We start from the raw sequence: 125,836 nt of genomic DNA, 5'->3' as shown, positions 1-125,836 counted from the left end.
GGGTCGGCCAAAAAGCAGGATTCCACATTTAAAAAAAAATGTCACTCCTACCAGTCCAAAATCATCTCAGGCTCCTCAGGGAAAATATTGGAAGTCTCTACTTCACCCTGGTCAAGCTCACTTCAAAACTCCAACCCACTGGGCATAGATGTCAATTCAGAGTCTATTCCACATTGGTTCAATGTAATTTCATTAAAATTATGTGGAAACAACGTTGATTCAAACAGTGTGTGCCCAGTGGGATGTCACTCCCTCCATGGTCACCTGTAACAGGAGACAGGAACTCACACTCAGTAGTTGTTTTGTACTCTTTAACACCATGAGGTATTTATTCAGAAGACAGGTTTGAGCCTAGAGCCTTTCTTCCCATTCTTCCGCCTCTGGTTCATGACTCGCACTCTCATTCACACCCTCAGCAATCTCTTCCCCGACGCAGACTTACTTACGTATTGCTGCCTTTTACAGGTCGGCGTGTGAATTGAACATTTTTGTCCAAAACAAAATGGAAAAGGAGAAGAAAAGAAACGCCTACACATTAGAGGCTGCTGAGTGTAGGATGGCTCATAATAATGTCTGGCATGGAGTAAATGGAATGGTATCAAACACATGGAAACCATGTGTTTGTGTTCAATACTATTTCAGTAATTCCATTCCAGCCATTTACTAAGAGCCCATCCTCCCCAATTAAGGTACCATCGGCCGCCTGTGCTACACATATACACACGCCCATCTGCGGCCTGCTAACCGTTAGCTGTCTTACCGGCTGCTATCTGAATAGACAATCGGACAATTTATTTATTTTTATTATTATTATGTTTTCTTCTTGGGCCTCTATAACTATATCTATTGTTTTTATTTTTGTTGTTGTTGTGTGATTTGGATTAATCCCCTCTACCACACGGAACCCCACTAATCTACTGACGAAACGCAAGAGGTGGCTAACAACAGACCTCCATCCTATGCTAGCTTGCTACCGATGGCCTGGCTAGCTGTCTAAATCGCCATGACCCCCAACCAACCTCTCCACTCACTGGACCCTTTTGATCACTCGACTAAGCATGCCTCTCCTTAATGTCAATATGTCTTGTCCATTGCTGTTCTGGTTAGTGTTTATTGGCTTATTTCACTGTAGAGCCTCTAGTCCTGCTCACTATACCTTATCCAACCTATTAGTTCCACCACCCACACATGCAATGACATCTCCTGGTTTCAATGATGTTTCTAGAGACAATATCTCTCTCTTCATCACTCAATACCTAGGTTTACCTCCACTGTATTCACATACTACCATACCTTTGTCTGTACATCATACCTTGATGCTATTTTACCACACCCAGAAACCTCCTTTTACTCTATGTTCCAGACGTTCTAGACGACCAATTCTCATAGCTTTTAGCCGTACCCTTATTCTACTCCTCCTATGTTCCTCTGGCGATGTAGAGGTGAATCCAGGCCCTGCAGTGCCTAGTTCCACTCCTATTCCCCAGGCGCTCTCTTTTGACGACTTCTGTAACCGTAATAGCCTTGGTTTCATGCATGTTAACATTAGAAGCCTCCTCCCTAAGTTTGTTCTATTCACTGCTTTAGCACACTCTGCCAACCCGGAAGTTCTAGCTGTGTCTGAATCCTGGCTTAGGAAGACCACCAAAAATTCAGAAATTTTAATTCCAAACTACAACATTTTCAGACAAGATAGAACTGCCAAAGGGGGCGGTGTTGCAATCTACTGCAAAGATAGCCTGCAGAGTTCTGTCCTACTATCCAGGTCTGTACCCAAACAATTTGAACTTCTACTTTTAAAAATCCACTTCTCTAAAAACAAGTCTCTCACCGTTGCCGCCTGCTATAGACCACCCTCTGCCCCCAGCTGTGCTCTGGACACCATATGTGAACTGATTGCCCCCCATCTATCTTCAGAGTTCGTGCTGTTAGGCGACCTAAACTGGAACATGCGTAACACCCCAGCCATCCTACAATCTAAACTTGATGCCCTCAATCTCACACAAATTATCAATGAACCTATCAGGTACCTCCCCAAAGCCTTAAACACGGGCACCCTCATAGATATCATCCTAACCAACTTCCCCTCTAAATACACCTCTGCTGTCTTCAACCAAGATCTCAGCGATCACTGCCTCATTGCCTGCATCTGTAATGGGTCAGCGGTCAAACGACCTCCACTCATCACTGTAAAACGCTCCCTGAAACACTTCTGCGAGCAGGCCTTTCTAATCGACCTGGCCGGGGTATCCTGGAAGGATATTGATCTCATCCCGTCAGTAGAGGATGCCTGGATATTTTTTTAAATGCCTTCCTAACCATCTTAAATAAACATGCCCCATTCAAGAAATTTAGAACCAGGAACAGATATAGCCCTTGGTTCTCCCCATACCTGACTGCCCTTAACCAACACAAAAACATCCTATGGCGTTCTGCATTAGCATCGAACAGCCCCGTGATATGCAGCTGTTCAGGGAAGCTAGAAACCATTATACACAGGCAGTTAGAAAAGCCAAGGCTAGCTTTTTCAAGCAGAAATTTGCTTCCTGCAACACTAACTCAAAAAGTTCTGGGACACTGTAAAGTCCATGGAGAATAAGAACACCTCCTCCCAGCTGCCCACTGCACTGAAGATAGGAAACACTGTCACCACTGATAAATCCACCATAATTGAGAATTTCAATAAGCATTTTTCTACGGCTGGCCATGCTTTCCACCTGGCTACTCCTACCCCGGTCAACAGCACTACACCCCCAACAGCAACTCGCCCAAGCCTTCCCCATTTCTCCTTCTCCCAAATCCATTCAGCTAATGTTCTGAAAGAGCTGCAAAATCTGGACCCCTACAAATCAGCCGGGCTAGACAATCTGGACCCTTTCTTTCTAAAATTATCTGCCGAAATTGTTGCCACCCCTATTACTAGCCTGTTCAACCTCTCTTTCGTGTCCTCTGAGATTCCCAAAGATTGGAAAGCAGCTGCGGTCATCCCCCTCTTCAAAGGGGGGGACACTCTTGACCCAAACTGCTACAGACCTATATCTATCCTACCGTGCCTTTCTAAGGTCTTCGAAAGCCAAGTCAACAAACAGATTACCGACCATTTCGAATCTCACCATACCTTCTCTGCTATGCAATCTGGTTTCAGAGCTGGTCATGGGTGCACCTCAGCCACGCTCAAGGTCCTAAACGATATCTTAACCGCCATCGATAAGAAACATTACTGTGCAGCCGTATTCATTGATCTGGCCAAGGCTTTCGACTCTGTCAATCACCACATCCTCATCGGCAGACTCGACAGCCTTGGTTTCTCAAATTATTGCCTCGCCTGGTTCACCAACTACTTCTCTGATAGAGTTCAGTGTGTGTGTCAAATCGGAGGGTCTGCTGTCCGGACCTCTGGCAGTCTCTATGGGGGTGCCACAGGGTTCAATTCTTGGACCGACTCTCTTCTCTGTATACATCAATGAGGTCGCTCTTGCTGCTGGTGAGTCTCTGATCCACCTCTACGCAGACGACACCATTCTGTATACTTCCGGCCCTTCTTTGGACACTGTGTTAACAACCCTCCAGGCAAGCTTCAATGCCATACAACTCTCCTTCCGTGGCCTCCAATTGCTCTTAAATACAAGTAAAACTAAATGCATGCTCTTCAACCGATCGCTACCTGCACCTACCCGCCTGTCCAACATCACTACTCTGGACGGTTCTGACTTAGAATACGTGGACAACTACAAATACTTAGGTGTCTGGTTAGACTGTAAACTCTCCTTCCAGACCCATATCAAACATCTCCAATCCAAAGTTAAATCTAGAATTGGCTTCCTATTTCGCAACAAAGCATCCTTCACTCATGCTGCCAAACATACCCTTGTAAAACTGACCATCCTACCAATCCTCGACTTTGGCGATGTCATTTACAAAATAGCCTCCAATACCCTACTCAACAAATTGGATGCAGTCTATCACAGTGCAATCCGTTTTGTCACCAAAGCCCCATATACTACCCACCATTGTGACCTGTACGCTCTCGTTGGCTGGCCCTCGCTTCATACTCGTCGCCAAACCCACTGGCTCCATGTCATCTACAAGACCCTGCTAGGTAAAGTCCCCTTATCTCAGCTCGCTGGTCACCATAGCATCTCCCACCTGTAGCACACGCTCCAGCAGGTATATCTCTCTAGTCACCCCCAAAACCAATTCTTTCTTTGGCTGCCTCTCCTTCCAGTTCTCTGCTGCCAATGACTGGAACGAACTACAAAAATCTCTGAAACTGGAAACACTTATCTCCCTCACTAGCTTTAAGCACCAACTGTTAGAGCAGCTCACATATTACTGCACCTGTACATAGCCCACCTATAATTTAGCCCAAACAACTACCTCTTTCCCAACTGTATTTAATTTTAATTTATTTATTTTGCTCCTTTGCACCCCATTATTTTTATTTCTACTTTGCACATTCTTCCATTGCAAAACTACCATTCCAGTGTTTTACTTGCTATATTGTATTTACTTTGCCACCATGGCCTTTTTTGCCTTTACCTCCCTTCTCACCTCATTTGCTCACATTGTATATAGACTTGTTTATACTGTATTATTGACTATATGTTTGTTTTACTCCATGTGTAACTCTGTGTCGTTGTATCTGTCGAACTGCTTTGCTTTATCTTGGCCAGGTCGCAATTGTAAATGAGAACTTGTTCTCAACTTGCCTACCTGGTTAAATAAAGGTAAAATAAAAATAAAATAAAATAAAATATTCAGTACACCCACCCCAAAAATATCCTACTCCAGGCCTGGAAGGATGGAACCACTCCTCTCAAAACTCCCTGTAGATCTTCTGCACTAAAATCTCTTACACCCAATCAGTGCAGTACAGTTGGTAATCATAGCAATAAGCACAAGAAATCTAAAACTCATCCTATCTGGATCTCTCTCTTCGGGCCTACTCACTGAGGAACTCCCAGTCTAATAGCCTTGAAGGGTCAGTGTTTCTCCCTTTCCTCTCTTAACCTGTGAGTATGTCACTTCACTTGATACAGATGTTTATTAGCTATCAGTTCCATTATTTCCTGTAGTATTCATGGTCTCTGAACTTGTTGGCCTTTATTTTCTGTCTTGCTGTAGCATAAATACTACAAGCAGAGAGCAGACTGTGACTCAAAGCGAACCAATTGGTTTTTCATCCAGAAGCTTACTCCAAGGCCACTGAGGACAACAACAGTGACTTGACCTACTTCCCAGCCTCCCATCTACAGAGTGCATCTTGGAAGGTGGTGGAAATTGTCACCAGTGATTCTCAGCGTTGGAGCCAACCCTGCAGACTCCCCTGAGGGAGAGGGATCACCAGCATGGATGGCACTTGTCAACCTGATGATGTGGGTGGCGATATCTGTTCTGCAGGACCTTGATGGTACTCCAACCTGGACTCAGGGGTAGACGAAACATAGTAAATGTAAATCCGGTATACCCAAATTAGTATGATATGTTAAGTTTCGTATGCTATGTATTTATTTTGTGGATGTCCATCATCCATTTTGTATGTTACAAATTCCAATTTGTAAGATATGTTACGAACTGCAAATCATACAATATGTTACAAATGTAAAAAATATATTGTGGCTAACATTAGTTAGGTGGCTAAATGCTAACGTTAGCTAGGTGGCTAACATTAGCTAGGCTAGGGGTTAGGGTTATGAGTTAGGTTGAAGGGTTAAGGTTAGAGTTAGTTAACATGAAAAGTAGCTAAAAAGTAGTAAGTAGTAGCAAAGTTACTAATTAGCTAAAATGCAACCTTTGGGTTGCTAGATGTTTGCGTTATACGCCCACCCCGACCAATCACCCAACTTTAGTTATGGCCCACTAATTTAAGTGTCCCGGATTCTATGTAACCATACCAAACTTAACATATCATACTAATTTTACCCAGATGTATGTTTACTATGTTATGTATAGTCTATGAGACCAGGGCTGGGTTTCCCAAAAGCATCGTAGCATTAAGGTCATCTTAATTCCAAATAAATGGATATAAGATGATCTTAGTGCTAAGATGCTTTTGGGAAACCCAACCCAGGCTGGGTACTCTGCACAACACAGATGTTTTAAATGATACAAAGCAGATGCAGGTCCTATTCTTCAGGCCTGTGGGGTCAGGAATGTGCACTCCATACTTGATGACCTGCTGAGTGTGGCTGCCCTGAAAAAAGCCCTGGCTGCTGGATATGGTGAGGCTTCTGGGACTGTCATGACAGCGGTCACTCGAAGTGTCCGTCAGCCGATCACATTTGACTGCAAGACTGGACCCTACTCCGGTATAAACTTCTGCTTTATCGGAGTCCCCTCTTGTCCATGGAGAACTTCTTGGGATTGGTTTTCCAACCATATACACCATTGTGACCAAACTTCTGAACCTAATCTAATGTGGTGCACCAGAGGATTCCACACTCGTCCTGAGGGACTGGCCCTTACTGGATGATCTGGAGAAGCACCTGTCTGACATCCTTGGAATGTCAGTGGCCAGTGGAGAAGAGGTCAACTTATACTTGAAACCAGAAGTTGAAAGAGATATCACCTGTCTGATTGTGAGAGCCATGATGAAGCGCCATCCCAGTGGTTACTCTGGAAGATACCCTGTGAGACCTGGTGACTGTGGAGAGCGCTGCAGAGAAGATGAGCACAAAACTGGAACATAACTACTGGACCATAATGTGGAGCAGCGATCTAAGGAACTGCATGTCAGTGCTAGAGGCATCACTACAGACCCTGGTTCGATTCCAGGCTATCACAACTGGCTGTGATTGGGAGTCCCATAGGGTGGCACACAATTGGTCCAGCATCGTCCGGGTTAAGAGTTTGGCCGTCATTGTAAATAAGAATTTGTTCTTAACTGACTTGCCTAGTTAAAGGTTAAATAAAACATTTATTATGATGACCTCTTTCTACACATTATTGACACACTTGTGTACATCTTTCCAATTGACCCTGCCATGCCAGTGCTGGGTGAAGATGTGTGGAAGCACTTCTGCTTGGCACAGCAGCTTTGGGTTGTTATCTAAGATGAGTTAGTCAAAGCTCCAAAAAGCAAGTGATCATAAATCACTCATGGAGGGAGATTTCCTCTGCCTTGTTTGGAGGGCAGTGAAGCGACTTAACCTATGGCTGCTGTAGACCTATCAGGAGCTAGGACTGAAATACACAGTCATTGTTGGCCCAGTCTTACATTATTTGATGCAGCCAAATCAAATATTTGTTCTACTTTAATCTATATTTTGTCGTTTAAAGCATTGTTTACATGAATAAAATTGTTTTTTCATTCCATTTACTGTGTTTTTCAAATTTTCTAACAGTGTTAGAAAATATTATGCTAAGTGGAAAACCCCCATACAGTCAGTTACAGAAATGGGACAACATTTTTGCACGAGCAGTTTAATTCAAACACAGCAAAGTTTATTAAAAGGATAGGTATACATCAACCAACAGAAAGCAGAAACAGAAATAACAGCATCGGAGAGCATTCAAGTAAATCAATTTGAACTGAGACTCAGCCAGACTACACCAAATAATACACAGAAAAATACATAGTACGGTATAATCTAACATTATGATTTCATTTGCAAAGCTCAAATAATCAGCTAAAAAGTTAGTTTTGTCGAAACCAGAAATACATAAGCGATTCTCGCATCATGTACGTCTCAGTGATCCTTGCTTCAAACAATAAAGGGTCAACATTTCAGCTCCTCACGCATCACTTGGTTTTGAATATTGTTGTCAATAAGTGAAACTTGTCACTTGGTATATGGTATTTTCGAGATGAAATTATTAAAAATGGTTACAAATCAATCACATAAGCATAATAATTATATGTCACTAGAGTTCTTCACTATTTATGTCAGTTGAAGTGAAATTGCAGAGCACTGTTGCATACAACAGCCAAATGACCCTGGACTTGAGAGCTGGTGAGATAAGAACTCTCTCCTGTTAGACAATGTTTCATAAACTGACTATATTTGTCAGTTATTAGGACATCCGGCTAGTCCTTATCGTTATGACAGTATGAATGAATAAAAAATATGGAAGATTCATTTAACAAACTGAACTTGATAGAGGCATTGTAATCAATGCAGTGCATGTAAAGGAATTCTGGGCGATCGAGTCATTTTACTTTATGGCATGCTTTTGGTAGTGCTATACAGACCATACCCAAGGGAAGAAATGGAAAAATGTACTGTACTTTCAAAAACAATGGTATGTACAAAACAAGTGAATTCAAACTACTTTGTTAACTCACAATGGAAGTAACTTTAAAATATTGACACATCAAGCAGTTTTGGTACCCCCCCCCAATAAGTACAAATCTTTATAAGAGACCACTAGATTTGTGCACAGCGATTATATTGCAGAATCAGAACACTGTTGGACAGCTTCCAAAGAGGAAGAGAGCAGACGGACATAATCCGACAAGTGATGAATATGTACAGTAGCAGATGAGTCACAAGGCACTGTCACTTGACCAGTAACCAACGTTACGACGCCAATGTCCCGCCAACAATGTTCTTCTCACACATAAGTCCTTGCTTGTAATGCCCAACAGCTTTAAGTAGTGCAAAGATGAAAGTGCTTTATCTCACAGTTGCATCAGCGAACATATACACAAATAAAACAATATCTGTTTCACACAGCTAAAATGGAAGGACAGAAAAGCCTGAAAACCTCAGCAAAAACTAAAATTGGATGCACAGATGTGGTCTGTATTCAATGGACTCAGTGTCCCATGTTAACAGACCATGGTGACAGTGGTCTGTTAAATGCACAGGTAATACATATATATTATTTACCCTCTGTAATACTATCGGCGGGTGAAACAAAAAAAAAACACAATAAAACATGCAGTTTGCAGTCTGATGATCATCATTACTCCACTGAAAAACCACTCTCCCTTATGCAGAGTTGGTTGGCTGTGTAAGGTTATTCTTTCTGCTAAAAACTGACAATAGTGACCATGTGATGGTGACATGAAAACACACAGGTATGGATGTAGAGAACAGAGAAGGACAACATGGTGATTAGGAACATTAAGAAAAAACAGGATTCATGACACAAAAAATGATACCAGTAACAAACTATCAGCCAACTACAATATTTCAAAAATTATTTCAATAAACGCATTTCCACATAATTAGGACCAGAGATGGAGAAATGTCAACTCCACTATTGTCATTTGAGTCTGATAAGAGTACTTTAATGCAAAACATTTCAGTGTTATTACCCTATAACCATGTGAGAATCAATCAAAACCAGTGCCACATTGGATAATCGCTCTTCTGGTTACACATACCTTTCTGTATCTACATGTTGGTGAAGATAACTACATTTCTGTACTGTACATGCATGCATTCATGTACGCCTTAGGAGGTTCAGTCAGTAAAAGTAATCATCTTTTCAATTCAATCACATTTCAGCTCTGTTTCAAAGGGAAAGAGGATAGAGCAGTAAAATTAACAGCTGGTAATAAACATCTATGTGGGTATCATGTTTCCAGTAGGACTGCCCAGTGCAGTCAAACACTTCATTTCCTTTGTTTTATATATATATTTCTAGACTGAGGTTGGAATAAGGCTGTGGAATTGTTAAAATTACAATAATGCCCTTTTAGAGTAAGAGCTGTTTGAAAGACTGCCTGAAGTTTCAGCCTGTTTTGGTGGGATGGAGTTTGGCCTGCCTGATGACATCACCAGACGGTAAATTAGTCAATAGACCAATAAGAGAGTTCCAAACCTTTCTGACAATAACAGCTAGTTTTCGGTTTTCTCCAACCCACTCAGACCACTCCCTGACAGTCCTAGCAAAATTCTTGCTTGAGAAATTGCTCTCTGCTAAGAAGCTGTTTGTTCTCAATTAAAAAAGTTTTTAAAAAAGAAACAATCACAGTAAGGTACTTAATTGTGACCCAGAAATGATTAGATATTAAGATACAAACGGCTGCATTGGACCTTTAAATGCGATTGGGACTTTCTAGTGTAGAGGCCGCTTCTCCCTGTTCCCCTGGCTGGAATGTAATTATTTGAGAAGCGTGTAGCGACGTCAATGCAGAAAACAAATAAAATCTCAATCACAACGATCCCCTTCCCTACACAATCATTTGGCACAATAATATAAACATAAAACAAACTACTGATAAACCACCAAAAAAATGTCTATTCTAGTAGAGTGGGTATGAAATCAGACTTCTGTAGAAAGAAATACATCTCTAGCAGAGAGCAGAGTTTAAGTGCTGTACTTTCAATTAATTAGTCATTCATGGCCAGTGGGATCCTGCGTGCTGGTTTCTTAGAGGAGGTGTGTATTTACAGAACTGATGGTGAAACTAAACACACAAAACAGCAAATGAAACAGTGTAACATTTACTTAAGATGATGACGGAATAGAGCTTGATTTGAAAACAGAAACAGTGTCTTTAAAAAATAAAATATAGATTTCATTATCTTCTGGTCATCCAGGCCTTGTCCAAGTCAAGGAGTGCAGAGTTGTGGTCCAGTCATGCAAGCTAATACCTGTGAAACCCCAAAATTAACATAAACCTAGCAGTCAAATGTTTGTACTGTACAGCATACAAACATTTACTTTACCTTAACTCGATTGGACCAATGAGAACATGTATGTTGTGGCTGTGGGGATCCATTGCAGATAAATCGTACATAAATCTGATATTTGGGTGTCATTTAAAGGGATCTTAGATGGATGATTGTACCTGTAGTAGTTGGGTTTGAATGGGCCATTCTTGTTGAGACCCAGGTACTTGGCCTGCTCATCTGAAAGCTCAGTCAGGTGGGCATCAAAGGTGGGCAGGTGCAGGCTGGCAACATACTCATCTGAGACAATCACAACACACATACAATTATAGAAATTATAAACAATGTTTTATTTTATTCAATGTAACGATTTGTGTCAATGTAACGGAATGCCACATTCATGTCATCAGAGGAAATAAGTAGGGCCTCAGAAACCAGTGGACGTGGTTTGAACAGCTTGTCCTAAACAAGTACTTGTGAAACAGTATCATTATGTCCACAATCACAGAGGGAGTGATTAAACAGCTAGAGCAGAAATTGCTGCATGCTGTCAAATAAAATTTTATTGGTCACATACACATGGTTAGCAGATGTTAATGCGAGTGTAGCGAAATGCTTGTGCTTCTAGTTCCGACCATGAAGTAATATCTAACAACTAATCAAACAATTTCACAACACCTACCTTAAACACACAAGTGTAAAGGAATGAATAAGAATATGTAAATCAAAATATATGGATAAGCGATGGCCGAACGGCATAGGCAAGATGCAGTAGATGGTATAGAGTACAGTATTTACATATATACGAAGAGTAATGTAGGGTATGTAAACATTATATGAAGTGGCATTGTTTAAGTGGCTAGTGATACATTTATTACATCCATTTTTTTTTATTATTAAAGTAGCTAGAGATTTGAGTCAGTATGTTGGCAGCAGCCACTCAATGTTAGTGATGGCTGTTTAACAGTCTGATGACCTTGAGATAAAAGCTGCTTTTCAGTCTCTCGGTCCCCGCTTTGATGCACCTGTACTGACCTCGCCTTCTGGATGATAGCGGGGTGAACAGGCAGTGGCTCGGGTGGTTGTTGTCCTTGATGATCTTTTTGGCCTTCCTGTGACATCGGGTGATGTAGGTGTCTTGGAGGGCAGGTAGCTTGCCCCCGATGATGCGTTGTGCAGACCTCACTACCCTCTGGAGAGCCTTGCGGTTGTGGGCGGAGCAGTTGCCGTACCAGGCGGTGATACAGCCCGACAGGATGCTCTAGATTGTGTATCTGTGAAAGTTTGTGAGTGTTTTTGGTGACAAGACAAATTTCTTCAGCCTCCTGAGGTTGAAGAGGTGCTGCTGCGCCTTCTTCCCCACGCTGTCTGTGTGGGTGGACCATTTCAGATTGTCCGTGATGTGTACGCCAAGGAACTTAAAACTTTCCACCTTCTCCACTACTGTCTCGTCAATGTGGATAGGGGGCTGCTCCCTCTGCTGTTTCCTGAAGTCCACGATCATCTCCTTTGTTTTGTTGACATTGAGTGTGAGGTTGTTTTCCTGACACCACACTCCGAGGGCCCTCACCTCCTCCCTGTAGGCCGTCTCGTCGTTGTTGGTAGTCTACCACTGTGTCTACCACTGTGGTGTCGCCTGCAAACTTGATGATTGAGCTGGAGGCGTGCATGGCCTCGAAGTCTCGGGGCGGCCAGTCAAAGTCCAGGACCCAGTTGCACAGGGTGGGGTCGAGACCCAGGGTCTCAAGCTTAATGATGAGTTGAGGGTACTATGGTGTTAAATGCTGAGCTGTCGTCGATGAACAGCATTCTTACATAGGTATTCCTCTTGTCCAGGTGGGTTAGGGCAGTGTGATCGCGTCATCTGTGGACCTATTGGGGCGGTAAGCAAATTGTAGTGGGTCTAGGGTGTCAGGTAGGGTGGAGGTGATATGATCCTTGACTTGTCTCTCAAAGCACTTCATGATGACGGAAGTGAGTGCTACGGGGCGATGTTTAGCTCAGTTACCTTAGCTTTCTTGGAAACAGGAACAATGGTGGCCCTCTAGAAAAATGTGGGAACAGCAGACTGGGATAAGGATTGATTGAATATGTCCGTAAACACACCAACCAGGTGGTCTGCGCATGCTCTGAGGACACGGCTAGGGATGTCGTCTGGGTCGGCAGCCTTGCGAGGGTTAACACGTTTAAATGTTTAAATGTTTTACGTTGGCTGCGGTGAAGGAGAGTCCGCAGGTTTTGGTAGTGGGCCATGTCGTGGCACGGGCGGTTTTCTTTTTGTAGTCTGTGATTGACTGTAGACCCTGCCACATACCTCTCGTGTCTGAGCCGCTATGACTCTACTTAATCTCTATACTGATGCTTAGCTTGTTTGATTGCCTTGCGGAGGGAATAGCTACACTGTTTGTATTCGGTCATGTTTCCGGTTGCCTTGCCCTGATTAAAAGCAGTGTTTCGAGCTTTCAGTTTTGCGTGAATGCTGCCATCAATCCACGGTTTCTGGTTGGGGAAGGTTTTAACAGTCGCTATGTGTACATCACCACCGATGCACTTGTTAATAAACTCGCTCACCGAATCAGCGTATACATCAATGTTGTTGTTCGACGCTATCCGGAACATATCCCAGTCCACGTGATCGAAGAAATTTTGAAGCGTGGAATTGAGTAGCTAACTAGACCATAACATAATAATTATAACTACCACTACAGCCACTATTTCTCTGTATTCTCATGTAACGCTCCAAACACATGAGGATATAATAAGGACTCACCCATCTTCTTGGGCAGCAAGTAGACATCCTGTTTGTAGCGACCCTCTGGAGCATTGTACAGCTCAATAAGGGCCAGAGCCTGTTGGAGAAATTAAGCACCATACACAATCATCTGTATACACACACAATCTCAGGAATAGACATATCAATAATCACATTATACAATGTACTCGTGTGAACACAGAGCCCTGTTACTTTTATTTCACCTTTATTTAACCAGGTAGGCTAGTTGAGAACAAGTTCTCATTTGCAACTGGGACCTGGCCAAGATAAAGCATAGCAATTCAACTTACATTCAAACAACATTTTATAAATACCCACACCGTTCCTGGAACCGTCGAATAACCCCTGAACCTTTTTAGAAATGCCATGACAGCAGTCTAAATATACAGCTGTGCATGTAAATATACTTTTCTTAATGTGCCAAATGAAAGGTGTTATTCGATGCACAAATTGTCACTGAATGAAATATGCACTAGGGGAGATGGCTACACTATGCCATTGCCTCCCCTGTCCTGGAAGGGCTCATTGAGATTTAAAATCTCTTTTTCAAGAGCATCCTGGCCAAGATAGGCAGCACCAAGTCTTTACAAAAATTACAGACAAACAACATGAAAAACTACAAGTAATCTAGTAAAAAACATAGAATTCACAAGAGTAAAACAAAATCAAAAACAGCTAATTAAAAACATTGACAGGTCAGGGAATCAGTCTCAAGATCATTCATCAGTGATTTAAAAATACCAATCGGGACAAGTTCTTCCAGTTTAAAAGTATTTTGTAAAAGGCATTCCAAGACGATGGCGCAGAGCACATAAAAGCCCTTTTACCAAATTCAGTTTGGACATTTGGAACAGTCAGCAGGATAAAGTCCAGCGAACGAAGAGAGTACCCACCACATTTCTGAACAATAAAAATGCCAAAATAAAAGGTAGTAAATCCAAAATGGCTTTGTAAATAAAAGTATACCAGTGACTGAGCCTATGAGTTACTAGAGAAGGCCAGCCAACCCTGTTATACAAAGTGCAGTGGTGCGTAAGGGTTTTGCAGTTTAAAATAAATCTCACAGTGCCATGGTAAAGGGTGTCAATTGATCTCAAACACTGAGCGGAAGCATTCATATATAAAATATCCCCATAGTCTAGTAAAGGCATAAATGTAGCTGGTACTAGCCTCCTTCTGGCTTCAACAGAAAAACAGGCCTTATTCCTAAAATAAAATCCCAATTTCAGCTTCAATTTATTTGTTATTTATTCGCATTTTAAAAGAGAGGCCATCATCAATTAAAATTCCAAGATATTTGTATGAGGTTACAACCTCAATCTCCTTGCCCTGACAGGTAGTAATAGGTGAAAGGTTCAGAGGTCTATTTCTTGCTTTAGAAAACACCATTTGTTTAGTTTTGTCAGTATTGAGGATAAGCTTCAATTGACACAAGGTATGTTGAACAGTATAAAAAGCAGTTTGCAAGTTCTGGGAAGCTTTTGTAAGAGCACAAACAGTAAATAACAGTATCATCAGCATAAAAATGAAGTTGCGAATTTTGGACATTTTTGTCTAAATCATTTATATAAATAGTGAATAAGAGAGGACCAGGTACAGAGCTTTGGGGCACACCATTAAAGACAGACAATTTAACAGACATAAGCCCATCAAATTGAGTGCACTGAGTTCTATCAGACAGAGAGTTAGCAAACCATGCAACTGCATGCTCTGAAAGACCTACACTCGACAATCTCTGCCTTAGTATAGCATGATCAACTGTATCAAAAGCCTTAGAGAGATCAATAAAGAGTGAGACACAGTGCTGTTTTTTGTCAAGGGCTTCAGTGATATCATTTACAACCTTCATGGCTGCTGTAATTGTGCTATGGTTCTTCCTGAAGCCCAATTGGTACATTAATAAAATAGAGTGAGTAAATAAAAACTAATTTAGCTGTTCACTCACAAGGGTTTCAAGTATTTTCACCAGGGGTGACAGCTTTGAGATTGGCCTATAATTATTTAAAAGAGTTGGATCTCCCCCTTTTAAAAGTGGTAGGACAAATGCTGATTTCCAGATCTTTGGAATTTCATTACATTCCAGGGTTAGATTGAACAGATATGTAAGTGGTTCAGCTATGAAATCAGCTGCCAGATTTAAAAAGCAGGGATCCAAAAGATCAAGACCTGCAGGCTTTCTCTGATCTAAGGATTTCAGGGCGTTATGTACCACCTGCACCGAGAATGGCAAAAAGCTAAAAGTTTGACCAGCTCTCACTGGTTCATCCACACAGGGTTGTACAGAGACAGAGGACACTGAATCAAACAACCTACCAGAAGATACAAAGTGCTCATTGAAACAATTCAGTTTTGTCATATACAGCAACAGAGTCCTTCAAAACACATGACGGTAATTCAGTAACATTACTGTTACCAGATATAGACTTAATAGCCTTCCAAAACATTCTAGGGTCTGTAACGATTGTCGTCGGGAGAAGGAGAAGAGGACCATGCAGCGTGGTAAGTATTCATAATACATTTGATAAATACGAATACTTGAACAAAAAACAACAACACGACAAATGAACAGTTCTGCAAGGTGCAATACACACAAAACAGAAAACAACTACCCAAACCCATAGTGGGAAAACAGGCTGCATAAGTATGGTCAATCAGAGACAACGATTGACAGCTGCCTCTGATTGGGAACCATACCAGGCCAAACACATAGAAATCTAACACACAGAACAAAACATAGAATGCCCACCCCAACTCACGCCCTGACCAAACTAACACTAGAGACATAAAAATAGGAACTAAGGTCAGGACGTGACAGGGTCATTCAGGTTATCAGTGGTAACATACATAAAATATTCAGACTTGGCCTTGGTCAAAAATAAGCCAATCAGCATCAGAACATGATTTCCTTGCTTTAGCCCAGGCTAGATTACGGTTGTGAATAATACAAGACAGCTCAGAAGAAAACCATGGATTAACCCGCCCTTTAACCCTGAACCTGCGGAATGGGGCATGTTTGTTTACTATTTGGAAAAACCATCATGAAAGAATTTCCAGGCAGTTTCCACATCAGGGATAAACTCAATCTGCTCCAGTCAAAATAAAACAAATCATGAAAGAAAGCCTGCTCATTAAAACACTTCAAATTTCTCTTACGAATAAAACGTGGGTTTGTTTTAGGAACCTTAGTATTTCCAACAGCAACAACAGCACAATGGTCACTTAAATTATTACAAAAAACACCAAATGCAGAATATTTATGTGGAACATTTGTCAATATCAAATAAATCAGGGTAGATTGATCTGGGCATTTAAGATTTGGGTGAGTGGGTGAGTTAATCAACTGGGTAAGATTACAAAACATTTGATAGAATTACAAAACATTTTTAAATCATCAGACACCGGCTTAAATTCCAACTGTTTACAAATAGTTTCAGACTTTGCCACACTTAAAGGGAATTTAGTTTTTACATTTTTAGCCACACCCCCACCTTTCTTAACTCGATCAGTGCGATAAACATTGTAACCACTTATACAAATATCCTTATCAAAAACAGACTTGCTGAGCCATGTTTCAGAAAACACAATTACATCAGCATCAGTTGATTTAGCCCAAATCCAGCCTGCATACATTTAAATGAAAAATACCAAAACCAGATCTTGATTTAAAATCAAGACTACTCTGTCTGGTTGTTAGCTACTGTGGGAAGTGTCTTTTACCTGGGTCGTGGCTGTGATTGACAGGACGAAGGTGGGAACTGTGGAGCAGCTGAGGTTCAGAAGACGACCCTGAGGGAGACACACAAACGTGTCATTTGCTATGTGGGAGTATATGTGCATGTGTGTGTGTGTGTGTGTGTGTAACTTCCCACCTCGGCCAGCAGGATGACCCTCTTGCCGTCAGGCCAGATGACGTGGTCCACCTGAGAGCGCACTCTCTCCCAGGTCAGTTCTGGGGTCCGCAGGCTTGCCTGGTTAGCAGGTCACACACACAAGGGTCATGAAAATACACTACGCACTCTCACTCACACTCTATTAAAAGTCTAAATATGCAAATCATTTGAAATCATCATCATGAACTTCATATTCCAAGGAAAACTTCAAATATTCCCTCCCTTGATTTTTACGTTTTACTGTAGCAACAAATTGGTTTATCAAAATTCCTCACCACGTCAATCTCAGTGTTGGAGTGTCCCATGTTGCACACGATGGAGCCGTTCTTCATGCGGTCCAGCTGGTCCCTAGTCACCACGTTCTTATTCCCTAGGAGACCAGAGAAAAACCCCAGTCTAAAACCTATCTCCGTATAGGGCTTAGCACAAACCCTCAGGGTGATTAGGTGATGCAAAGGGCCATGAAGAGTGTGTATATATCAAATAAATATATCAAATAAATATATATCAAATAAATATATATATAATATATTATATAATAATATATAATATATATAATATATATATATATATATATATATTATATTATATTATATATATATTATATTATATATATTATATTATATATATATTATATATATATTATATATATTATTATATTATTATTATATTATTTGATATATATTTATTTGATATATATATATATATATATTTTGATATATATTTATTTGATATATATATATTTGATATATATTTATATATATTTATTTGATATATATATATATATATATATTTTTATTTGATATATATTTATTTGATATATATATATATATATATATTTGATATATATTTATTTGATATATATATATATATATATTTGATATATATTTATATATATATTTATTTGATATAAATATATATATATATTATTTGATATATATTTACAATATATATATAAATATATATATATATATATATAAATATATATATATCAAATATATATATATATATATATATATATATCAAATAAATATATATATATATATATATATATCAAATATATATATATATATCTATATCAAATAAATATATATATATATATATATATCAAATATATATATATCAAATAAATATATATATATATCAAATAAATATATATATAAATAAATATATATCAAATAAATATATATATTTATTTTATATTTGATATATATACATATATTTGAAATAAATATATAAATTTTATAAATATATAATATATATATTTGATATATAAAATATATATAATATATATATATATATATATAAATATATAAAATAAATATATATCAATAAATAAAATATATATAAATAAATAAAATATAAATAAATCTTATTTATATATTTTATTTGTGTGTGTGTATATATTTGTATATATATATATATAATAATAAAATACATAAAACAACAAAACACACATATATATTTAAATTTTTTACAAATCATATATAATTGTCCAAAATAATATCACTATTGATAACATAAACACAGTAGTTTGATGTTGTTTACCAGTGCATGTGATGATGACGTCCACCTGGCGGATGACCTCGTTCAGCTTGACCACCCTGAAGCCGTCCATGCTGTTAAGACACACATGGGGAAAGAGCGGTTAGTCAGAACCGAGGGGGAGAGACAAGTGCTCTGTTTCCTACTTGCTGTCCCTCACCAGGCCTGCAGGGCGCAGATGGGATCAATCTCTGTGACGTAGACGATGGATCCCATGGCTTTCAGTGCGGCAGTGCAACCTTTCCCAACCTGCAGGGAGAGCACATTGCATTAGCATTACATAATATGACCACACCACATTGACCTTGATAAACAGAAAAGGCTACAAATTACCCACTACAGAACATGCATACTGGTAAACCTTGACGTCCACATTAGACTCTTTAGAGGCGGATTACATTAGACTAAATACACAATGACTTAGCGTGAGATGACATTGATCTCTTCAGTATATTGATGTACTAACATGGACTGTACATGTGATAATCATTACACTGAGTGCACATATTCTCATTATAGCAGGTTTAGCATAGCCGGAACAGACTGACTATTTAAACAGAACTACATGTACAGTATGAAACCGCCTTACCTCTCCATAACCACATACAACAACCTGCTTTCCTCCAAACATCACATCTGTGGTCCTCTTCAGGCTGCAGACAGAAACATGGAGACAGAGACAAGGGAAACAATAGGATTCAGGAAGTCAGCCTTTCTGTGGTGTGTTAAAACCACAGATTGAGTTAAATGGGCAGTAGTAGTCTATAAAAGCAATTTCCCAGGCCACTGGAACACACAGGCCATGTTGTTAGCCTGATTTATTGGCTTACACAGGCCAGAGATGCTTTGGCTGGGACACAGAAAATGCATCATATTTTGCCTTGGAGAAAAATTCAGCAGAACAGGACAGAACAGCAGAATACAATAGGTATCAGTGATTTATTGCTACTTGTCAAAACAGCATTTTTGGTGCTGGTGCAGTTTATAAGCTGCTTGTTTTAAACCTTATCGTGAAATGCTTACTTACAAGCCCTTAACCAACAATAGATCAAGAAATAGAGTTAAGAAAATATTACTAAATCCAACATTTACTAAAGTAAAAAACATAATAAAAAGTAACAATACAATTACATAATAACGAGGCTATATACAGGGGGTACCGGTAATCAAATCAAAATCACTGGGGGTACCGGTACAAAGTCAATGTGCGGGGGTACAGGTTAGTCTTTGAACATGTAGGTAGTGGTAAAGTGACTATGCATAGATAATAAACTGCGAGTAGCAGCAGTGTAGATTCTAGCCACCCTAGTCTATGACTAGGGTGGCTAGAATATTTGACAATTGATGGAGGCTTCCTCTGACACCGCCTAGTATATAGGTCCTGGATTGCAGGAAGCTTGGCCTCAGTGATGTATTGGGGCGTAGGCACTACCCTTTGTAGCGCCCTATGGTCGGATGCCGAGCAGTTGCCATACCAGGCGGTGATGCAACCGGTCAGGATGCTCTCAATGGTGCAGCTGTAGAACATTGAGGAAAAGGTGTTGTCGTGCCCTCGTCACAACTGTCTTGGTTTGTTTTGACCATGATGGTCCCCACATTACCAATGAACTAAGGTACATGAAACTCGACCCGCTCCATCGCAACGCCGTTGATGTTAAATGTTCGGCCCTCCTTTTTCTGTAGTCCACAATCATCTCCTTTGTCTTGCTCATACCTCCTCTCTGTAGGCTGTCTCATTGTTGTCGGTGATCAGGCCTACCAATGTTGTGTCATCAGCAAACTTAATGATGGTGTTGGAGTCGTGCTTGGCCACACAGTCGTGGGTGAACAGGGAGTACCGGAGGGGACTAAGCACGCACCCCTGTGGGGCCCCGGTGTTGAGGATCAGCATGGCAGATGTGTTGTTGCCTACCCTTACAGACTGGAGGCGGCCCATCAGGAAGTCCAGGATCCAATTACAGAGAGATGTATTTAGTCCCAGAGTCCTTAGCTTAGTGATGATCTTTGTGGGCACTATGGTGTTGAACGCTGAGCTGTAATCAATGAACAGCATTCTCACATTGGTGTTCCTTTTTTCCAGGTGGGTGAAGGCAATGTGGAGTGTGATTGAGATTGCGTCATCTGAGGATTTGTTTATGCGAATTGCGAGTGGGTCTAGGGTTTCCGGGAGGATGGTGTTGTGAGCCATGACCTGCCTTTCAAAGCACTTCATGGCTACTGACGCGAGTACTACGGGGTGGTAGTCATTTAAGCAGGTTACCTTTGCAAACTTGGGCACAAGGGACTATTGTTGTCTGTTTGAAACATGTAGGTATTACAGACTCGGAAGAGGATGAAAATGTCAGTGAAGACACTTGCCAGTTGGTCCGCACATGCGCCGAGTACATGCCCTGGTAATCAGTCATTGTGAATGTTGACCTTTTTAAAGGTCTTGCTCACATCGACTATGGAGAGCGTGATCACACAGTCCTCGCGTCATTGGACAGCTCGCGGTTAGGTTTCCCTTTGTAGTCCTTAATAGTTTGCCAGCCCTGCCACATCTGACAAGCGTCAGAGCCCGTGTATTAGGATTCAATCTTAGTCCTGTATTGACGCATTGCCTGTTTGATGGTTCGTCTGAGGGCATTGCGAGATTTCCTCCGGATTAGTGTCCCGCTCCTTGAAAGCGGCAGCTTTAGCCTTTAGCTCGATGCGGATGTTGCCTGTAATCCATGGCTTCTGGTTGGGATATGTACGTACGGTCACTGTGGGGACGACGTCGTCGATGCACTTACTGATGAAGCCGGTGACTGAGGTGGTATACTTCAAGGCCATTAGATGAATCACAGAATATATTCCAGTCTATGCTCGCAAAACAGTCCTGTAGCATAGCATCCGTGTCATCTTACCACTTCAGCATTGAGCGAGTCACTGGTACTTCCTGCTTAAGTTTTTGCTTGTAAACAGCAATCAGGAGGATAGAATTATGGTCAGATTTGCCAAATGGAGAGTGAGGGAGTGCTTTGTATGCATTTCTGTGTGTGGAGTAAAGGTGGTCTCGAATTTTTTTCTCCTTTGGTTGCAGATGAGACATGCTGGTAGAAATTAGGTAAAACTGATTTAATTTTGCCAGCATTAAAGTCCCCGGCCACTAGGGGTGTCGCTTCTGGATGAGCATTTTCTTGGTTGCTTATGGCCTTATACAGCTCGTTGAGTGCGTTTTTAGTGCCAGCATCGGATTGTGGTGGTAAATAGATGGCTACGAATAATATAGATGATAACACTCTTGGTAGATACTGTGGTCTACAGCAATACCTCGAGACGACTTTAAGATTAGACATCGCGCACCAGGTGTTACTGAAAAACAGACACACCACCGCCCCTCGTCTTATTAGACGTAGCTTCTCTGTCCTGCCATTGAATGGAAAACCCAGCCAGCTCATTATTATCCGTGTCGTCGTTCAGCCACGACTCAGTGAAACATAAAATATTACCGTTTTTGATGTCCCGTTGGTAGGGTAGTCGACCATAGATCATCAAGTTTGTCTCGTTGTTGTTGGTAATCAAGGCTACCACTGTAGTGTCATCTGCAAACTTGATTATTGAGTTGGAGGCGTGCATGGCCACGCAGTCATGGGTGAACAGGGAGTAAAGGAGAGGGCAGAGAACGCACCCTTGTGGGGCCCCAGTGTTGAGGATCAGCGGGGTGGAGATGCTTCCTACCCTCACCACCTGGGGGCAGCCCGTCAGGAAGTCCAGGACCCAGTTGCACAGGGCGGGGTCGAGACCAAGGGTCTCGAGCTTAATGACGGCAGCCTTGCGAGGGTTAACATGTTTAAATGTTGTACTCCCGTTGGCTGCAGTGAAGGAGAGCTCGCAGGTTTTGGTAGCGGGCCGTGTCCGTGGCACTGTATTGTCCTCAAAGCGAGCAAAGAAGTTGTTTCGTTTGTCTGGGAGCAAGACATTGTGGTCCACGACGGGGCTGGTTAACTTTTTGTAGTTCGTGATTGACTTTAGACCCTGCCACATACCTCTCGTGTCTGAGCTGTTGAATTGCGACTCTACTTTATCTCTATACTGACGCTTAGCTTGTTTGATTGCCTTGCGGAGGGAATAGCTACACTGTTTGTATTCGGTCATGTTGCCGGTCGCCCGCCTTGCGCCTTGCCCTGATTATGTACAGTATATCTACAGTATGTACAGTATCTACAAAATAAATCGAATCGATACATTGTTATGTAGTGCAAAGAACACTGTTGTAGTGAAGCTTAGCTTAAAAGTTCATTTAACACCTACCCATCCAGGATAGACTCTCTGCAGCAGTAGAGGTTGTCAAACTTCTGCTTTGTCACAGAGTCATTCACATTCATGGCTGGCACACACAGTTTGCCTGCTTTGGACAACTGGTACAACCTGAAAGACAAAGAGATGACTAAGTAACTTAGCTCAGAGTTGCCCGCTGGTCTTGCGTGTGTGACTGTACTGTAATCAGAAATAAAATTACCTGTGGACCCCAGTCACACTCTCCTCCACAATGCCCCTGATCTTCTTGAAGACGTTGGGGTATTTCTTATACACCCAGTGGGTCAAGTCCCCTCCATCATCAAGGATCTACCACACAGCAAGAAGGGACAACATTCTCAAACAGTGACAACAGACACATGTCAGTAACACAAAATGGTCTACAAGGAAATTTGCCTTGTTAAAGAAAGATAAATTATAGACTTATATGGGTACCATGTTAGGCTGCCAGCCCTCCATGTTGACGCACTTGTCGATACACCACCAGAAGTCATCCTCCGATTCCCCCTTCCAGGCAAAAACTGCCACACCTGCACAAATCACAAGGTAGTTGGGAGAATAGAGGGGTTTAGAAATTACTATATTTCTCCAGATCAGACAGATATTACAAAACAGAGACAAATCAAAATCCCTTTTTAAACAACCGCACAGGGTCCTGAATCTTTAATATAAGCAAAAGCATTGGTTTGTGACCCAAAGACCCTTCATTCCAGAGAGAGCAGAACTGATCACGTTTGAACGCATGGTGCTCAACGTCCGTATAATCTGCTCTAAAGCCATATTAATATAATGGCCTGCAGCTTAACTCCAGATATCTGGACCTGCACAACAATCCAACCACAACACCACAGAGCCTAGAACTGCGCTGTTGGCTCCTCCAGCAGGCAGTACACTTACACAACCCTGCTCACTAAAGACTTCAGCTCTCTAACATTAAATCTAACTTCACACTCTCATAATCATTCAGGAAACAGGTATCAATAGCAGCCATAACAGTATTGACATCAGTACTGAACAATCATGTAGAATCGCTACAGTAGCTTATTAGGCTTAGTTACACAGTAGTCCTATACTGTTATGTGTCTTCATGACCAATTGTTGTGAACTGACCTAACATTTTACTTCCTTTCTGACATGCTAATAACATCATTATTCAGGCTTCATAACACAGAGGGTGTGAGTAAAACCCTCCGTATGTCTGTTCTCTAAACCAAGAGGGGATAATAAGATGGGTCTCGTGTCTCAAAAGCTGTTATCCTGTCATTTCTAGAAGAGGACCAAACATCAGGTGAAAGCTGCAGCAGGACAGAAGGCCTCCTGGTCATTTCCACCCCAGAGAGAGCAGAGCAGAGCAGGCAGGAACAGAAGCTGCCAGAGGACACAGCCCTTTCATCTGTTAGCCGGGAGATTTCTCTCCATAAAAGACCTGGACCAACTGTTTATTAGAAAGAGATACTCTGACAGATGGAGCTTTACACAACTATGTGGGAAAGGGAGAGCTTATGTAAAAATAAAGTTTCAAAAAAGAGTGGTACACTAAAACACAATTCTGATTCCTGCTATTGGACTTGAGGGGTAGGTAGATTTTGAAGGCTCTATGGTTCCTCTGCTACGCTAGTCCTGTATGACCATACAGCTAGAAACACGCTATACAGCACCTGGGCTTAGGATCTCTATCCCACCGACTTTTTCTTAGTTAACCTCATATCTAGTCCTCCAACCTCATCCCTGTCTCTGTGTCTGTAAGTATACACCTATGTACTACTATCTACTTCTTTCATCTGGTCAAGTCTCCATCTCAGTAGGTTTCTGGCAGGCTTGTTGTATGGTATGAAGATTGCTGGCATAACTCACTCGTAGAAAATGTCAACACTGCTGAGTGGGTTGTAAACAGTCAGAGGATACTGTGTGCGTTGGACAAGTTAATCAGCCCACAGCCTGTGTGCCAGTTCCTCTCCCAGCTTGAGCTGTGTGACTACTTTAATGCAGTCTGACTCTAGTGAACCTCTCCGTCTAACAGGCCATGAACAAAGAGACCCCACTACGGAACACATATACTTAACAATCACCCAGCAACCCAAGAGATTTGTGTGTCTTGGTTCTGTAGTTCAATAACTAGAGGGCAAGCCTGATGTTCTCTAGTCTCTGTGTTTTCCAAGACTTTATTGAGAACATATCGAAAAACGTCTCCTTGGTTTCAAAGGGCACAGAGAAGCAAATCACTCTCAACTCTTAGCACCCTTACAAGAAACACCCATTTAACAATCATGTAATTCATTACATATTAATACAAGTTAAAGTATGCATAGTATGCAGAAATAGTACTAATTAATATGAATGTGATGAACCACAACTTTCAAAAACATCTTATGAAGTACAATCAGCCTCTCATTCTTTTCCATATAGAAGCTCATACTGTAACAAAGCAGTAAAGTATTGATGTTGAAAGCTTTTACTTACCGATCTCTGAGAGGGCAGCTGCCACCTCGTTCTGTGTTGAGTAGATGTTACAGGCTGTCCAGCGACACTGGGCCCCCAGGGCCACCAGAGTCTCAATCAACACCTCAAGGCAAGAGAGAGGAGGGGGTTGAATGAGAGAGGAACAAGAAGAAAAAAAACATTACTTTTAGATCTCTGTATCATAAATAGCCTTAGCTTTACAGTACACAAAAGAGAGCAGTAAAACTCAATATATTTAGTCTTCAGAAAATATTCACACTGAGCTCTTGTTTCACAAAGTGGGATTAAAATTGATTTAATTGTAATTTTTGGTCAGTGATGTACACACAATACTCTAATTTCAAAGTCGAAGAAAAATTAAACAATATTTGTTTCATTCGTTTTAGGTTATTGTCCTGCTGAAAGGTGGATTTGTCTCTCTGTGTCTGTTGGAAAGCAGACAAACAGGATTTCCTCTAAAATTTTGCCTGTGCTTCGCTTGATCACATTTATTTTTGTCCTAAATAACTCCCTAGTCCTTGCCGATGACAAGCATACCTAGAACATGATGCAGTTACCACCATGCTTGAAAATATGAAGAGTGGTACTCAGTGATTTGTTGTGCTGGATTTGACCCAAACTTAATGTTTTGTATTCAGGACAAAAAGTGATTTTTTTTTGCCATATTTTTTGCACTATTACTTAAGTAGCGGCAGGTAGCCTAGTGGTTAGAGAGTTGAACTTGTAACCGAAAGGTTGCAAGTTCGAATCCTCGAGCTGGCAAGGTAAAAATCTGTAATTCTGCCCCTGAATAAGGCAGTTAACCCACTGTTCCTAGGCCGTCATTGAAAATAAGAAATTATTCTTAACTGACTTGCCTAGTTAAATAAAAGTTTAAAAAAAAACGTCCATATTGAAAACAGGATGCATGTTTTGGAATACTTAGTTTCTGTACAGGCTTCCTTCTTTTCACTGTCATTTAGGTTAGCATTGTGGAGTAACTACATCCTCAGTATTCTATCACAGTTATTAAACTCCAACGCTTTTAATCACAATTGGCCTCATGGTGTAATACCACGTGGTTTCCTTCCTCTCCGGCAACTGAGTTATGAAGGACACTGGTATCTTTGTAGTGACTCGGTATATTGACACACTATCCAAAGCGTAATTGAGAACTTCAACATGCTCAAAGGGATATTCAGTGTCTTTTTTACATGTATTTTTTATCTACCAACAGGTGCCCTTCTTTGCGAGGCATTGGAAAACCTCCCTGTGCTTGAATTGCACTTTTCGACTAAGGGACCTTACAGAAAATAATGTTATCATTCAAAAATCATGCATCTTATTTTGTGACCTAGTAAGCAAATGTTTACACCTGAATATTTAGGTTTGAATACTTACCGATTTAAGACATTTCAGCTTTTCCTATTATATTAATAATAAAATGTGTATAATGTGTGTAGTTCAGCGACACAAAATCTCAAGTTAATCAATTTTAAATTCAGGCTTTAAGAGGTGTGAATACTTTCTAAAGGCACCGTGTATATATATATATATAAGCTTATTCACAGCATCAATATACTCGATCTGCTTGTTAAATCGTAGAAGCAAATGGGGTATACAGACACTGAACATTATTTACGGGCTGTCATGAGATGAGCCAGCTACCATGATTAGCCACAGAGCAGAATGCTGCAGTTAGAGCAGTGGTGGTTGGGTTCTGCGGTAGGCTTGGGCGGTATATCATATACCGTTTTTGGAAATAGCCACAGGATTGTTTTTCAATACTGTTAAACATTATTTTTGAAGTTTATCTATACATTAAAATTTACAGTAACTTTTTAAGTAAATACCTGCAGTCAACTTGTGCAATATGTTAGAAGATAAAGCAGATTGTGTTCATTTCACCGGTCACATTATTTACATAATGAAGTTCTCTGTAGTTCCCCAGAACAGTTGAGCCAGTCACATTTTTGCTTGTAAATAGCACAGCTGGAGAAAGTGGAAGCAGGTGAGTCCAGCTGTGTATTGACAGCAGTTGTGTTTTATATGGAAAGTCAGTGTTTCTTTGCTTCAATAGAGTGATCAGGGACATGCAACTATAGTTGTCCTTCACAGAAAATACATTAGTGAAACACATGCGGCAAAATAGCTTCATTTTCATCAGACGACAACAGAAGTGAAAAGCTATTTGAATGGCAGCCACACACAAGTAGGCTAAATGGGCTTACGATGAAAAAGCAAGGTATTTTCTTATCTTAGAAATAATGTAGCCAGGTACATTTCTTAATGTTTTTCCTTAAGGTTCATCTTGCATTTTACCAGAGAAAAGGAGTGTGTCTACGCTGAGAAAAGTACCTGAGAAAAGTCAGTCACAGCGCTGTCTGCTGATAGAATGCCAGTTTGTGAATTCTCATCCAAGATTTGTCTGATGCCAAGCAGAAATTACAACAAAAAGCATTTTAGATTTGTGCTTACAAAACGCAGCAATATATTTATTTTGCATTTTGTTGTTTTTTTTCTGCGTAGAAAACTAAGAATTTGGCCTCCCGGGTGGCGCAGTGGTCTAAGGCACTGCATCGCAGTGCTAGCTGTGCCACCAGAGACTCTGGGTTCGAGCCCAGGCTCTGTCGCAGCCGGCCGCGACCGGGAGGTCCATGGGGCGACGCACAATTGTCCTAGCGTCGTCTCTTCATCTCTCTTCATCTCTCCTTCATCTCTCCCAAGCCCGTACGGGAGTTGTAGCGATGAGACAAGACAGTAACTACTAATAATTGGGAATACCACGAAATTGGGGAGAAAATGGGGGTAAAAAAAAAAGAAAACAACTAAGAATTCTGCATTAACACGACCCCTAAGTTTAAATTGCTAGCTATCTAAGTAAGTGGCTGAATTAATAAGGTGATGGGGCATCATTGTGTTGGCTTTCTGCCGTGTTTGAGAAGTCAAAGCCCTTCCAACAAACCATTCTGATTTCCATGCATTTTTTCTCCTCTCCATTCTCTGCCCGTCTGCTTCTACCACAACTGCTCCTTGCCAATCTTCTCAGAGCAGAGCAGGTAGGCCCATTGCCTTAGCGACTCCAGACTCCACACAGACAGTGTGTACACATTCTGCTCTAGTGCCAGTACTGTTCATTTGCACAATGTCTCTCTTTCAAATTCTCTCAGAAAATGTCAAAACACACCAAAAATGACATTCGGTAGCTCCTACCTATACATGTATAATTTTAGGAGCTGGATTGCCTGTCTTTGCAATTCATTTCTCTCTCGATTGCGCTCGTTAGTTAATTTAGAATTTTTCCGCCCTTGTGTACTAAGCTAGTAATACCGTAAATCCCGGGATGAGAGAAGAACGGTATGAAGATATGAAAATCTGTATACCGCACAACCTTATTCTGTAGTAGCGATACTGTGGGGAAGAGTCTTCGCACTGATATTTGGGTATGTCAGAGGGAGAGGCGTCTCATTGCAACAAAGCTTGGGTATTGGAGACAGTGTAAGTTAGTGTAAACAACAGGGCCAACTTGGTTACTGCAAAAGTCTCTGTGTACGCTGTGACCTTCAAATCCTACTTTATACGGAGGAAAATGTCCTCCTGTAGCCTTGGCAGAGATATTAGGATAGGTAAGAAGACAGAGTTTTCTTACTGCAGTCTGGGCAGTGATGTGAGTGCAGCCAACAATTTTTGCCCCAGCAAGTGGCTTCTCTCCCTGGGCTCTCTTCCTGAGGGAGATTAATGCTGACATATCTGTGGAGAAAGAGAGAAGTGGGGTGATAAAGAGAGTGAAGGTGTGCTGCCATCCTGTTAGAAGGTAACAGATTATTTTATTACAATGGTTAAATTGTAATAAAATAATCTGTTACCTTCTAACAGGATGGCAGCACAGAAGGAGATGGAGAAAAAGAGATTCCAAACATGTTAGCTACATTCAGAGAGTAGATAAACAGAAAAGTGGTCTGAATATAAAGCCCTTCCAACTCTCCCATCTTCCACACAAATCTCTCTCAAAATTAAGGGACTCAAAGAATTTCCTACACCAAAACCTTCTGAGCGCCGTAAAATTCAAATAACCTCAAATAAGCTATGACTTTGCAACCTGCCAATGCCTATTGGACAATGATGATCACTCCATATCAAGCTCTGGAGTTGTGCTGACAGTGTTAGGGGTGTAGATTCAGCTGCCATGCTGCACATAAAAAAAAACATTTAGGCCAAGGACAACACATCAAATCTAAATTATTTGGGGAGTAATGTCTGAAATCAAACGCAATGATAAAATGAGAACTTTAGACAAAGAATTTGCTACATGGCAAAAACTGAAGGTCAGCTTCATCAAAGGTGTCAACAAGTGGTTAGGCCAAGGGCTGTTACGGTGACCGTATTACCACCACACAGGCGGTCAGGAGTCATGACCTCAGTCAAATTCTACATGACCGTTTAGTCACGGTAACTAGGATTCTCCGAGCTCTGATGCTGCTGGTCATTAGTAGCCTACCAAGCTTGCTAACTGCATGGTACTCAGCACTCTATTGTCCCTCTAATCACTCTGACAACACAAACATAATCGAAAATCCAACACTTCATGAAAGCCCATAAGCTTATGGTGCACAACATTTTTATAGGCTATGCAATTGCATGAGAAGACAGAGTTTTGATGGCCTCTATTAAAAATAGGCAGATCCAATTAGCTTTCTATAGGCTAGGCCTACTATATTTATTTTTAACTTTCCTAATATTAAGCACATTGCTTTACTTTACCACAGGAGTACAGCCTACCTGGCTGGCATGAAAATGAACCATGGGAAAAGCGTACTCCATTCGATATTTAAGTGCATGAATAACATTTATTGTTTTTCCCCTGCCCCTGTTCCGAGACAGGTGCATGATAATGGTCCATTCTATATCAAAACTAATTTCCCACCTATACACAAAAATGTGGACACCCCTTCAAATGAAGGGATTTGGTTATTTCAGCTACACCTGAAATGTATTATAACTTATGAATGATGCCCAGCGTGCGCAGTAAGGCAAAAAACGTAATACAAAATTTAAAAAACGTATTAAAATCATAGTCACACTTCTCATGTAGCCTAGCCCATAGGCCTATATTTGTTGATAAGGTTTGTATCACAAATAAAATGGGCAAATAACTTCCAAAAATTAAGCACAATCTGCTTCACAACCGGTGTTGAGCCTAACTGGCATACAAAGGCGGCGCATGAGTTTCAGGAAGATCATTTTCACCACAGAAATACACCTTTATAATAAAGCATTACATGCATAATCAAATTTGCGGTTACTTTTGAGAACAGTGTTTTCCCGCTAATTGTGCGCATTGCTACGCTTATAATCTGAAGAAATAACCTAATAGTTTATGAACATTTTAAGCTAAATGTTCTGAATTGTTGCATCAGCCTCATTGCTTTAAAAAAAAAAATGATCCGAATGGTTGTATTAATTTGGGATCTATCGCATCAAACAGAGTATATTTGGAATATTTATTTCTCACACAGAAGGACAAGTTGACCAATAGAATAGGTCAACTTTTGTACTATGGAGGATAGTAGATTGACATAGGCTAGTGCTTTTGCTGTTCGTTAGGCCTACTCATCTTGTTGGCTGTCAAAGTAAATATGGACAGTTCTTCTAACATCTTCAATAGGCACCGCGGAATTCAATAAGAGGGACGCGCACAGTTGCGTCCCCGATGTGTCTGTCTTCACTTCAAGCCTACTTCAGTGCTAAGATGGCTGTGAGAAGGATCCAATCAAATCACGGGCATTGGCTTATAAGAACTGAGATATCTGAGAGAGCCATGTGAGTGAGAGGTGGCTGCCGGGAGAAGGGAATGATAATTATTATATTCAGCCCAAGGGCACATCGGCCACTTTGGCCGCAAAACGCATGGATTTTTTTAGGGGGCATTACTGCCACACAAGGAGGATGCCGCTGGAGTTTCGAGGCCTGGGGAGCATATTACCAAGCGCTTCTCAAATTGTGAATGAGAGACTGATGAAGTGTGTGCATCCTTCAAAATCAACAAAGCAGAGCCCATGCCTTTTTTCAAGTCATCATTAGAGTCGCATCGTGCAGCATTAGAATGTATTAAAAATCAAAACGTATAGCCCAACGTTTGTATCACAACAACATTTGCATAATTAACTAAATTAAGCATGTAGGATGACCTGTTTCTTTGTTAACCGCTCAACACAGACTAGCCGCATGTGCGCACTCCCTCGGAAATCGCTTGGAGAAAATATCCTTTCTATTTTATTCAGCTATGTTCAATTGGATTCTTATACTATAAAATAATGCCACGGAATTCTAAGCAAATGTTGTTCGCTAAATGAACTAGTGTAGCCCACAGCTATGGCATAGCCAGATCTGGGCCTAACATAAGGACAATTCAAAGTTTGCTATTCTGTTCTTCTGAAATTGACTACATTTTCCTCATATCATGTTTCTTTAGACCAAAGGTCTGCATCAGTGACTTGCAGGCTATGCGTGGAAGCCAAGAGATGCTAAACGTGTTAATTGTAATTAAAGGTCAATTACCGTGAGACCGGCAGTTATTTGCTTGACAATCACCAGCTGACAACATTTCATGACCGCCACAACCATAGTTAGAACCAGTGAATCTTAGATTTTTCTGCATAATGTTTTTCTCTCTCTGATGTGACTTGTGTGAGTTACACTTCAAATGACTGATCAGCAAAACGAAAGAAAAGCCTAATAACATGACACAGCAGTCATCTATTAAGCCCTTAAGAGCAAAAGCCATATCTGCAGACATATTGGTCGAGGTCAATCTGACTAAAGATAACAAGCTTAATATAGATAACTAGCTAGACTCTAGCTGCTAGAGGATGTCAGTCATTCACAGAACTGAGAGAAGCTGTTCTTTTCTTATCCCAGTTTCTCCCCTTCAATCAGTGTATTGGTTAATCTGACATGGCCAATCCTGGCCTTGGAGGGTGGAACTCTTGTACATTTCTGAGCAACAGGCCCAAAGTCCTGGCAAGAGCAATATTTAGATATACTTTACTGTCGGTTGTTCACAGAAATGTTTTTGTTGCTCTTTTCATCCTGATTGATGCCAGTAGTGGTTTTATTAACACGTCCTAATATTACCTATGATCAAAGACTGTCAACCATTGATTAGTCTAATTGATTCATGCCATAAAAACAGCAAAATTCAAGAACATGCTTTAAATAACCAACAACCAGTACCTCACACCTGGAGCCCCCTAGGAACGTTTTTAGGTTTATCACTTCTTATCGTCTTGTGTTGTTCTGTATGTGAGAGGTGAAGGTGACAGGTTACTGAGTCATGTTACGGTCTGTACCTTGTTCTGCAATCTCAATCTCGCGACGACCAAATTCGGCCTGTTTGATGTTCTTCACACAGAAGTCACTGGTGCCCTTGGAGTTGAGCTGTGTTTTGTCCCGTGGTGAAGTCTCATCGTCAGAGCTGTCTGTGTAGGACGCAGCTAGGAAAGGAGACAGAAGGGAAAGTCAGCAAGAAATGTTCAAGCAATCCATACATAGCTATGTATGTATGTGTGTGTGTGTTTGTGTAGTACCAGAGCTGTAGCTGTCCGTGGATGACTGAGAGATGGATCGAGACAGCGAGCGTCGGCCAGCCTTGGTAGGGAACCTGCTGAACTCCTGCTTGTCTTCCACAAACTGGATTTGCTGAAGGTGCAAAAGAGGGTACAATTTAGAATAGGGCCGACCCAATTTAATCTACTGGTCGATTATGGTTGACCGAGATACTATTAGTCGAGCAGTAGCAAAAAAAATTCAAATAATTATAATTCATGGTGTACAAGACACCAGTCTGATTCATGCCTGTCTAAGTAGACTAATCCATTGTGGAGGAAGTGGGGATGGCACGCACTACAGCAATTCATTTGTTATATGACGTAAGAACTATAGTGCAACACTAATAAAAATATTATTTTATAACATATGTGTTTTCTCCCGCGTTGGATAGCCGTCTCTGTCCATGGTTCTGAAACACATCAGCGTGCTGTTGAATTGGCGCCTTTTCCTAGACCATGTTGCTATGTGCATAATAACAAAGGTAAACAGCATATTGGTGTTGAGAACGCGGCGGAGGCAGCAGAATAAGGAGACGAGAAACAGCCCTTGCCTTATTGCCTAAGAAAAGTGAGGTAACACCAACTTAATTAGGTCTAGAATCAATAGCCGAACTGTTAAATGTGCCTGGCTTTATAAATAATCCATACACTACCTGTCAAAAGTTTTAGAACACCTACTCATTCAAGGGTTTTTCTATATTTTTCACTATTTTATACATTGTAGAATGTTATTGAAGACATCAAAGCTATGAAATAACACATATGTAATCATGTAATAACCAAAAAAGTCAAACGAAATCAAAATATATTTTAGATTCTTCAAATAGCAACCCTTTGCATTCTCTCAACCAGCTTCATGAGGTAGTCACCTGAATGCATTTCAATTAACAGGTGTGCATTCTTAAAGTTAATTTGTAGAATTTCTTTCCCTAATGCATTTGAGCCAGAAAGCTGTGTTGTGACAAGGTAGGGGTGGTATACGGAAGATGGTCTTTTCCCAAATAGGGCTAAGTTCAAATTATGTCAAGAACAGCTCAAATAAGCAGAGAAACGACAGCCAGTCATTACTTTAAGACATGAAGGTCGGTCAATCCGGAACACTTCAAGAACTTTGAAAGTGTCTTCAAGTGCAGTCGCAAAAACCATCAAGCGCTATGATGAAACTGGCACTCATGACGACCGCCACAGGAAAGGAAGACCCAGAGTCACCTCTGCTGCAGAGGATAAGTTCATTAGCATTACTAGCCTCAGAAATTGCAGCCCAAATAATTGTTTCAGAGTTCAAGTAACAGACATCTCAACATCAACTGTTCAGAGCAGACTGCGTGAATCAGGCCTTTATGGTGAATTGCTACAAAGAAACCACTACTAAATCAACTATCCGGACACGTTTTACTGCTGACACGGAGCCCCACCGGGCCTTCACGACTGGACAACCGACGTTATCTGCCCAGGGGAGTTATCCAACTGGCCCCACTGTCGCGACGTTACCTGAACGCCCATCTGCGGCCCGATAGTAGTCTATAAGACAGCTAACGATTATCAGGGTCACTACAACTATATCTATTTTGCCAATTGGATTGGTCCCCTCTACCACACGGAACCCCACTAATCTACCGACAGAAATGCACGAGGTGCGTAGAGGTGAATCCAGGCCCTGCAGTGCCTAGCTCCACTCCTATTCCCCAGGCGCTCTCTTTTGATGACTTCTGTAACCGTAATAGCCTTGGTTTCATGCATGTTAACATTAGAAGCCTCCTCCCTAAGTTTGTTTTATTCACTGCTGTAGCACACTGCCAACCTGGATGTCCTAGCTGTGTCTGAATTCTGGCTTAGGAAGACCACCAAACACTCTGAAATCTCCATCCCAAACTACAACATTTTCAGACAAGATAGAATGGCCAAAGGGGGTGGTGTTGCAATCTACTGCAGAGATGACCTGCAGAGTTCTGTCCTACTATCCAGGTCTGTACCCAAACAATTTGAACTTCTACTTTTAAAAATACAACTCTCTAAAAACAAGTCTCTCACCGTTGCCGCCTGCCATAGACCACCCTCTGCCCCCAGCTGTGCTCTGGACACTATATGTGAACTGATTGCCCCCATCGATCTTCAGAGCTTGTGCTGCTAGGTGACTTAAACTGGAACATGCTTAACACCCCAGCCATCCTACAATCTAAGCTTGATGCCCTCAATCTTACACAAATTATCAATGAACCTACCAGGTACCACCCCAAAGCAGTAAACACAGGCACCCTCATAGATATCATCCTAACCAACTTGCCCTTTAAATACACCTCTGCTGTTTTCAACCAAGATCTCAGTGATCACTGCCTCATTGCCTGCATCCGTAATGAGTCAGCGGTCAAGCGACCTTCACTCATCACTGTCAAACGCTCCCTGAAACACTTGGAAGGATTATAGGATTATTATATTTATAATACATTTTCTTGATATCATTGTTATTATTATTATGATCATCATTATAATAATAATAATAATTGATGTCATTATCATTTGTAGGCTTAGTATAGCAGCCTTGTATAACCACTACTGAGCTGTAGGCCTAAGAGCACATCCTGTTTAGTCTTAATACCACAACTTACTTAGGCCTGTATTTCAATACTTATATAGGCTACTGTAATTCTTTCATGTCATCACACAGCATATGAGTCATTAGCTGAAGCTGGAGACTCATATCTCCCTCACTAACTTTAAGCATCAGCTGTCAGAGCAGCTTACAGATCATTGCAGCTGTACATAGCCTATCTGTAAAGTTTTCATAATAATAACAATTAATCGCCATTTTTGAACACCGATTATGGCCGATTACATTGCACTCCACAAGGAGACTGCGTGACAGGCTGACTACCTGTTATGCCAGTGCAGCAAGGAGCCAAGGTAATTGCAAGCTAGCATTAAACGTATCTTATAAAAACAATCAAACATAATCACTAGTTAACTACACATGGTTGATGATATTACTAGTTTATCTAGCGTGTCCTGCGTTGCATATAATCAATATGGTGCCTGTTAATTTATCATTGAATTATAGCCTACTTCGCCAAACGGGTGATTTAACAAGCGCATTCGCGAAAAAAGCACCGTCGTTGCACCAATGTGTACCTAACCATGAACATCAATGCCTTTCTTAAAATCAATACACAATTATATATTTTTAAACCTGCATTTTTAGTTAATATTGGCTGCTACCATTATGTCACTTCTCTTGCGTTCTGTATAACAGAGTCAGGGTATATGCATCAGTTTGGGCCGCCTGGCTCGTTGCGAACTGTGAAGACTATTTCTTCCTAACAAAGACAGCCAACTTCGCCAAACGAGGGATGTTTTAACAAAAGCGCATTTGAGAAAAAAAAAGCCCAATCATTGCACGAATGTACCTAACCATAAACATCAATGCCTTTCTTAAAATCAATACACAGAAGTATATACTTTTTTAAACCTGCATATTTAGTTAAAAGAAATCCAGGTTAGCAGGCAATATTATGCAACAGTTTGGGCCGCCTGGCTCGTTGCGAACTAATTTGCCAGAATTTTACATAATTATGACATAACATTGAAGGTTGTGCAATGTGACAGGAATATTTAGACTTATGGATGCCACCCGTTAGATAAAATACGGAACGGTTCCATATTTCACTGAAAGAATAAATGTTTTGTTTTCGAAAAAAATAGTTTACGGATTTGACCATATTAATGACCTAAGGCTCGTATTTCTTTGTGTTATTATGTTATAATTAAGTCTATGGTTTGATATTTGATAGAGCAGTCTGACTGAGCGATGGTAGGCAACAGCAGGCTCGTAAGCATTCATTCAAACAGCACTTTTGTGCATTTGCCAGCAGCTCTTCGCTGTGCTTCAAGCATTGCACTGTTTATGATTTCAAGCCTATCAACTCCCGAGATTAGGCTGGCAATACTAAAGTACCTATTTGAACATCCAATAGTCAAAGGTATATGAAATACAAATGGTATAGAGAGAAATATTCCTATAATAACTACAACCTAAAACTTCTTACATGGGAATATTGAAGGCTCATGTTTATAAAAGGAACCACCAGCTTTCATGTGTTCTGAGCAAGGAACTGAAACGTTAGCTTTCTTACATGGCACACGTTGCACTTTTACTTTCTTCTCCAACACTTTGTTTATGCATTATTTAAACAATATTGAACATGTCATTATTTATTTGAGGCTAAATTGATTTTATTGATGTATTATATTAAGTTAAAATAAGTGTTCATTCAGTATTGTTCTAATTGTCATTATTACATAAATATATAAAATAAATACATCTTTTTTTTATTTTTACATTTATAAAAATAAATAATAATAATAAAATAAATTGTAAAAAAAAAAAAAAAAAAAATAAAAAAAATAAATAAAAATATTTTAAAAAAAAATCGGCCGATTAATTAGGTATCGGCTTTTTTTGGTCCTCCAATAAATCGGTATTGGCGTTGAAAAATCATAATCGGTCGACCTCAAGTAAATAACCCACCTAACTACCTCATCCCCATATTGTTATTTATTTTTGATCCTTTGCACCCCAGTACCTCTACTTGCACATTCATCTTCTGCACATCTATCACTCCAGTGTTAATTTGCGAAATTGTAATTATTTCGCCACTATGGCCTGTTTATTGCCTTACCTGTAAATATACTTTTCTATTGTGCTATAGACTGTACGTTTGCTTATTCCATGTGTAACTCTGTGTGGTTGTTTGTGTCGCACTGCTTTGCTTTATCTTGGCCAGGTCGCAGTTGTAAATGAGAACTTGTTCTCAACTGGCCTACCTGGTTAAATATAGGTGAAAAAAAAATTAAATCATGATTTGAAGTGCAATCAATCATTTCAGTTTTATAATAAAATAAAGCAAGCCTTGAATAATTAGCCTAAACAATAAATTAACCGTTCCATTTCGGAAATTGCATACACAAATTAATGTGACTTTGTGTCTTTGCTGTAATAAAGGCTTTAAAAAAAACTCTGATACGTTTATAATTTATTTTGTGTTGTTTACATTGTTCCAAATGGTCAGAAAATGATATTGGAATCTAACAGCACCTGTTTGACACACAAAATATGCACGCAGCGCTTGCTCCTTAATTTATTTTTCTAGTCTAATTTTTTCCACACATCTGACTACCTCTTTACCTCCTGTGCAACCAGTAAACATTCCCCAATTTCAAGTTTACTTGTCATGTCCTCTGCATCCATTTGGCTTTTACGGTGTTTGAAGTTTGATATAACCAATTTATTGATGTGATTATGATATGCTATAGGTCAGGCCCTATTGATCATGTGCATGCAATGCATACGTGTCACGTAAAGAGAACAAGGGTTGAGGGAATAGGGAATGTATTTCCAAAACAAATTAGGGATTTCGGTAACAGAACCTGTCAGAAATGGCTTTTTCAGCAACATGGACAGAGCGATAGATACATGTAAATGTTCTGTAGTGGTCGCTGCAGCAGGGAGGAGAGGGAGACAACAGGTGCTAGTCAGTCATTCACTGTCATTTTTTTAAACACAGCGCAGCAAGTCTGAGCCAGGCCCGGCACAATCATATCAATTGCGGTCTGACTCGCTCTAGTCATTTTTGTGTCTTAATTATTCCATTAAACAGTGTGCTTAAAGCATCAGACAAGCTCAGTGCATATAGCTGATTTGATTAAAACACATAGGGTGTGTCTATTTATGGAAAAATACAAGTTTTAAAATTGGTCGAAAGAACAGATGACTCTTGGTCGACGAAGATTGTTTTTAGTTGGGGACAGCCCTAATTTAGACATCCCCAAACTTCAATTCACTTGAAACCTGGATCAAAAAATGTAAAGATCTGGTCGCAAGAAATCACCCGATACCTATAATAGTGGTTTGTAACTAATTCAAAGCTACAGTATGTGTGATCAGAGCTGTGATGAAACAAACATACTGAGGCATAAGAGAAAACATTGTATTGCAACTTGATGAGAGAATTGGTTTTGGTATATTACTTTTCATGTAAAAGTAGTCTAAATTCATAAATTGTGAATGGATATGTATGCAAGGGGATATAGTCACATTAAGCTTTGTGATATCATAAGGACTCTGTTCACTTCTAAGAGAGCACTTGAATTTTGAATGCCTTCTCAGAAAAACCACTGTGTTGTGGTGTTGGAGTTGAATCAGGTATGTGATTGTGGCCTAGAGAGTGTGTAGTATAGCCTAAATACATTTACACACATCAGGATAATACTATCCTGAAATGTTGAGCTTTATTTTTAATGCAGAATCCAAAACATACGTTTTAGGTGTGTTAGCCAACAGACGTCAGTTCACTGAGATGTGTCAGTTCATTGAGAAGTGTTGTGTCGTGGAAATTTCCTGTATTTACCAAATCATGAGAGCAAACCACACACAAGTCAGAGTTAGTTATCACAAAGTCCATCTTTAATTATATGAGCTCCATCACAACCCTGTGACTCTCAGATCAATTCAGTGTCTATCAAAGAATTCTCCGAGAGTCCCTTACACATTGCAACTGAGATCCTTTATAGCAAAGACACACATAGCCAGACAGCCTTGGCCATAATTTATCGTTCAGCTTTGTCTCCTAAACTACGTTCTTTTCTCAAACTCAGAACCTAAACAAATCCTCCATATCAACAGGCATATATCAAATCCACCTCCTTGACAAGATCACAGAGACACATTGACTGGCACACAGACATTGTGGAGCCAAGAGATACACGCTTGACCTCTCCCCTCTCTCCGGCCCAAATAACTTAGTCTTGACAGAGACCAGATAACTGCAAACCCCGCCACAGTATTATACAAAAATAAACATTCTGATGAGAAGTAACTTAATATAAATATAAAACATCTTACCTATGTTACCAACTAATTCTGATTATTCCCAAGTCGTCACTCAAGGTCAAAAGCCATCTTTAGTGAAGTGACGACTCACTTTTGCTGAGGCTTGAAATACTGAGCTGTGGTGTGGACTAGAGGTCGACCGATTATGATTTTTCAACGCCGATACCAATACCGATTATTGGAGGACCAAAAAGGCCGATACCGATTGATCGGCCGGTTTTAAAAAATATATATTTGTAAGAATGACAATTACAACAATACTGAATGAACACTTATTTTAACTTAATATAATACATCAATAAAATCAATTTAGCCTCAAGTAAGTAATGAAACATGTTCAATTTGGTCCAAATAATGCAAAAACAAAGTGTTGGAGAATAAAGTAAAAGTGCAATATGTGCTATGTAAGAAAGCTAACGTTTCAGTTCCTTGCTCAGAACATGAGAACATATGAAAGCTGGTGGTTCCTTTTAACATGAGTCTTCAATATTCCCAGGTAAGACGTTTTAGGTTGTAGTTATTTTCTGACTATTTCCCTCTATACCATTTGTATTTCATTAACCTTTGACTAAGTCCTTCTGTTCATCTGACTTAGAATTCCTCACAATGAAATGTCGTCCGCATTATCTACCAAGGGAATTCTCTTCGATTATAATCACAGCAGTATATATTCCCCCCTAAGCAGACACATCGATGGCCCTGAACAAACTTTATTTTACTTATTTGACTCTTTGCAAACTGGAAACCACATATCCTGAGGCTGCATTCATTGTAGCTGGTGATTTTAACCAGGCTAATCTGAAAACAAGACTCCCTAAATTGTATCAGCATATCGATTGCGCAACCAGGGCTGGTAAAACCTTGGATCATTACTATTCTAACTTCCACGACGCATATAATGCCCTCCTCCGCCCTCCTTTCGGAAAAGCTGACCACGACTCCATTTTGTTGCTCCCTGCCTACAGACAAACTAAAACAAGAAGCTCCCGCGCTCAGGACTGTTCAACGCTGGTCCGACCAATCTGATTCCACGCTTCAAGATATCCCAGTCCACGTGACCGAAGCTATGTTCCGCATTGCGTCAAACAACATTGACTAATACGCTGATTCGGTGAGCGAGTTCATTAGAAAGTGCATTGATGATGTCGTTCCCATAGCAACGATTAAAACATTCCCAAACCAGAAACCGTGGATTGATGGCAGCATTCGCGAGAAACTGAAAGCGCAAACCACTGCTTTTAACCAGGGAAAGGTGACCGGAAACATGACCGAATACAAACAGTGTAGCTATTCCCTCCGCAAGGCTATCAAACAAGCTACGCGTCAGTATAGAGACAAAGTAGTCACACAATTCAACAGCTCAGACACAAGAGGTATGTGGCAGGGTCTACAGTCAATCACGGATTACAAAAGGAAAACCAGCCCCGTCAAGGACAAGGATGTCTTACTCTCCTTCACTGCAGCCGACGTGAGGAAAACATTTAAACGTGTTAACCCTCGCAAGGCTGCAGGCCCAGACGGCATCCCCAGCCGCGTCCTCAGAGCATGCGCAGACCAGCTGGCTCGTGTGTTTACGGACATATTCAATCAATCCTTATCCGAGTCTGCTGTTCCCACATGCTTCAAGAGGGCCACCATTGTCCCGGTTCCCAAGAAAGCTAAGGTAACTGAGCTAAACGACTACCGCCCCGTAGCACTCACTTCCATCATCATGAAGTGCTTGGAGAGACTAGTCAAGGACCATATCACCTCCACCCTACCTGACACCCTAGACCCACTCCAATTTGCTTACCGCCCAAATAGGTCCACAGACGATGCGATCTCAACCACACTGCCCTAACCCACCTGGACAAGAGGAATACCTGTGAGAATGCTGTTCATCAACTACAGCTCAGCATTTAACACCATAGTACCCTCCAAACTCGTCATCATGCTCGAGACCCTGGGTCTCAACCCTACCCTGTGCAACTGGGTACTGGACTTCCTGACGGGCCGCCGCCAGGTGGCGAGGGTAGGTAACAACATCTCCACCCCGCTGATCCTCAACACTGGGGCCCCACAAGGGTGCGTTCTGAGCCCTCTCCTGTACTCCCTTGTTCACCCACGACTGCGTGGCCATGCACGCCTCCAACTCAATCATCAAGTTTGCGGACAACACTACAGTGGTAGGCTTGATTACCAACAACGACTAGACGGCCTACAGGGAGGAGGTGAGGGCCCTCGGAGTGTGGTGTCAGGAAAGTAACCTCACACTCAACGTCAACAAAACAAAGGAGATGATTGTGGACTTCAGGAAACAGCAGAGGGAGCACCCCCCTATCCACATCGACGGAACAGTAGTGGAGAGGGTAGTAAGTTTTAAAGTTCCTCGGCGTACACATCACGGACAAACTGAATTGGTCCACCCACACAGACAGCGTCGTGAAGAAGGCGCAGCAGTGCCTCTTCAACCTCAGGAGCCTGAAGAAATTCGGATTGTCACCAAAAGCACACAAACTTCTACAGATGCACAATCGAGAGCATCCTGTCGGGCTGTATCACAGCATGGTACGGCAACTGCTCCGCCCACAACCGTAAGGCTCTCCAGAGAGTAGCGAGGTCTGCACAACGCATCACCGGGGGCAAACTACCTGCCCTCCAGGACACCTACACCACCCGATGTTACAGGAAGGCCATAAAGATCATCAAGGACAACAACCACCCGAGCCACTGCCTGTTCACCCCGCTATAATCCAGAAGGCGAGGTCAGTACAGGTGCATCAAAGCAGGGACCGAGAGACTGAAAAACAGCTTATATCTCAAGGCCATCAGACTGTTAAACAGCCACCACTAACATTGAGTGGCTGCTGCCAACACACTGACTCAACTCCAGCCACTTTAATAATGGGAGTTTATAAATTTGTAAAATATATCATTAGCCACTTTAAACAATATTACTTAATATAATGTTTACATACCCTACATTACTCATCTCATATGTATATACTTTACACGATACCATCTACTGCATCTTGCCTATGCCGTTCTGTACCATCACTCATTCATATATCTTTATGTACATATTCTTTATCCCTTTACACTTGTGTGTATAAGATAGTAGTTTTGGAATAGTTAGGTTAGATTACTCGTTGGTTATTACTGCATTGTCGGAACTAGAAACACAAGCATTTCGCTACACTTGCATTAACATCTGCTAACCATGTGTATGCGACAAATACATTTGATTTGAATATTGGATGTTCTTATAGGCACTTTAGTATTGCCAGTGTAACAGTATAGCTTCCGTCCCTCTCCTCGCTCCTGCCTGGGCATGAACCAGCAACACAACGGCAATTAGCGCGCGCTAACTAGCCAGCCATTTCACTTCGGTTACACGAGCCTCATCTCGGGAGTTGATAAGCTTGAAGTCATAAACAGCGCAAAGCTTGATGCACAACGAAGAGGCGCTGTCAAAACGCACAAAAGTGCTGTTTGAATGAAAGTTTACGTGCCTGCTTCTGCCTTCCACCGCCCAGTCAGATACAAGTATCAAAGTATGTTTGTATGCTCAGTCAGATTATATGCAACGCAGGACACGCTAGATAATATCTAGTAATATCATCAACCATGTGTAGTTAACTAGTGATTATGATCGATTGTTTTTTATAAGATAAATGTAATGCTAGCTAGCAACTTACCTTGGCTTACTGCATTCGCGTAACAGGCAGTCACCTTGTGGAGTGCAACAAGAGAGAGGCAGGTCGTTATTGCGTTGGACTAGTTAACTGTAAAGTCGCAAGATTGGATCCCCCGAGCTGACAAGGTGAAACTCTGTCGTTCTGCCCCTGAACAGGCAGTTTAACCCACTGTTCCTAGGCCGTCATTGAAAATAAGAATGTGTTCTTAACTAACTTGCCTACTTAAATAAAAGGTATAACCATTTTTATTTTATTTTTAAAAAATGTAAAAGTTTTTTAATTAATTAAAAAATATATATAAAGAAATTGGCGCTCAAAATTACCGATTTCTGATTGTTATGAAAACTTGAAATCGGCCCTAATTAATCGGCCATTCCGATTAATCAGTCGACCTCTAGTGTGGACAGCATAGAAATAAGAGTTCCACTGAACTAGCAAGGCTATTCCAAGTGCAATTTACATGGTCTGTCCAGTCGGACAGTATTATGGTTATCGAGGAACATGATATTGTCCACGAAATGTAGACTACTGTACAAATGGCTATGGTCTTAATTTGCGATGTCACAATGTTTTGTGCTGCAATGGAGCCCAGTTTAAAAACAACAAATCATCTCTCCAATGTACAGAGAACCACATCTGAAGTCCAGGCCCATTTACAGCTCTCAGAACTAGCTCCCTAAAGGGAAATGTGTCAAAACTACTTCCTGCTCACGTCCACTGCCCACATTCTTACAGATTCACGTTCTGACGTGTTTGAGAGGTTTCATACAAATACAGGTAGTGTCATGAAGTCACGCAACACAACAATGCTAAGACAAGATTGAGATAAAACACCTCTTTCAAACCAAGGTGCTTTAAAAGCATTATACAATCCTATACAATGACATTATGAACAGGGTTTCTTCTCTTAGCAAGAAGGTCCTACAGCTTCTTCGTTCTTTGGTAACTACTAACGTTTTGAAAACTACAAGTGGAATATTTGTATCTCTCATTAGCAGTCTGTAGTAAGCAGATAAGGTCTATGACGGTATTACACAACTATAATCCCTTGCATAGCCAATGCATGCTTTGCTAACCCACTATGTCCTGCGTGTGGTTACTGGGGAGGTCTAAACAGAGCCAGAGGTGAATGTGGGATAATCGCCCCAGTACTCGAAGAATCCAGTGAGAACATAAGCATATTAAACTGGGGCTGGAGGCCAGAGGGGAACACCGGATATGGTGTTAGCATGCCAGTGGGTCTTTACACAGGTTGAGGGCAGTGGGACCATAAATTAACCAACTTCACATTTTGCACCAGAACATTGCCCAAACAATTGAGTCTGTATAAAGGATGAAGCACCAATAGCAAAATGACAAAACGCAATCATGTGAATCTAATCAATAAAGCTCTATTCAAGGTTAACACTGAGTTGACAATGATGGAAACTCATTTAAAATGCAGCCTATTTCATAGGTCCCTTTTCTCAGATCATTGTAGACTCCAGAGACTGAATCACAAGGCATGCACAGAGTCCCAGATGCACGCACACATATGCCTACACAGATTCAGATCATCCTCATGATTGCAGCCCACAGATTACTCAGTGTGTCTGACACAAACAGTATAATAGCGAGTATTAATATCTTAGGTTTTGTTTTTGCTGTCTAGTCGAGGCAGGACAAGTGCCAAGTTGGCAGAGTCCCACAGATTCCTGGGGTAGCTACCTATCCCTGGAGGTTGAGTCGGGGTCACACAGTCCTGGTTGAATGTGCATACCGCCACATGCAGGTGCGGACCTGGTTGGGTAGTGACAGGATACAGACTCACCAATGGACATGTTTATGTTTGGATTGTATCTACCACTGTCAGCGCATTTTGTGCTTGTATCACATTGTATGCCTGCAGGACACTGGTTCCCAAACAAACAGCCTTTAAAAAATATATATTATTATTTTTTAGAAAGAGCCAGTGATCTCTGCATGCTTTAAATCCACCAAACCTGAGATTTGAGATGAATACCTTGCACATCAGCAGCTGTAACTCTATCCTCCTCCCTAAGTCGAGGCAGGGAGGGATGGATTGGGAGGTTTCTCCACAAACTGTCTTTGGAATGCAATTCTTTTCATTCTCGCAAAGTGCACAAGCCCAATCCTTTCTTAAATTCAGCCACAACAGAGACAGAACAGACTCCGTGTTAAAAAGAACAAGGGCTCAAAGTCCAGAGGCACTCTGCCAAAGCACGAGTAGTACAAAGAGATTAAGATTGTTTTCTTGGTTCATGTGTTGTTGTAAAGGTATACAGTATGTGTAAGAGCATTTTATTGTGTGGGATGCAGAGGTAAGTATGTGTCTCTTCTACTACTTGGCATACACAGGATATGCTCCCTCCATTCCCTATATTTCCTTTAACTGAGACTCAACTTGAGTCCATGGCAAGACTTAACACACATTTTTTCACTGTTTCTCTAGATTCTTCAGTTGGCCTATTCTATTCCCCTTTATGCTATGAATAAGAATGAGGGTTTCCATTCCAGACTACAGGCAAGAGGGACTCAGCCTTACTACGTTCTATTGCATTCAGTCAATTATCCACTGCATTTGTGTAAAGAACTGGGACAGCACAACAGAAAAATTCAGTACACACCCATAATCCTCTTTCAGAAAGCTGACCTCTATCAACTGCAAACAAACAAGAACATTTGACAGCATATGCTTAGGAGAGATTGTCGCTCTCTACAATAACCACCATAATTGAGAAAGTCCTCATTAAATGGCTGGCTGCATTGTAACTTTTCTACAATAAGACTTACATCACCTTAAGGGTGTTGAAAGCTCCCAATCTCTCCCAACAATAAACTAAGAAGAACAAAAAAAGGCTCCAAAAATGACACTAAATTCAAATAATCTTCCTTAGCAAGGTCAGGCTGCAGAGCAGTCATAGAGGGTTTCTATGGAGCGGTTCTCAACCATCCTCTCACCCTCTCTGGCCAATCTCACTCACCCTGTGTTTGTGTGCCTGTGCCATGGCTCCCGCTTGCAGCTCCATGCCTCCCACTTGCCGTACAGGTTCCATGTTCATCCCTTACCAGTGCTCAAGCTCTTCTCCTGGTTGTTACGTACAGCGCCTGTTATCATGGAAATCTCCACACCAGGAGGGCAAAAGAGGGCCGTGCCATAGCCCCCACCAGCAGCCACCTGACAAATGATCTTCCCTCTTTTTTTCTGTGCTTTACTTGAGTTGTTTTCTGCTGTTTGCAGTATCGTCTCGGTGTCTTTCCCTCTCACCGTCTCTCTGCTAATGTTCTATTCCATGGATTTTTCTGCCATTGTAATCCTTGGGCTGGCAGCCTAAGCATTTGTTTTTGGGTCACCTAAATCCAAACAGTCTAAAAGATATGTATACTTATATTTTTTGCCATACATTTTCGGGAATGGAATGACTCTTTCAGTGTAAACATAAATGGCTCAAATCAGATATAAAGTATGTAAAAACGATAATGGAACTATATATATATTTTTTTAACCAAAGAGAATTGAAAATTCCCCCAAAAATCTATTTAGCTATATTGATTTTATTATGTTTGAGCAAAATAACACAGCATTAGCCATAGGAAAATGCATAGACTTGCAGGAAACTAGCTTTAAAACTGCAACATTCTCTCTCAGCTCCATGGCAGAATATGTATAATTGAAGGACATTAGCTTTAAAACGGCACAAATGTATCTTAGGTCCAAGGAGAAAAAAGGTAGGATTGAGGGAAATTGGCTTAAAAATGGTTTTAAAAAGTCTACACTGCCTCTAAAATCCTCTAAAATGTAGACGCGCCCCTTGCCACACCCATAACCAGAAAAAAAAAAACTAATTTGGGGAGTATCGTGACCCTTTCCATCCAATGTAATCCTGGCAGTGGCTGCTAGCTAATAGATAGCTTGAGGTTGATGGCTAATAAAAATGATGGAAAGGGAATTAAAGCCTGTTTCCATAAGCCTAAAATCACTCCAGCACATCTGACCAGGCCCACAGATCTGGTCCAGCCTAAAAAATAATACTATTCTGACCTATCTTACCTTATTTACACACTCACACAACCCCCTCTAAAATGGGGTGTAGGATGTAGTGGTACACACCAGAGTATGGGTTTTAGAATGAGCAGTCAGTCATTAGACATTTAATTCCCCACGGCTAATACTAATACCCGCCAAGCCAATGACCAATAAGTCAGCATGCTCCTCTATGCTACGATGAGGATCAGTAGTGACCTCATTACATTATAATCCATACTAAAACACACTGCTGCAGCAAAGGGAGCTTTTATTTAAGCACACTTCATGCTTCCCTGGGTAATATCCATCAATTAGGTTTTTGAAGACAAGTATCAAAATGCCAAAAGTGCTAGGTCGTGAGTATTTCACCACAAAGTTTGATCAATATCACTCGGATATGATGATTCTGAAAGAAAGCTTCTAAGAACAGGCTTCTGAGAACAAGCTTCTAGGTAGGCTAGATAAGGGGAATTAGCATCAGTCAGTGATGAGCTGTATTTAACCCTGGTCAGTCAGGGGACTTCACTGTGGATGAGCCAAGGTCATCCTCTAGGGTTGCCTTCTGGATTTAGCTCACACTACATCCTGTCACATTTGATGGACAGGTGTTCCTTTCCACTGAGTAGTGAGGTCACGCTGCCGTCCCCATGATAGATTCCATGACGCCTGCCTGAATTAATCTCCAGACAATTCGTCTGCAGAGTGTTCTGGGAAACAAGCTGATGCTGCACTCACGACTGACGATGTATGTGAACAACACAGATACACAAAACAAAACCCTCCCCCAAAAGCAAGTAACACGGCTCAGTTGGTATACTGCGCACACCTGTAACTGGATAACACTGACCAGCGTTCCAAGAGGTAGAAACAAACGAGAGCTCAAGACCAAAATCTCTGGTTCTTGAAGGAAATCCCAAATTAACAAAAGACAGATGAAGTTGTCAGTATCAACTCTGGCAAGGATGAGTAATAATGTTTCTATGTCGCCAACAAGTCACCAGGGGGTAAGAGTCGAGAAGCTAAAGAAGTCACTGGATCAAGAAGAATGTTGAAATAGTGACTTCACCTGTGCACATAAAGTAAAGGAAATCCCAGTTGCTTATAATCTCTCCATTGTTAGTCAATTTAGGCATCCTATCCAAATGGTACACCACATGACCAAAAGTATGTGGACACGTGCTCATCAAACATCTCATTCCAAAATCATGGTCATTAATATAGAGTTGCCCCCCCCTCTGCTGCTATAACAGCCTCAACTCTTCTGGGAAGGTTTTCCACAAGATGTTGGAGCACTGCTGCAGGGATTTGCTTCCATTCAGCCACAAGAGCATTAGTGATGTTGGGCACTGATGTTTGGCGATTCGGACTGGCTGGCAGTCGAAGTTCCAATTAATCCCAATGGTGTTCGATGGGGTTGAGGTAAGGGCTCTGTGCAGGCCAGTCAAGTTCTTCCACAACGATCTTGACAAACCATTTCTGTATGGACCTCGACTTTGTGCACAGGGGCATTGTCATGCTGAAACAGGAAAGGGCCTTCCCCAAACTGTTGCCACAAAGTTGGAAGCACAGAATCTTCTAGAATGTCATTATATGCTGTAGCATTAAGATCTCTTTATTGGAACTAAGGAGCCTAGTCCGAACCATGAAAATCAGCCCCAGACCATTATTCCGCCTCACAAAAGTTTTACAGTTGGCACTATGCATTCGGGCACAGATTTGTCCGTAGGATTGCCAGATGGTGAAGCATGATTCATCACTACAGAGAAAGCGTTTCCACTGTTCCAGAGTCCAATGGCGGTAAGCTTTACACCACTCCAGCCGACACTTGGAATTGTGCATGGTGATCTTATGGTTGTGTGCGGCTGCTCGGCCATGGAAACCCATTTCATGAAGCTCCCGACGAACAGGTCTTGTGCTGACGTTAATCCAGAGGTAGTTTGGAACTCGGTAGTGAGTGTTGCAACCAAGGACAGACAATTTTTACGTGCTACGCGCATTAGCATTCGGCGGTGGTTGTTTGAGCTTGTGTGTCCTACCACTTCCCGGCTGAGCCGTTGTTGGTCATAGGTGTTTCCACTTCACAATAAAAGCGCTTTGTTGACCGGGAAGCTCTAGCAGGGCAGAAATTTGAAGAACTGACTTGTTGGAAAGGTGGCATTCTAAACTCAGCAAAAAAAGTAACATCTCACTGTCAACTGCATTTATTTTCAGCAAACTTAACGTGTGTAAATATTTGTATGAACATAATAAGATTCAACAGACAAACTGAACAAGTTCCACAGACATGTGACTAACAGAAATTGAATGTGTCCCCTGCAACAAAAGGATGGGGGATCAAAATCAAAAGTAACAGTATCTGGTGTGGCCACCAGCTGCATTAAGTACTGCAGTGCATCTCCTCCTCATGCACTGCACCAGATTTCCCAGATCTTGCTGTGAGGTAACCCCACTCTTCCACCAAGGCACCTGCAAGTTCCCGGACATTTCTGGGGGAATTGGCCCTAGCGTGGCCATGGCAGAAAACCGACATTCCTGCCTTGCAGGAAATCAGCCATACTGCTCATTCTGTGAGTGGTGGCATTGTCATGCTGGAGGGTCATGTCAGGATGAGCCTGCAGGAAGGGTACCACATGAGGGAAGAGGATGTCTTCCCTGTAACACACAGCGTTGAGATCGCCTGCAATGACAACAAGCTCAGTCTGATGATGCTGTGACACACCACCCTAGACAATGACAGACCCTCCACAACCAAATTGATCCCGCTCCAGAGTACAGGCCTTGGTGTAACGCTCATTCCTTTGACGATAAACGCAAATCCAATCATACCCCCTGGTGAGACAAAAATGCGAGTCGTTAAAGAACACTTTTTGCCAGTCCTGTCCGGTCCAGCGGCGATGGGTTTGTGCCCATAGGCGACGTAGTTGCCTACAAGCCCTCAGTCCAGCCTCTCTCAGCCTACTGCGGACAGTCTGAGCACTGATGGAGGGATTGTGCGGTCCTGGTGTAGGTCGGGCAGGAGTTGTTGCCATCCTGTACCTGTCCCGCAGGTATGTTCCGATCCTGTGCAGGTGTTGTTACAGTGGTCTGCCACTGTGAGGACTATCAGCTGTCCATCCCGTCTCCCTGTAGCGCCATCTTAGGCGTCTCACAGTACGGACATAGCAATTATTGCAGTCCTCATGCCGCCTTGCAGCATGCCTAAGGCACGTTCACGCAGATGAGTAGGGACCCTGGGCATCTTTCTTTTGGTGTTTTTCAGAGTCAGTAGAAAGGCATCTTTAGTGTACTACGTTTTCATAACTATGACCTTAATTGCCTACCTTCTGTAAGCTGTTAGTGTCTTAGGGACTGTTCAACAGGTGCATGTTCATTATTTGTTTATGGTTAATTGAACAAGCATGGGAAACCGTGTTTAAACCCTTTACAATGAAGATCTGTGAAGTTATTTGGATTTTTACCAATTATTTTTGTAAGACAGAGTGCTGAAAAAGGGACACCTCTTTTTCTGAATTTTATGACGGTGCCACGTTGAAAGTCATTGAGCTCTTCAGTGAGACTATTCTACTGCCAATGTTTGGTCTATGGAGATTGCAATGGCTGTGTGCTCCATTTTATACACCTGTCTGGTACTGCTTGCAGCTGAGCAGTACCAGAGAGAAATTGGAGCGAGAGAGAAGGCAGAGGCTAACATTTTTTAAATCCCCTCCTCGCTCCACTCTGTTTTCATCCTCTGGTCAGCGAGGCTGAATTTAAAATAACATTTTAGAGGCTCCCCCATCTTGGCGGTGTATAGAAATCTTTGCATTTTTAAGCCAAATTCCTGCAATTAAACACCTTTCTTCATGGAGCTAGGAGAAAATGTTGCAGTTTTAAAGCTAACTTCCTGCAATTCAATGCATTGCCATGGCTTAAGCCGTGTTCTTTTGCTCAAACATAAAAACAAAATCAATACTGCTAAATGAATTGTTTATGGAATTTTCAATTCACTCTGACTGTCTAGCTTTTATTTGTGATTGAGATTTAACAAAAGGTTATGATTTTAAAATACACTGCTCAAAAAAATAAATAAAGGGAACACTTAAACACAATGTAACTCCAAGTCAATCACACTTCTATGAAATCAAACTGTCCACTTAGGAAGCAACACTGATTGACAATAAATGTCACAATCTGTTGTGCAAATAGAATAGACAACAGGTGGAAATTATAGGCAATTAGCAAGACACCCCCAATAAAGGAGTGGTTCTGCAGGTGGTGACCACAGACCACTTCTCAGTTCCAATGCTTCCTGGCTGATGTTTTGGTCACTTTTGAATGCTGGCGGTGCTTTCACTCTAGTGGTAGCTTGAGACGGAGTCTACAACCCACACAAGTGGCTCAGGTAGTGCAGCTCATCCAGATTGGCACATCAATGTGAGCTGTGGAAAGAAGGTTTGCGGTGTCTGTCAGCGTAGTGTCCAGAGCATGGAGGCGCTACCAGGAGACAGGCCAGTACATCAGGAGACGTGGGGGAGGCCGTAGGAGGACAACAACCCAGCGGCAGGACCGCTACCTCAGCCTTTGTGCAAGGAGGAGCACTGCAAAATGACCTCCAGCAGGCCACAAATGTGCATGTGTCTGCTCAAACGGTCAGAAACAGACTCCATGAGGGTGGTATGAGGGCCCGACGTCCACAGGTGGGGGTTGTGCTTACAGCCCAACACCATGCAGGACGTTTGGCATTTGCCAGAGAACACCAAGATTGGCAAATTCGCCACTGGCGCCCTGTGCTCTTCACAGATGAAAGCATGTTCACACTGAGCACGTGACAGACGTGACAGAGTCTGGAGACGCCGTGGAGAACGTTCTGCTGCCTGCAACATCCTCCAGCATGACCAGATTGGCGGTGGGTCAGTCATGGTGTGGGGTGGCATTTCTTTGGGGGGGCCGCACAGCCCGCCATGTGCTCGCCAGAGGTAGCCTGACTGCCATTAGGTACCGAGATGAGATCCTCAGACCCCTTGTGAGACCATATGCTGGTGCGGTTGGCCCTGGGTTCCTCCTAATGCAAGACAATGCTAGACCTCATGTGGCTGAGTGTGTCAGCAGTTCCTGCAAGAGGAAGGCATTGATGCTATGGACTGGCCCGCCCGTTCCCCAGACCTGAATCCAATTGAGCACATCATGTCTCGCTCCATCCACCAACGGCGGGGTGGCTCCATGCACCACAGACTGTCCAGGAGTTGGCGGATGCTTTAGTCCAGGTCTGGGAAGAGATCCCTCAGGAGACCATCCTCCACCTCATCAGGAGCATGCCCAGGCGTTGTAGGGAGGTCATACAGGCACGTGGAGGCCACACACACTACTGAGCCTCATTTTGACTTGTTTTAAGGACATTACATCAAAGTTGGATCAGCCTGTAGTGTGGCTTTCCACTTTAATTTTGAGTGTGACTCCAAATTCAGACCTCCATGGGTTGATAAATTTGATGTCCATTGATAATTTGTGTGTGATTTTGTTGTCAGCACATTCAACTATGTAAAGAAAAAAGTATTTAATAAGAATATTTCATTCATTCAGATCTAGGATGTGTTATTTTAGTGTTCCCTTTATTTTTTTGAGCAGTGTATATACGTCCATGATCTTTTCTACATACTTCATATAGTTTTTTTCCCCCCAAAAAGTTCCTGTTTGGATTTAGGCATCCCGAAAAACGCTTAAGCGGCCTGCCTTAACGATTTCAATGTCAGAAAAATCCCTGATTGAGGAATGGAAAAAGATACAGGTCGGTGGCATGATGAGGTCTAACAAATACAAAAATGTATTTTCCCCAACCGTACGACAGAAGGGAGAATCAGCAGCTGTAAGCTTTCATAGTGGATTAGACCACAGACTAGCCAGATTTAGGTGGGAGGAAATGGGTTTCGTGGGGGGGGGGGGTGACATTTGGTGCGGAAGATCAGGGAGGGGAACAGACGGGCTGACAGGAGTAGTGCGTGGCTTTTAAGAGTAATGTGTGGCTGTATTCTCTTTAAACAAATGCAACATTGGCTCAGTTGTGTTGTATTACTTCCAACTGAACACTAACACAGAGTGAGCTAGAGCTAAAGTACACCCACACACAGCTAAGGTCAAGTCCCAGCGTCACTGGTCACCCACAGTTCCTGGTCTGGCTTTCTTTCAGTTCCCTAAAAATGAATAATATATACACTTCACTGGAATGATCATTTCAAGTAGGCCAATACATGTAAACGTAACAAAAACTCTCACATTATGTCAGCTGCCCACTCAAACTGTAGGTCGATTTCTATTACGCCCGCTCTCTGAAGAGCCCAGAAGGCTTCATTTCCTGCTGGACCAGCATTGCATAACGCCCACAAAATGTGTGTGTGTGTTTTTTTGTGAGTGTGCGTATGTGTGTACACATGCATTTGAGTGTAACATTACACCTCCGGCTTGCGTAATATGACAGGCTGCTCCTGGGAGCTAACGCAGGAGAGAGCTCCAAGCTAATGTCTATTCAGAGGCAGAGAAAATTCTCTCTAATGAGATCCAAGCTAATTATTACTGTTTTCGGGAAGATTATTTCTATGACATCCATGCAAAATGAAAGAGAGAGACCTACACACTGTTGAAAAAGAGGGAAAAAAATAGAAAACTGAGTCAATGCAAAAATATAAAAAAGGTTTTAAAAAATTATGCACTATGAACTTTGCATTTAATCCTTGCATCTGAAACCGACAATATTTTTGTAATAAGGACTTTTAAAAAGCGTTGACGGCCTCCAATCATTTCTATGATATCCGTGAATAAACAAACCTATAAGCCAAGAGGTTTTAGTAGCTACTAGGGCACTTTTTGTTAAGTCACTGGTGACACAGGATGTGTCACCTGCTTCTTGGCAGCGCCAGTGAGGTTTATAGAGCTGCACAGGGATGTTGCGCAGGTGTTACTAATGTAGCAGATGTTACAGCAGGGCATGAGTTGGAGAACCCCAAAACAATCCTATTAGTTCCTGACCGGTGAGAGGGAGTACCATTTCCAGTTTCTCAGCTTGTCTCCCCCACAGTACATAGGATAGACTCAACCCTCTCAGACTCTCACATAACGGAGTCGTGAATTACAACCCTTAAGATTTATTGCAGGGATCGGGAAGGCTCTCTTAAGAATTGGGATTAATTGCAGTGCATGTAGTTCCCTTTTTGATAGACTTGCAGACAGTTTACTTATAGGCAAACCGAATGAGTGTGCTCACATACTCCCTTAAAAGACCTTCGCTTGAAAAACAAGAAAATCACGCCCCTTCGACTTCGGCTCCCAAACTTCGGCTGGCCCCGGGGGAAAAAACGGAGTGTGCCCGAACAGCTGAAAAAGCCCTTACAGAAGGGACAAAATGTCATCATAATATATGCACAAACTCTAACCAACTGTTTCAAGAAGGGAGCAGACAATTTTCAAAATTCCAAAGGCCAACGTCCTCCTTCCTTGATGGTTTGAGAGACAATGAACATTGAGAAAACTCGGTCTTGTCATCAGCCATCGACAGCCATGGCCCCCTTGTGTGGCTGCAATCCATGCCTGATGGCCAAAGTGGCCGTTGTGCCCTTGGGCTGAATATAGTCATCATAATTCCCTTCTGCCAATCGCCCTGCACCGAAGCACCGCTCACTCACATTGCTCTCTCAGATATCTCTATTCCTAATAGACAATGCCGGTCATGCAATCGGGTCCTTCTCACAGGCCTCACAGCGCCGAAGTAGGCTACTAGGGAAGACGGGGAGATGTTAGAAGAACTGTCCACATTTACTTTGTCAGCTAACGAGATGAGTAATGAACAGAAAAAGCACTAGCCTATGTCAATCTACTATCCCCCGTAGTACAGAAGTTGACCTATTCGATTGGTCAGCTTGTCGTTCTGCGCGAGAAACAAATATTTCAGACTGTTGTGGGATGATAGATCCCAAATTATTACAACCACTGAACATCAAAAAAAACTTTTAAAAGCAATGAGGCGTTTAGCTTAAAATGTTAATAAACTATTCGGCTATTTCTTCACATTATAAGCACAGAAATGCGCACACGGCAGTAGGCTATAAGCACAAATGTTCCAAAATGAAATTAGCAGGAAAACACTGTTCTCCAAAGCACACAACAAATGAGAGCACTTTCATGACAGATATGAAAATATGCTTTTGAAATTTAGAAAGAGGGACGATCTAAAGCAACAACTAGCACGGGTTGTTCACACTTTAGACCCCAATAGAATTCTAGAACGCTGCTGTAGATTACTGAGAATTTTCAAGATAAAGCTAATTTTCTCACACATGACAATTACAAGTTAACTTAGGTTTTAAAGAGCACAACATTTTCTATAATGACACCTCATTCAGGTCAACAGGAATAACACTCCTTTATTCTTCCATTGTGTAGACACTATCAAAAAACGATTCACATTTAACACATTTTTACCTCACAATGACAAAGCAAAAACAGATTAAGAAATGTTTGCAAATGTATGATTTAAAAAAAAAAAATCACATTTACATAAGTATTCAGACCCTTTACTCAGTACTTTGTGGAAGCACCTTTAGCAGTGATTACAGCCTCCAGTCTTCTTAGGTATGATGCTACAAGCTTGGCACACCTGTATTTGGGGAGTATCTCCCATTCTTCTCTGCAGATTCTCTCAAGCTCTGTCAGGTCGGATGGGGAGTGTCGCTGCACAGCTATTTTAAGGTATCTCCAGAGATGTTCAATCGGGTTCAAGTCCGGGCCACTCAAGGACATTGAGACTTGTCCCGAAACCACTCCTGCGTTGTCTTGGCTGTGTGCTTAGGGTCGTTGTCATGTTGGAAGGTGAACCTTCGCCCCAGTCTGATGACATGAGCACTCCAGAGCAGGTTTTCATCAAGGATCTCTCTGTACTTTGCTCCGTTCATCTTTCCCACGACCCTGACTTGTCTCCCAGTCCCTGCCACAGAAAAACGTCCCCGGAGCATGATGCTGCCACCACCATGATTCCCCGTACCGATAGTGCAAGGTTCCCTCCAGACATGATGCTTGGCATTCAGGCCAAAGTGTTGAATCTGGTTTTCATCAGACCAGAGAATCTTGTTTCTCATGGTCTGAGAGTCCTTTAGGTACCTTTTGGCAAACCCCAAGAGGGCTGTTATGTGCCTTTTATTGAGGAGTGGCTTATGTCTGGTCACTCTACCATAAAGGCCTGATTGGTGGAGTGCTGCAGAGATGGTTGTCCTTCTGGAAGGTTCTCCCATCTCCACAGAGGAACTCTGGAGCTCGGTCAGTGACCATTTGCCGGATCACCTTTCGCTTGATCACCTCCCTGACCACGGCCCTTCTCCCCCCAATTACTCAGTTTGGTCGGGCGGCCAGCTCTAGGAAGAGTCTTGCTGATTCCAAACTTCTTCAATTTAAGAAATGGAGGCCACTGTGTTCTTGGGGACCTTCAATGCTGCAGAAAGGGTCTGAATACTTATGTAAATAATGAATGTTTTTATATATATATGACATGAGCATATATATATACACACACATTTCCAAAAATGTGTCATTATGGGGTATTGTGTGTTGTGTGTAGATTGCTGAGGATTTTTTAAAGGCCATTTTAGAATAAGGCTGTAATGTAACAAAATGTGGAAAAAGTCTAAGGGTTTAAACACTTTCCAAAGGCAACGTATAAAACACATACAGTGGGGCAAAAAAGTATTTAGTCAGCCACCAATTGTGCAAGTTCTCCCACTTAAAAAGAGAGGCCTGTAATTTTCATCATAGGTACACTTCAACTATGTCAGACAAAATGAGAAGACAAAAAATCCAGAAAATCATATTGTAGAATTTTTTATTAATTTATTTGCAAATTATGGTGGAAAATAAGTATTTGGTCAATAACAAAAGTTTCTCAATACTTTGTTATATACCCTTTGTTGGCAATGACAGAGGTCAAACGTTTTCTGTAAGTCTTCACAAGGTTTTCACACACTGTTGCTGGTATTTTGGCCCATTCCTCCATGCAGATCTCCTCTAGAGCAGTGATGTTTTGGGGCTGTTGCTGGTCAACACGGACTTTCAACTCCCTCCAAAGATTTTCTATGGGGTTGAGATCTGGAGACTGGCTAGGCCACTCCAGGACCTTGAAATGCTTCTTACGAAGCCACTCCTTCGTTGCCCGGGCGGTGTGTTTGGGATTATTGTCATGCTGAAAGACCCAGCCACGTTTCATATTCAATACCCTTGCTGATGGTAGGCTGTGTTACTTTGGTCCCTGTTCTCTGCAGGTCATTCACTAGGTCCCCCCGTGTGGTTCTGGGATTTTTGCTCACCGTTCTTGTGATCATTTTGACCCCACGGGGTGAGATCTTGTGTGGAGCCTCAGAGGGAGATTATCAGTGGTCTTGTATGTTTTCCATTTCCTAATAATTGCTCCCACAATTGATTTCTTCAAACCAAGCTGCTTACCTATTGCAGATTCAGTCTTCCCAGCCTGGTGCAGGTCTACAATTTTGTTTCTGGTGTTCTTTGACAGCTCTTTGGTCTCGGCCATAGTAGAGTTTGGAGTGTGACTGTTTGAGGTTGTGGACAGGTGCCATTAGTACAGGTAACGAGTGGAGGACAGAGGAGCCTCTTAAAGAAGAAGTTACAGGTCTGTGAGAGCCAGAAATCTTGCTAGTTTGTAGGTGACCAAATACTTATTTTCCACCATAATTTGCAAGTAATTAATTAAAAATCCTACAATGTGATTATCTGGATTTTTTTCTTCTCATTTTGTCTGTCATAGTTGAAGTGTACCTATGATGTTGAGCATCCCCCAAAACACATACTTCAACCATTTTCTGCCTGTGTGCACAACATTGTAATAGCTCCTCAGTTAGTCAAGATGATCAACCCCACCCACTTTCTTGTTGTAAACATTACAAGCTCTGGAACAGATATACAGTTGAAGTCGGAAGTTTACATACACTTAGGTTGGAGTCATTAAAACTTGTTTTTCAAACACTCCACCAATTTCTTGTTAATTAACTAAGTATAGTTTTGGCAAGTCGGTTAGGACATTTACTTTGTGCATGACAAGTAATTTTCCAACAATTGTTTACAGACATATTTCCAACAATTGTTTACAGACATATAATTTCACTTAGAATTCACTATCACAATTCCAGTGGGTCAGAAGATTACATATACTAAGTTGACTGTGACTTTAAACAGCTTGGAAAATTCCAGAAAATGATGTCCTGGCTTGTAGACCTCCACAAGTCTGGTTCATCCTTGGGAGCAATTTCCAAACACCTGAAGGTACCACCTTCATCTGTACAAACAATAGTACGCAAGTATAAACACCAAGGGACCACGCAGCCTTCATACCGCTTAGGTCTCCTAGAGATGAACGTACTTTGGTGCGAAAAGTGCAATCCCAGAGCAACCGCAAAGACCTTGTGAAGATTCTGGAGAAAACGGGTACAAAAGTATCTATATCCACAGTAAAAAGAGTCCAATATCGACATGACCTGAAAGGCCGCTCAGCAAGAAAGAAGCTACTGCTCCAAAACCTCCATAAAAAAGCCAGACTACTTTTTGGATAAATGTTCTCTGGTCTGATGAAACAAAAATAGAACTGTTTGGCCATAATGACCATCCCTATGTTTGGAGGAATAAAGGGGAGGCTTGCAAGCCGAAAAACACCATCCCAATCGTGAAGCACCCCCACAACAGCATCATGTTGTGGGGGTGCTTTGCTGCAGGAGGGACTGGTGCACTTCACAAAATAGATGGTTTCATGAGAAAGGAAAATTGTGGATATATTGAAGCAACATCTCAAGACATCAGTTAGGAAGTTAAAGCTTGGTCGCAAATGGGTCCTCCAAATGGACCATGACCCCAAGCATCAAATCAAATTTTATTTGTCACATACACATGGTCAGCAGATGTTAATGCGAGTGTAGCAAAATTCAAAAGGCACTCCCACATCTTAGCAATCTTTTTTGCATGGCAACAGTTGAACAAGATGAAGGAAAAAGGAAACCGCACACTGCTCTTGATATTATCACTGATATTTAATAAGCTTACGTATCGGCCTCACTGCCTTTGTCAGAGCTTTTGTGGATCTTCTTTTTTTTTTTAGCACCCTTATGTTGATCTAGCCCCACCCACATCCGTTGCACACAACAAAATGGGTTGGAGGCAAAGGAAAAACAAGTGCTGCCAAATACAGTATAACAAAATGCATTTCATAAATATTACAAAAGTGTATAAATAAGACATATTAAACAAATCTGTAAAACCACAATGAGGACATAGCAAGTTTTCATTAATCATTGGGTACATCGTACGAAAAACAGAGTAATCTTAAATAGGCACATAATTCATGTTCAAATTCACAACATAACATACATGCGGCAGGGTAGCCTAGTGGTTAGAACCGAAAGGTTGCAAGTTCATATCCCCGAGCTGACAAGGTACAAATCTGTCGTTCTGCCCCTGAACAGGCAGTTTAACCACCTGTTCCTAGGCCGTCATTGAAAATAAGAATTTGTTCTTAACTGACTTGCCTAGTTAAATAAAGGTAAAATAAATATTAAAAAATAAGCATTTCATCAAACTCTTGAAACTAGGGGGCACTATTTTCATTTTTGGAAACATAACGTTCCCAAAGTAAACCGCCTATTTCTCAGGACCAGATGCTAGAATATGCATATAATTGACAGCTTATGATAGAAAACACTCTAAAGTTTCCAAAACTGTCAAAATATTGTCTGTGAGTATAACAGAACTGATATTGCAGGCGAAACCCTGAGGAAAATCCAATCAGGAAGTGCCTCTTATTTTGAAACCGTTGTTTCATATTTTTTGACCGTTGCGCTCTGCTAATTAGTGTAGTTGATGACAATTCTCCCGGATCCGGGATGGGTAGTTCCAGGAGGTTAAGAACACATTCTTATTTTCAATGATGGCCTAGGAACGGTGGGTTAACTGCCTTATTCAGGGGCAGCACGACAGATTTTCACCTTGTCAGCTCGGGGATTCAATCTTGCAACCTTACAGTTAACTAGTCCAACGCGCTAACCACCTGCCTCTCATTGCACTCCACGATGAGCCTGCCTGTTACGTGAATGCAGTGGAAGCCAAGGTAAGTTGCTAGCTAGCATTAAACTTATAACAAACAATCAATCATAATCACTAGTTAACTACACATGGTTGATGATATTACTAGTTTATCTAGAATGTCCTGCGTTGCATATAATCGATGTGGTGCGTATCGTTGCTCCAATGTGTACCTAACCATAAACATCAATGCCTTTCTTAAAATCAATACACAGAAGTATATATTTTTAAACCTGCATATTTAGCTAAAAGAAATCCAGGTAGCAGGCAATATTAACCAGGTGAAATTGTGTCACTTCCGTTGCGTTCATTGCACGCAGAGTCAGTGTATATTCAACAGTTTGGGCCACCTAATTTGCCAGAATTTTTATTAATTATGACATAACATTAAAGGTTGTGAAATGTAACAGGAATATTTAGACTTATGGATGCCACCCGTTAGATAAAATACGGAACGGTTCCATATTTCACTGAAAGAATAAACGTCTTGTTTTCGAGATTATAGTTTCCGGATTCGACCATATTAATGACCTAAGGCTCGTATTTCTGTGTGTTATTATGTTATAATTAAGTCTATGATTTGATAGAGCAGTCTGACTGAGCGGTGGTCGGCAGCAGCAGGCTCGTAAGCATTAATTCAAACAGCACTTTTGTGTGTTTTGCCAGCAGCTCTTCGTAAGCACAGCACTGTTTATGACTTCAAGCCTATCAACTCCCGAGATGAGGCTGGTGTAACCGATGTGAAATGGCTAGCTAGTTAGCAGGGTGCACGCTAATAGCGTTTCAAACGTCACTCGCTCTGAGACATGGAGTAGTTGTTCCCCTAACGCTGCTTCGAGGGTGGCTGTTGTCGATGTGTTCCTGGTTCGAGCCCAAGGAGCGAGGAGAGGGACGGAAGCTATACTGTTACACTGGCAATACTAAAGTGCCTATAAAAACATCCAATAGTCTAAGGTTAATGAATTACAAATGGCGTAGAGAGAAATAGTCCTATAACTCCTATAATAACTACAACCTAAAACTTCTTACCTGGGAATATTGAAGACTCATGTTAAAAGGAACCACCAGCTTTCATATGTTCTCATGTTCTGAGCAAGGAACTGAAACGTTAGCTTTCTTACATGGCACATATTGCACTTTTACTTTCTTCTCCAACACTTTGTTTTTGCATTATTTAAACCAAATTGAACATGTTTCATTATTTATTTGAGACTAAATTGATTTTATTGATGTATTATATTAAGTTCAAACAAGTGTTAATTCAGTATTGTTGTAAGTGTCATTATTACAAATACAAAAAAAAAAAAAAAAAATTGCCAATTAATTGGTATTGGGTTTTTTTGGTCCTCCAATAATCGGTATCGGCTTTGAAAAATCATAATCGGTCGACATCTACTAACTACCAATTGAATATCACAAAATTGTGGATAAAAAGGGGTAAAAAGTACCCAAAAAAACAAATACAATTACATTGAATATAAATGTGATATAAATGTACATAATTTTCAAAACCATATAATAAAATGTACATTTAGATCTTGCATAATGAAATGTATTACTGATTTTAGAACATATTGATGTTTCAAATGACAACATTAAGTTCAACAGTAATGGTGTCTTGCAATGCTCCTGGGTAGGGTCAAATTGTCTTAAATAGGCCAACTTTGATTTATTATTTCTCAATATGCTTTAAAATATAAATGTCAAATATATGTCAATACGCATTCCTCCAAAGGACCATTTTATGAATTACATTTTGTGACAATCCCTAAAAAGTCACGTTCCTTTTTTGCTCTACTTTCTTGAGGAATCGCCCCCAGACTGCTAATAAGCACTGCCTTCTCAATGGGATCCTGAAGTTGAATTAAGTGTGCAGATGTGTTTGTTTGTGTGAAGTTTCTCCACTTTAAATGCATACTAGGCCTAACTGTAGCTGACAACCTGTGACCAACAAATCTAATTAATGTAACACTGTGCCCTACTCTGGGTATATGGGGGTGGATGACGTACTGCACCAACAGCGTTCACAAGCAATAAATAGTAAATGCATTGAAAATGAATGGTTGGACTTCAGAAGCTGCTAACGAAGTGAACATATGTGAATTACGTTATGCTTAGAAGGGACATCCTGAAATGGGACATGATGTGATGACCAACCAGACAATAAAAGAAACCAAATCAACTCATAAGTAGCAAGTTGTTCACTAGCTAGCTACGTAATGAATGTGTCTTACCTTTTTAACGGGTTTGTGAATAGGGACTGCACTGAACGCAGCAGACGACACTGACAGTTCACCCATGGTAATTTCGCTGTTCTTGCTCACGGTCATGGCTGAGTATTTTTCAGCCACATTCTCGCTCTCCTTTACTTCTTTGCTGGCTTGTTTCAGCTCCAACTTTCCGTCCCCCGGAGTGTCCGACATTTCGATAAATAATTAAAACGTACAACAAATTAGTTAGCCCGTGGTATAGCTAACGTTAGTTAAGTTAGCTACAGGATTCGAGTTTCTCCCCACTGTTCGGTATATTGCGGAAGAGGGATTTTTTTTGTGCAGCTGAAGACTGCAATTCACACGATTTAGAAACAATTAATTAGCCGTTTGGTGTATCAGTTGGTAATTCTATATTTACAAACTACAGTGTAGTAATTGCTGTCATAAAACGGTTCGTTGCCTGCGCAGTTCCTTGGCGTGCAGCAAGTTGTGAACGGCCTGTTTTGCCTAGCTGTCACCTGAAATTGTGGGCGGGGGATGCGAGCCTCCTCTGCCTTCGTTTGCTCAAGCATCTCGTTGTTGAGGTTGCTCTAAAAACATTGATTGAGAATCAGCTTCTCAGCCTACTCCCCAGTGGCGGATTTAGGTATAGGCGACATGGGCATTTGGTCAAATCATGCAGTGTACATACAGTATGTGTACAGTACAGTTCTGGCAATATTAATTCCAAAACAAAATATGTTGGAAGTTGGAAAATGTATTCATTGTATTTTCAGAGGCATTCTAAACACATACAAAACATTTGATAATGCTGTTTCCTTTTATTTATGCAATAAAAAAGTTGCTAAAACGCTTTAAAAAAGCATCTACACTCTTACAAGACTGTTACAACACAATGTAAAAAACTGATGCAGGTAATTAGGCATTTGATTATTGCTCCTTTCAAATAGAATAACCAGGAAATCATTTTTTTAAGTCTGAAAAGCCTTAAAATAAGTGATGATAGTTACATATCATGAACCAGAGGACACAACTTATCTGTACAAAAGAAAAACTATTTCATATTTCTGAAGAGCAGCAGGAAAGGAAGAGGGCTATCATAACAACCACTTTGGACTTGTGGCCTATAGGATGGTGTGTTTATTGATCAAGTTCTTGTGGCACATCCAGAGATAAAAGTAACTGACATGAAACAAGTCAAGGTTGCTTTGGAATAAACTTTCTTGTAGAAACGTGTGCTGTTTCTTAAAATTTCCTCCAGAAGGCCCAATTGTTCTCCAGTGTTACCATGGTTACAGTATATCTGTATGTGCAGTATCTCTGTGTACTAGCAATCTCTTCACCCAGTCTGTCCTGCTCTCTACCAAACAGGGGACTTGGGCTGCTTGGGACTGGTTGGAAAGCACTGGTTGATTGATGTGTGGGACATCTGATCTCAACTCCTCCGCAAGCATTCTCACAGAGACAAACACATGAGCACACACACACCTCACAGGTCTTCTAGAGGTTATGACACACGGATCACCTGCCCGACTGCCTCTTCTCTAGCATGTGGTTGGGCCGCCTGTACCTGGAGGAAGAGGAGCGGTTGGTCAGCCTGCGTAATGACCATGCCACAACAATATGAATCTCTCCCAGGTATAAGCAGCTAAAGTGTCCCAAGTATAATCCAGTCTGGGGGTTAGATTTCAATCAGACTATACCTTAATCTAAATGGTCACTCATGTTTTTGTTAAGATTTGGTCTGGGAGGTGATACTATGTTATTGGTCAAAATGCATTTTTCCATCATATCAAAAGGAGCTACACAGCTGAATGTATTAGATAGGGATTCATTTATGTGCCGTTACAAGAAACTGGTAAATATTTTATTGATTTATCAAATCCATCTTTTTCAAACATCTTAATTGTTTTGAATAGTATTTTTAGTTTAGTGGACACAGATTTTTCATAATGTAAAAAAAATAGAAAAGATTGAAAGCCAAGTCTTTATTCATATTAAAAACAATACCAACAGAAAGAGACATGTTTATTTGTTTACACACGTCACAAATGTGAATGATGGGCAATGAGACAGGTGGCAGTCACAGAAAAATGTCAGCAATCATAAAAACTAATAGAAAACAGAAATCATACAAACATTATACACAGAACACACACACAGCCTCATTCTTAATCTGTTACATGGGGTTCGCCATTACCAACTTCTCAATAAACCTTGCGTGGGCATAAATAAAACTGCTGCAAATTCAGGCTTAATGTGTGTATAATTACTGTATGTTCAGCATTGGTGTTTATTGCTCTTTCTCCAAGGATGGTTGGATGTATAGCACCATGTTTAATATTTAACATTAGGATAAATCAACCTACATTGAGGGGTGGGTCTGACCCAAGACATTCATAATATGAAGCAGCATTGACAAAGGTTAGGAAAGTAAATATTTGTTTTATAGTGATCTTGTGTTAAATTCATACAGTACCTTTACACCACTCCCCTCCTAGCCCTGCAGCTGTTAAATGAACACAGGTGTTAGCAGAGATGTTTACACTACAACATGGTACAAGTTTAACAAGAAAACACAACAGCAAGGAAGCAACACTGGACAAAAACAGCAACATTAACATTGCAACATTCTTCAGCTTGCAACAAGAGCTCAAACAAAGCCAAGACACATTTCAAATGACATTGGAGAACATTTTACTGAGTCAGTATCAAAGGAGGTTGGTGGCACCTTAAATGGGGCGGATGGGCTCGTGATAATGACCGGAGCAGAATAATTGGAATGGTAACAAATCTGCTCTGTTTCTGTTCTGGACATTATTATGAGGTGTTCTCCCCTCAGCAGCCTCCTGTGGTCAGTATGTACAGCTCTATGTGAAAGAACGAGCTTTTGAACTCATTGTGGTTTGCCAGAGACATGGTTAGGGATCAAGTCGCTGGAATACATCAAAAGAACAACAGAAGGTACACAACAAAATATGCCCGCATCTAAAAGCACCCCTGTCTATATACTCAAAAAACAAGTACAAAAAAAAAAAAAAAAAAAAAAAATTGTAAAAAACTATACTATTCTTTGATACAAAACTACAAGGTAATCAATGTAATAAAAACATACAAAGATAGCAATGATGACCATTTTAAGAGTGCAGGGGAAATGAGTGGCTGTGGTGGACATGTGACAGAGTGAGGGGTGGAAATGGCTGCTACTTGTTGGTTAGCTGAGGGAGGCAACAGAAGTAGGTTGCCAATTAGAGTTGAGTTCAACACCTCCAAACACATCCTCTTGTTTGAGGGCACCCTGAGCCCTCCTCACCTGCATGGCCAGAGCCATCTCCTCCCTCTCCTTCGGCGAGAAAAAGCGTCCGCCATCACCCCTCTTCCTTGCCATGGCGTGCTTGTGACGAGACTCGTGCAGGTATTTCTGAGGGACAAGTAAAACCACATTCACAGACAAGCACATAAACACATCCTTTACTGCCCACACCATTTCCTCATCCTAAAACTGTCATCCTGGAATATTCCCCCTCTCAAACTCACATAGAATCTTATAGACAAATATTGTGTGTCTAAACACACTCCCAGCAGTTCTCTGTCTTCATAAAAACACATATATACATCTGCTCATGTCACAGACACTCACCCTCCTCTCCTTGGGGATCTTTCCCTCTGCCTCCAGCTTGGCGCGGGCCTGCCGTCTCTTCAGGATGCGGTGGTACTGCTTAGCGTTGACATACAGAGGCTCTTCCTCCAGCATCTCCGCCCCCGGCAGGGGGATACGCTGCATGGTGGGAACACTGCCACCGCCACCTGGAACCATCTAACACATACACACACTGGTCAAACTGATGCATAGCATACACACATGCCAACAAGTCTGTATTAATGTCATTAGGGACCTTACCATGACCATGCCACCTGCGTTGACCATGTTGCCAGGCAGTGTGACGGTCACTGTACCCTGACTACTGTTTGTTGTGTTGGTGCTGTTGCCTGCCTGAACGATCTGAGCACCAGCCAGACTAGAGGCAGGGATGGTAATCATACCTGGGGGAACCGCAAAAGGGTTAAGTTAATATCAGCTATCATAGATTAATGATCCAGAAGTGTGGAGTGTGAACCACTTTGCATACAGCCACTGATTCAGTTCTAAATCAGCTGATAATCAAAAGAAGGGGACAGCACACTAAGCATCCATCAACACACAGTAGGGATCCCAGCTATGAGTGTGAATGTGTTACCTTGCTGTAGAATGGACCCATCAGCATTGACTGGCTGGTACACAATGGTCTGGCCGTCTGCAGTCTGAGCCACTTGCTGCCCCGGCTGTAATGTAATCTGCTGCTGGCCCTGAGAAACAAACATGAACAATCATTACCACCCAGTTATACACCACACAATGTGGTGGGTTTCTATGGTGTCCATAATATGTTTTATGCATTACAGCTATTTACATAAAAAATTACAAGTGGGCCTCTTCTGAACAATGGAAACTATGAGTATGTGTTCAATTACAGACCAAAATATTGTATAAAGAGTGTGTGAGTGTCTATACCTGGTTCTGTCCTGCGGTCACAGCAGTTTGGGGCTGCTGAATGATGAACTGCTGGGTCTGGCCTTGCTGACCCTGTACCTGTAGAGTCTGTCCCCCCTGGAGCTGGATCTGACCTGGCTGCACCAGCTGGATCTACAGCAGAGAGCAGGACCATCTTAATCAGCCAGTCTGCTTTATCATATCTCGTTCAGTAATATCTTGTTAGAGAGACATGTTTGCTAGGTTTCAGATAGGTGTGGTGTACAGTTGTACAACAGTTCAGTCACCTGTTGGAGCCCCTGAGCTCCAGACATGGGCACCTGCATGATGGTCTGCCCCTGCCCTCCCTGCCCCCCCATGACCATAATGGGCTGGCCCGATGAGGTGATGAGCTGACCACCGCTCACCTGCACCATCAGAGGCTGCCCCTGCACCTAGGAGAGAGAGGGGAAGGAAGGAGTGAAAGAGATAGAAAAAAGGTGGGAGATTGTAAAAGAGACATGGAAAGGAAAGGAGAGTGAGGTTAATTCAAGATATCTCTAATGGAACTGCAACCATGCATAACAACCATTCTACATCACAGTAGAGCTTCCATGCAGCACATGTTGACCACAGACAGACAAAACAGAACAAAACAGGCCAGCAAACAGATAAACATGGTGCTGTGATAGTCAAGTGCACCTTTTCTTGGAGTTAGTTTGACCTCCACAAGATGCTGAATGAGCGCACACGAAAACACAAATGACAAGGGAATCATAATAGGGTCCGAGTGTACTGTAATTTCAGTGTATGCTATATTCACCGGGATATTTACTTGAGATTTGAAAAGGCAATGTAGGAGTCTGGTCAATCTTAAACTCAGCAAGGAGAGCATTTTATGCCACTCAGAATATTGTTGTAGGTTACAAAATACACATATATCTATAGATTCATGACTTGATTGTGGTATAACTGTACCACATGTTGGACAATGTGAGAAAAACACAATTGACAATCTCAGACTGAAGACAATACAGATAGCAAGATTGATATTGGAGAGGGACATGCATGTAGTTTTTCAGCCTGGCTGACAGCAACTCATCACAACACTACGATCACAGGCGGCTGTAGTGTCAGAAATGTTGACATGCATCTGTACACAACAGTGTAGCAGTGAGGCCCAGAGGATATGATGAGGCGACATGTAGGGAGCAGTGTTACGCGGTTTATTCACCCACTCGCTCGCATTTGGCGAATAACCAATTCGCCCAACTATATGTGATAAGGTGAAAATCTGCAGTTCGCACCAGACCTTAACCCACTAATAAAAAAAAAGCTCTGTAGGCTATAGTCAGAAACTGCAGAACTATTTTTTTGATGGGGGTTCAGGATTTTTTGTTGTTGCCTGATTTAGATATATTTCTGATTTTAATTTCTGACATTTTGGTAGGCTATTTGTTAGTCATGTCTATAATTATAATGCAGCTTTTCTTCTGTCATTATGAGTTGCCCTTGAAGACCCTTGCTCACCAGAATACTATCATAAATCGATAGAATGTATGCTTCAATCAGTAAAGTTCTGTCATATCTGCTTCTTTCGTGGAGCAAAGACATTTATGGACCGGAGAGAATGATTTATTTATTTTTTCTTTCAACTGAAAAGATTTGGTACAAAATGTCCAAATGACACCATTTTGACCTGTTGTAAGGAAATAGATTTCAGTTTGGCTTGGATGCATATTTTATGTGGTTGAAATAATATCAGCTTTTATGATGCTGATAAAGATAGCACTCCACAGACAGTATCTAACTGCACAATCGCATTCTCTCAAGATGCTGAAAGAATTAAATAATATTTCTCCACTCATGTTCCCATGTCAAAATGTAGCCTACATTTGGTGTATAATTTTACTGCAAGAAATGCTTAATTCTGCATGAGTTAATAGTAAGGCTGTGAGAAGTTATAGACCTACAGTCAGTGTCCAGATTTCAGTTCTCATTTAACCCATCCGAACAGTAGGCTACAGTTTCATTGATATGCCATAGGCCTATTTGAAGTTCTGTCTTGTGACTGTCGAATTTGTATATCCTATCATCAAACATAACATAGATGGCACTGCTATCATCCTCTTTTACCACTTCACCAAACATTACTTTTCTGTCCCTCCCTTCTCTTTATTTTAAAGTCACCATTTTGCAGCTTTTATCTAATTGAATTAAACTCAGACTGTCCTTTATGCCTTTGTGGATTGTCGTTAACTTTTTCTGCCCTTTCCCAAAAGCATTTGGCAACTGGCCTATAGGCTATTTGGCTCGCTTACAGTTAAGCTTTAGGGCCTAGGCATACACACTAATAACAGATAACCTAAAATAATGAATGAAAAACCTCAATGTAGCCTATACATAATACATTGCACAATAATGATACATTTAAGGTGTTTTCTCTTTATTCAACCTGACCCTAAACCCACCCGCCTTGCGGATATAACCGCAGGGACTATGGATTATGACTCAAAGCATCGCCAGCAGGGAGACAAACTGGGTAAATGGGGTAGAGACATGGTAGGATCTCGGCGGTCCCACCACTAATAGGAGTGTCTGAACATTTTGGCCTCAGCCGTTGGCTGCCTGGGGCTCAGCTTGCAACTGAACCGCAGTCACTGTGCCAGAGATCGGTGTTCTCTGTATGGTTTTCAGCAGTTAGCTTCGCCCACGGTTGTCTGCGTGTGAACAATTCCGACACCGTTTAAATTGTCAATAATCATAGCTTGGGAAACGGTTTTCGAAACATTATGATGTGCCCATTATCTTTCATATCAGCAATAAATATTCTTTCAAATAAAAAAATATACACTTACTGTAACAGTTTTACACAGATTCATATGCTGTGTGTGCCTCAAATTGACGAACCGCTTACACACAGGTGTTCGGAGCACGCTCGATAGCTAATACGAACAGGTCTCCTGTCTTCTGTCTGTATTCCGTAAACAAGAGCTGTAACATGGAGATATGGCCACGAGGGAACACTAAACCTATAAAAGGTGTGTACTAATTTAACCACTTTTTTCTTCTTGCTGATATGGAAGAAACGTTCCTTATGTTTCCAAAACCATACTGCAAGCGATGCGTTTTAACATTCAGAACGAGCGTCGTCGGGGCTCTTAACAAAACTCCCCTGGCCAGAAGATTACAATCTTCAATAAATCAAATGAAATATTATTTGTCACATACACATGGTTAGCAGATGTTAATGCGAGTGTAGAGAAATGCTTGTGCTTCTAGTTCTGACAATGCAGTAGTAACCAACATTATTAAAGTGGCTGGAGTTGAGTCAGTATGTTGGCAGCAGCCACTCAATGTTAGTGGTGGCTGTTTAACAGTCTGATGGCCTTGAGATAGAAGCTGTTTTTCAGTCTCTCGGTCCCTGCTTTGATGCACCTGTACTGACCTCGCCTTCTGGATGATAGTGGGGTGAACAGGCAGTGGCTCGGGTGGTTCTTGCCCTTGATGATCTTTATGGCCTTCCTGTGACATCGGGTGGTGTGGGTGTCCTGGAGGCCAGTTAGTTTGCCTCCGGTGATGTGCTGTGCAGACCTCAGTACCCTCTGGAGAGCCTTACGGTTGTGGACGGAGCCGTACCAGGTGGTGATACAGCCTGACAGGATGCTCTCGATTGTGCATCTGTAAAGGTTTGTGAGTGCTTTTGGTGACAAGCAGAATTTCTTCAGCCTCGCTGCTGCGCCTTCTTCACAACGCTGTCTGTGTGGGTGGACCAATTCAGTTTGTCCGTGATGTGTACGCCGAGGAACTTAAAACTTACATTACTGTCCCGTCGATGCTCCCTCTGCTGTTTCTTGAAGTCCACGATCATCTCCTTTGTTTTGTTGACGTTGATACAATAGGCGCTAAAGGTAGTTAGCTTCTATGAATGGGTTAACACACAGCTACTGTGGCCAATGCCCAGGAACTTTCACCACACAATGAGTAAAGCTACAACCTAGCCCAAACTCATGGCATTAACATTCTTCCGTAGGTACATTTCTCATAACCCCCTTCCAATATAAAAACACACCATACATAACAGATATGAACAAACCCTTCCTTCTTACCTGTTGTTGGATCTGCCCAGCGGCAGTCTGAACCACTATCTGTTCCCCAGTAGATGTGGTGGCGGTAGTGTACTGCTCCATGGTCAATGAACTCTGAAAGGCCTCAATTCAGTCTACTGCTACAGATGTGAGGGGCACATAACAGCATGAGATGACTATCCTCGATTAGATTGTAAGATACATTCTTACTTAAGAAGGTGAAATTATGAGGCATTTCAGCAACAGGTTAACACATTTACAGTAAGGTGGTGGAACAAATGTAACAGGACATCATATCTTATCAAATTATTATTATAATTTGTAAGGGCATATTCACTAAGGCTCATTATAATCGTGCCAATAAATACTACAATCACATGTAAGTACCATGATGAATATGACTGCCTTCACAAATGACTCTCTTAGACTCATTTTCAGTTGTCAAAAAATCTGTCCTCTCCTTCCCTTGATCTGCACTGATTGGAAATACTTGTTGACAGGAAAAACATCTCATCATTAGGCAGGCTTTCACCTGGTCAGCTCTTTCAGTTGGACAGAGCCCAGGGACATGGTTTGTTTGGTGGTCAAGAAATAGGCTACTCTTCTTGCCACTTTAAGACAAATTACGAAAATATATGCCAAATCACAATATTGTCCTAGACAACTGGTATGTCAACTTTGATCACAGGCTACTAGTCTAGTGACTGACGGTTTTAGTCAAATTTTTCAACTGAGTATGCAGCAGCCCAATAGTCAGTAGACCAGTTAAGTAACGTTAGCTAGCTCACGAGTCACGCACCTCCTCGAATAGTGTTTTACATTTTCATCTGGCATTCTAGCTAGCTATATTATGATACATTGGTCATTGTTGTCTCTCACCCAACCAGGCATTTGTCACTGTGCCACCACACATAACTAGTTAACGTTAGTTATCTTACAGAGCTAGCCAGCCAGCTAACAATGAGCCATGGTGATTAGTGACTCAACTCCAGCCACTTTAATAATGTTGGTTACTACTGCATTGTCGGAACTAGGTTTAGTTATATTTTAGCTAACCAGCTAGCCTTTAATTCTTGCATTTAACTAGTGGAGTTAGTAATTTGGTTGGTCAATGACACACCAATCCCCTGCTACCGGATCACATTCCTCCTCAGCCGTGCAACCTCTCACCGTTTGTCCGCCGCCCGGTTTCTCTGATTGGCTCCAATACCCACACACAAAATCCAATCACGGCGCTCTCGACATGCAGACAAAATGGCACTTGTATGAAAAACTACCACCAACAACAAGCGTCTTCTTCTCCAACCCATATATATATATATGCGCATGCGCGTTGTGTAGTATAAGGCGAGAGGGAGGTGAAGCTTGTTCCTGGCTCTTCCACCAATCCAATTGTTTCTTATAGACAGAAAAGAGCAAAGGCTCTGAGCTGTCCGATCAGGTCCATTGTCTACTTGTGCACTGAAAGTTTTGGCCAAGGTTTCGGGAACTGATGGCTTTATGGAGTAGCCTACAGCACCACAGTCGTCGCATCGGGACACTGGTAATTTTTTTCATAAGGGAGGGACAACTGTAGCATTTTTAGTGATGGGATGATTGATATTGAAGCTCCGATGCAGTATTCAAAGCACTATGTAACATTATCACGTGTTCAATGACGTCCGAAGAATACGTTTCTAAACCCGGAGGCGCAACATCGCCATGAATCATTATAATAAGATATTTTCAGAGTGAATATAATTGCACTTAAATTGTTTATTTTTTGTATTTTATTTATATTTTTTGTATGTTTGAGCATTGTTAATACCTGTGTTTGGTTTGCTAGACATGTTTGATGTAGCAATGTAAGTTGATTTTTGTATTATGAATGCGCAACATCGCGAGATTTCTGGGAACGCGCGCGACAAACCATGGGTTGAGAAGTGAACCATTTAAAACATTCTTCCTGAGTTTTTCATTTTCTCTAAATCTAAAGGCTTCGATTCGAGACGATTTCTTAAGTTGTTGAACATGTTATGACTTTGATTTGACCGAGTGCGCATTTCGGCGCAAGACGACCCTTAGACCCGATGACGTGTCTCTGCGCATGAGCTTAGCGAGCCAACGTCGCCATGACATCGCCTACAAGCGTGATCAGGGATTTATATTGGAGAAGCAGTTTTAGCCTATCTTCATTTATTTATTTTATTTTTATTTTTTATTACAACGAATAGTTTCTCTTACAGAGTTCATTCAATCACAAAAGTAAGAACATATCCTTGTTTAATGCATGCTCTACAAGTAACAGGCCTCTACAAGGGTAACACTACAGCACCTCAGCTAAAGACAACAAAAATGATTAATTCAATTTGAAAATACGTTCTCTAACCAGTTTTTTTAGTTGGTACGAAATAAAGTTTGTAAAGGGTAAAAAAAAAAAAAACAGGGTCAAATGGTTTTGTAGGGCATTTTCCAAGTTCGATACTCTGAAATACATGTACGTATCCATTTAGACATGAATATGTTTTGCAGAAAGAATCCTTTTGGCAGATAGTTGAACGAAGCCTCTGATGAAGCCTCAGCGAGAAGTACGTGTACATGATGAGGGCCCCATATGAGGCAGTAACAAACAGCAGCGGCCGGCAACAGCCTCGGCCTGGGCCTTACCTCAAGTGTTTAAACTATTTTCTGGATCGTCATCATCTTCTGCTGCCCAAGAAGGCCCAGACTGGGGCTGCTCTTCATCGCCGGACGACTGGTGGAAAGCTGCTACCCCCAGTAAGGCCACCTCCTCAGGGATAGGCTTGATCTTCTGGTCACCACTGACATCGCTAGACTCAGAGTCCAGGTCCCCCTCTTCTTGACTGGAAGAGGATGGCGTCTGCTTCATTCTATGCTCGGATTGAGGTGTGCTTTGAGGCTTGACTGCCTGGGTATTACCCTCCTTGCTGGATGCATCCTCTTTCTTGACCTTCCGAGGTCTGCCCCTGGGCCTATGTTGAGGACTATCCTTGCTGGGGGTAGGTTCATCCTCTCTCTTAACCTTCCGAGGCCTCCCCCTGGGCCTGGTCATAGTCTTGATCTCCTTCTGCAGGTCCGGATCGTCACTGGAGGAATCAGAGTCAGAGGAGCGGTCTGGCACCTTGCGTTTGCGGACAACTCTTTCTGGAGAGAGGGGCGTGTTCTTCTTCAGGCCAAAGAGGCATTTCTTGGTCACACTCCGATGGTCTCCATCGTCACTCTCGGCTTCGTCTGAACTACGCGTCATGGCGGCCCGCTGGAGGACAGCTGAGACCTCATCGGAGTCAGAGTCATCAGTTCCTCTCCCAAGCCCTCCCTCGTCAGCTCCTTGAGGCACTTCAGCATTGGGGCTGGTGTCAGGGTCCGAGTCACTCTCACTGCCTATCTTCATGTCTTTGGTAATACTATTGGCGCGAGTCAATTGCCGCGTTTGTCTGCCAGTCGGAACTAGGCAACTCCAAAATGTCCGACTTGATAATTGGTTGTAGTTATACACGTGCCATGTTCAACTAGTTAGCAATTCGGAAATTTGTTTCCTAGTTCCGACTAGTACGTGAACGCAGCACAAAGCCTTTTATAAGGTTAGAAAATGTGGGTGAACGCAGCACAAAGCCTTTTTTTAAGGTTAGAAAATGTGGTGTTTTGTTTGTAAATGTACTTTTGTGAATATGAAATTTGGCCAAAAGAATAATTAAATCAATTACATAAAAATGTTTCAGCTTATTTCTATCGTAGGTAAAGAATCCAAGCAGTACATCTCCACAATAGTGTAAGATCTTCATAAATGTGTTCAATTATAAATCTACTGATGTCTTGCCACAGTTTTCTCACATCAATACAATGCCAAACAAGATACAACACTGTTTCTGGGTGGTCCTTACAAAAGGAACAATTTGAGTTGATGTTTTCTTTAAACTTCTTCATATAGTGGTTGGCAGGATAATATTTATGAATGATTTTAAAGGAAACTTCTTTCATTTTGTTAACAAGTAGGTATGTGTGTGGCAACATCCAAACTTTTTTCCAACTGATATTAATAAATACATCCCAATAAGAAATGACAAAAGGTATATATAGATACAATATCCTGCTGAAACAAGGTTTGTATCGCTCTGTTGTTGAATGGACCAAAAGTGAAACAAATCTTTCCAACTGATGAGTCAACAGGGTCAATGGAAGGTAAGTTCTGAGGGTCAGGTCTTGATACATTCCTGAATAATAAAGCAACACCTGAGGGAATGGCATCTAAAACAATTGCAAAATCTTTAGGTGTTACAGGGACCTTGTAAAGTGATAAGAATTCCTTATAACTAAGTAAAAGACCCTCTGCATTTACCAGTTGGCTCACCAATATAATATTATTTCGGAACCAATATTCCAAAAACAAGTATTTTTATACAATATATCCCAATTATTCCATATACAATATCTGTGGAGAAAAATTATGCTTATAAATTAAGGTCCTTGACAAGAAAACCTGCCGATGAAAAGCAGAAAGTGTCACTGGAACTTTGTCAATATTATAATTGCAAACCAACATGAAGTTAAGGCCACCAAAAGTAGAGAAGACAGGAGGAATAGAATTCCACATAGAAGTGGGTCTTCTTAGGAATTATTTTATCCAATTGATCTTAAAAGTATTATTTAAGGTAGTAAAGTCCAGAAGATTCAGCCCACCATTCTCATAAGTGTTCATTGCAACAGTTTTCCTAATGTAATGGGTACGGTTTCTCCATAGAAAGTTGAAAAGCATCTGGTCTATCTCTTTGTTTATTTTACCGTCACGATATAAAGATAGAGCGCCATATGTTAGTCTAGAGATACCTTCAGCCTTGGTTATTAGGGGACTCTACCTTTTAAAGATAAGTCCCTCTGTAGCCATTGATTTAGCTTCTTCTGGGTTTTTTTAATAAGAGCGTTAAAATTTAGTAAGCCTCTAGACTTCTGATCCTTTGTAATGGTTATGCCTAAATATGTAAGTTCTTCTTTTACTGGAATATCATAATATGAAGGTGTCACAAAATCTTTGACAGCCATGAGTTCACATTTATTAATGTTAAGATATAGACCAGATGCTTTGGAAAAGGATTGTATCACATTGATCGATATGGGAATTTGGTTAGCGTCTTTCAGAAAAAGTGCTAGCCAGCTGGCTAATAATAATTTCTTCACCAGCTATGGAAATACCTTGTTCAGGACTATTATTTAAAGAATTTGTAAGAAGTTGGGTGATTACTAAAAACAGGTATGGAGAGATAGGACATCCTTGCCTAATTCCTCTCTTTAACTCAAATCTCGGTGAGGTGCCATATTTCAATTTGATAGAGCTGTTACCATTTGTATTGAGAGTCTTAAAACGTCTTTGGGCTGCAATCTCGTTAACGGGATGATTTGACAACAGCCAGTGAAAGTGCAGGGCGCCAAATTCAAAACAACAGAAATCTCAAAATTAAAATTCCTCAAACATACATGTATTTTATACTGTTTTAAAGGTAGTCTTGTTGTTAATCCCACCACAGTGTCCGATTTCAAATAGGATTTACGGCGAAAGCACCACAAACGATTATGTTAGGTCACCACCAAGCCACAGAAAAACACAGCCATTATCCCAGCCAAAGAGAGGAGTCACAAAAAGCTTAATAGCCTTACAGAAATAATCCCCAAAGCCAAGTCTCTCAAGGGAGTGGAAGAGGAACGGATGCTCTACTGTGTCAAATGCTTTATAAAAATCTAAAAATAATATGAAGCTATCCTCGGTTATTAGGTCTGAGTAGTCAAGCATGTCTAATACTAGTCTGATATTGTTAGAAATATGTCTGTTCCTCATAAAGCCCGACTGTGTTTCATCAATGATTGCATCCAGGACTTCTTTAATTCTTTTTGCAAGTAGTAGGGCTAATATCTATTAGTCATTATTAAGAAGACAAATTGGACAATGGTTATCGATGAGCAGCACTTATTTTTTAGTCTTAGGTATCAGTGTTATTAACCCCTGACTCATTGTTGGAGGGAGAACATTGTTTTTAATACTCTAAAAAAGACTTCAAATAGGAAGGGAGCTACTTGTTCAGAAAATAATTTGTACAACTCTGATGTAATTCCAACAACTGGTGATTTATTGTTCTTTAGATGTTTGACAGACTATAATCTCTTGAACTTTGATGGGTTCATCTCACTGTTTAGATTCTATATCACTGATAGAGTGAACATTATTCAGTGAGTCAAAAAACATATCTGTGGATTCCTGACATTACTTCGAGCTATACAACTTTCTGTAAAAATTGCTACAGTATGTAGCGATACATTTTTGGTCATCTTTAATAACACCAATGTTTAACTTATGGATAGTGTTATTTGTAGAGTGAAATTTCTCAAATCTAAAGAAATAGGATGGATTCTGTTCTCCATCCTCAATCCATTTTTTCCTAGATCTAATAAAGATTCCTTCTGCTTTTAATCGCTGCACAAAGCCTCCCTCCTCTCGTCTCTCTGTACATACGTCACACACTCCTTATGGATTTCCGGTCCATAGTGTGGCGTGTGGGGGTTGTTCAGTTATGAAAAGACAGGTGGAAGATCATATCAGCTCCACCTCACCTGACACCCGAGACACACTTCAATTTGCATACCACCCCAATAGATCCACAGACCATGCAATCACCATCACACTGCCCTATCCCATCTGGACAAGAGGAATACCTACGTAAGAATGCTGTTCATTGACTATAGCTCAGCCTTCAACATCATAGTACCCCCCAAGCTCATCATTAAGCTCGGGGCCCTGGGTCTAACCAGCCAAACCTGATGTGATATGTCTCCAGGATACATGGCTTAAACCTACTCTAGATTTTGTATTACAAGGTTATGTTGCAGTCTGTAGTGATAGGGTGGCAGGGGGAGGAGGAGGTTGTGCTACCTTTATAAAGAGGGTGATCCATATAGGTGTGTGGGAGAGGGAGTTGAACAGGAGTATGTAGTGGTAGATGTGTGGTTGGGAGGGGGGTTAACGTATTAGTGAACCATTACAACCTGTGTAAGAGACTAGAGTTGGGAATGTAAAAGAGACTACCCTTGGGAATGTAGAAGGTCAAGATAGGAAACTGGTAATGTGTGGGGATTTTCATGTACATAGTATGCTCTGGGGAAGGTTATAGACTGATGTAAATTAACAAGTGTTGGAGTAACTACTGGATGAGAAAGGGCATGTGGGTCTTAATGATGGCCAGGAAACCAGGACTGACCCAGTAACTGTAAATTAATCTGCTCTGGATCTTACTTAGATCTCAAGTTCAGTGGCAGGCAGATGAAGTTGGGAGGTTTTGGAGAAATCTACAAGGGGCAGCTATCACTATTCTATCATGTGTACTGTAGGATTGAGAGCATACGGGGTCCTGGATCAGAGAGAGATGGTGGGGATACATGTAATGCCCCTTTTATGTTGGCTGAGATGAAGAGAGCATTAGCTAATGTAACCGAAGTGAAGTGGCTAGCTAGTTAGTGGGGTGCGCGCTAATAGCGTTTCAATCGGTGACGTCAATCGGTGACGTCACTCGCTCTAAGACCTTGAAGTAGTTGTAGTTGTTCCCCTTGCTCTGCCTTTGTGGTGTGATCGGTAACGATGCTTCGTGGGAAGCAGTTGTTGATGTATGCAGAGGGTCCCTGGTTCGAGCCCAGGTAGGGGCGAGGAGAGGGACAGAAGCTATACTGTTACACAAACGTTGGAGTAACATCTCCTGGGAAGGATGAGATGTGTTACATCATGATGGCTCATCTCAGTGACACTGCAATGGGGAAAGTATTGGGTCTTTACAACAAGGTGTGGCAGGAAGGGAAACTGCCTGGAAGTTGGAAGTAGGCTGTAGTGGCGCTGATACGGGAACCTGGGAAAGACCCTACATGTCCTTCAAGCGATAGGCCGATAGTGTTGACATCTCATGTATGGAAAGGATGATAACGGAAATGCTTACTTACTTTCTGGAGAGAAGAGGACTAATGTCACCAGATCAAAGTGGGTTCAGCAAAGGCAGGGGAACAATGGATCCTGTATTTTTCCTTGAGTCAGTCATACGGAAGTCACAGGCAGATAAGGAGGTGGTGGTAGCCGCTTTTCTTTGATGTAGAGAAGGCTTATGATGTGGAAGGAAGGCCTACTTATGAAGCTGGATAACATGGGGGTTGGAGGGAAGGTGTTAACTGGATAAAGGATTTTATTTTTGGGCTATCAATAAGTGAAGGTGGGGAGCTCTGTTTTTCTCCATTATGATTGACAATGTATTCTCCCTGGGAGGTCATTGTTTGCGGATGATGGGGTACTGTGGAAGAGTGGGAAAAATATTACCCATACAGCCAGAAGAGTTCAAGAAGCGATTAGTGAAGTTGAGCAATGGTCCCTCAGGTAGGGCTTCAAGTTTTCAGTTGAGAAAACACAGGCTGTTTTTTTCGAGAAGGAAGGTTGGTGAGGAAATATACTTGAAGTTGTTTGGAAGGAATCTCGAAAGGGTAGGAGGGTTTAGGTTCCTGGGGGTCTGGTGTGGTTTTAAATGAAGGTTAAATAAAATATAAAATAAAAGTCTGGTTTGACACTCAAATTACATTGGCGGTGCATATTAACAGAGTGCAGAATGAGTGCAGAATGCCATTCTATATCTAACGCTGTTAAGGTCATCATTGGATTATAGAATTGTAGCATATAGATCAGCTGCTCAGACATTTTTAAAAAGCTGGATGTAGTCCAGTCCCAAGCCCTAAAAATATGTTGTGGAGTACTCGGGACCTCCCTGGTGGCAGGATGCAGGTAGAGTTGGGAGAAATGCCATTAACGTTGAGAAGACAACAGCTAACCATGACATATTGAGTAAATAGACACTGTGTTAACAAACCTCCAAACGAGCTTCAATGTCATACAACACTCCTTCCGTGGCCTCCAACTGCTCTTAAATGCTAGTAAAACTAAATGCATGCTCTTCAACCGGTCGCTGCCCGCACCTGCCCGCCCGTCCAGCATCACTACTCTGGACGGTTCTGACTTAGAACGTGGACAACTACAAATACCTAGGAGTCTGGCTAGACTGTAAACTCTCCTTCAAGACTCACATCAAACATCTCCAATCCAAAGTTAAATCGAGAATTGGCTTCCTATTTCGCAACAAAGCATCCTTCACTCATGCTGCCAAACATAGCCTCGTAAAACTGACTATCCTACCGATGCTCAACTTCGGCGATGTCATCTACAAAATAGCTTCCAATACTCTACTCAGCAAACTGGATGCAGTCTATCACAGTGCCATCCATTTTGTTACCAAAGCCCCTTATACCACCCACCACTGCGACCTGTATGCTCTAGTCGGCTGGCCTTCGCTACATATTCGTCGCCAGACCCACTGGCTCCAGGTTATCTATAAGTCTATGCTATGTAAAGCTCCACCTCAGTTCACTGGTCACGATAACAACACCCACCCATAGCACGCGCTCCAGCGGGTACAGTATCTCACTGGTCATCCCCAAAGCCAACACTTTGGCCGCCTTTCCTTCCAGTTCTCTCCTGCCAGTGACTGGAACGAATTGCAAAAATCGCTGAAGCTGGAGACTTATATTCCCTCACTAACTTTAAACATCAGCTATCTGAGTAGCTTACCGATCGCTGCAGCTGTACATAGTCCATCTGTAAATAGCCTACCCAATCTACCTACCTCATCCCCATATTGTTTTTATTTACTTTTCTGCCCTTTTGCACACCAGTATTTTTTATTTAATTTTTTTATTTCACCTTTATTTAACCAGGTAGGCAAGTTGAGAACAAGTTCTCATTTACAATTGCGACCTACAGAATGGTGTCGTCTGCGTAGAGGTGGATCAGTGAATCAACAGCATCAAGAGCGACATCATTGATATATACAGAGAAAAGAGTCGGCCCGAGAATTTAACCCTGTGGTACCCCCATAGAGACCGCCAGATGTCCGGACAACAGGCCCTCCGATTTGACACACTGAACTCTATCTGAGAAGTAGTTGGTGAACCAGGCGAGGCAGTAATTTGAGAAAACAAGGCTATTGAGTCTGCCAATAAGAATACGGTGATTGACAGAGTCGAAAGCCTTGGCCAGGTCGATGAAGACGGCTGCACAGTACTGTCTTTTATCGATGGCAGTTATGATACTGTTTAGTACCTTGAACGTGGCTGAGGTGCACCCGTGACCAGCTCGGACATGTTCTATTTCAGTACCAGAAATATGGGAGGAAAGGGAGTGATTGTTATTAGATTTGAGGAGCAATGAGGTTGAACAGCCAGGATTAAGTGAACTGCTGGGGAAATCTTCAGGGGATGTAGTATTTAATTATATATTTCGTTTCCTTAGGGAGATGAGAATGTTGGGTAAGATTTCGACCTTCACTGTCTCTGGTCCACACTCCAGTCCAGTTGGTGGCGGTAATGCAGCTTAAAGTTGGTTGCCAACCGCCATATAAAACCCACAGAAGAAGATTTCCGGTCTCCATTTTATTATAGCTAGCAGCTCATGTCGCAGCTATAGACAGGGGTTTCGACGGAAGACTGCAAACGGATCGAATATTAGTGTTGGTTTTACAATACGGTAAATAACACATACCTAAATAATGCAAAGTGTGATATGTATTTCATTTTCCAATTCATGTTTATTTTATATTTACTGACTCTTTCATTTATACTATCTAGCTAACGTTAGTTAGCCCACCGAAGAGCTAGCTGATAACGTTATCCATTTTCAGTATTTTCGCAGTTAGTTAGTGAAGTTAACTGAAATGGTTCAACCAACGGTACTACATCATGTAATTGTATTGACAAATGTTTAAGTGAATTTGCAGCTATACTCTGGCCTCACACGTAGCCCGTGGCACGTAAACAAAAAAGTGAACTAGGAGGGAGCAAGCCAAGCAAATGTCGTGAGGGTTCTATCTCGTCAAGGCCCCAGCCCGGGCTTCTGCCATTTTGCATAACTACATACGGGCAGGTAGTTAGTAACCTTAGTGAACGATGCAAAGGGGATGTGGGCGATTTTGACCAACGTTGGATCAGAAAACAAGCTTGTTCTAACAAACGTATTACTTACTTTGTAGCTGTAATGGCAGAACCTGTTAATCTTTCACGGCAATTATATATTAGAAGAATTACCGCAATGCATTTCCATGTGCTATGCATTTCCACACCACTTGCTTTATGCCCTGTATTAATGTCTGGCACTTTGTTGCCTACCTCAAATTCAGCCAGAACGACGCAAAAAATCTGATTGCGTGTTATAAACACACCTGGCTGTTTGAATGTGGCTTTGTACATTGTATGTGTAGGGAAATTTGTAAATCTGCGTGTTATGAACATAGACTATAGTACAGTCTTACTTGAATATAAATTGTGTGGAAAATGTGTACTACGTGAAAATCTAAATGGACAATTCTTCTTTCAGTTTCTCATTCACGTTTGCGGAGTATCAGTTTTTGTTTTGAAAATTGAGACCTGTTGAAATGGCAGGTAATTACAAAAGTTTTCGTTCCTTGCATGCCAATACACTTGACAGATTGACTGTTTGACACAAGAATTTCAAATAATTAGAGTTGTGTGTGTGTGTTCCAGAACTGCTTGATGTAGCTTTTCTGGTTCATATATATAAATATATAGTTCACTTTGTACATTGGCCATTCTGATGCCTTTTGAAGCATGATTCCTAGAAACAAAACTAGTCAGATACTGTGAACCATCAACTCTAATACCAAAGAGTGAGTGGAACCTGATGAATTCTATTCATTTTGCTTAATATTTTTACAGATCCAGCCATGCACCGAGATTGCCCTCTTGACTGCAAGGTCTATGTGGGAAACCTGGGAAATAATGGCAACAAGACAGAGTTGGAGAGGTCCTTTGGCTATTATGGGCCACTTCGCAGTGTCTGGGTAGCAAGGAACCCCCCGGGCTTTGCTTTTGTGGAATTTGAAGATCCAAGGGACGCAACAGACGCAGTGAGGGAGCTTGATGGAAGGTAAAGCCTAAGAACAAGTTTCTGGTATAAAAAAAATAACTGAATGATAGAATCAGGAAATTGAGGACTGTTGAAATGAGGCCATCACTAAAGTTTTTGTTCCTTGCATGCCAATATACTTCACAGATTTACTGTTTGACCAAAGAAATTAGAGGCATTCCAGAACTGTTTGAAGTAGCATTTCTGTTTTTGCTATATGAACGCACATTTTCTCTGTGTGCTTTTCACTTTATAAGATAACTATATGACGGAGCCTAGTTTGCTTGGAGATCCTTGTTTCCAAGCAATGCACTTACTCTGATATTTGGAAGGATTACATATTAATTTCAGTTGCCACTGGCCTCCATTTAACTACCCGACAGGTGGCGAAACAAGTCCATGTATACCATAATGTTTTGGTGACCGTTAAACAGTATACCCATGGTAACATCCTTATTGATCTGCACAGGACACTAAGTGGTTCTCGTGTGCGAGTGGAGCTGTCCAATGGTGAGAAACGCACCCGCAACCGGGGTCCTCCTCCCTCATGGAGCAGACGTCCTCGAGATGACCATCGCGGGCGTCGTGGTAGCCCGCCCGCCAGGCGCAGGTAACCCGTCTCCCGTACAGGGCTTTATGATAGCAATGCCCAACAGACTACAAATCCCTTCCTTCCCCTTTTCCTGTTTAAACTTTTTTTGTTTGTTCCTGTATCTTTCCAAAATGCGTCTCCTGTTTCTCTGCACCATGTTGATAGTTCAGCTCTGACTGTTTGATAACCCTTGCTTCCATGGTAGTCTACAGTGGTTACTGTGATGTGGTGCTGAAAACGTGCTGTTTTCATCTTCATTATCATTGATCAATTTAACGAGTTCCAGGGAACTTTAGATCCAGGGGGTGGTACAGTGTGAAATGAAGTGTGCTGCTTTTTATGCCAAGTTAGGTGCATTTACTGCTGCCACATTTTCTCTAAATTTGGATTGCAAGCTTTTCACTGTTGCCTAAAGCACTGAATGTGTTTTGGAACTGTTCTATACCGTGTGCGTGCACATGCAAGATTATTTTAAGATTTGACAAAGTGTAAAAAATTGCAGCTAGCTTTTTAAGTAGGTGATTCGTATTACAAAGCAGTACTTATCTATGATCCCGGTGGGGTGGGAGGGAAGCCTAATGATGCTAGATTGGTTGTTTTTGTTACAAATTGAGGTTGCCTTTTTATTTACCATTTATATTAATAAAAATGAACCCCCGTTACAGAGTCATCACCATGCCTCTTCTCACCACCCTCTGAGTCAGTCAACTAGTCCTCTTTCAGCAGCATGTGACCTCTGACCAGCGTGCACCAATCAGCTTGGCTGGTGTCGTGTCACATGACCCAGGCATGGCCAGTCGTCAGGTTGCACCAGCCCATTGGTTCCTGCGCATGCAGTTCTCAGCCTCCTCCTCCAACCTTAACCAAATCGGCAGCGGCCCACCTCACATTCCCGACCAATCAGCGTTTTACGTCCCCAAATGTCTACACTACTACAACCTACCAGCAACAGCCTTCGGCTAACCAATAAAAGCAGGAAAAATCCACAGCCAGCCCCCATCCGCCAGCCAACTAATCACCTCGCAGCATCTGGCCAGTCCTTTTCAGCCAAATCTGCCTACCCGGCCGACAGTCTGCCTCCCCTTCGTCATTTCTAGCTTGTTGAAAACCAAAAGACTAGTAAGTTTTTCCTGCTTCATACAGTACACTGCTGATTACAAATTTAAAAGTGAAGAGAAAGCTGCTTTAAAAAAAAAAAAAAAGGTTCTCCTTATTTGAATCAAATAGCGTTGGTATTTCTCACTCATTACTGTAATCCGTTGGGGCATGGCTCTGCATCCAGTGAGTCTAGGACCCTGACATTTTGAGATGTGAATTATTAAATTGTGACTTTCTAAATGTTCAAAGGAGCTATTCTGATCAGTGCTTCCCCTTCCAAAGTGTAGGTCCCTCCCTGGTTTAGGTCGCAGTGGCCCTATCTTGTGTGTACTTTGTGGTTGTGCATAATATGTAACCTTGATTTTACTGCAGCTTTAAGAGGCCAATGTTAAAACCCAATGTTTTACCATTAGTTATGTTACAGCCCTTCATTTTCTTACCCCTCCCCATTTGGTATAAATGCACTTTTTTGCCATTCTCTCAGCTGGCAGTATTAACTAACCATGACCTTTTAGGGGAGGTGATGACTGAATTTCGGATTACAAATGCCTTATCAGAGGTCACCCATTCTCATCCCTTAGGAGGGGTGTAGCCTATAACTTTGTGCCCACTGAGGGTCAGTTTTCAGTGGGAACCGTAGGGTTTACTTCAAGGGAGTACAGGTAATTTGTGGGTCGGATGGGTTTGGTATCAATGGGTCACCAATGTATTGTGCTCTGCTTTTGACACCCTGTCACCCCCCCTCCAACCACCACCACCAGATCTCCACGAAGGAGGAGCTTCAGCCGCAGCCGAAGCAGGTATGTTAAGCGTTATTGTAAAATTGAACAGCTATACATACTGTGGGCAACTGAGATCAAAACAGATTATTGGTCATGGAAGCATGGACTTAAGGACTCCAATTTTGAATCATAAAATATATATGTATTATTTTTTTAACACCGCTTTCCAGAGGGTAACTGACAAACTTGTCTGATGACATCCTCTTGTTTTTTTTGGTTTTTTTTTCACCTTTATTTAACCAGGTAGGCTAGTTGAGAACAAGTTCTCATTTGCAACTGCGACCTGGCCAAGATAAAGCATAGCAGTGTGAACAGACAACACAGAGTTACACATGGAGTAAACAATTAACAAGTCAATAACACAGTTGGGGGAAAAAATAGTCTATATACATTGTGTGCAAAAGGCATGAGGTGGTAGGCAAATAATTACAATTTTGCAGATTAACACTGGAGGAGTGATAAATGATCAGATGGTCATGTACAGGTAGAGATATTGGTGTGCAAAAGAGCAGAAAAGTAAATAAATATAAACAGTATGGGGAACAGAGGCCTCAGTAAGATGCAGGTTGCTTTGGTTAATTCTGTGGTTCCTTCTGTATGCAGGTCTCTCTCCAGAGACAGGAAGAGGGAGAGATCTCTGTCCCGGGACAGAAACCATAAACCCTCAAGATCATTCTCTCACTCAAGGAGGTAAGCAGGAGAGGTTTTATGAAACAGCAAGGATCTTATATCTCGTCTTAATATAACAATGAAACCTCTTGTGTTAGTATGTAACTCTTAACACCATGGCTGTAACATTGTTCTGAGAGTGCATTAATGCTCCGGGTAAAGTTTTAATTAACGTTCTTGCTTAACTGTTTTTCCCCTTCTCACAGCCGCTCCAGATCTACTGAGAGAAAGTAAGAAGATTCACGGCAATCGATGGATGAACAAATACAGCCATCCCTCTAGCGAGTTGTTTCATGTGATGGACTTTAAATGACCTCTGGTCATTTTTGTCATTATTTTATTTTTAACAATCAAATGTTTAGTATTTGCTTCTTTGTGACTTTCAAGGTATCTATTTCCTCTGTATTTTGTAAATAAGTAGGTATGCAGGTGTAATACGTTACTGAAAGGGCTGAACTTGAGAACCAACTTCTCATTCAAAATAGCATATAAGACATCGATGTTAGTCAAACATTTATTCCAGTGCCAAAATTGACAATAAAAATGCAAGTAGGTACATATAAAGTCAGTATCGTCCAAAACAGACTTGTGAGATTTGTGTACAAGATTTCGGCATGACTTGAGTGTTTGAGTCTCTATGTCTAAAAGTACCAGGTCAAGGAAAGGCCCTGTTTTAAATAGTCTAGTGCTCACGTCATGTTTCCATGTCAGCAAGATTTGTCTGGAGGTGGTAAAAGGCTATGGTCATCTATTCTATGTTTGGTTAATATATGTATCTTGTTGTCTAGTTGATCAATAGGATTTTCGCTGTTCTTCCATTTCCTGTTGGTAAATATTTGTCAATGGGAATAATGGCACCCTTATTCGGGATGTTGGAATCGATTTGAGAAAAAAAGATGCAAAGTACTGAATACAATTATCTCAATTTTGGCTCTACAATATTCCATTTTCTTTCCTTTGTACTATTTGTAATGTTCTCTGAATTAAACTGGTTGTAGAAAAGTCTGTTACCATTTTGTGGGGAGATATAAAATATTAAACTCTACAGACCTCAGATGTTCTTGCTTTGGATGTAGAATCATCGATATGGAACTAGAAACGATCCAACTATGCCTCCATCACAAATCAACAGGGAAGTGCTGGGCTTCATGATGATAAACAATGCATATATTTCTGTTTTCTTTGGTATTGAGGCACACAGCAGATTTCCAACAAGAGGTTGGAAAATGTATTGCTTTGATTTGAGCAAACACTTTTAATAGGTCAGAACAAATGTTTGCTCTTTATTCTTCAAATTGGTGCACTCGATACTGTTTTGTTTGTCTTCAGATTCACCACAAGATGTAGCTGATTAAGTGGCATGATCATTACACAGATGCACCTGGTGCTGGGGACAAAATGCCACTACAATGTGCAGTTTTGTCACAATGCCACAGATGTGAAGTTTTGGAGTGTGCAATTGGCATGCTGACTGCAGGAATGTCCATCAGAGCTGTTGCCAGATAATTGAATGTTCATTCCTTTACCATAAGCTGCCTCCAATGTCATTTTAGAGTGGGAATGCTGCTGAGGAGTATTTCTGTCTGTATTGAAGCCCTTTTGTGGGGGAAAACTCATTCTGATTGGCTGGGCCAGGCTCCCAAGTGGGTGGGTCTAGGCCCACCCATGGCTGCAAACTGCCCAGTCATGTGAAATCCATATATTAAGGTTTATTCATTCATTTAAATGGGCTGATTTCTTCATATGAACTGTCAGTAAAATCAATAAATTGTTGCATGTTAAGTTGATATTTTTGTTCAGTATATTTGCACAACCATTGATTACAAACAATTGGTACTGTGATTGGCTGGGCCTGGCTCCCAAGTGGGTGGGCCTATGCCCTCCAAGACCAACCCATGGCTGCGCCCCTGCCCATGTGAAATCCATAGATTAAGGCCTACTTTATTTATTTAAATTGACTGATTTCCTTATATGAACTGTAACAGAAACGTTTTTGTAATTGTTGCATGTTGTGTTTATATTTTTGTTCAGTATCATTGTCCTTCAATTCGTAAGAGGCTGAATGTATCTCACCGAAGAAAGCATCCAAGCGAGCGAAACAGCGCCCCTGTGTATTTGTAGGCCATCTATCTGATTCTGTCTGGTCATAAAGAGTATGACATTGTTGCCTCCCATAGCATTGAATGCAAGGGAAGCCAGCGAGCAATTGGCCTCAATGAGCGTTGAGCTAAACTGTGAATGGTCCTGGAGCACCAAAAAAAGCTTGTTTGGATTTGGCTTCATTCCTATTACCTCAAGAGAAATTACATAACTGACAGAAACAACTTGAATTGTTCCATTTCATTGTGCTGTTGCCCTCTTGTGGCTGGCTAGCTAGCTAAAATGGTCCCTTTCCTAAATTAGCCATGGATGGAGATAGGGATTTGGACTTGTGGTTTTACTTTATTCTCTGTACTGGCCAATGATTATAACGGCGATTCTGATCCAACCATACATTTATACATTGGACTCAAGAGGATGGAAGTTCAACATGTAGCTAGATGTAGAAGAATAATGTTAACTAGCTAACATTGCCTATAAAAGGAAGTTAGGCTAGCAAGCAATAATTTTAGCCAGATTAAAATAAAAGATTGTACTGTATGACAGCCATAGACTGTTTCGTCATCATGAAAGAGAGGGGGGTGGCATTGGTGTCTCTCCACAAGTAGGGTGAGTCAATATGTTTTTTTTATACTTGCACGCACACACACAAATCAGAACCACAGACAGCCACATATTTACCTTACGTTGATTGTTTTTGGTATCTTTTAGTCGATGTTGAAATGGTGCTGGAATAGTGGAGGCAGCTCCTGTTTTCTTTGCAAATTGCAATATGCTTTTTGGACTTCACCGGACAGAGGTTGTTCTCCAGTTTAGTAATGAAACAAAGGTGTGGTGGAATTTATTCTGCCACTACATCTTATTGTCTCGACCTTAGGCGTATATATCACGGTGTCAAGGTGTATGAACTAACAGATTATAGAGCAAACAATGCAATTATCACAACACAAGTTGTAATATGTAAAAAAATTCTGGCTTCCCCGGGGATTTTACTCACGCACCGCTACTGTAAGTTAGTTCTGCCATTAGGTTCCAAAAAGGGGAGACGAGGTCAGTTATACATTAGGTGCTTTGATCCACATCTAATATCCCTTCAGTCTGTGACTGAATGACAATTTAGTTTCAATAATATCACAAAACAATCTTTACTGTCAAAATAGCTTTGTCTTCGGCTTCATATTCATAAACTTAAACTCATCTCCTATGATCATATGAATGGCCTCCATCTGAATGCCCTCAGCTCATAATAGGGTAAGCCACTTTGGATAAGTATGTGTTACATTTATAAAATGTATGGCATATCATAGGTGTAAATGTACCAATGACAATGGTTTTAAAAAATAAAACCTGGACATCACAATTCTAAAATAGTAAACAAAATCCTATAATTGACTACAACTGGTGGATAAGAGAAGAGGGGAGGTTGACCAATTCGTAAATTAGTGATTGAACATAATTTTTATTTAACTATGTAAGTTACAATGACGGCCTACCCCGGCAAAACCCAGACCACGCTGGGCCAATTGTGCACTTCCCTATGGGACTACCAATCACGGCCAGATGTGATACAGCCTGGATTTGAACCAGGGACTGTAGTGACACCTCTTGAGCTGCAATTTTTTTAAACCTTTATTTAACTAGGCAAGTCAGTTAAGAACAAATTCTTATTTTCAATGATGGCCTAGAAACAGTGCCTGTTAAGGGGCAGAACGACAGATTTGTAACTTGTCAGCTCGGGGATTTGAACTTGCAACCTTTTGGTTACTAGTCCAACGCTCTAACCACTAGGCTACACTGCCTCCCCAATGCAGTGCCTTAGACTGCTGTGCCACTCGGGAGCCCCTCGTCCTCATGAAAGTACTATAAAAAGTTCAATTTAATTGTAATGTCACAAGACAACTTTACATAACTTACATTTTAAAAGGGTGGTGACTGTCAAAGTTCCCTGTTGAATTCCCTCCATTATTACAAAAGTATATTCCAGTCTTTCTGGGTGTCTGTGAAAGCTCTGCGTCTGGACACCACCCTCTGCAACTGGATCCTGGACATCCTGACATAGACCGACAACACCACCACTCTTGTCAAGAGGGTGCACAGTGTTTTTACTTTCTAAGGCGGCTGAAGAAATTCAGCATGTCACCCCGGTCCTCTCCAAATACTACTGCTGCACCATCGAGAGCATCCTGACCAGTTGCATCATGGCCTGGTAAAGGAATTGACCTTGTTGAAAATCTGTTTGAATTGAAGAGGCCAATCCATAAGCGCAGAGGCAGGATACCAAGGACCTGGGAAGATTCTGTATGGAGGAATGGTCTAAGATTCCTCCCAATGTGTACTCTAATCTCATAAAACATTTTAGAGGAAGGCTCAGTGTCATTATCCTTGCAAGGGGAGGCTGCTGGAGTATTAATCATTTTGATCCCTATCTTTTTTAGATGTTTTTTTAAATTACTTGTTTGACTAAACCTCTATCTCTGAGCAATTGTATTAGTATAACATAATATAATTTTCCCATTTTTGTGAGAATACAATTTAGTTCAGTATGTGCATTATTTGTTTTATACAGTCTTTTTTGCTTATCTTTGTCAGGGGAGCCAATAATTTGGGACCTGACTGTAATACCCTCAAATAAAAGGTGACACTATACTGTCTTCTCATATAAAACATTTAATCTCAAATCCAAAATAGTGGAGTATAGAGGCAAATTTAGATTGCAGATTCACTGTCCAAATTTATCTGGAGGGGATTGTACCTTCTCGTTTAAAATGTCATAACTTGCAAAGGAACCAAGAGCCCCTGTTAACCAACCAGGGCTGGAAAAACCTTGGATCACTGCTATTCTAACTTCCGTGACGCATATAAGGCCCTGCCCCGCCCTCCTTTCGGAAAAGCTGACCACGACTCCATTTTGTTGATCCCTGCCTACAGACAGAAACTAAAACAAGAAGCTCCTGCGCTGAGGTCTGTTCAACGCTGGTCCGACCAATCTGATTCCACACTCCAAGACAGCTTCCATCACGTGGACTGGGATATGTTTCGTATTGCGTCAGACAACAACATTGACGAATACGCTGATTCGGTGAGCGAGTTCATTAGAACGTGCGTTGAAGATGTCGTTCCCATAGCAACGATTAAAACATTCCCAAACCAGAAACCGTGGATTGATGGCAGCATTCCGTGAAACTGAAAGCCCGAACCACTGCTTTTAATCAGGGCAAGGTGACCGGAAACATGACCGAATACAAACAGTGTGACTATTCCCTCCGCAAGGCAATCAAACAAGCTAAGCGTCAGTATAGAGACAAAGTAGAATCTCAATTCAACGGCTCAGACACAAGAGGTATGTGGCAGGGTCTACAGTCAATCACGGATTACAAAAAGAAAACCAGCCCAGTCATGGACCAGGATGTCTTGCTCCCAGGCAGACTAAATAACTTTTTTGCCCGCTTTGAGGACAATACAGTGCCACTGACACGGCCCGCAACTAAAACATGCGGACTCTCCTTCACTGCAGCCGACGTGAGGAAAACATTTAAATGTGTCAACCCTCGCAAGGCTGCAGGCCCAGACGGCATCCCCAGCCGCGCCCTCAGAGCATGCGCAGACCAGCTGGCTGGTGTGTTTACGGACATATTCAATCAATCCCTATCCCAGTCTGTTGTTCCCACATGCTTCAAGAGGGCCACCATTGTTCCTGTTCCCAAGAAAGCTAAGGTAACTGAGCTAAACGACTACCGCCCCGTAGCACTCACTTCCGTCATCATGAAGTGCTTTGAGAGACTAGTCAAGGACCATATCACCTCCACCCTACCTGACACCCTAGACCCACTCCAATTTGCTTACCGCCCAAATAGGTCCACAGACGATGCAATCTCAACCACACTGCACACTGCCCTAACCCATCTGGACAAGAGGAATACCTATGTGAGAATGCTGTTCATCGACTACAGCTCGGCATTTAACACCATAGTGCCCTCCAAGCTCGTCATCAAGCTCGAGACCCTGGGTCTCGACCCCGCCCTGTGCAACTGGGTACTGGACTTCCTGACGAGCCGCCCCCAGGTGGTGAGGGTAGGCAACAACATTTCCACCCCGCTGATCCTCAACACTGGGGCCCCACAAGGGTGCGTTCTGAGCCCTCTCCTGTACTCCCTGTTCACCCACGACTGCGTGGCCACGCACGCCTCCAACTCAAACATCAAGTTTGCTGACGACACAACAGTGGTAGGCTTGATTACCAACAACGATGAGACGGCCTACAGGGAGGAGTTGAGGGCCCTCGGAGTGTGGTGTCAGGAAAATAACCTCACACTCAACGTCAACAAAACTAAGGAGATGATTGTGGACTTCAGGAAACAGCAGAGGGAACACCCCCCTATCCACATTGATGGAACAGTAGTGGAGAGGGTAGTAAGTTTTAAGTTCCTCGGCGTACACATCACAGACAAACTGAATTGGTCCACCCACACAGACAGCATCGTGAAGAAGGAGCAGCAGCGCCTCTTCAACCTCAGGAGGCTGAAGAAATTCGGCTTGTCACCAAAAGCACTCACAAACTTCTACAGATGCACAATCGAGAGCATCCTGTCGGGCTGTATCACCGCCTGGTACGGCAACTGCTCCGCCCACAACCGTAAGGCTCTCCAGAGGGTAGTGAGGTCTGCACAACGCATCACCGGGGGCAAACTACCTGCCCTTCAGGACACCTACACCACCCGATGTCACAGGAAGGCCATAAAGATCATCAAGGACAACAACCACCCGAGCCACTGCCTGTTCACCCCGCTATCATCCAGAAGGCGAGGTCAGTCCAGGTGCATCAAAGCTGGGACCGAGAGACTGAAAAACAGCTTCTATCTCAAGGCCATCAGACTGTTAAACAGCCACCACTAACATTGAGTGGCTGCTGCCAACACACTGACTCAACTCCAGCCACTTTAATAATGGGAATTGATGGGAAATGATGTACAATATATCACTAGCCACTTTAAACAATGCTACCTAATATAATGTTTACATACCCTACATTATTCATCTCATATGTATATGTATATACTGTACTCTACATCATCTACTGCATCTTTATGTAATACATGTATCACTAGCCACTTTAACTATGCCACTTTGTTTACATACTCATCTCATATGCATATACTGCACTCAATACCATCTACTGTATCTTGCCTATGCCGCTCTGTACCATCACTCACTCATATACAGTGCCTTGCGAAAGTATTCGGCCCCCTTGAACTTTGCGACCTTTTGCCACATTTCAGGCTTCAAACAATAAAGATATAAAACTGTATTTTTTTGTGAAGAATCAACAACAAGTGGGACACAATCATGAAGTGGAACGACATTTATTGGATATTTCAAACTTTTTTAACAAATCAAAAACGGAAAAATTGGGCGTGCAAAATTATTCAGCCCCCTTAAGTTAATACTTTGTAGCGCCACCTTTTGCTGCGATTACAGCTGTAAGTCGCTTGGGGTATGTCTCTATCAGTTTTGCACATCGAGAGACTGACATTTTTTCCCATTCCTCCTTGCAAAACAGCTTGAGCTCAGTGAGGTTGGATGGAGAGCATTTGTGAACAGCAGTTTTCAGTTCTTTCCACAGATTCTCTATTGGATTCAGATCTGGACTTTGACTTGGCCATTCTAACACCTGGATATGTTTATTTTTGAACCATTCCATTGTAGATTTTGCTTTATGTTTTGGATCATTGTCTTGTTGGAAGACAAATCTCCGTCCCAGTCTCAGGTCTTTTGCAGACTCCATCAGGTTTTCTTCCAGAATGGTCCTGTATTTGGCTCCATCCATCTTCCCATCAATTTTAACCATCTTCTCTGTCCCTGCTGAAGAAAAGCAGGCCCAAACCATGATGCTGCCACCACCATGTTTGACAGTGCCTGGTGTGTTCCTTGTTCTTCATGATGCTCTCTGTGCTTTTAACGGACCTCTGAGACTATCACAGTGCAGGTGCATTTATACGGAGACTTGATTACACACAGGTGGATTGTATTTATCATCATTAGTCATTTAGGTCAACATTGGATCATTCAGAGATCCTCACTGAACTTCTGGAGAGAGTTTGCTGCACTGAAAGTAAAGGGGCTGAATAATTTTGCACGCCCAATTTTTCAGTTTTTGATTTGTTAAAAAAAAATGAAATATCCAATAAATGTCGTTCCACTTCATGATTGTGTCCCACTTGTTGTTGATTCTTCACAAAAAAATACAGTTTTATATCTTTATGTTTGAAGCCTGAAATGTGGCAAAAGGTCGCAAAGTTCAAGGGGGCCGAATACTTTCGCAAGGCATTGTATCTTTATGTACATATTCTTTATCCCCTTACACTTGTGTCTATAAGGTAGTAGTTTTGGAATTGTTAGCTAGATTACTTGTTGGTTATTACTGCATTGTCGGAACTAGAAGCGCAAGCATTTCGCTACACTCGCATTAACATCTGCTAACCATGTGTATGTGACAAATAAAATTTGATTTGATTTGAACCTCCTGCATTGCTAAACAAATGGGTTACTGTCCCATGAGGCTGAGTTTCTGGTCATTAAACACTCTTTCATGAGAGTAGGTCAACTGTCAGGGGTCTTTTATTTGCGGCTGCAGTGGGAAGAAACCGGGCAGGATGCCAGCAGGAATGAGGTTGGCTGGGGCGATCTGTGGAATAGAATGGAGATAGTGTGGCAGCCTGATGTTTTGGCTGACACAAGCAAGCCTGACTTCGAGAACAGGTAGATCAGTTGGAGCTAGCTCAAATTTCGGCACAAGATTGATCCACACCATGAGTTGTGGGTCCTTAAAAGGGTCCATCTGTAGTTGCTACATCCATTTTTTGACAAATAAATGAATCCTATATTCTTAAAAGAATCAATGGGTATATAATGTATAAATGCCTCATAAGCTTAGTTCAACTGTCAAACCCCCAAAACACTGTATAGCCTCAAAACATTCTTAAAACTAAATGTAATATCTTGGATGGTCAGTTTGTCGTTGCATAGCACAGTCTATACATTTCAGAGTGGTTGCATTTTATACACGCATTGTCTGTAAGTCGCTTTGGATAAAAGCATCAGGTAAAGGTCATAAAAATGTTAAAAACTCAGGCCCATCCCTCAGCTTTTTACCAAAACTGAAGCAGGGTGCCCGCTTTGTTATTGTTTCAACTAAGGATTACCCCTTTAAATACACTACAGTAGACATAGGCCTTTGACCTGCGGCCCTGAACATGTGCTTCTGATATTCTATTGTTTGGTATTCTGTAATTCTTTTGTTTTTACACCAGAGCGACTCAAGTGCCTCTGCAACTCACTTCATGACATATATAGGCCTACTCAGACTTTTATTCAAGGTCCAGGGAAGTCACTAATACAAACAACTATTACAGTATTGTACATAGGCCTAAATACCATATGTGAGTAAAAGAAATAGCATAATCCAGAGACATATTACAATGTAGGCATGTAGCCCAAAATAGAAAGGGCACAACTGTGTGAACTGTGGGTGGGAGAAGTCTACTCTCTGGAATGTCACTCGAATAATCAGGCCAACCTACAAGAAGTCTAAGCCAAGTGAAGAAATTGGTCTGGACTGGAATTTACTCATACCGGAAAAACTTGGGAGAGTTTGAATGTGTGTACACATGGTTGTTTACTGGACGAAATACACATGCTTAACTCAGCCTTTGCACCAGAGAAAATTCATCACGCCCCCCAGAGGTTATGGAAGTCGGCTTCTGCTTAACCGCCACTCTGCCAGAACAGTACACTTTGAGAAAGTATAAAGCAAAGAGAAGACATCAGTGAGAGCTTGAGTTGCTTTAGTTGTGCCTCAGGCATTTAGTTTTTAGAAAACTGATATTCAAAGCAAAAGTTTACTTAAAGTAAACCGTAATTTCATTCATTTTATTTTCAAAGAGTAACCTGAAACCGAGAAAGGGAACTTTTCCTGATGTTTGGATTGCAGTTTCAATGTATGTAAAATCTTCAAATATCTATGCATGCTACTTTTTATGTAAATTGAAATAATGGTAACTCAGAAAAGCCTCGTCAGGCTATAGGCTTATTGAAATGTGTTATTTCATACAACTGAACAAAGGAAAGGTTGAATCATTATCAAATCAAAGTTTATTTGTCACGTGCGCCGAATACAACAGGTGTAGTAGACCTTACAGTGAAATGCTTACTTACAGGCCCTAACCAACAGTGCAATTTTTAAGTAGAAAAATAGGTATTAGGTGAACAATAGATAAAGTAAGGAAATAAAAAACAACAGTAAAAAAAAAAAAAAAACAGTGAATAACAGTAGCGAGGCTATATACAGGCACCGGTTAGTCGGGCTAATTGAGGTAGTATGTACATGTAGATATGGTTAAAGTGACTATGCATATATGATAAACAGAGAATAGCAGTAGTGTAAAAGAGGGGTTGGCGGGAGACAATGCAGATAGTCCGGGTAGCCAATGTGCGGGGGCACCAGTTAGTTGGGCTAATTGAGGTAGTTGGTACATGACACACACACAGTGCAAATAGTCCGGGTAGCCATTTAATTACCTGTTCAGGAGTCTTGGGGGTAAAAGCTGTTGAGAAGCCTTTTGGCCCTAGACTTGGCACTCCGGTACCACTTGCCATGCGGTAGTAGAGAGAACAGTCTAAGACTGGGGTGGGTGGGGTCTTTGACAATTTGTAGGGCCTTCATCTGATACCGCCTGGTGTAGAGGTCCTGGATGGCAGGCAGCTTTGCCCCAGTGGTCTACTGGGCCGTTTACACTACCCTCTGTAGTGCCTTGCGGTGGGAGGCCGAGCAGTTACCATACCAGGCAGTGATGCAACCAGTCAGGATGCTCTCGATGCTGCAGCTGTAGAACCTTTTGAGGATCTCAGGACCCATGTCAAATCTTTTTAGTTTCCTGAAGTGGAATAGGCTTTGTCGTGCTCTATTTATGACTGTCTTGGTGTGTTTGGACCATTCTAGTTTGTTAGTGATGTGGACACCAAGGAACTTGAAGCTCTCAACCTGCTCCACTACAGCCCTGTCGATGAGAATGGGGGCTTGCTCGGTCCTCCTTTTCCTGTAGTCCACAATCATCTCCTTAGTCTTGGTTACGTTGAGGGATAGGTTGTATTTCTAGAACCACCCGGCCAGGTCTCTGACCTCCTCCCTATAGGCTGTCTCGTTGCTGTTGGTGATCAGGCCTACCACTGTTGTGTCGTCTGCAAACTTAATGATGGTGTTGGAGTCGTACCTGGTCACACAGTTGTGGGTAAACAGGGAGTACAGGAGGGGACTGAGCACCCCTGAGGGGCTCCAGTGTTGAGGATCAGCGTGGCAGATGTGTTGCTACCTACTCTCACCACCTGGGGGTGGCCCATCAGGAAGTCCAGGATCCAGTTGCTGAGGGATGTGTTTAGTCCCAGGGGCTTTAGCTTAGTGAGGAGCTTTGAGGGCACTATGGTGTTGAACGCTGAGCTGTAGTCAATGAACAGCATTCTTTGGAGTGGGTCGAGGGTTTCTGGGATGAAAGTGTTGATATGAGCCATGATGTCATGGTTCCTCCTGGCGGCAGAAACCGCCCTAGAGACGTTTATTGGACTCAGGTGTGTCTTATTAGTTCATGATTGTGTCCCTGTTGAAAAAGGTACGTTTTCTGTGGTCCTTTGTAGAAGCTTGACTTGTTTACCGTGTGCGTTCGTTTCCTGAGTGAGTTTGAGGCTTAGGATTTGTTATTTTTCTAGTGTACTTTGATCCTGATTCTACAGTTTCTCAGTAAAGTATTGATGTTCATCATTATCCACTAATTCCTCATCTGGTCTCTTCTCTGCACCTGGGTCCAACCTCTCCACGCCATACATGACCAGCTACAGACGTGAGTGCTACAGATCGGTAGTCATTTAGGTAGGTTACCATGGTGTTCTTGGGCCCAGGGACTATGGTGGTCTGCTTGACTCACTCATCACTTAAGGAGGCAAACATATTGAGTGAATTTGTTTTCCACAAATAAATACAGTCTCTGTCCAACAATACTCTATTGTGGCTATTTGTTTCCACAAACTTTCAGTCCAGGTTATTTGTTTTGTTGCAATTCTCAATTAGCCTTTGAGGCTTTGGCAGTCCTTTTTGGTTCTGCTGAAGCACTTATTGAAGCAGTTGAACAGCATTCATTGTCAGTTTTCTGACTTTTGTCCAATGCTGAAGGCATTTGACACTTAAGTAGTGTCCTCCTGATGATCCTCAGTCCCTTGAGTAAACGGCCGAAGCCACTCGGTTTCCTCTAAGTTGTGATCCATGCCCCGTTTGGATCTCATAGGAATGCGGTGCAACTTCTCTCTGCACGTGTCCTTGCTGCATCCAGGTTCCCGTAGTGATGTCTCTTGAGTTTTTGGTTTTTCCGTTCAATTAAAATTGACAACCATCTTCTCTTCGTCTTCGATGGGGTTAACGGTGGTTGGCGACAGAGCGAGAACGTTGCATTACCACCACCAGCTGGACAGGATATTGAATAAGAAACTAAAAGAACAGTGCAGAAAAGGGGGGAAAACTACATCATATTAAAATAAAACATGTTAACTAAGAAAACCCATCCCACTTCTTCAATCCCAGTCCACTCTAAAATACACCCCTACACAGGCTCAGGGGCCTGACATGGCGGTACATTCACATCAGGATTTCTTGCACGGCCTCGGCTGTGAAATCACATAGACCCAAAAAACATTCAGCAGCATTCACAATACCAGTTTGATTAGACTTGTTCTCCGCTTGTGCTGTACAGTTTATGACCATTGCAATTAATAATACAAAGTCCACCTTTTTAACATGTAGCATTTCTCTATCCCTCGGTTGATGAGAAAACTTCACTGGTCTTGGTGGCTCTACTGCCGTTGTTTCTTCCCCGCTACTCGTTCCTTCCATAGCTTCCAATTTTCTCACCGCCTCCAGATGGGAGACGTACTGGACACTCCTTACCCTTGCCACCTCATTATCCTCCACCCTCCAGAAATGCAGGTGCATGTTCACCTCCACAGTTGCAGCATTCATCTGGCATAAGATAATCTTCCCTTCTGCACACACTTGACACATTACCAAATATTTTACATTTATGACACTGAAGGGGTTTGTGCACAAAAGCTCTTATGAAATCTCATGAATCGTAACTTCGTATGAGAAGGGAGAGACTCAAAGAACAGTAGCATGGATGAATTGAATTTATCTTCTCCATACACGTCAGTCGATTTGCAACAACCACTCCATCGATGTCTTCAGTTGTATTCTCTGCCTTTATTTCTTGCGCCACCCTAGAAATCACCCCCTAGATAGCACCCTGCAACGAAAATCCACACAGGAAGCACACAGGAAGCATTCCGCAACAATATCTTTGAGTCTTAAAACACGCTTCTTCTCCTCCGCAGACACAAACAATCTAAGATCACTTCTTGTGACTCACCGACTCCATACTTTCCTCCAACACATTCCAGATTTTCCTGGAGACGTTAAATGGATTTCCTAAATAGTATTGATCCAAAACCCTCAATCCGATTAAATACTAGTCTCGTGGTTTCCTATTTTCCAATACTGCTTTACTTCTCTTGTTTCCCTTTTTCTTCGCCACTGTAACCCAGTATTCTCACTTTCTGTATTATTAGCTTCACCCGACTCACTAGCAGTTTCAAACAAAATCTCAGTTTCCAACCATCTTCTCAACCGATGATCTTTCGACCTAGACAACCAGGAGAGGGGAGTTCCTTATTAATTAGTGACCTTAATTCATCAGTCAAGTACAGGGGGGGAGCGACAACCCGAAGACCCTCCGCCCTCTGTGGAATGAGTTTGACACGTGACATAGATTTACCCAGTTTCAGCCTCTATTCATTTACTGTAGTTAACTCTGTTTGCATTGTTGCCTGACATCAGACAAGTTTTCACGAAGCTAGTTTGGCGTGAGATTTATTTTCTTTAATCTGTAAATGTCTATCATTATCTGTGCGTATATTCAACATGATTCACAAATGAAACTATGATCTATGAATATATTTAGTAAATAAAATAGGATCTGTAAATGTGTAAAAATATTTCACCAATTAAACCTTGATCTGTATATGTATTCAATATAGCTCACAAATAAAGCGAACATTTTAACAAATATAGAACGATGTGTGAGCAAATGTTCAGAAACATTTACAACTGTGGAATGTGCATTTTGCACATTCAAAAAGTGCTTGTGGATCTCTGTATTTTGTTTGTCAAAAACAAAAGTAATGGGTTAACACTGGCACCTAGTGGTTATATGTAGTACTATAGCCACAAGAGTTGACGTCCGGGACTTGTCTTTACATGTCGCTGTAGAGGTTTGCCCAGGCATGTACTGTACTAGATCAGGACAGTAGGAGGGCTTTATGAATCATAGTCTGATGGCAAGCAGTTAAATAGAACTGCAGCATCCTGAACACACAGTCCAGTTCCTCCTTTACACTGATGAAGTGTACAGTTGGGATTTTGAGAGAGATTTACTTGTGCATAAATGGTAAGTTCTTTATTGGTTGGGGAAGGCTAGCTATACAACTTCTTACATCTTGTTGCATTAGCTAGTAGCGTTTCAGTGATTATGGTGTGATATTGGGTTGTTATTGGAATATCTGATTTATTGATGCCATTTACTAATATTTGTTTCAGTTTGATTGTGGGTGATATGATAGGCCGATTTAAGATAATTTAATTGGGTTGCTACCGTAGTTGTTGATGTTTAAATCTGAGAGAAACAGTCTTGGTCTTACATAGCAATAATCTATCATATTTACCTTTGTTCACAAGTTCAGAGGCATCTGATTGAAGTGAAACATTTAAAAAAAAATCTAACTTAAGCACTTTTAGATATGCTATTCTATAGAGTAGAAGACACAAGAAATGGACTTGTGTCACATACTAAGGATATTTCAATAAACGGTCAACTCAAACAATGTACACTGTATTTACAAAAGTATATGGACACCCCTTCAAATTTGTGGAGCGATGGGTAAGGATGCTTCGAGGGTGACTGTTGTTGATGTGTGCAGAGGGTCCCTGGATCGCGCCCGGGTATCGGCGAGGGGACGGTCTAAAGGTACACTGTTACATTGATGCTGTTGACCCGGATCACTGGTTGCTACGGAAAAGGAGGAGGTCAACAACGGATGTGAAATGGCTAGCTAGTTAGCCGTGTTCGCGCTAAATATCGTTTCAATCGGTGACGTCACTTGCTCTGAGACCCTGCTCTGCAGGGGCCACGGCTTTTGTGGAGCGATGGGTAACGATGCTTCGTGGGTGTCAGTTGTTGATGTTTGCAGAGGGTCCCTGGTTCGCGCCCGGGCTGTAACACTAGTAGTGTTATTGTGAGGTGGAAACGGAAAGGTGGGAGCAACAAGGCTCAGCCGCAAAGTAGTAGGCCAAACAAGCTCACAGAACGGGACCGCCGAGTGCTGAAGCACAGAGCCCCTCATCGGACACCTTTGTGATGAATTGGAACACTGACTGCGAGCCAGGCCTAACTGCAGTGCCGGACCTCACTAATGCTCTTGTGGCTGAATGGAAGCAAGTCCCTGCAGCAGTGCTCCAACATCTTGTGGAAAGCCTTCCCAGAAGAGTTGAGGCTGTTATAGCAGCAAAGAAGGGGAGGGGGGAATGAGATGTTGGACGAGCTTTTGGCCTTGTAGTGTAAATAATGGCCATGTAGTGTAAATGTAGTGTAAATAATGGTCATGTAGTGTAAATGTAGTGTAAATAATGGTCATGTAGTGTAGATCAGGTTTGACATGAGATCTTTTTACATGATCTTATTGATGACATTACTGTTTGCTCTTGCTGTGCTCTGTGCCTACTGGTTAGAGTGTTGGACTAGTAACCAGAAGGTTGCAAGTTCAAACCCCCGAGCTGACAAGGTACAAAGCTGTTGTTCTGCACCTGAACAGGCAGTTAACCCACTGTTCCTAGGCTGTCATTGAAAATATGAATTTGTTCTTAACTGACTTGCCTAGTTAAATAAAGGTAAAACATTAAAATAAAAAGTAGATATCCGTATACTTAAATAACCATGCTGTTCTCTCCCTTTGTCCCCTGCAGTGTAGAAGCAGAACAACCATGGCCAGTTCTAAGTGGATTCTGAGCTCCCTGGGGAAAGGTCCTGCCAGACGGAACCTGTTTGGCCCAGTGGACCATGAGCAGCTGCAGCAGGAGTACCAGAATGCCTTGCGCAGAGACCTGGAGGACGCCTGCCACCGCTGGGGCTTTGATTTCCTGTCAGAGAAGCCTCTGGCTGGGGGAGACTTCCAGTGGGAGGGGGTTCTAAGCACCAAGCTGCCTCTCCTCTACCAACCCTGCCTTTTGGGTCAGAGGGAGGGAGGCCTGGTGGCCATCACAGGGAGGGTCAGGGCAGGGCCATTGCACCGTGGCAAGGAGAATATCCCTTGCACCCCTGAGAAGTGCGTAGCCAACCACCAGAATCTGGAGAAAACACCAGACAAGAAGGAGAACACGAACCACAATGAAAACAGACTGACGACGAAACAGACCGAAGACTAAACAGACCAACCTCACAGGCAGGAGCGTTGGTGTCGTGTGTGGATGTAGGGGTTGGTTTTTGGGGATGGGTTATAAGTTGGTAGGGTTGAACTGCTGGTTTACTTTAAAATTCCGTTTTGAATACGAAGTCCAATGCTGACAAGGCCTCTATTGGTTTCTGTCTCTGCAGATTTCTACCAAGCCAAGAAGAGAGTGGTGGGTACGCAGTGTAAGTCAGGCCAGTGATTTCAGGGCACACAGTCACAGCTGCCAGGGAGCCAACAGTCGGGACAGAACCACAGCAAACACTACTTCTCGCAGGAACCCACACACTGCACAGACACTGGACACATAGAGTGGATACTTACCTGGAGGAATACATAACCAATACTCTAGACAAATGCAGGGGGAAATTAAACAACCTCTTTTATTGCATCCATTACCAATACATACTGTAAAAATAAATAAATGAGATCCATGTATGGTTAACCGATGTACTGATGATTTCAATGTAAGGGGGCTTGTGTTCTTCCTGTGGTAAGGGAGGGACATTCAAGCGGTACAAATGATGCATCCATGTTCATTTGTGAGTCATGTAAGGACATCCTCTAAAACCCTATGACCTTTTGGTGTAAAGGGGACTTTTGCTATAAGAGCTTACTGTCTGGACAGGTAAGTTCCTGTCTGACATTCCACAGCACTGAAATGGACCAATCAAAGCCCTGCCTCTGGGTCTTCCCTTAACCCCTCTTGTCTTGATGACATCTTGAAATTATGAAAACATACTGTTTATGGTAGAGGTTGAATCTACTACAATATACTGTCACATTGAGAGGATTGAAAAATGACCCCAACAACACAATAGCTTTTTACAAAGTATTTCTGGTTCATATGTCCAAATGTATTGATTGATGTTATTTTATTTCATGTTTTTTCATTATGCTGTATTTCTTGTGAAGAGCGCCAGAATCATGTTATTGTCTGTCTTTTGCAAGCACTTCCTGCCCAAAGTATATATTTTTGTACATATTGTGTAAATTTTTGAAATCTCAACATGTACTTATAGGAAACTAGTGGAAGAGTACCGTAATGAATAAGACTGTTATGCTTATATTGCAAATTCCTATATAGGAAATGTCACCAATGTCCCCCACCTTCTATCTAACTGGGGCATTTTGCTATAATACTCCTGGGAATTTGTTGATGGGTACCTCCCCAATGCTCTTTCATGCTTTTCTGAACACAAGGCCAGACATGAAAGTTTCCTTTGAATAGTATCAGAGATCTATGTTTTCTTTCAGTATTGCTCAATATTTTTAATTTAGCCCACAGCAGGTGCATCAAGAGACTCAAATTAGTCAAGTGCATGTATGGTATTTTAATCTAAACAGGGAAATTGATTCCTCAAAAACACATAGCTATTTTAGAGTAAGCTACAGCCAAGTGTAAGTGCAGTAAAATACGCATTAATTGTTTTTATCTGCCTCAAACTAAGGTCCATCACGGACCACGGTTATTTTTTGTTATGATGGCTGATCCTTCTGCTATTGGTAATTTGAATGGGGGTTAGACACGTATCTGTCATGACAATTCTTCCAAACTAAACTAATAGCTTCACAGACCCTGATATTCTGCTTAGAACATGCATTACACCAAAAAATGCATTTGTGTTTATAGATGTTGGTGCACAAGTCCTACATAGGGTTTATGTTCAAAGCTACAACTAAAATATTATTTATTGTGAAATAAGGTAGATATGTGTAATTGGTTATTAGATTTTTTGTATTTTTTATAAATACAGTATGTATATATTATCCTAAAGTACATTTATTGTTTCACCTCTGGGTGTCATGAAAATCTTTTGACCTGAAGATAAGTAAACAATATTTATAAAAATGTTTCTCTCCACCTCAGTCAGGCATCGATTCTGAAATCAAACAAAATATTTATGTAATACAGATCGTAGTTCTATGGAACCATATTTATACTGAACAAAAATATCAATGCAACATGTAAAAGTGCTGGTTCCATGTTTCATGTGCTGAAATAAAAGATCTCTGTATTTCTCTCAGATTTTGTGCACAAATGTGTTTAGATCCCTGCTAGTGAGCATTTCTCCTTTGCCAAGATAATCCATCCACCTGATAGGTGTGGCATATCAAGAAGCTGATTAAACAGCATGATCATTACACAGGTGAGCCTTGTGCTGGGGACAATAAAAGGACACTCTAAAAGGTGCAGTTTTTTCACACAACACAATGTCACAGATGTCTCAAGTTTTGAGGGAGCATGTAATTGTCATGCTGACTACTGCAGGAAAGTCCACCAGAGCTGTTGCCAGAGAATTTAATGTTCATTTCTCTACCATAATCCACCTCCAACGTTGTTTGGCAGTACGTCCAACTGGCCTCAAAACCGCAGACCATGTGTAACCATGCTCGCTCAGGACCTCCACATCCGGCTTCTTCATTTTTGTGATCATCTAAGACCAGCAACCCAGACAGCTGATGAAACTGTGGGTTTGCAGAACCGAAGAAGTTCTACATAAACTGTCAGAAACCGTCTCATGGAAGCTTATCTGCATGCGCATCGTCATCACCAGGCTCTTGACCGGACTGCAGTTCGGCATCGTAACCGACTTCAGTGGGAAAATGCTCACCTTCGATGACCACTGGCACAATGGAGAAGTGTAATCTTTTTTTAAAGTATCTGTGACCAACAGATCCATATCTGCATTCCCAGTCATGTGAAAGCCATAGATTAGGGCCTAATTAATTTATTTCAAATGACTGATTTCCTTATAGGAACTGCAACTCAGGAAAATCTTCATAAAGTATGAAGACGGGGCCAAGCGTACGTTTGATTACATTTCTACGTACATTTCTACACATTATACACCATTACCACATCATGAACTCTTTTTAATCATGCTCATCATATTCCGAAAACTGTGAACGTTAGCTCATCAAATATAAATTATTTGCATAAACGAAGATTTAAAAACTAAATCCCTAGTATTTTTGTATTTATAGCATAATGATTACGAATACTATCATCATGTCGAGAGCTAGAATAAAAATAGGATTTGTAATTATGTTACTGCTATTAATAGTTGACAGAGCCCATTGTGGTTGTCAGAGGCCTCACCTTGGTCACTCCTCCACTCCTGTGCCCCTTTTTCACCTTGGAAACAGAAGATGACCACTGAAAGTAGTGACAACATCGTGATCATCAAGGGCAACTGCTCCACTCCTGAGTTGAACATACACATTCTCCCCAACCTTTAGTTGAAGGGAGACTGAGTTGGACATGTTGATGTAATAATCCTTAGATGAGTTGTGGAACGCAGAGATACCTTCTGGGAGTTCTTGTACATGCTTAAAGTCATAGGATGTGTTCCACGGCCAAATCCAGTAATCGCAAAGTGGTAGACTCCTTTAACCTTTGCAGTGAACACACCTAAATATAAGCATTAAGCTATTAGTGATTTAGTTGATGAGACAGTGGATTGTGCAGTCAGATGTGTCACAGGCCGGCTCATAGCCTGTGGCAAAAATGAGGGGACCCGAACAACAGGTAAAGAAAAAGGAATGAGGTGTGAAAGTATCATAATGTAGGGTGTATGTAAAGTGCAGGGATGTGTGAATCTGTGTGTGTGAATATGACTGAGTGAAAAAGCAACAAACAAAACCGGATCATACCTGGAGGAGCAGAGGGAGAGACAAGAGTGGTTTGTGAAGCAGTTTAAATACTTCAGGAGCAGAGAGAGCGACAAGAGTGGTTCGTGAAGCAGTTTAAATACTGGAGGAGCAGAGGGAGAGACAAGAGTGATTAGTGAAGCAGTTTAAATACCTAGAGGAGCAGAGAGAGAGAGAGAGAGACAAGAGTGGTTCGTGAAGCAGTTTAAATACTGGAGGAGCAGAGAGAGAGACAAGAGTGATTAGTGAAGCAGTTTAAATACCTGGAGAGAGCTAGAGAGAGAGAGAGAGAGAGAGAGAGAGAGAGAGAGAGAGAGAGAGAGAGAGAGAGAGAGAGAGAGAGAGAGAGAGAGAGAGAGAGAGAGAGAGAGAGAGAGAGAGAGAGAGAGAGAGAGAGAGAGAGAGAGAGAGAGAGAGAGAGAGAGAGAGAGAGAGAGAGAGAGAGAGAGAGAGAGAGAGAGAGAGAGAGAGAGAGAGAGAGAGAGAGAGAGAGAGAGAGAGACGAGTGGTTCGTGAAGCAGTTTAAATACCCTGAGCCCAGGTGACTCCAATCACTAGCGACCCTCCTCTGCCTGCAGGAGGAACCGCCCCTGCAATGCAGAGGAGGGGCCGTGAAAGATGGAACAGAGTAAACAGGCATTTCAACGTCATAGATTTACCAGGTGGTAACTTGTGTAATAGACAATGGCTGGAATGCAGTTTTAACCAATCAGCATCCAGGATTAGACCCACCCGTTGTATAACATGTACTTTTTACTTGAGATTAAGATGTACAGTGCATGCCCACTGTTACAACTTATCGCATGCATCATTTGACATATGCGAACCCAGACCCATATACACACATACTATACATACCAGTAGAGGAATCAAAAGCCCCACCGATGTTGGTGTAGACTCGTTTGAAGACCACAGTGGTGTGATTGTTATAAGGCCCTATGGTGCTCCCCAGTGCAGAAGAGAACACCACCGCTGACCTCTCTGTGGACACAGGGCAGGGACCCTTACCAAAAAGTACCACCGGACATTTCTTTCTTCAGCCCCGCTACCAAGCCCTCACTGACTTTCAGCCTCCATGGCTATAATGACAGAAATAATGTTGAAGGATATTTATTAAATAAAACCAACCAAAGACAGTAGTTGAGTTGATCTCTTACTGTACCTTCATTAACTATGGTGAGTTTCTCCACCACACCCTTGGTGGCTCTCAACTTGGCATCTGTGTTACTCAGCTCCAAGCGTTGCTCCACTACTATGTCTCTGACAGCCAGGAGTTCAGTCCAGATGTTGGGGGGGCAGGTGTTCTTTTCATCCGTTGTGTTTGCAGGAGCTGCAAGAGCAATGACCTCCTGCTTTGTGTTGCTCATGGTTCTAATGTTGTGTCTCAAAATGCATTTTCTTGTTGTGTGAAGTGCTCTTATGCCTCTGCTCTGCGCCTCACTTCTGATCAATGATTAACTTGCAACTAGGAATGGCGATGTAGACGAAGATCTTTACGGAACCCAGGTGTATCTAGATTGTGTGAAATTAATCATCAACAATTATATTCTGTGATAAGTTCAAAAGCTTTATGGTGGTTATCACATCCACAATAATCATATTTTCAAGAAATTGCTCGTATAGACCGATCAATGGCTGTGATAAACCAAGCTTGGGCCACCACAGTTGAAGTGTGTGATGGACTGTGACAAACTCCAAAAGATCTAAACAATGCTTTCATTTAAAACATTTATTCACCTACTTTGCAAGGGAGAGGGTGGGGTACATATTCTTCTACAGTAATATACCATGATGAAATTGTTTTGTTAACTCCTACTTCTCCCTGTAAGATCATAGCATTGTGTACTCTGTAACTATGGTGTAAACTCTTGACAGTTTGCAAATAGTTATATCGTTCTTGAAACGTAATTTTGTTTTGTGTAGATTGTCATGATTGCTGATATCTGTGATTGGACCCTCCAGTATGTGTGCATGGCCTATTATTGAAAATAAATACAAATGTTGATAGAAAACGATTTATGGTGCTTATTCATAAATAACCCACAATAAAATTTCCTTCTGGCATAAATACAGCTGAGCATGGAAGCATGTCTGTGTGAGACATAATGTATCTGTGGAGCTTTTCCCCAAGGAAGTCTGAGGAGAGCTCATGGCAACACTCCAAATCCCTACAGACCCCACAACCTCCCAACACATTAGAGAGAACCAAGAGAAAAATAAATATAAATAATAAATAAGGGCATCAAATATGAACCCATCCATCACAAAGAGACTATTATTAGTTCTCTGTTTTGGAAACCCTCACCAAGCATTCCTATAACCGGTGTGTGTAGGCCTATTTCTATTTAACTTTTTTTTTTATGAAAATGGCTTTCATTTTGCATCTGCCTATATAATGCTGCACTGTGGGACAGAGAAGATAGGGCACTCCTTTATAAGCCTGGCCGTAGATCCACATTCTTTGTAAACCACTGCAGCAGCCCTCCATTAACATGCGTGAGGCGGTGTATATTCAGGGTTTAAGGGATGAAATGGCTGCAATAGGCCCTGACACAAGCCCTGCTGTACTACCGTCCCCCCCTCCCTCCCCCTCTCCGCTTCCCTGGCTTCAGCACATATAGGCACCTGCGCGCGTGCGCTAAATTCTCCCCATCCCCCCTCCCTTCTCCCTCCATCATCTGTGCCTCTGCTCACACAGCCGTGATAGAGCAGGACCGCTAGTATTTGTACTCAGACAGCGAGAAGGGGAAAGAGAGAGAGTGAGGGAGCGAAAGAAAGAGGCAGACAGAGCAAGCGTAAGATACAAAGGGGGAGAAAGAGAGCAACAGCAGAGACACAGAGAGAGAGAGAGAGAGAGAGAGAGAGAGAGAGAGAGAGATGGAGGAAGACAGGGAGGCTGCAGACATCTTTGTTATCAACAATGGAGCATGAAGCTCTGGTAAGGCGATAGGCAGATATTGGGTGGGGAGAGACATTGAGGAAAGAGGGTCTCGTGTGACCACAGGGGGGAGGAAGGAGGAGAAGGAGGAAGTGGAGGAGAAGGATGGGCCTCGAACACAGACCTGCAGTGGCACTGCCAATCCTGGATTAAACAGTATGGTAACGTTCCCAAATTAATCTGTCACTGCACTGGTTTTGTCTCATCATCCTCTAGTGTTTACTTCCATTCTCATTGACACCCATCACTCATTTCACCCATGTCGCAGTGCGTGTATACTCCTCATGTGAAGACCCTTTTTTTCACGCCATAGCTGTCTGTTATGATTATCTCCCTGCTTCTGCTCTTATCTCCAGGAGCCTCACCCACCGTGGACCTAACCCTGTGTTTTCACACACACTGTTGGATCTGTGTGTGTGTTGTTTTTGTTGTATTTTTTTCCCATCCATCCAGAGAGGAAGGAACATTGTGTATTTCTTCCCTTCATCCAGTCTGTAACATAATAAGCTTTCCATTTTCTCTCATTGAAATAAAAGGAATAGATGAATAGCCTGGTATTGTAGTGCCTGCAGTCATTCGTCCATTAAAATCACATGCCTCCATTTCAATGCAGCTACCTGATTGTAACCTACTTTCTAAAATTGTCGCCTGCTTGTCGGTGGATCTGTTGGGAAATAGTGCAGGGCACTGTGGCTCCTCTGAGACCTCGTTTACATGCTAATACAATCCTAATAAAGCCTCAGTGGCCTGACTAGATGAATTAGGGCAGCGCTTGCTGAGATATGTGTGGTGTCTGCCCTGGTTCCTGTCTGCTGGGGTTGGTGACAGTAGTGTTGTGATGTCTGCCCGGGCGACATGGGGTAATAATTAAAACACAACAATTCCCACTCCCAGAAACAACTAGATGTTTTTTTTAATCCTTTTTAAACAGTCCACAGATGGTTGTGTCTTTCAGTGAGATGTTAAGAATTCACACTGAGGGAGATTAGACCTCCATTGTTTGTTGAGCTGCCTGCCACGTTGCAGAAGTGGGAGGGTACTCCCCCATGTTTATGTCATGCAGCATCACACCACTAGATCATACATCACACACGTTTAAAAGGGATAGAATGATACATTGATAGTGCAGATTTCTGAACTAATAATCACAGTATTCATCGTTGTCTTAGGCCTAACCATCATCATCACTATCACCATCACATTCATCGGGTATTCATGTGCCAAAATAGTTTTTCACAGTTTAGCGCTATGCACTGTGAAAACACTTGATGTAAAATCTGTTTTTTAAGGCGTAGCACAGTAACTTTGTCTGAGTCTTATGCCAAGGATCTGGGGGAAAGTCTGTGAAAAGAGAACAGTCACTAGATCTGTCATTGTGATGGGTGTTCTGCTTTAAAGATCATGTTTACCTTGCGATGCTGACTTCACATCAATCATGGCAACCACTTTCTCCCTGTCCGCGCACTCTGTCACCTCTGCCTCCCCCATCCCTGTCCCTGCTTAGCTGGATAAAAGCGAAGTGACAACATTGGGCCTGCCCCCCTCAGCCAGCCATGGCGGCTCTGACGGTAACATCAGCTTGGATGGGGCTGGGGTGGGTGTGGGGGCGGGGGCAGTGGCCGGGTTGGGGACTGTGGCTGGAGGGGCTGAAGGGGTCTCCGAGCCTCAGCGAACGCGGGTCGCTCTGGAGCACCTGCAGCAGAAGATCCTGAAGATAACTGAGCAGATTCGGATAGAACAGGAGGCAAGAGATGACAACGTAGCCGAGTACTTGAAACTGGCCCACAACGCAGACAAGCAGCAAGCCTCGCGCATCAAACAGGTGTTTGAGAAGAAGAACCAGAAGTCTGCACAGACCATCGCCCACCTGCACAAAAAGCTAGAGCACTACCACAAGAAGCTGAAGGAGACAGAGCAGGTGAGTGTGTGTGTGTGTGTGTGTGTGTGTGTGTGTGTGTGTGTGTGTGTGTGTGTGTGTGTGTGTGTGTGTGTGTGTGTGTGTGTGTGTGTGTGTGTGTTGTTTGTTGGTTCCTGCCACACTGGTTCCATCTCATGACTGATGATGACTCCTCTCCATGGCTCAGTTGTTCCCAAGGGACATTTGTAATGTAATGTGTTTGTCTCACTTGAATGTTTTACCCTGACTGCTGCTTTCTGAGGTGATGCACAGGAGGTTGGTGGCACCTTAATTGGGGAGAAAGGCTCGTGGTAATGACTGGAGAGGAGTCAGTGGAATGGTATAAAATACATTAAACACATTGTTTCCAGGTGTTTGATGCCATTCCATTATTATGAGCTGTTCTCCCCTCAGCAGCCTCCACTGACGTTATGATACATGTTGTCACTTTATAAGTAGGGTTGGGCCATATCCACATTACCCTATGAATTAAATATAGAAATCATCCCTGGAGTATTTATGTATTTTGAAAGTTACATATCTTTAACACTTGAGTGCTGACAAGCAAAACATTTTGGGACTATGTCAACAATGAACTAATGAAACAAATATCAAAAGATCATTTTTTGGTGGAATTTCCTCCCTCTACCCTCCTTATAGAATGGTCCAGCCCGTCAGCCTAAGGATGTGCTGCGGGACATGCAACAGGGGCTGAAGGACATGGGGGCCAATGTACGAGCCGGGTTCCATGGCTTTGGCGGGGGTATGGTGGATGGGGTCAAAGGAGGGGTAGAAGGGGTCAAAGGAGCTGTGGTGTCTAAGCCACGGGAGTTCGCCAGCTTGATCCGCAACAAATTTGGCAGTGCAGACAACATCTCCCACCTCATAGAGGACGAGGTGGGAGGGCACTCGGAGGACGCGCCCGCTCAACGAGCCCTGAGTGGCAGTGCCACCCTTGTCTCCAGCCCCAAGTACGGTAGCGACGACGAGTGCTCCAGTGCCACCTCTGGCTCAGTGGCAGGCAGTCACTCAGGCGGGGCTGGGGTAGGAGGTGGGATGTCGGGGCAAGGGCAGGCTGGCCTGGGGAGCCCCAGACTGGATGGGCACCACCACCACCACCACCACCACATTCACAGCTCCTGGGACGCCTTGCTGGAAGGCCTGCAGGAGATCAAGGCCAGCCAGGCCCACATGGAGGATGCCATCGAGGACATGAAGAGTCAGCTGCAGAGTGACTACTCCTACATGAACCAGTGCCTGCAGGAGGAGAGATACAGGTGCAGACCAACACCTAGGCCAATACACAGAGCATCGAATGAGAGTTGGTAGTATACATCAATCTCACACTAACTGCTGAAACAAGCTGCTTTGCTTTTAGCTTGTTTCAGTACAGCAGTGTAAATTATGTTCAGTGTTTTTACACTACATGATTTATACTGAATGATATTCATGAGGATAATTAAAAAGGTCCAGGGAACTTTTACAGATTTTGTACATTTCAAGTTTTGTCAAGATCAGAAGTAGTTGTTTTCATGTATAAAAACTGATCCTTAAATTAAACAGAGTGACGCCTTGAAAATTGCATAAATATGTCAAATCTTTCTCTAATTCGTTGAATTGGTCTTTACTCCGCTGGTCTAAATTATACCGTCTCTGCCTCATACATTTAAAAAAAATCTCTTTCTGTTTAGGTATGAGCGACTGGAAGAGCAGCTGAATGACTTGACAGAGCTGCACCAAAACGAAATGACTAATCTGAAACAAGAGCTGGCCAGCATGGAGGAGAAAGTGGCCTACCAGTCCTATGAGAGAGCCAGAGACATACAGGTAGAGAGATAGAGACCTGGATTTACAGTTTATGATACTTTTCCTGTAGATAAAGTAGATAAGTATGACTCCAGAAATATGCCTTGTTCCCCTAATTCAGTTGTAACATTGTGTTTGCCTGTGTTTGTCATTTGTCCCTGTGTGTGTATGTATACATGCAGGAAGCGGTGGAGTCGTGCCTGACCCGCATCACTAAGTTGGAGCTCCAGCAGCAGCAGCAGCAGGTGGTGCAGTTGGAGGGCGTGGAGAACGCCAACGCCCGCGCCCTGCTGGGCAAACTCATCAACATCATCCTGGCACTCATGGCCGTAGTGCTGGTGTTCGTCTCCACCCTGGCCAACTTCATCACCCCACTCATGAAAACCCGAGCGCGGGTGGCCACCACCGTCATGCTGGCCCTGTTTCTGTTCATCCTTTGGAAGCACTGGGACTTCCTGGAGCTGTGGCTAATGCCCAGCTGAGTTTCCTACAGCCAATCACCCACACCCTTGTGTCTGAGTAACCAGGATGTGGACAGAGGGACCAGAGTGATTCACTGAGCTGCCCTAGACACTCTAACAGTCTGAAACTCAGAGAGCGTGAATACAAAACTCATATTTCTGAAAGAGAACCAGTGCACTTTTTTGATAGGATTTATGCTCAGAGAGTCGTACTTAGGAGGGTTGAAAGGTCAAAACATTTCTTTACAAAGCAACTGGCGAAGACTTCATTCGGATGGGGGGGGGGGCATTTCTGGTTGACTGATGGTCGAGAGAGAGACATTTAAGGAAGAGTGTTGGGTGTTTTATGGTGATTACCATGACAAGGAACCTGAGGAACTATCTGCCTGGTCGCTTGGCAACTCAAGCATTTGCTCTTTCTCATGACCAATCTAGTGGTGTCAACTCGCCATCGTACTGTAGTCACTATGACCTAATTACAATTCGAGAATTCATGTTGAAATTCTTTGACACATTTTTCTAATGTTAGTATAGGCCTACACTTAAAAGTGAAAATGGATAAAAGAACAAATTATACTTTGTCTTTGCTAAACCATGTTTGCAGTTACCTTTTTGTTGAGCCAATTGTATATTTGGAGGACAAGGCCAAGCAAAAGGATTGTTTTTTTTGCTCAATGTTAGGGTATGTACTACTCATGCATGTCCTCACGTGCATTTATACCTGTGTGATGCACTTGGCATGAGTAGCATTCCAACACCAACAGAAACACTCTTTGGACTTAATAGCATTCTGTTGTCTGTAGACAGTTTCTACCTAAATGTTTTTTTTAAACTTTCATCTCCATATTATTTTTAAAACAGTCAACTCAATCTCTTCTGGTATTTAAAACGACACCTTTTTTGGTGTATCGGTCATTTTAGTGTCTTATGTGTGATGTAAAGAAGAATTTGAGGGCCAGAAAGTAATCTGGTGAGATGGATCATCAAAACTACTAAATTATCTATAATCTATTCTGAGCATCAATGCTATTTTATAACCACTGTTGTTGTAGAGCAGCTAAGAATATATGTAGTGTCAGATTCATAGGCATGTTAGACCATTGCTTCCATATTTCTATCCAGTTTGCGAAATCCATCACAACTCTGTTGCATTCTTAATAAATACATTCTTAAACTATATGCTAATGTTGCATGATATTGGATAGTAGGATCATTTGCACGCAACTATGTATATCTAACAGTACTGACAATGGAGCAGAATAATAATATGGTAAGTAATCTGTGATAGTTGGGTCTTCATTATGAAAAAATTACTACAAATGTCAAATAGAGTTCCACAACCTATAAAATCCCAATGTAACCCCCCTTCAACATTTTATTCTAGCCTGGTTCAAGCTAAAGGTTGTTTTTATATCAAGTTATGACATATCTTGTGTCCATCATTTCAGTCAGGGGGGGCTAAAATATGTTATATATGTCTAAAAATGTATTCAGTTCCAGCCCAACTGAATATTCACCCACTAATCCTGTGGATTACAGCATTATTTACACTTAACTGCCCCCCCTCTCACTTTTATTCACTGGCTCAGTAAAACTGCTAATCCTCATATGTGATTGGGTGAGAGGTTACCAACTCTGCACAACTGAATTTCAAATGCTTGAAAGAATACACGTTTAGGTTGGTTCTGTTGCCAAAATGTAATAGTTTACTGTTCTTACCAACAGTACTAAATAAACTATGGAACCCTCAAAGGCTAAGACTGAGCCCTAAAAAAATGAAGAGTTGTCAAGGTTGTCAGATGTAGTAAAGAGGCAAATAGGTTTTTAGTGAGGATTTCTTTGGAAAGGCTTCAACCATCAGACAGACCCTGACGTATGCTAAAATACACTGAGTGTACAAAACATTAGTATTGGCTTACACCCCCTTTTGCCCTCAGAACAACCTCAATTCATCGGGGCATGGACTCTACAAGGTGTCAAAAGCATCCCACAGGGATGGCCCACATTTACTCCAATGCTTCCCACAGTTGTGTAAAGTTGGCTGGATGTTCTTTAGGTAGTGGGTCTAGGAAACTGTTGAGTGTGAAAAAACCCAGCAGTGTTGCAGTTCTTGACACACTCAAACCGGTGCGCCTAGTATCAACTACCACACCCCATTCAAAGGCATTTAAATATTTTTTCTTGCCCATTCACCCTCAATGGCACACATATACAATCCTTCTCTCAATTGTCTCAAGGCATAAAAATCCTTCTTTAACCGGTTTCCTCCCCTTCATCTACACTGATTGACGTGGATTTAACAGGTGACATCAATAAGGGATCATAGCTTTCACATGGATTCAACTGGTCAGTCTGTCATGAAAAGAGCAGATGTTCCTAATGTTTTGTACACACAATGTATGTCTTGTAAAATATTCACAATCACATAGTAAGTTTCAGCAGCACAAAGGCACCTCCTAGTGGAAAATATGTATATTTTTTATTTTGTGGACAGTAAAAGGGAAGTCTTCACTGCGCCAAAATCAAGAACTTGACTGAACCTGAAAAATGAGTGTTGACAGTGGCACCGTTCTCTCGAGAAACACAAACTAATATTGTGAGAAACACAGACATAGTTTAAATCCCATGTGTCAATCTAATTAACTCAATGAAAAAGATCCCCATCATAATCCGTCAGTATAAACTAGAGATGTGTTTTTTTGCATTGGCTACGTCTCAATCCACCGCCTCCTCCTATGTCAGCCCTCCGCATCTGTGGTGGAAGATGGCCGTGCTACAACAGTGTTTGTCAGACCACGAGACATCCCGAAAAATCTGTCTTCTCACGAAAGTGTCCAAAACTAATAAGGAAAGATGAGACTCATGAACATGAAGGACTCGTCTGAAGTCGGTACTGCTGATGTGCCAACTTCTGTCTGTAGTGTCCAAACTGTTTGGGCTACAAACTAATGACCCCACTATGGAAAAGGGCAACTCTCACAAACACTATGGTGTTCTCCGTTTAGCTCTACGATCCCCACAAAGTCTTGGACTCATCTGAAGATAAACCATACAAATGGGAATGTAAGTATGGAGTTAGTTCTGTGCCAACAAAAATAAAGGCTTAAATATTTCCTGAGTATTCTCTTTTTTGTGTGACATATTTAAGCCTTTATTTTTGTTGGCACAGAACTAGGACAGACACTTTAAAACCTTATTCCTTATGATTGTCTTTTTTGCCATTTATGAATGTGTTATTCAATGCATTTCTCTGGGCTATTACTGTAGTAAATGCCAAATTCAATATTTTATCAAATAATACCTAAAAAAATCCTTAAAATTCAAAACCAAATAGCTAAATGATCCATGGCATAACCATCTACAAAATACATGCAAATAACACACAAAAAATGTAAGTAATTTCTTGTTTTTTAATCAGTATTGTCCGGCAAAACCCCATTTGACTATTACATTGATAACAGGTGCTTTTACAATACAGGACTGAACCCAAGAGATCATGACAGGCCAATGGAAAGGCCATACCTGACCTCAAAGTAAGACATTCATCGTCAGATTGTAAAAGTTGAAACACTTCACAAATTAAATTTCTATTTGATTCATATCAAGACCAGCAGTACCATATATCTTCATTACCTGGCAAAGTAAGTAACTGCCCAGCACTTCTATGAAATATGACTTACAATATGAGTCAAATAAATGTCCTTCTAAAAAAATCGAATTAAGTATGTTAAAAGCAGCTTTTCTGTTGGAAAGGTGTGGACGGAACTCAACCACAGAATGGTGTGGGCGTATACCAGTCATTAAGTAGACCGCTGATTGGCCAGCTCATCCACCTCATGGAGATGACGTGTTCTATGAGGACATTTTTTAAACGGTCTGTTTGAGATACAAGCTAAGACAGTACAGTATGAAGATATGCAAAAAAAAAAACTGCTTTCCCAATAGAAATCCCCGATCACACTTGTAAGCGATGTCACGGCGACGTTGGCTCGCATAGCTCATGCGTAGAAACATGTAATCGGGTCTAACGGTCATCTCGCGCTGAACTGCGTATTTGCAGGCCGTCAAATCAAAGGCACTCCTTCGATATAAAGTATTTTTTGATAAAAATGAAAACATCAGTTTGTCACTTTCAGAAGGTAGGAGTAATAATATGTTCAACTACTTAAGACATTTGTATAGAATCTAGGTTGTGCAAACATGGAATAATTTTTCACTTCTCTCATTTGGCTTCTCAAAACCCCGACCTGGTCTGGTCTGTTTCGCAAGCGTTCCCGGACGTCTCGTGATGTTGAGCCTCTGAGTTTAGAAACTCTTAATACAAGTTTGAGGTGGGTTTTTTAAAGTTTTTTTTTCTTTCAATTTATGCTTCGGCCACAAATACAAGTATAGAATGGGTCAATATTATTTGGATAGGAGTTAACAGAATATTACACAAAAATAAAAAGCAACATGCAACAATTTCAAAGATTTTACTGAGTACAGTTCATAAAGTTAATCAGTCAATTGAAAAATAAATTAGTCCCTAATCTATGTATTTCACCACTGGGAATACAGATATGCTGCCGTTGGTCACAGATACGTATAAAAAAAATAAAAAAGGACTGCACTTCTCCATTGTGCCAGTGGCCATCGAAGGTGAGCATTTGCCCACTGAAGTCAGTAACGACGCCAAACTGCTGTCAGGTCAAGACCCTGGTGAGGACGATGAACCAGCAGATGAGCTTCCCTGAGACGGTTTCTGAACGTTTGGGCAGAAATTCTTCAGTTTCATCAGCTGTGCGGTTGGCTAGTCCCAGACGATCCCACAGGTGAAGAAGCCGGATGTTGATGTCCTTGGCTGGCATGGTTACACTTGGTCTGCAGTTGTGAGGCCTGTTGGACGTACTGCCAAATTCTCTAAAATAACGGAGGCAGTTTACAGTAGAGAAATGAACATTTAAGTCTCTGGCAACAGCTCTGGTGGACATTCCTGCAGTCAGCATGCCAATTGCACACTCCCGCAAAACTTGAGACATCTGTAGCATTGTGTTGTGTGACAAAACTGCACATTTTAGAATGGTCTTTCATTGACCCCAGCACAAGGTGCACCTGTGTAATAACCATGCTGTTTAATCAGCTTCTTGATATGCCACACATCAGGTGAATGGATTATCTTGGCACAGTTGAAATGCTCACTAGCAGGGATGTAAACAAATTTGGGAACCACATTTGAGAGAAATATACATTTTGCGCTTATGGAAAATTTCTGGGATCTTTTATTTCAGATCATGAAAGATTGCACCAACACTTTACATGTCGCATTTCTATTTTTTGTTCAGTATAACTTAAAGTAACTGCCCAGTGAAAATTTAACTTAAAAAGACCAAATAGAAACAGCAGAGTAGAAGAAAAAAATACATTGTATTACAAAGCTGAAGAATTCCTGATTTTATCTTGATGTCATGATGTCACACGTATATTGCTTGCATGTGATCCACTCGTGAAATGGGTACCCCTCCTATCACAACAACACACTCTTCAATTTCTCAGTCCTTTGTTCACTCTTCCATCTATTTCTATCCATGAACAGAGATACAATACATCGAACTCCAACCAGAGCCCAAACTAGCCTCTACAATTAAGGTAGGAGAAGAGAGCTGCCACAGGATACAGAAGTCATTAAAAGATCAGAAGCCAATTGATCATTGGATCAATAAGCTAAGCCCCTCCTCCATAAAGGTGCAGCATGACGCCAGTTGGCTCAATAGTTTCCATCCATCTTCAAAGTGGATGCCTGCCACACAACCCAATACCGCCATTCAACGTAGGGAAACAGAGTACACACGGGAATATCTACACACCATCGATCCCTGTTCATTCCATTGGCCCAGACCAAGGCCTTTAAGCTGAGATATCCACAGCAGAATGTGTATGAACAAGAGGTCATAGTGAGATATAGATGACAACTGGGTTGGAGACAAATGCTTTTGGCTGGCATCTCATTGTGGTTGAGAATACAGAACAGAGGTAGGCTAGGCAACATTGGTTCTGGAGTGTCTGATAGTATCTGCAGGCTCGTAATCCACCCAGGCTCTGAAGCACCTGACGCAATCAATCATCTCCGCTCCTGAGCCACAATGAAAAACTCCATTAGTTGAGCCACAGGAGGATTCCGATTCCACTCCAAATGGCTGCTGTTCATCAACCCAGGAGGGAGATAAACATTGGAGGACGAGGTAAGTTACCTCCTATACAATGTAAAGCACTTTGACACCAGGTGAAAAATATAACTAACCATATATGCAATTAATCATTATTATCAAAAGCTGGTCTTGAGGCTGGATAGAGCAAAAAACATAGCTGACACTGCCACATTCCAGGATCAACATTGCCTTCCCCTGTGGTACAACGTTCAGTAGCTCTCACATGGCTGTTAGCCTACCAGACTCAACAAATGTGGGCTGAGTTGTTTCAAGCCTGGACACACAACTAGGCTACATCCTGGTTTACAGCTAGTAGATGGGAGTGTAACATGACCAAGCAGACCTCTAGGAAACAAACCCAGATGTGGGTCTCGTTCCCACAGGCCAGGCCTTGGCAGATGGGCCTGGTTGTTGACTCCAGGCAGACAGTACACCCTGGTGTAGGGTGTAAATGTGGGAGGGAGAGGGGCCTAGGCAGACCTCTGGGTATAGAACAGAATGTAGGCCTGAGTGTTGCACACCTCCTCCACGCTGCACACGTTCATCTCAGAGTCATTACAGTGGACCCAGAAACCTGGAAACACACACAGGGCTGGTTACAGTTTGGCAAACTGTGTCACCTACAGTCAACAGAAACTCATGTAATCTCACAGTATCAGGTTATATTCGGAGCCAATTGTTCATGAGAACCAACTGTACTATACAAAACCCAATGTTTTCAAAATCTGAAATGTCCACAACAAGACAAAAATCAACTTAAAATGTACCAGTTAGGCTATTCTAAGCCCGAGTTGTTAGCTTTGATGCCAGTTTCTGATATCTTGGTCCCACTCACCTCCCTCGGTGTTGTAGCAGTATGCGGTGTAATGCCCTGAGCCAAAGCCTTTTCCGTGGTGCATGACTACAGCAGACAGGTCGTAGGTGTAGCCCTCTCTGTTGACCGACTGGCCAGAGTCTGTGCAGCAGTAGGGCTCTATGTTCAAAACCTGGTCAAAAGCCACATGGACGCCGATCTTCTCCCGGTGGTTCCGGCCTGACCATCTGTCACAACAGGGATTGGTTATCTTACGGTTGTCACTGATACAAGACATCCCTTTGCAGAACAAAATCTATCATACCAACTAAACCACAAGATGACATTGTACTTTAACATGCAACATACATTTAAGAAACTAACAGAAAGTGTGGGTGTAAATCTTGACTGTGTAAGCAGACAAAGTCTTCAAATTCAGTAGACCAACTGGGTGTGTGAAAAGAAAGGCTTCCTGCAGATGTAATAAACGCTCTGAATGACCAAAACGGACTAAAGTTCAGGGGCTAACCTGAAGCGTTTGAGGTGCAGCCGTAGAACCTGAGGTAGGCGGTAGATAAGCAGCTGCTTACATGCCTCTGACAGAACCAGGGGCTTGTGGGACGTCTTTCGTCTTTTCCCTGACAATTATAAAACATACATATCACAGACGTGTAACATTTGTGTGACGGAGGTATAGGATGGGATCACCCAGAAAATGCAGAACTATATTGTGATTACCCTAAAACACAAACTCAGTTTCACTTTAATTATCCACCAATTGACTAGTTTGTCAAATAAAATCTGGCCCAAAATGAAAGAAACACACAATAGGCCTAATTCCTTAACCATGATTAGTCTACACCTGTTGTTTATGAGAGCATGTGACAAAAACAATTATTCGATTTCATGAATCTGGTCAAATAGCCAAATAAAAACTATGGAAAAACACAGTACAGGAAGATTTGTCTATTCCACAAACAGATAGATTTGTTTCTGTCCCAGTACTAACTGTTGCAGTGGTTGCAGGCGTAGATGCTGCCCTCCAGGGCCTCTGTCTCAGTGAACTTGGCCAGCATCTCAGTGAGGGAGCAGCTGCGCTGGTAGGCCAGAGAAGCAGCCGAGCCCTTCTCCGTGCTGTGGTAGCGCTCTGGGAACTCCAGGGACAGGTCCCAGAACGGCTCCACCGTGTTCGACTTGTGCTTACAGGACAGACACGTCACCTGGACAGATGCAGGGATAACCAAGCAAACATTTACCAAGGGCTTATTAGTTCAAATCTGACAGAGCCAACACACCTTAGTCCTGGTGCTGGAGAGCAACTATTGTCCTGCTTGACTTGAGACGTATAAAAAAAGGCTGTGTAACAAGCAATAGGTATCTCTTTAAAAAAAGAATGCTCACCTGGAGTGAAATCCAGCAATCAACTAGTATAAGAGTGGAGAAAACCTTGTCTAAAGTGGGAATGCTATAGAGTAGAAAGAGCTTAAACATCCTTGTGATTTACTTTTAGCCATGATAGGGTGCCGAACGTCAAACCAAATTAATGTGTTATGTACAATTACCATGTCAATGAGTAGAGACCTTTACCTGGCTGAGTAGCTGCCCATGAAAGATGGTGTTGAGGACCTTGAGCACTTGCTTGGAGAGCTTCCTCTGGGTGATGGGGATGACGATCCTGCGCTTGCTGCCCTCTGATTCCAGCTCCTGCTGCACCTTGTCCAGCAACTCACACAAAAACTCCTGTGCGTCCTGCTGGTCATAGCCACGGAACGCTGGGATCAGGTTCCACACAGAGTGCAGCATGGCAAAGGGCGACACCAGCGACCAGCGGCCCGACCACATGACCCTGAACAGAGTGTGCAGCTCATGGCACAGTGACATCTGCTGGCGGGTGGAGGAGCGCGGCTCCTTGGGTTGTACCAGTTCTGCTGCATTTAGGCAGGGGAGCGAGCTCTGCTTGCTGCCCGTGGGCAGACCCCCTATGCCTGTCTTTTCCATGCCACGTCCTAGAGGGCAGCCTGGTGTGGCTACACTACCACCACCAACCACAGCCCCTGCCACACCCTGGTTGGTCTTGGCCAGCAGCTCCTCAGTCTCACACATGTCCAATTTGAGGAAGCACTCCCTGAATTTCTGCAGGTGGCTCAGCACCTGTAAGATAGAGTTCATGTAGCACGTGTTCCCAAGGTTGCGTAGCCCTGTGACCCCTGGGGCCAGTCTCCGATGGGTTGCCTTATGGGAGTAGTACCTCCGCACTCTGAGTTTACGAGTCCTGCCATTGCTGGGAGGTTTCAGGGATAGAAGGGAGGGCTTCTTGGGTGGAGGAAGACGCTCCGGAGGGTCGCGGAACTTCAGGGGGATAAGTGTGATGGTTGAGCGAGGAGCCTGGGTGAGCAGCCTGGCACTCTTCCTTGGCTGCAAATTGTCAAACTCTCCCATGAGTCTCCTCTTCACCTCGTTTTTCTGGCGCCGGACCTCCTCCTTCTCCTGCTCAAGTTTCTCCTCCCGCTGGTTCTGTTCCTCCTGCTGCCGGCTCCTCCAGTGGCGCAGCATCTTCCCCAGCAGCACCTTCCTCCGGTGCCACAGGGCTGTTTGCATGGCTGGTTGAGGCCCACCCTCGCCCACCCAGGGAGTGCAGTCCCCCCCTGCAGAGGAGCGCAGGGAGCGCCTGCCAGAGCTGCGCACAGTGGACAGTGCCCCACGCAGGAGCTTGAGGTCTCCCTCAGCGTTGTCATTGAGCACATAGTCCCCACAGGCAAAGCAGAAGATGTCCAGCTCCCGCACCTCCATGGCCAGGGGGTGACGTGACTCCTGGAAGTGTTTGAGGGAGTGCTCTTCCATGAAGCGGCCACAGGCCACGTGGGAGCACTTGAGGCAGGCCCACACGGACTCGGTGGTGCAGCAGTCCACGCAGCGCCATTTCTGTGGATTGAGGATGGAGTGGTCGTGGCCCAGGCGAAGGCGTCCCACATGTTTACAGCGGTCCATCTCTCCAGATGCACATGTGCCTGCCCACAGCGTCAGGACACAAGCCCCTGTGCCAAGCAGCAATTCATCCTACAGGAGGGAAACAGATACACTTCAGTACATCACAGGAACATAATTCAACCATTTCATTTTAGATATGCCAAATGCAAAAATGTGTTCTCTATATGAAATTAAAATGGTGTAGCATGCGGATTTTAAGGCCCAAGAACATGAACTTGTTCACCATGTAGGCTTGTTTTACTTACTGTAAAAACACTGTGTGCTGATGTAGGTCAGTGTTCCTTCGACATATGAAAAGGGCCCTTCCCAAGTGCATTCAGTCAGCTTCACTCATGTCTGATTCCGAATCCTGAATAAACGGAGTATACAAAGCAGGAAAATAAATGGTGCTTATATAGCTAGCTCTTTACATTTACAGGTGAAGAGGCACATTTTGTAGCAAAACAAATATTTCTAACCAATTAAAGCATATAAACTTGCTAACTGTGGCCATTTACAGTCCGTGTTAAATTCTGCTGTTCAGTTTCTTAGCAGAACGAAACACTGCTTATAAACAAAGAATTGTTACGCAATTGAGTTTAGCCGGTAACACGTTATTGACTAGTTAGCAAGTCTGACAAATAACCAATCGATTTATCCATGATTACAAACAAAGGGGTCCAACTGTATTGAACATTTTTTCTGAAGTTTGCAAGTTAGCCTCACTGGCCAACATGCGTTGGGTTGGCGACCAATCAATGGACTCGATATCAAACTGTGCAATATGCTAGCTAGCGCCTGGTACATGGCTTGCCAAATGGTACCAGTTGCCATAACGTGGCCACTCGGCTTGTAACACAATGAAAATGTAGCCAACGTTAGTTACTCAATCCACCCGAAGCGGGCTAGAGTGTGTTCTTGTTCATTTAGCGAAGTAGCAAGCTCGAACTTATTGTTGCCTGTTTGGTTATAAAGCCAGCTTGCTCGCCAATACTATTGGCAATACAGATAGCTAGTTAGCTACTTGTTGGTAACGTTAGCTAGACAAATTACCCATTATACACTGTATTTCTTGATAATCATTCGGCTGATACAATAGGCACATTATTTGATGACAAAGAAAATGTCATTCGCCTCATAATTGTGTCCCTATACTGGAGTGTACTTTCTTCAATTTAAGACAAATACACAATCAATAGCTTGGTGGCTAGCTAGCATTACTAGCTAGGCTTGCTATCAGAACAAAGACTGGTCTGAAACCCACTTTCTTGCGAAAATTCAACTTCGGGTTGATGTGATTGACAACGACGGAAAAAAGAAAAGAAAAAAATCACTGACGTTTTGCCTGTTAAATAGCTAGCATCCACGGAGCCGCAATGTAAACAAAGAGAACTGTGTCTGATATCAACTTTTGAGTACATCTTCAAACAAAACACCGGGAGGTCAACCTAGAATAAAGTCACACATTCTGAGAAAACATACAATATAGCTAGCTAACGTTATGAACCCCTACAGTTCTGAGGTTGACAATGTCAGTAGCTAGCTACTTGATCTAAAAAAGAACGGTTTGATGTATTAGTTAAAGAAAATGCTTCTATTTACCGCCATCGTCTATACGCGAAAGCTGTCACAAACCTCGAGACAACCGAACAATATCAGTCCTGGAATCAACTCATTCTGATTGGATTGAGCTGATCACTCTTCGGTTGAGCTTGAGCTTTCATTG

General features: G+C 42.0%; 6 protein-coding genes across 16 annotated transcripts in view; 3 read left to right on the top strand and 3 right to left on the bottom strand.

Annotated features, from left to right (window-relative positions):
• Positions 1-7,421: 7,421 nt before the first annotated feature.
• Positions 7,422-63,552, bottom strand: LOC112254569 (S-adenosylhomocysteine hydrolase-like protein 1). 2 transcript variants are annotated; one of them, XM_024427269.2, is made up of 17 exons: positions 63,017-63,552; positions 33,080-33,191; positions 32,843-32,986; positions 29,143-29,243; positions 25,515-25,617; positions 23,490-23,584; positions 23,257-23,363; positions 23,049-23,165; positions 19,363-19,426; positions 18,934-19,022; positions 18,777-18,847; positions 17,504-17,598; positions 17,208-17,306; positions 17,056-17,124; positions 13,336-13,414; positions 10,745-10,865; positions 7,422-10,547 (listed from the first exon to the last, which is right to left on the bottom strand). In XM_024427269.2, exons 1-17 carry the CDS (start codon positions 63,203-63,205, stop codon positions 10,541-10,543), a joined length of 1,662 nt encoding a protein of 553 aa, XP_024283037.1. In that variant the 5' UTR covers positions 63,206-63,552; the 3' UTR covers positions 7,422-10,540. The 2 variants fall into 2 exon arrangements, with proteins under 2 accessions (XP_024283037.1, XP_024283038.1); XM_024427270.2 differs by lacking the exon at positions 63,017-63,552 and adding an exon at positions 46,645-46,781.
• A 236-nt stretch (positions 63,553-63,788) lies between these two features.
• Positions 63,789-72,921, bottom strand: LOC112254568 (nuclear transcription factor Y subunit alpha). 6 transcript variants are annotated; one of them, XM_024427266.2, is made up of 10 exons: positions 72,764-72,921; positions 71,615-71,733; positions 67,814-67,960; positions 67,548-67,679; positions 67,234-67,342; positions 66,897-67,039; positions 66,636-66,812; positions 66,309-66,416; positions 65,475-65,504; positions 63,790-64,565 (listed from the first exon to the last, which is right to left on the bottom strand). In XM_024427266.2, exons 2-9 carry the CDS (start codon positions 71,693-71,695, stop codon positions 65,493-65,495), a joined length of 909 nt encoding a protein of 302 aa, XP_024283034.1. In that variant the 5' UTR covers positions 71,696-71,733; positions 72,764-72,921; the 3' UTR covers positions 63,790-64,565; positions 65,475-65,492. The 6 variants fall into 6 exon arrangements, 5 of the variants coding, with proteins under 5 accessions (XP_024283034.1, XP_024283036.1, XP_024283032.1 ...); XR_002954164.2 differs by having other exon boundaries at positions 63,789-64,565; positions 65,475-66,416; XM_024427268.2 differs by lacking the exon at positions 63,790-64,565 and having other exon boundaries at positions 64,969-65,504.
• Positions 72,922-82,045: 9,124 nt separating this feature from the next.
• LOC112254566 (serine/arginine-rich splicing factor 3) lies at positions 82,046-87,771 on the top strand. Of its 2 annotated transcripts, XM_024427262.2 has the most exons (7): positions 82,046-82,181; positions 83,028-83,092; positions 83,387-83,597; positions 84,046-84,186; positions 86,028-86,066; positions 86,652-86,738; positions 86,924-87,771. In XM_024427262.2, the coding sequence occupies exons 2-7, from the start codon at positions 83,086-83,088 to the stop codon at positions 86,949-86,951; spliced, it is 513 nt and encodes a 170-aa protein (XP_024283030.1). In that variant the 5' UTR covers positions 82,046-82,181; positions 83,028-83,085; the 3' UTR covers positions 86,952-87,771. The 2 variants fall into 2 exon arrangements, with proteins under 2 accessions (XP_024283030.1, XP_024283031.1); XM_024427263.2 differs by lacking the exon at positions 83,028-83,092 and having other exon boundaries at positions 82,051-82,181.
• A 13,425-nt stretch (positions 87,772-101,196) lies between these two features.
• LOC112254565 (cyclin-dependent kinase inhibitor 1C) lies at positions 101,197-105,436 on the top strand. Of its 2 annotated transcripts, XM_024427261.2 has the most exons (3): positions 101,197-101,356; positions 102,928-103,430; positions 103,556-105,436. In XM_024427261.2, exons 1-2 carry the CDS (start codon positions 101,354-101,356, stop codon positions 103,384-103,386), a joined length of 462 nt encoding a protein of 153 aa, XP_024283029.1. In that variant the 5' UTR covers positions 101,197-101,353; the 3' UTR covers positions 103,387-103,430; positions 103,556-105,436. The 2 variants fall into 2 exon arrangements, with proteins under 2 accessions (XP_024283029.1, XP_024283028.1); XM_024427260.2 differs by having other exon boundaries at positions 102,928-105,436.
• A 4,449-nt stretch (positions 105,437-109,885) lies between these two features.
• LOC112254564 (transmembrane and coiled-coil domains protein 2) lies at positions 109,886-115,344 on the top strand. The gene is made up of 5 exons (XM_024427259.2): positions 109,886-110,162; positions 111,506-111,919; positions 112,559-113,175; positions 113,590-113,725; positions 113,887-115,344. The coding sequence occupies exons 1-5, from the start codon at positions 110,160-110,162 to the stop codon at positions 114,184-114,186; spliced, it is 1,470 nt and encodes a 489-aa protein (XP_024283027.1). The 5' UTR covers positions 109,886-110,159; the 3' UTR covers positions 114,187-115,344.
• A 4,053-nt stretch (positions 115,345-119,397) lies between these two features.
• Positions 119,398-125,836, bottom strand: part of LOC112254563 (ubiquitin carboxyl-terminal hydrolase 49) — a 6,481-nt gene continuing 42 nt past the window's right edge. The window contains exons 1-7 of one of the 3 annotated variants that reach the window (XM_024427256.2): positions 125,713-125,836; positions 124,377-124,480; positions 122,731-124,200; positions 122,153-122,363; positions 121,673-121,781; positions 121,186-121,391; positions 119,398-120,924 (exon numbers count right to left, since the gene is read on the bottom strand). The exon at positions 125,713-125,836 is cut by the window's right edge and continues 42 nt beyond it. In XM_024427256.2, coding sequence (XP_024283024.1) covers positions 120,821-120,924; positions 121,186-121,391; positions 121,673-121,781; positions 122,153-122,363; positions 122,731-124,131 — 2,031 coding nt within the window. In that variant the 5' untranslated portion in view covers positions 124,132-124,200; positions 124,377-124,480; positions 125,713-125,836 and the 3' untranslated portion in view covers positions 119,398-120,820. Of the gene's footprint in view, positions 120,925-121,185; positions 121,392-121,672; positions 121,782-122,152; positions 122,364-122,730; positions 124,201-124,376; positions 124,481-125,374; positions 125,678-125,712 lie in introns of those variants that run through there. The other 2 variants (XM_024427258.2, XM_024427257.2) reach the window with 2 other exon arrangements.

This window comes from Oncorhynchus tshawytscha, linkage group LG07 (assembly GCF_018296145.1).
Source record: "Oncorhynchus tshawytscha isolate Ot180627B linkage group LG07, Otsh_v2.0, whole genome shotgun sequence".
In the NCBI taxonomy this organism is placed as follows: Eukaryota; Metazoa; Chordata; class Actinopteri; order Salmoniformes; family Salmonidae; genus Oncorhynchus; species Oncorhynchus tshawytscha.
This window is presented reverse-complemented; position numbering and strand designations above follow the sequence as displayed.

Coding starts and splice junctions, on each gene's coding strand:
- LOC112254569 (XM_024427269.2), bottom strand. CDS start 63,205: ATGTCGGACACTCCGGGGGACGGAAAGTTGGAGCTGAAACAAGCCAGC. Junction 17,599..18,776: donor CGTCATCATCACATGCACTG/GTAAACAACATC, acceptor CTGGTCTCCTAG/GGAATAAGAACGTGGTGACT. Junction 13,415..17,055: donor CAATCACAGCCACGACCCAG/GTAAAAGACACT, acceptor TTTCTCCAACAG/GCTCTGGCCCTTATTGAGCT.
- LOC112254568 (XM_024427264.2), bottom strand. CDS start 71,695: ATGGAGCAGTACACTACCGCCACCACATCTACTGGGGAACAGATAGTG. Junction 67,343..67,547: donor TGACCGCAGGACAGAACCAG/GTATAGACACTC, acceptor TTTGTTTCTCAG/GGCCAGCAGCAGATTACATT. Junction 66,813..66,896: donor ACGCAGGTGGCATGGTCATG/GTAAGGTCCCTA, acceptor TGTATGTGTTAG/ATGGTTCCAGGTGGCGGTGG.
- LOC112254566 (XM_024427262.2), top strand. Junction 83,598..84,045: donor GTGAGGGAGCTTGATGGAAG/GTAAAGCCTAAG, acceptor TGATCTGCACAG/GACACTAAGTGGTTCTCGTG. Junction 84,187..86,027: donor AGCCCGCCCGCCAGGCGCAG/GTAACCCGTCTC, acceptor CACCACCACCAG/ATCTCCACGAAGGAGGAGCT.
- LOC112254564 (XM_024427259.2), top strand. Junction 111,920..112,558: donor AGCTGAAGGAGACAGAGCAG/GTGAGTGTGTGT, acceptor CCCTCCTTATAG/AATGGTCCAGCCCGTCAGCC. Junction 113,726..113,886: donor AGAGAGCCAGAGACATACAG/GTAGAGAGATAG, acceptor GTATACATGCAG/GAAGCGGTGGAGTCGTGCCT.